The following is a 144,179-nucleotide window of genomic DNA, read 5'->3' as shown; positions in this document are numbered from 1 at the left end:
GTTTGCTTCAAGTGGTTACTCGTCATCATGAATGCAGTTAGTGAATTATTTGACGTAAAGTCGCGACTCGTGTGAAGAGTGTTGCATATAATCATTTTATTTCAGCCCAGGCCCGGCATGGCAAAGCGTGTTAAGGCGTTCGATTCGTAATCCGAGGGTCGCGGGTTCGCATCCCCGTCGCGCCAACCATGCTCGCCCTTTCAGCCGTGAGGGCGTTATAATATGACGGTCAATCTCATTATTCGTTGATAAAATAGTAGCCCAAGAGTTGGCGATGGGTGGTGATGACTAGCTACCTTCTCTCTAGTATTACACTGCTAAATGAGGGACGGCTAGCGCAGATAACTCTCGGGTAGCTTTGTGCGAAATTAAAAACAAACAAACAAATTTCAGCCGACTCTCCGAATTATTAAATTATGTGCGTTACGTATTACTATCTCAAATAATCGGAAATATGAATTTGATCTTAGTAGTTAATTAAATGTTAATATGAATTAAATTTATATTATTTGCCAACAAGATTGATACACACAGTTTTTTTTTATTAACACGAATATAGTTTAATATACAAATATAAAAACAATACAATTTAAAATAACGGTTAGTACTAATAATTATAACAAATGATAGTTTTCATATAACGGTTTTACAAACTTACAGACAATACTGAGCCTTATATCTAGTCTTGGACTGAATCTCTTATCGATTAGCAAATTAATCCAGTGTTGATACTGTCACCCACCTCGCTTTAGCTGTCGTTTCTTGACTGGTTTCACACCGCTTATCGATGGAGATATTTAATATTCTGTAGAAATGCTAAAATTCTACAGTCTGAGGTAATTCACTGAAGTTCAATAGCTTGTAATGTTCGAAATCTATATTCGTTCCTGGTCATATTCTGTAATTTACCAATTAGTAAACGCTAATCACAATTATTGTTTCCTAGGCCTATAGCACACCGCCTGTAGCTGTCCGATAATATTCTCCATTTTTCATCTCTTGTCTAACCGCCCTTTTATAGGAATCACGCGAGCCTGCAGAACTTCCGAAAATATTCTTGCACGCTTTCGTCACATAAGTATAGCTGATTTTTGCTTTCAAGAATTCTCTATAAATTTCGAGAAGATGCAGGATTTGCGCAATACAAGTCAAGAATATACATCACATGCAAAATAGAAAACTGCACTTACAGTGACTAATAGCCATAAGCTTGTAAGATTAATTCAGTATTCACTTGCCACTTGTGTAAGGATTTTGTATGGTTTTGTTTATTCATCACTACCTTGTATCTGTATGTTTTTGCATTTCCATCAGTACATTGCAGTTAAATTTTGCAAAAATGTTTTTTTACTTGTTTCTCACTTTTATAAACACTGATTTATTGAAGTAGGTTGATAAGTAAAAATTTGTTTTGTTTTTTATAATTCAATTATAATATATGTATTGTTTATATCATATTAGTTCGGCCTGGCATGGCCAGGTGGTTCAAGTACTCGACTTATAATCTAAGAGTCGTGGGTCCGAATCCCCGTCATATCAAACATACTCGCCCTTTCAGCTGTTGGGGCGTTATAATGTTACAGTAAAAAATGAATGCAGTGACATTTTCTTCCGACCCATCCGCACATATTGACTACTACCATGCTTAATGGTACTTGGTTTACTTCCTCAATTTTTATTTTTGGGGAACTAATGAAACATTGTATAGTCCAAACAACGGTAATTGTTTTAGGATAATTTAAACTGTTAATTAAACTAGATAGAATAATGCATAAAGTAAACAAAGAAATCCATATTCTTTATGTGGCACGCATGATACAAGTTAAACTGATATTATATAGGTCTAAATTAGAAGAAAAACACTCTCACTACCATACAATCGAAATACCAATCTGTACTTTTGAACTGTAAATATAACACAGCCATTAAAAGCATTTCTAAGATATTCAACACTAAAGACATGAAAATCAGAATTGCTGATAATTTTATTAATTCAATTGCCATAGATAAAAGAAAAAGAAATTTACCGGCAACAGGACCAACATGAAGAAGTGTGATCATGGGTATTAATAAAATTTAATACAAACAATCTATTCATTTTTAAGCTTATCTAGCCACATCGAATGTTTTCTGTTTTAAAAGGAAAAGAAACCTCTTCTGCTAACCCAGCCAATATTAGATACAAATGTCGAACTGATAATATGAAATCATTTCAGTAACAAGTTAGGCCTGGCATGGCCAAGCGCGTAAGGCGTGCGACTCGTAATCCGACGGTCGCGGGTTCGCGCCCGCGTCGCGCTAAACATGCTCGCCCTCCCAGCCGTGGGGGCGTATAATGTGACGGTCAATCCCACTATTCGTTGGTAAAAGAGTAGCCCAAGAGTTGGCGGTGGGTGGTGATGACTAGCTGCCTTCCCTCTATTCTTACACTGCTAAATTAGGGACGGCTAGCACAGATAGCCCTCGAGTAGCTTTGTGCGAAATTCCAAAACAAAAACAAACAGTAACAAGTTTCTGGTGTCTAAAGTTCATTGCAGTAAATATCTGTTAGTTAGAGCACTCGACTCGCAATCTATAGATCACGGATTCGAATCCCGTTACCAGAAATGCTCTTTTATATCTGAAGCATTACACTGTGATGGTGAAACCCGCTTTTCATTGATAAATACTTCTCCATGAGTTAGTAGTTGGTGTTGGGTGATGTTGACTAGCTGCCTTCTCTCCAGTTTATCATTACAAAATTTGGGATAACTAGCGTAGATAGTCCTCGATTAGCCTTACGCGAAATCAAACAAAATAAATTAAGTATATAAAACAACATATAATCCATACAATAAGAACGAAACAGCTTCCCTGGCAAGTCATACATTGAGTTCCAAACATCCTGGTTACTTCACCATTCCAGTGTATAAGCTTTTCTCTCCTAGTGGCTGTAAAGCACGTTAACACCAACAATATGTTTGATACTTTTCACTATAATACGAGGTCTGTTCAAAAAATACGCGGACTGTTTGAATTGCGCGGCTCCAGTTGGTTCCAGGGGAATCCGCTTGGTGTCGCTAGGTTTGCACAGATCAGCTGATTACGACGCCATTTCCCGATTGCAGATATCTTCATTTGTGTATTAGCTACGCGGTTTTAAGTGAAGTGCGATTTTTTCGTTTGGCGGATTTCAGAATGAATGACCTGAAGGAGCAACGACTTGCTGTGAAATTTTGTGTTAAACTTGGAAAATCTGCAACTGAAACTTTTGCTATGCTTAACACGGCTTACGGTGATGTTGCTATGAAGCGTACGGCATGTTTCAAGTAGCATGAACGTTTTAAGGATGGTCGAATGTCCATTGAAGATTATGAGCGTCCTGGACGTCCTTCCACGTCAACTGACGACCCACACGTCGACAAAATCAACACCCTGGTGCGGGCAACTCGACGTCTGACTGTCAGGGAGCTTGCTGAAGAGTGTGGGATATCAGTTGGATCTTGTTACGAGATTTTGACCGAAAAATTGAAGATGCACCGCGTTGCTGCGAAATTTGTGCCTCAGATCTCGTGAGTTTTTGGCAAAACACTCGATCACCGTTCTTCCCCACCCACCCCTACTCACCTGACCTTGCTCCTTGCGATTTTTTCTTGTTCCCCAAACTCAAAAGACCCTTAAAAGGAAGAAGATTTAAGACGATTCCCGAGATTAAGGCAAATGCGACAAAGGAGCTGGAGGACATTACAAAAGAAGCGTACCAGGACTGTTTCAACAAGTGGAAACACCGTTGGGATAAGTGTGTGCGTTGGGGAGGAAAGTATTTTGAAGGGGTCCCAGACCTGTAACTTCTGAATAAAGTACATTTTGTTTTATGACGTCAGTCCGCGTATTTTTTGAACAGTCCTCGTATAGGTCCAGCTTATCTTTCCTTGGTTAGCTTGTGCCCAGGGTTATTGATGAGCAGTGAAATTCTCCAAAACTAGTATAACCCACTAACACATCTTGATCAATTTGTATACTGATTGTTTTTGAATTTGTCGCAAAGCCACACGAGGGTTATTTGCGCTAGCCATTCTTAATTTAGCAGTGAAAGACTAGATGAAAGGCAGCTAGTCGCGATCAGCAACCGTCAACTTTTGGTCTACTTTTTTCAACTAACAGTGGGATTGACCATTACGTTATAATGCCTCACGGCTGAAAGAGCGAGCATGTTTGATATGGCGAGAATTCGAACCCGCGAGTCAAACGCTCTAACCATTTGCCCCTGCTGGGCGTGTAGTTTGAACTTGACCTCCCTTGAACTTAAATTTCGAGACTAAACAGTTTTCGGAATATTAAATTTATTTAGCATACATTGAATTATTTTTGAATATTTGACCAGTTTAGTTATTTTGTGTGGTTTTGTTAAGTATAAGTAAATAGAATAAGTAAAATGATGTGGAGTTGGAAATGAAAACAGACATAATTAAGAGCTTTAGATTATTCGGAAAGTACTGGAAACTTTGCATAAAAAGCTAGAGAGTAACATTTCTTGATGTGTCGTTGTAATTTTAACGGTAGAATCAAATATACAGTTTTTGACTTGTTATAAAGAATAATTTAAATTTTTCAAATTTTTACTTATTGGTGTATAATTAACATTCTATAACTACTTGATTTATTTAATGTTATTATTTTATATATGTTCAACAATGATGAATGGTTAAAAGCCCATAATTTCAGTTTTAGAAAAAAACCTTATAAAATACTGCAAGGCCAAGGCTTTGTTGAACCAAAACAACATAGAAAGGGTAGCCAGTAAACCAAAATTCATGAATAAGACATTTATGTTACTTAAAATACCACTTAGAAGATAGGTTTCTTTAGATATAACAAAATAACGAGGCCAATTCGTCTAAAATATTATGGAAGACATAAATTATATCAATGTAAAATTGTCTATGAATAACTATTAAACCTAGAAAATATCGAGAAAAATATTTTCACCAAATCAGAACACTATGAAAAGAAGTGCCCCCTTCAGTGGCTCAGCGGTATGTCTGCGGACTTACAACGCTAAAACCCGGATTTCGATACCCGTGGTGGGTATAGAACAGATAGCTCAATGTGTAGCTTTGTTCTTAATTCAAAACAACAAAAACTATGGAAAGGAAATCCTTATACATCAAATTACCACACTGAAAATAAATAATATTGTATGATTAACCAGTACCGTGATTCTGATTTGTATAATGACTTACATATACAAAACTACAACAACAAGTATTTAGGGTATCCCAAAAACATGTATACACACTTTAAATAATTATAACTCACTCAAACTTTCTTTTTTTACGGGTGCAACTGATATCAGGTAATGGCAGAAGCAAGACTAAACTTTGAGAAAAGTAAATTTATCTTAAAGAGCTACTTGAAGTGCAAAACGTAGCTGAAGTGCAAAGACAGTTTAGAAGAAAGTTTTAAATAGATCCACCAACGCGACTCACCACTATTTGCATCAGAGATAAGTTTGGAACAAACGGAACTGTTCAAGACGTCCATAAAGGGCGTTCTGGAAGACCGCGGTCAACCGCCAGTCTCACACGAGAAGCAGAACTGTTGGAAAGTCTCCACCGATCTCCAAGAAAATCTGTTCGGCAAATAGCCCGTGAGACAGGAATCCCAAAATCAAGCGTCCATCGCATGTTGAAGCGCGTTCATTGGAAATGTTTTATTCCTGCATTAGTCCACGCCCTCAATGAAGATGATCCTGACCAGATAGTTGAATTTTGTGAGTGGCACCTGGCAAAATACAGTGGAGCGCCGTTAAGCCGCGGTATTTGGGGGTTCAACCTGCTTAACCGCGGCTTAAACCTATGTGACTGAAAAGCCGAAGTCGCCAACAGCTCCGCCGAGGAGCCTCATCCGGGTCATTGCGTGATCATTATATCGGATTATCGAATTAAAAATAATACTTTAATTATTGATCACGTTTTTCACGGATTTACCGCGGATTAACTTTAATGTATGGAGAGGTGTGATTCGGTAACAATGGCGGCCTCCATAAAGCTGACATAGAGAGCGGATAAGGTAAATTAACGGTCGATTTCTATTGCAATATATTTTATTTATTTCCCAAATTAAAGCAAATCCTTTTTAAATATCCCTTGAAGTTATAAAGCCAGGATTAAATTCGTAAGCCGCATTTTTACACGTTCTAAAATTAGTGGTGAGCCGCGATAATCCTCGCTCACATCGCTCACAAGACTTGCTACAGCGGCTTAAGCGATTTCGCGGTTTATGGTCCGCGGCTTAATGGCGCTTCACTGTATGCAGAGGATGCACAGTTTCCAAACAAGATTTCCTCCACGTTCACCAGACCTCATACCTCTGGACTCCTTTCATGGGGATACACTAAAGATGAGGTTTATAGCACAATATCTGCAACAGTCAATGTGCTAAGAGCAGCAATTGAAAGAGAATGCACCCAAGTACCAAATGAAATAATTCGTAAAGTTTGCAATTCCATCTGTCCGCGTTATCAGCAGTGCCTGGATCAGAAGGGTCATCAGTTCGAACACCTGTGATAACTCCAAAGATTCTACACTTGTCTTCTTAAACTTGGATTATAAAACCTAGATATATCTTAATAAACATTGTATTTATAATCATTCAAAGTGTGTATACATTTTTTGGGACACCCTGTATATCAGGTAGGCAGTGGAACAACCTGTGTAAAGATGACTCGGATTGTACATCGCAGTTGTATTTTAAATATCTCCTCAATAGGTCATCAGAACTTTACAATACTATACAGTGTTTCTTTTTATAACGATATCTGTGCAATATCTGGATCACAAATTCTAGGAATTTCTGTAAATATCATTTTAAAAAATTTGAATTTTCTTGTTTTTCTTTCTTTTGTTTCTTCTTTATTACATGATCGCTCAAAAACCAAAACAAAAGAAACGATTAATTTCACTGAAAGCTTATTCACCAGAAGTAATTGAAAAAAATCATAATTCTAGTGTAAACTCTGCTGTCACTACCCCTCGGAGTTATCTTTTTTTGTTACAGAAATCTATTGTTCTTTTAAAAAACTTATGCATATTAATTACAGGACGAAATAGGAATCACCAGCCAATAACAGATAAATAATAAATATGACAATTGTAACTTCTTCGTATTTATAACATGATTAAAAGTACAACTTTTTATTATGTTGAAACAACCCAATAAAAATGAAAAACGACAAGCAAATAAGTAAAGAAAAACTTTTCAAAAAAGAAAGTTTGGTTTTGATTTTCACACAAAGCTACACGAGGGCTATCTGCGCTAGCTGTCCCCAAGTTAGCAGTGTGAGACAAGAGGGAAGGCAGCTAGTCATCACCGCCAACTCTTGGGCTACTCTTTTACCAACGAATAGTGGGACTGACCGTAACATTTTAACGTCCTCACGGCTGAATTGGCGAGCATGTTTGGTGTGACGGGGATTTGAACCCGCGACCATCGGATGAGGAGTCGAGTGCTTTAATCACCTGGCCAACTGCAATGTAAAAGAAGATAAGAAATAGATACAATGTCAAACAATGACAGGGGCTTTTATCAGATATGTATATATTTTTCGAGTATGATTCATCAACAGTTCAACAGTGAGTTATCTGTGTGTGTTTATAATAAAAATCAAGCTGGAAAACAATATTTTTCAGCTCCCACTTCAATTAGTCAGTAAAGTTTAAACAAAAACGTGGGCGAAATACATCATTTGAATGTTTATGCTAGAAACCTCTTGAGAAAATAATTTGCAAAAAATCATATTTATACTGATGTTTTCTTTTTCATATCAGAACATAAAGTGACTATATTATTTCTTCATTCTTGGCCTTTACGGATGGTTCTGATTATTTAATACTAAATAATTGCTAAGCATTTTAAAAGGATTACGAAACATTGCAATGATCTCATTGGTGGTCTAGATATCTCCATGTCAAAGTTTATATTAAAAAGTTTAAAAATAGAATACAGAGAAAAGTGTTTCTGTCGTGTATATAAGTAAACATTTTTTGTGAAAAGTTATATTTAAAAAAAGTCAAGATAAAACCTGTCTACAAATAAATCAATTAGTTATAACGTATTATAGATTAAGATACGTTTCAATGGTAAGCAATTAAAACAATTCTCATCACTGAGTAAAGTAATATATCTATTATCAAAGAGATTACTTATACTTTATAAAAACCTTTTATATTTATAAAAATATTTTAGGTATTCTTAAAAACTCAATTAACTTGTTCAGTGTCGTAGACGAGATAACTCGTCCAAGCCGATCGGTAGCACAGTGCCACGGACAAGTTAATTCGTTCTCAATAATACCTAACTTCAACGCTAAGTGTCAGCACCATAGATGCATTTGACCTCCTTACAAATTGTTTCACTTTCGATCCAAAATGGCGTCACGAATAAAAGTTACAAAATGAAGAAGCATTAGAGTTGTATTGTAGCAGCTGAAATACTTGCAGTCAACGGGTTAATGTTATTTTTCATCGATCATTACACTTTAACAAATAAAATTTTTAGTTTATCAAACTAGGTCAAGAGATTTCTTCAAATTAAGAAAATAATAAATGGGTTAACGTCAATTGCTTATAATCAATGGATGTGGTCCTGTTGACGAAGTTTTCCTCTCCCTGGTGGCACAGCGATATGTCTGCGGATTTACACCACTCAAAACCAGGTTTCGATACCCGTGGTGGACAGAGCACCGTTAGCCCATTGTGTTGTTCAACAAACAAGCAAACAAACACTTTTTTTTTGCTTTAAATGCTCACACAGATAAATGTGTAATGCTTTAATACACTCTATATCTCACCATTTTCAGCAAACTTCGATGAGAAATTTGCAGTTTTTCATATAAACACCATTTACATGCCACTTGCTTCTACCAGATTTGTTTTTACAAATGAGTATTCTTCCAACTGATATTCTCTGAGTATCTAACTAGCCGTAGAGAAAAATCTAATACCTATCTTGAGTTTGCCCATCAGAAACTAAAATCCACTGAAAGAGCCAGCCGGTCGCAAAAGTTTTATTGATACATGGTTTATGTTATATATCTAAATAAAAGAACATGCGAGTCGAGTCTGTCTTACACGTACACCTACGTAGCGTCCCTTGTATCAAACCATACTATGACCTAAAACGGTAAGCAGTCTTACAGTTTCGATAAAAAAAATAAACTGTTTACTTCTGCAAACTTTAAAAACCAACAGTACAGATTGACAGCTGAATATAAACATCGACTTATTCAAGCTAGTTAGACGAGAAGCTTGAAATATTTTCCACGAATTGTTACACTTGTTAAATATCTTCCAGGTCAAATTTCTAGTCATCAGGATAGGTTGGGGTAAATTGTAATTTATAAATATGTCGTCATTTTATAGCAACACAACTGAATATACTTATTTTAAGGCTAAGAAAGGGGGGAACGGCACTAGTAACCCATAGCCGGTAGGAAGTGGGCGAGACGGCTCGTTCCACACTGTGGTTGTTCAGTGAAAGTTTTAGTGAAAAAAAAACATAAAAACGAAATCTGATACAACACATGCTTTGACTGCTTGAACATTTAGTCAGACGCAAAAACAACATTAATATTATACATTTTTCAATACATGAAAGTGTGAGAACTACAGTGTTTTATAAGTGTAAAAAATGTAATATTATAATTTTCTTTTCCAGCTTTATCGTAAATGGATTGCGTGCTTGTGGGGTTAACGTTAGTATGGCTAAATTTAGTCGCGAAAATTGCCTTCTCTGCCATTATCTGTCAGAGAAAAGACCTCATTTCTTAACCACTGTCATAATAAAAGTCTAACAGGTTCCATTTGTTACCTAGTAAAAATAACTTCATATTAAAATCACGTGGCAAATTTGTGAAATGTCACCTCTCTTTCGTTTATCTTCCAAGTTTATGTAACTGAAATACTTTTTTAAAAATATAAATTTTGATAAATTTCACAAATAAAAACTACCATTACAATCTTAATTTGTTAACAAAATCTTGGACCTTTTTACTTGACTATAACTTTAAAACAAAGTTTCTTTTATTTTTTGATAATATGTATCTAATATGTTGGAGGTAGTTGTTTCGATTTAATCCATTATTGAAGAATATTGCGGCTTATGGTTTGTTTGTAAACAATAAAAGAATATTCTACCAAAAATAATTATTTATCTTCAAGTATACGTATTTATTTACCAGACGTGTCACATTTTAATCTCTGCTAAGCCGATTTGCTTGAAACTGGATACGTAATTGCCTGTGCACCTGTCACTATAAAGCACAAGACCAGAACAGCTGTTTCTATCATTTGAATAATTTATTCGTACAAAATACACAAGGCGTCATCAGAAACTCTTTCAATAAAGACCGATGGTCTGCCTCATATATTCGACACATTTAGTAATTAATAATAACCAGTTTCTGGTAGATTATTACTTTATCAGCGAGTCCCTCACCTTTCCAAGAACATGATTTAATAAATATGGTTTCTTGTGTGTCCCCTCCTCTTTTTTTTTTTAAGTTAGTGAGTTAAGTGACGAAATACAATACATGGATACACATTTAAATTGTATACGTGTTGTAGTTGCTTATTAATTTTATTAATGAAAAATATATTATAGCAATTAACTTTGGGTTATTGCACTGTTGACTGTTCTGACATATAAAATGTCTATAACACTCCTCACACTACAAGGAACTATTAGCAGGCTTACGTTCTTTAAATCATTTTAAAAAAATTGTTTTGGTACTTACAAATTTAGGCCTTATTTATTTGAATGATTCTAAAAATGAACAGATTTTATATTCACACTGAATATCTTATATATTTATTTTTAAATATTTTGTGGCTATTGTAAAAGAAATGTTTGCTCTACAGGTAAATAGCATGACTTGTTTTGAAGCTTTTATTCAGAGATAATTCTTTACAAACAAGCGTTTTTAGTTAAATTATCTTTTAATGTTCATGAGTTATAATTTTATGTTTGTTTTACATTTTTATGTAAAATAAATGATTAGATTTATGTTCAAACTATTTCATTTTGGATTGTGACAAAATTTTTTGTTGTTATAACAGTGGAACTCTGGCATGAATTTTTGAGAGAAACTGTAATATGAAGGCACAGGTTAAACATAAATATACAAGACAATGAAAATAGATATATTAGATATACGAATAATCTTTTGCGATTAGAGGAATATTAAACAAACGATTGGGTATAAAGCGAATCATTAACTTTATTTGTTTTGTTTGTCAGTAAATCAAAAGTCACATGAGGGGTTTATTGGCTGTAAGTATTGAAAACCGATTTTCTATATTATAAGCCCATGGCTTACCAATAAAACAGTAGAATGTCAAACCACTCTCATTTATGTTTCGTAGACTACAAATACTTCATTTTTTATGTTATACTACTCTCATTATTTGAAATGGTGAGATCTTTAATACAGCTTTTATACACTGTAAAATCTGTCTAAGGCGGAATCGCACAGTACCGAGTAAAATTTCCTGCTCAGACAAAGTGAACATGCATTTCCTTAATTTTTTATTGTATGTTTAGAATTTTACAAAAAGCTACACGACAGCTATTTGCGCTAGCCGTCCGTAATTTAGCAGTGTAATACTAGAGGGAAGGCAGCTAGTCATCACTACCCACCGCCAACTCTTGGGCTACTCTTTTACCAACGAATAGTGGGATTGACCGTCACATTATAATGCCCCCACGGCTGAAAGGGCGAGCATGTTTGGTGGGACGGGGAATCGAACCCGCGACCCTCAGATTACGAATCGAACACCTTCATCCACCTGGCCATGCCGGGCCATAATTTTTGAACGGAACGTTATACTTGCTTGACTAAAGGGAAGTGAGACGTTTTTGAATGAAGTTATTATACTTTGTATACTATATTTATTAGAATGAGAACAAAAACAAACATTCAAATTATACATAAGTACATACAATCTTAATGATATTTATTTGAAAAAAGTGTTTCATGTTTATAATTAACTCTCTCATGAGGTAAAAGAGAACGCCAATTCTACGGCTTTTTCATGAAGTTCATTTTCCCCCTTCATTTTTACATACAATTTGATAGCGTTAATATAACTTAACACTTGAGAATATGTAGTAATTTCTATTTCCTCACAATCTTTTCCATTTTGTTCATCTTCTATATCTCTCACACTGTTATGATCTTGCGATTCTATTATAGATTTTAAGTCAATTTCATCAGATTCTGTTAAAACTGTCTTGTCAACGTTCACAAAACTTTCCGCGTTCACAGAATCATCTGCATCAATCTTCTCAATCAGAGTTTGGATTCCACTGGAATCGTCATAACAAACAACTTTTGCACAATCTCCACCATTATCAAAAATTAATCCATAGTTTCGAAAGCTCTTTATTACGCATTTGATTGAATGACTTAAAAATACGATTGCATCTAAAACGTCAATTTTCATGGTCATTTCATGGACGGCTCTCTTATAGTCGTCCACGTTTGCAATAATATACTGAAGCATCAATTTTTCTGTATTTCAATTTTATATACTGCATAATTCCTTTGTCTAGTGGTTGTAGAACTGATGTTGTACATGTAGGTAAAATGACTAAACGAACATTTGAAAGTTGAAGTTTTTGGTGACAAGTTGCATTATCTAGGAAAAGTAGAACATTCCTATTTCCTTGTTTCATTCTTTTGTTTAATTTGTTCAAAAATTCCTCGAATATAGCAATTGTCATCCACGCTTTATTATTCGCTTTCCATTCCACAGAAAGTTGATTCTCCCCAAAATCTTTGAAACAGCGCGAATTTTCACTTTTACCTATTACCCATGTTTTCTCTAGTTTTCCATCAGCAAAAGCGCCAAAAGTACAGTCAATTGTTAATTCAAATAGCGACCTCCGGAATAATGACGGTAAGAAATAGAACGGTGTATATACTCTTCAAAACAAGAAACGCAAAGGGGATATTTTTGTTATTTTACAGAGAAATATATGCAATAACGTTACAAGCTCAGAGTATGTGATGTTACACGTGTTGAGGCACCGATTATCAGACCAAAATGACAATAAAAGTTGTGCACTTTGAAAACGGAGGAAAACATCGGATTTTTCGCCAAAACGCATGCGTATCCAATAAATTTGTTTGAGAGATCTGCATGTTCTGCAAGTGTAACATGTGCAAAATCCCTATAAAAGTGACTGGTTCTCGGTTTTCATAGCTCAGTGTTAAGCCACCGACACACAATACAGTTACGCCAAGACTGACTGAAGCACAACGCAACAACGCCATTGATCGCTTGGAAGCAGGCGAATCTCGATCAGATGTTGCCAGACCTGTGAATGTCCACCCAAGCACCATCACAAGGATACGGAATCGTCACCAACAACATGGATCAACTCGTGACCGTCCACGATCTGGCAGCCCTCGTGTGACCACGCCCGCACAAGATCGCAACATCCGGTTACGTCACCTTCGGGATAGGACCACCACTGCGACGTCTACTGCCTCAACCATACCAGGGCTGCGTAGGATTTCCGATCAGACCGTACGCAACCGTCGACGAGATTCTTAGGCCCCATGTGCAACCCATCATGGTGAACGTCAACGACGTTTTCAACATGACAACGCCCGTCCTCACACAGCCCGACTCACCACTGTCTTCTTGAGACACCACAACATCAACGTTCTTCTCTGGCCCTCCAGATCACCAGATTTAAAGCCCATCAAACATCTTTGGGACGAGGTGGACCGACGTCTGCGACAACCTCAACCGCAGACTCTACCTCAGCTTAAAGCAGCTTTGCAGGCTGAGTGGACAGCCATTCCACAGGATGTGATTTGTCATCTCATCGCTTCCATGGGCAGGAGATGCCAAGCAGTTATTGATGCTCACGGGGGGGCATACTCGTTATTGACGTTGAGTGACGTTAAACTTCAACTAGTGAGCGTGGATTTCGCCTTTGCAGACATTGGATGTTCAGCAGTGAATGTGCAAAGTTTCACACATGTCATACAGAACTACCCGGAATAAACCTGTTAACAGTTTGTCTCATATTTTGCCTTTTGCGTTTCTATTTTTGAAGAGTATATTTTACCAATACTTACTGCAACAAAATGTCCGAAAATTTATTAATATTTAAACATATTATTAATTAAATAAGAATTTACTTATATTTAAAGAAATTATTAATTAAATAAGAAATTAATATTTAATCCAAAACATTTTTCCGCCTCACTCAGGTTCTAATCTTACTTGTTGATAGATGAGGTAGATGAAAGATAGTTTTCCGTCCACGTTACGCAGGATTTGCCATACTGAGAACCTCTTATAGGAAAAATCTTTAGATAATGCTGCAAAATTTTGATATTTCCAGCTTGTACAGGTTTTCGGCTCAGACATGTTTTACTTATATATATAAAGCTAAATTTATTAGCCTAAATCTCCTAATTTAGCCAAGCATCTTGAGACAAAATTTGCTTTACAACTGAAAGCATCGTTAATATTGCACTAGAATCGAACGTAGAAATAATACATTTTGTTAGTTATGTCCATGACTGACTCGATTTTTAATTCTGATTAATGTATGTAGTTTTTTTTTTATTAGAAGTTAATATTATTTTGTGAAAGAAAAGAAGGAACTGACCTGAATAATAATCATTCAGTTTATCTCATGAAACGATTATCTACTAGTTAACCAGCATTTGGTTTGGTTTGTTTTGAATTTCGCGCAAAGCTACACGAGGGTCTATCTGCGTTAGCCTTCCCTAATTTAGCAGTGTAAGACTAGAGGGAAGGCAGCTAGTCATCAAAATCCACCTCCAACTCTTGGTCTACTCTTTTACCAACGAATTGACCGTAACATTATAACTATCCCACCACTGAAAGGGCGAGCACGTTTGGTGTGATGGGGACTCGAATGAGCGACATTTGAAGTTCAGCATTAAGTTTATACACTTAAAATGCTAAAATCCAAGTTTCCATTCTCCAAAACTAAACCATGGAAGAAGAAAAGTCCGAAACATTCAATGTACTGTTTAAAAGAAATAAATAAAACAACATTTATACAAATGTTCAAAACATTTAGCGCCCTACATTGTAACGTACTGTGCGATACCGCAAACATGCGGTGGAAGCAGAGAAATCGCTATGAGTTGTCTCAGCAAATTGTTTTTCCCGTACAAAGCCAAAGATCATTGTACATGTAAATAGAAACGTTTTAATCAGCTGGAAATGATTCTTTGTGTACTTAGTAATAAAGTCCAATATTCCTCACAATGTGTATCAGTCCAGCTGTTACACAAAGAAAACAATACAACAAAAAGCATATATGCACTAATGTTACTATACTCCTTTCACTCCCGTTAATCCAACTACCCACAACTTATTTACTTACTACCATGGCAGTACAGCTTCAGCTGTGAGCCAATACATATTTTTCGCTATCAAAATACCATTATAAACAAGTGGATTTTATAAAGAATCTTATCATGCGTCATACTATGAGTATTCTTTCAGTGTACCTTTTCCACATTTCGAAAGTAAAAATTAAAATTATTTATAAAGTTTCAGATTCATACGCAAGAATCGTATGATTTTGTGTACAGAAAAGGAAATATATATCGTAAGATACCAGGCCTTTGTTAATGCGTGTGTCGACACTTTTATATTAACAAATGTCACAAGTTATATTTTTAGCACTGTGACTTAGAATCACTTAGATGTGTCGAGTTTTATTGGAAATCTCTTGTATTGCCATCTATTAGTGGCTATATAAACTGTATATTTGTTTTTCCAAAACAATTATATACAAACGTTATAAAAACTTCGAAATTGAAAAAGAGGTGGAAATACCATCCCCACTAAATGAAGAAAAACGATCTTAAAAATCCACTGTTGAAGAATAACACTTAATTATCAGTCCTGACATGGTCATGTTGCAAATCCGAGACCCCGTCCCACCAAACATGCTCGTCTTTTCAGCCTAAATGGTGTTACTATGTGATGGTGAATTCCACTATTTATTGGTAAAAAAAATAACCCAAGAGTTGGCGCTGATTGATGAAGACTAGCTGCCTTCTCTTTAGTCTTTCGCTGCTAAATTAGGGACGACTAGCCCAGATAACCCTCGTATAGCTTTGCGACAAATTAAATACGAAGAAAAGACTACATCCATCTAAACACGTACGTACTTCTGAACATGCACAACTGATAAGTTTTCCGAAGAGAAACCCAAAAAAGTTTTGATGAAAAGTTACAAATTGTAAATGATCAATGATGTTTATAAGAAAACATCTGTTACATATGATAAAGTGTATTCAATGTAAGTATGTTACAATAAAAGATGACACACGTCACCAGCTTTTTACAGTAAGATACTTTCGCCAACATTGTACATGCATAACGTTCGTCAGGCACTATTTATTATTATTTACCAGTAATTACAGTACGCAACAAGTGTTATCACTATTGTACTTTCATAGTAACTTCTAATAAGTTTGCGCTTCACCTTTAACTTTGGAAAAGTAACAATGGCGTAAGTTTACATAATTTCTGGAGGAGAGGATGAGGAATAGTGGTTATAATTACAGCAGCGAAAATGTAGGTGGCTCAATTACCTTTATACAGGGGAGGGGATATCTTTTGTAGTTATATCACCTGAAAACAGCATTCAATTTTGTAAGTTAAGATGTGCGATACTGCATGTGTACGAACACAATGTATTTATATTGATAATTTAAATTATTTATAATCTACTGGTAACAAAAAGCCACGGTTCTCCAGTATTTATTTGTTTTATACAGTTAACTAACATAAGCCTACATGAGCAGAAACTTTGAAAAGTTTGTTTTTGATGAGCACTTGTTGGATAACAGTTAGTTCGAGTTCGAAATCTAACCATACACTTGGAAATGGATAGAATAACGGGCTCACTTATCGGTATTTACCTGGCATGCCCTTTTACAATAATATTTAATAAATTAATGTCTTGTTAGTTGTGTATGGTTCTTCGATTATCATAATCAATCATCTAAATGTTATTCAATATATTTTCATCTACATAACTAGCGATGCTATCTGTTCACCACAGGGAATCAAATACCAAATTTTAGCATTTAAGTCCAGGTCGTTGCTGTTGATGTATTGGGGGATAAATGTAGTTAATGGTATTTTCTGTTAATTTGTTAAACTTAATACACCCTTGTTTATTCGCTTTAACACTGGTGATTTGTTTTAAACATTCAATTTATAAAAACCATATGAGCGTTTCACAATACTCACGACTTTCAAACAGGTGAAATGTAATCATTGTTTTTGTGGAGAGCAGGCATACTATATGTTTCTCACCTCTTTATAATATAAGTTCAGAGTGTGAGTAAATATAAGTAGTTTTAATTTGTCTACTGAAGAATGTGCAAGAAAAAGGTCAAAACTTTTGGGATTACTAAATTTTATTGAACATGAAAAATAAATACCACAGAAATTGATAAAATAATACCAAGAAAACTACATCAATAATTTCCTCTTTCATGTTTTGTTCTATTAAAATGGAAGACTGATACTTAGTGTATAGAAAAATAACTTTCTCTATAACAGTGGGAGAAGAGTTGTTCATGATACACAAAATGCATCAAACATTAAAACAAGTAACATCACTTTTTTGTATTTGATTCAACACTGGGAACTTTCTGCAATACTATTTTATACAAAACATTTGAAAGTGTTCCATAGTTTCTGTACTTCATATTCAGATTATCTCATGAAAGCCTAATTTAAAAACAGTGGTACAAATTCAAAAGCTTGAGTGAGGTAAAATACAATTTCATTAAAAAATTAAAGGAAAAAATGACTTGCAATCAAATTAGTTATACGTTCAATACTATTATTCTCTAGTAACTGAGAAAAAAAAAAACCTTCTAAAATTGTTTGTCTGGGATTTCCATTTTTCCCTCTTGTTAAGAATCAATGGAAAGTATTAAACCAACTCAAATGTAGAACACATCCGACAAACATTTGATAATTATAAAACTAATGTGTAGAAAATGAGAATTTTGATCCAACAGATGGTGGATTAAGTGGCTCTCTCTGAAATCTTTTGAATTGATTTTACTTTTAATGCCTTTCCTTCATTACTACCTTGAATTTGCTGCAACAAAATACTGAACATTCTTGTGCAGTTTATAATGAATTACATACAAATAATTATACTACTTTTATAAACATCTTCGGAGGCAAATAAATTCAAATTACAAGTTACATATATTTTTAGCACAATAAACTTTGTTAATAAATTAGTTTTAACATTTGGTGCCATGAAGTACTGATTAACAAAGTATATATATATATATTTTAAGAACAACAAAAAAAGACTACAAACTAAAAATTAAAATGTATTTATGTTAAAAGATTCAGATTACTGCAGTGATATAAGTAGTAAAGTAGGTTTACTTCTTTTTACTGTTTTAATCTTGAGTTTTTACATTACAATGATTGCTTTTATTTTACATCAACATAGAGACATTGACATTGGAAATGTAATACTAAATATAAAAACCATCATTGACAGAGAAGGATAGTGAAATATTAAAAGTTCAAAGAACAGAATGCATTTCTTAAATTAGAAATATTTTTAGATAAAATAAAAAATCAGATTACTGAATGCAACAACTTTCAGAAATAAGGATCAGAAAACAGTTTTAAAAACTATGTAAGTGTGAGAAAATATGTCAAATATTAGAACGTGCACACACACATCTGAGCCAAGTTGATATGAGAAATGTGATTACTTGCAAAAACACAATTCTGGAAAATATACAACTTTAAGGCATTTGTCAGTGAATGTAACGTTAAACAAACCTAAATGTTAGTTTTTATATATCTACATACATTACATGTGTAATGAATAGAGCTCTTGAATAGAGCTGGGTGAATAGTGGAATTTGTAGATTTAATTAGTTTTGGAATCATTAATTAATTTCAACCAAAAAACCAATTATTCTCACATGAGATTAATACCCATATTTTAAACATATTTTGTTTTTATAAAAAAAACTTTTGAACTAACCTATGTTTCAATATGATAAATATCTTTAAGTACAACAATGACTGAGTTAATGTTTAAACTTCAACTGTTGTGCATCAAATATACATCTATAATAATAAAAGGGCATCTGTGTGTGACTGCCATAATTCCAAGGAAAAGAGGAACCCAGAAATCTCTTTCTGCACCACACTAAATGGATCTTGAGGGTTTACAGCTGGGTATTATTACTTATCCACATGTGCATGCAAGTATTCATTTTTTTTAATAAGGTAAGCTAACAAAAATCCATATAGAAAAGAAGTGCAATGACCATAGCTCTAAGGAGAAAGAACTTTTGCATCCAAACTGAAGGTGTGCACCTGGGTTTTACTTGTATTATCCACATGTGTATGTATGCATCCACATTTTTTAAATGAGGCAAGCTAGCAAAAAAACATATAGAAAAATGATACCTTATATGACAGATAGACAGATATGTACATATATATCTATGCATGTGTGACCACCATAGCTCCAAGGGAAAAAAAACACCCAAAAACTTGAAATTTTGCTCGCATGCTAAGTGAATCCAGGGAGGTGCAAGTGGATATTATTACTTATCCATGTGTGAGTGTGTGCATATTTTTATAGAGTAGGCTAACAAAAAACTACACATAGGTGTGGTTGCCATAGCTCAGAGAGGAAATAATCTAGAAACTTGAAATTTTTGTACACATACTAAATAGACTGTAGGGGTGTGCACCTGAACATTACTTATCAAATTTTAGATCTGTAGCAAATGAACCCTGAGGTGTGCACCTGAGTATTAATTATCCACATACTTGCACATTTCTTGAATAAGACAAGGTTGCAAAAACACTAAGAAAATAAGTGGGTCCTTATTGAAAAAATTAATATGTATAAAAGTCAGTGCATTTTGTTAACAATGAGCTCCAACAACTGGTTTTATGTCATGTTGCTTAGCAACAAAAGTAAACAAGTTATACTTTTATGCTAAATGGCATGAATCTCCCAGCAGTACATATCTATTTATACTTAAATTTTATTGTTCTAATTGTCTTTTGAACCATGACTAACCACTACTGATGTCATAAATCATTACATTACACACATGCTACTTGCAAGCACACTTCATGAAAAATTTATTATTTTACAATTTACTTTATTTAATCTAACTTTAAATAGCTCAAAAAGTTTATCTTTCTTTCAGTTATTTTTAATATAATAAGTAAAGAATACACATGAAAATCAAGAAGTAAAGTAGTTACCTGGGTCAGTTTTCTTTGTTTTCAATTGTCAATGACATTTGACCTTACTTTTTTGTATATGAATGGTCCTATTACACAAAATATTTAATTATATAATGCTCAAAATTACACACTAAAAGCAGAATATATCAATAATATTCACAATTTCTTACAAATTTCTATATATGTAATGAGACTTGTTTGAAATTCAGTTAAACTTGTTGAATCGTTTCCTGTCAGAATAAAAGTTGAACTGGAAGCAAAATTGAATATTCTGTACAAACAAAAGAAAAGAGAATAATATGTCATTTGATAAACTATGCTTTGCTTGAGTAATTACAACATTATAACAATTAATTCACATTCATTAAGTTTTGTACTTCGAGGAGTTATAAGTAAATTAAAGAAAAGGAGATGCCTATAGTGAAAATGTCACAATTCTCAAACTAGGAGTAATTCAAGATTTTTTGATATTGCATAATGTAATTAAGTACTTAAAACTTATATACTATTAAAATATTAGTTGTTAACTAAGATTTATTTGTTTGCTATATTTATTGCTATACCATGGCAAGAATGTAGTTTAATTAGGTTTTGAATGTTAAGTCAGTAAAATGTTGTTGTGAAATGTAAACAAAAGAGTACCTGTAGAGGCAGTGTTAAGTAGCTTAAGAGTTTTTTTCTCTCTGATATTTTAGCCTCCCTGAAGCAGTTGTTGAAAACAGCCATAAAGCTAAACTCTCGAACATAAAACATTCCATCTTCATCATCTGTCAAAATGCTTTCAAGAAAGAAAAATAAGTAAATAGTAACATATAAATTGAAAGTTATTGAAATTGCAGAGAAGATGAATAACTGTATATTAATTAGAGAAATCTATGTATCTGATAAAATTGTGAGAAACTGGAGAAAATGTTCCATAAAAGCTTATAAATATGTCAAGAGACAAGTGTGCCAACACAGGTAAGTCAAACAAGTGGCCACTGTTAAGAGACAAAGTTCCACAGTAGATTAGCTAATTTTGCAAGAGTAGATATATTGTCTTATGCATCAAGTGCAAAAAGTTGGAGAAAAAAGAATATTTGTTAAAATGATTGGCCATAGGTGAACTAGGTTTACTTTAATACTTTCTTGTATGGCTGACAGTACTAAGCTAAAGCCAATGGTTCTTTTTAACAGAAAAAAAAAATACCCAAGGAAAAGTTTCCAAAAGGAATTGCCATCCATGTGCACGCAAAAGGCTGGATAAATAAAGCAAAAAAATGTTTGAACAAAATGTGGAATTTATGACTTGTCGAAATACAAAAGGAAAAAAAAATATGCTCATCTGGGACAAGTTTAAATACTAGCCAGTAAAGTTGGTTGTTTGATTGATTTAGTGTTTTATGGCACAAAGCTGCTAGGCTATCTGTGCTAAACACCTGGTAAAAAGTTAAAATTAAAGTAATTTTAGTAAAATTCATAAAAGGAAATTAAGGTAAAACAAAACAAAATTTAAAAAAACATAAATACCATAAAACCAATGTTTACATCTAGTCTACAATGGTAAGATAAAAACTACAGTAACACAAGTTGAAAATGACTTTCTGTAGCATAATTGTAATTATCATAACTTGCCAGGAAGACTAACAAGTAAGTACAAAAACCACCATCAGTCACCTGAAGTTCTGGATCCAAGTTATCTGACATTATGGCCATTTTCAAAAGTAATAAAAATTTTAAAAGACATGTAGTAAAATTTTAATAATAACTTGTCAGGACGACTAATGGGTAGTTCAAACAGCAGTGTTAGTCACCTGAAATTAGCCTTTTCAGTCCTGGTTTCGACTTATTTAATGTTACAGCCATTTTCTAATTTCAAATTGAGTAGATGTACTTTGATTCTTAAAAGAGAATCACATTAAAAACTTAAATGGCATTAGAAAGATTAATGGCCTTTAAAAAACTAAAAACTTTACCAAGGTGGACAGTGTCACCATCACCAATAACACTGTTTAACATTATGGACAAATCTTGGGACAGAACATGTTTAAAATGGTGCTGTCGTTGAGAGTCATAAGGACGGTAAGAAAATGAAAGTGGCTTATTGTGATCTAAGTGTTACACAGACTACACCACTGGTACATCAATTCCAGATAAAAGAAAACGATGAGTTAAAAAACTGTGACCAACGTGTAGTCTAATAAGAAAAACTTCCTCTTTCCAATCTTCATGGAAGCAAGAGGGCCAAAGTCCAATATAGGGTTTTATTTGGAAAAGCTTGTTTTTGCATTGCTCACTCCAAGTCTACTGCCAACTGGCACAGAGCCCAGCCTTGAATACAGGACCATGTCCCATGTATGGAACAGACACAGCAGTGATAGTACCAGAGCAGATAGACTTAGTTGCAGTGATGGTGAGCTCATTCCAACGAATACCAACGTGGCCCGGTATCCACAGAAACTGGATAGATGTAGAGGTTAAAGATAAATGGGCCAGTTGTTTTTGAATATTGGCAAGAACAGGGTGTAAACTAATGTTAAGTGTTTCCAGGGCCAGTAGAGAACTAAGTGAATCAGTATGAATAGTGCAGTTTGAGTACTGCTTAGCTTCTATGTGATCCAGAGGAAGAGAAATGGTGCATAGTTCAGCAGTGAACACAGAAACTGTAGAGGGGATACTGTGTGCAACTACTGAACCACAACAAACCATGGTAAAGCCCACATAGTCACCTGATTTTGAACCATCTGTATAAAAAGGAATGGAAAGATGGTTTGAAAGATATTCAGCAAATAGCAGACAGTATTTCCAATCAGGAATGTCTGCTTTTCTCAGATGACTTAAAGATAGGTCACATTTGGGGACTGTAAAAAGCCATGGTGGGATAAGTGGATACAGCAACGTTATTCAAGAATAGACCCAATTCATCCAACTGTGCCTGGATAGGAAGGCCAAAAGGTGCAACAGCAGATCATCTGTTTTAAAGAAGTATGGCCCACCAAGGAAGGAAAACACAACTCCAGGTGGGATGCTTTGGTAAGGAATGAAGTTTCGAAGCATACAGTAAAGACAGTTGCAAATGGTGGAGGTGCAAAGAAGGTTCATGAGACTATGTATAACCTTTGAACTGGGGAAGTGCAGAAAGCCCCAGTACAGAGCCGAAGTCCTTAATGATGAATGGGGTCGAGTATCTTCAAGGCCAAGGGTCTGGCACAGCCATGGATCAGTGATCCATAATCGAGTTAAATCGAATAAGCCTACTCTATGCCAAAGAATAGATACAAGATGTCATTTTAGAAAGGCTTCTCTGATTAACATTTCAAGTCAAATCAGGAGGTCCATGGTTGAGTGCTGTTGTCAGAACCCACACTGGGTGGGCAAGAGGAGGTTGTTTGATTCAAGGAACCAAACAAGTCAAGCATTAACTATCCTCTATAAGGTCTTACAAAGACTGGATGATAGTTTGAAGGAATCTTGAAATCCTTCCCAGGCTTAGAGAAAAGTAGAACAATAGCCTGGGACCAGGCATAAGGAAAAACATTCTCCTGTCAGATATGGTTAAAACAATCAGAAGAATAGCAAGAGAAGCAGGAGATAGACGGTGCAGCATTTCATAGTGTACATCATTAGGTCCAACTGATGTACTGCCAGACCAATGAAAGGCCAGTTTGAGTTCCACCAGTGTAAAGGGACAATTATAGTCATGGAGACAATCAGCTTGAAAGGAGAGAGGTGATTGCTTTGCCTGAGTTTTGATGGTTAAGAAGGTGGAGGAAGAAGTAGAAGTTCTAGATACCCAGCAAAAGCTTTCACCTAGAGTATCAGCAATACTCCAGGTATCAGCTACTTCCTGGCCATCAGAGAGCAAGATTGAGAGGGAGACAGAATTATATTGCCCACTGACCTTTCGAACTTTGTCCGATATGACTTCGTAACTGGTGGTAGAAGATATGTTGGTTGTGAACTTAATCCAACATTCCTTCTGGTTTTGACGTCTCACCCACCAAGCACGTGGACGGGCCTGCTGGAAAGTGATGGGGTTCGAGAGTGTGGATACCTACGGAAAGTATCTCAGGCCTATTTTTGAGCCTTCTGTGCCATGTGGCAGGCAGGATTCCACCATAGACGATGATATAGTGGAAAACGTGTTGAAGTTGTAGAAATACATTGAGAAGCTGCTTGTATAATACAGTCAGTTACTGCTGCCACACAGTCATCTACTGATGGCTTACAGAAGATAGCAGAATCAAGTTCTGTGAGAGCAGTAAAAGAGGGCCAGTTTGTGTGATTCAGTTTCCACTGGGGCACAAGGGTCTGGTGGCATTGACCACGGCCAGTATCTCTCAAAATTATAGGAAAATGATCACTGCCTCATGGATTATTGTCAACCCTCCATGAAAAGTGAGAGAATAATGAAGGGGAGCAAATTGAGAGATCAACAGCAGTAAAGGACTGAATAGGTGCATGAAAATAAGTAGAAGAACCAGTATTGACAAGAGAAAGATTGTGATCAGAGAGCATTCAGTCTACATCATGACCCCTCCTACCAATATCCTGTAGGATTAAAAACTGTTCAATGGGAGTATCAAGGTCTAATTGATCATGCCATTCTAGGCAATGGGTATAGAGAACAAACAGTGATGGTATGACCCAAGAAAACAAGGATGGCTATGGCCTCCAAGAGTGTGTTGAGTGGCAAAGACAAAGTGGGGATATGCTGATCAACCAACAGTTCCACCCCTCCATACACTTGTCCATCAGACAGCCTGTCATTTTTGTACAAAGAAAGCTGCTGAAAGGTGACTGTATCAGCAGGTTTCCGAAATGTTTCTTGTAAAGGAACCACATACAGGATGGTAAGAAGCAATCAGTGTTTTGATGTCATCCAGATTAGAACATAAATATCAACAGTTCCATTGTATCAAAGTCACTATTTTTATTTAAGTGTAGGCAAATTACGTCGAAAACTCTTCTGTTTATGACCACGTCTTTTTTCCTTACTGTCATCATTTGAGGGAGGCCCATCATCCTCCATGGATCGTGCCCTGGGTCGATTGGGCAGATCTTTGCTGCTGGATGGGCTTCCAGTGACTGAGGACATAACGAATGATCATTTTGCATCCTGAAGTGGGAGAAGAAGATGTATCCAAGGAAATGCTGGTACCCAGAACCAAAGGATGTGGATCTTGAGGCTTGTTGGAGTGTATGTATGACACAGAGATGGGTGTTGAAGTTGATTCATCAACTTTTTTAACCATGGAGGTCAAAAGACTTTTCATTTGTTTTGAGAATGATTCTTTTGAAGGCACAGAGATCTGTCTGCACTCCCACTGTAGTTATGGAAGAAAGTGCAGCACCATACTTCTGAGATGATTTGGTGAACAGCAACTTTCAAGCCTCAGGGTAAGTAATATCTTGAATCATTTTCAAATGCTGCATCTCTTTTACTTCCAACAATTTATGGCAAGAACAAAAGCCATTGCAACTGACACAATAAGGTTCCATTTCACAGTCACAGGTATCATGGTCCCTGCCACCTCAAAGAGCACACATCAGTAAGGCACGACATGACATCTTTGAGTGACTGAACCGCTGACACTAAAAACATCACAGAGGGTTTGGAATGTATGGTCTTACCCTGCAATTAAGATAACCTGCCTTAATGGTGGCAGGTGGATGTGGTGATGTAAATGTCAGAGCATGGATATTGGTCAGTATCATAATTCCATCTTTGTAAGTAAAGATATGCCTCACTGCAGAAATTCCTTGAGCAGAGAAACCACCGAGAACCTCTGACTTGGGGATGTTCTTTAAATCCCTCTCAACGATAACTCATTGTGATGAATTCAAAGTAGCATGAGGTGGTGTAACCTCAATTGGTATATCCCCATTTGACTTTGAATACAAGAGGTTCATTGTGTTGAGATGTGGATGTTTCCACCATTTTGTCACCAGATTTAAGCTTCTTTACTGACTTTGAAGAGAGTCAGCAAATCCCTCTAGTCCCTTCTGAATAAAAAGAGAGACATTTGCCCTAAAGGTTTGTCCGAAAGAGAATGTAGAATGAGAAAATTAGGTACAACAGGTGTTACAGATGTTAAAGATTGCTGCTCAGAATCTTCAATGTTTACCTATGAATTGTTTTGTCACTATTTTATTTAAGTTTTTTTAGGAGAATCCATAATAAAAAAAGGGAAATTTCAGTGCCCACTGACACCCACCATGGAGCCCTACGAGGGGATGCACTACAATATCAAACAAAGACACTGCAGCAACGCCAAGGTTTCGTGAACACCATACCCAAACACCAGCATCAGATACAATGTCCATACCACCTGTTGAGAACATCCAACACTGGTACTTAGTTCACTTAAGTTCAAGTGGACCAGCCAATTGACCCAAGGTGGCCATCCCAAGACTGCCAGTCTCCAGGACTTCAAGGCCAAAGTGGTGTTGGACCTCTCAACCACATAGATCCTCTCCTCCCCTTCATGGGTCACCATGCACAGCAAACACATGGGTAGATGTTCAGATACCAGAGGAGGTAAACAGAAACAACAGAACCTTCCCTGGGAGGTCCCCTCACCACATACAGGAATCCACACCAAGGGGAGCCAGTAAAGAATGTTATGGTTGAAGTTCAATCATGCAATGCTGATGTGGATGTGATTTCTACAGGCATGCTGTAATGAATGGAACTTAGTATCAACAAACACTTTTAGGACTTGAGAACAAAGAGGGTAAAATGGATGCAAGAATGGGGGAAAAAAAGAAGTCTTATGAAGAGAAGCAGCATGATGGTTCTGACATTGGCATCTGAAGGGGTTGTAGATTCTAGGAAGAAACTGAAAACCTACATTATTGTGAAATCCATAAAAAAAAATGTGTAATTAATTTAAATACGTAAGATGGTAGAAAGAATAACTATTCATGGACTGATGAAGCTGATGATGAAAAAGCCAATAACATTCTAACTGCAACTACCAACAATGAAGATGATGCATATGATGACTTACCCAGATAATTAGGAAGCATTATTCACATGAAGACGACAGTGAATTTGTAGAATTTAAGACCATATGAAATTGATAACTGTGTTGTGTTTCTATGTATTAGACAGGTTATTTTTACCTAACTTATGGTATTTCCTAAATGTACATTTGCACAATCATTAAATTGTAATCAATAACTTTATTAGCTGTTTCAGCCAAAGATAACATTAATTTTTCTTGTCATATCTTAACTGCAACCACAATAGTAAAATATTGCAATTTTAAAGAACTAAATGCATTCTTTGGTAAGGATGCTAATGTTACTGGTAAATAGATATGCAACATGTTTATATGAAAAAAATGATTATTCTATTATTAAGAAAACATGTCAGTTTAATGTTTACTTTTTTAAAAATCAAAATTACTTTTCGTTATTTATTGTTTTCATTGCTATTGAGGTTCAGTGGACTCTTACTAAGTGTGCATTTCATCCTCTCGAAAGTATTACTTGTGTAAAAATCAACCTCTAAATTACAGCTTAAGAAACTGTTCACAAAATTTCAACTATTATACAAGTATATTGAGTTAATGGAATCCTTAATTTCAATAAGTTAGTTCATTTAATATGTTGTAACACAAATCAATTAAGCTGAACAAATGAGGATTAACAGAAAATAATAATGTAATATTTCAATTACTTAGATACTCTCTCTCCAACACACGTACATACATACAGATATATAAATGGAAGTTATAATTTGAAACCAAATTTTGACTCTGGTAGAAGAGTGGTTGTTGTTGTGATGAGTTTTAGACACTGGATGATTAGAATACTGAGGATTAGGAACAATTAAAAAAATATTAACTGATTGTTTTATGTGAAATTAATTTACATTCATGCGAATTGATTGTATTGATTATGATCATTAAACATATGCAGTCCATATGGACCCCAGGGGTACTGAAAGGTGGATATATTAATACGTATTGATGAAGATTAAAGAAACATGTAGTAAAGATTGTGAGAATTCTTAGAGTTGTTTACACAACTTACATATGCATAAAATTAGCTAGACTGTTACATACAGAAACATTTCAAATGTCATAAAATCAACTAAATAAGCAATAGTTATTTCAAGGTCAAATAATTTACCTTTGCCATCCAGATTTGTAACAACCAAGAGAAAATGTTATTGCTAGCAAACAGCAAGTAATCTTATTACTCTTTAATTATGTACTTTCAGCATTATTGATGTAATATCCCTATTGTCATTATGTATTACGAAGGATAGCAATCTCGGTATATAGTATAATCCTATTGTTATCCACATTTAGATACAGTGTAACTATGTACTCGAAGAGTGTATGCCAATAACTGTCAAATATTTTGAAAGACATTTTACTTCTCTTTAACACTCTATTAATTACTTTTACTGTTATTTTGGTAAATCATTACAAAAAAATTAACTTTATACTTTTAGCCAGAAGGATACTGACCTTTAGCCAAACCTGCCTATAAATGTAATTACCTTTAACAACCTTTATCGTGTTTTGAAGATAGCCATAGTTTCTTCCATGTTAAATTCCTTCTCTGATGATGTCTCTTCTTCATCCTCTACTAAAAGACTTTGTGGTTCAAATGGAAGAAGTTTGTGTGTTTCTACACGAGTAGGAAAAGGTTCATTAGAGTCACATATGTCACCTACGTCTTCTGGCAAGGGTTTACCTAGTGTTTCAGGAAGCCAAGTGTTAACAATACCACAAACAATTGCAAACAAACCCAGGATAGTATACTGAAGCAGAGGATATACGTCATCCTGTATAGAAAGAGGAACAAATCGACAGTAGTTAAAATAATATATATACGTACATATATACTTTTAAAACACTCAGTGGCATCTTTGATGAAGGATTGTAAGAACCTTTAATAATTAAATAAGAAAATGAGTATTTGTTTTTTCACATATACACTTACCAGAAGACCAACAAAAGAAGAAAGAATTCCTCCAATCCATGCAGCTGAAATGAGAATTCCAAAACCCAAGTTCCTAGAAAAAAAAAAAGAGAAAGAAAATGTTAACACAATGTTACAGAAGTGTATTTCACTCAACACTTATTTTAATCATGCAATAAAGATATGATTTACTAGTTATTTCATACATGCTTCCAACGAGGATTACAACATTATTACTATTTGTTACAAAATTATGAATTAATGCCAAACTACAGTGTAAATCAAATTGTACATAGAGATGAAGAAATATCTAGTATACATGGCTAATTTCTAGATAACTATAGTGAAATGCTGAGATTAAAATAAAATGAAACTTTGTAAAGAGTTAACAAGGTATTGAAATAAGGAATTTATAGAATACTTAACCCTTATATTTGAGTCTAATGGTGTTGTTCATTCACATCAGGTTATGGCCAGTGAAAAGCCTAGGTTACAGTTGTAACTTAAGAGACTGTAATTTAATATAACAAACTTACATACATATTGTAAAACATTTTGTTTTTGAAAAAAATATTTTTATATAAATAAGTACAAAGAATTTTGCATTTATAGCACTAGAAATAGCTACTCTAGTAGTAAATAATAAATACATTTATCTAATCCTCTTACATGACAAAACTTAATGTGTATAGTAGAATGATAAAGTGCATATTTATATACATCTTACCAACCTAGCATAAATATTCAATGATCACAGTAAAGTATAGATGTCTGATATACAAAAGTATCAAACATGTAACCACCTGATTACTGTTGGCAACAGCTCAGCAGAATACACGTAGATCACAGAAAAAGCAGCTGAGACAGACATCTTTCCTGACAAAGCTAGTGCAACTTGAAAACCACTCATTTCCTCACCTACAGAAAGGTAAAACCAAGAAAAGAATTATATTATGACTGTGAGAAGATGATGAAAAATAATAACAAGGGATAACAACTGGAAACTATATTCATCAAAAATGCTGTCAACTTTCATTATTCATTAAACTTGTTGAACTAAAAGAACATACACAAGCACTATAAAAAAATTAAGTTTCCTTAACTGCAAATGTACTGGTAATACATACCTCTACACGTGTACAGCTATTGTCTTCCCATGTCAGCCAAAAATATTTGCATACCACTACCTTTCAAGCAATGCCCACTTAATTGTATGTGACCTTACATGAATTGTGCTACTGCATAATGACATTATCATACAACATAAGCCCTCCATCAAGAAAATGGTGTGTACTTCCATGCACCAAAAGTAAAATTGCCTGAAAGTTAAACAATACCTAAAATTCATTCAGGAAAACTGAAGAGATTTAAATATGCCAATAACACAGAAAACTAAACATACAGTTAAGATGGGCAGTGGCATCACCACCAATGACACTGTCCTACATTAGGCATACTCTCCACCCAACAACAACAAAAAAAAAGTCTAAAGTGATGACACCATCCACATTTGAAATTACGACAACTGATATACAAGTGTCACACAGGCCACACATTGGCAAAGCAGTGTCATATAAAATGATGAGTTAAAAACTATGACTAATGCATAGTCTTGAAAGAACAACCTCCTTCCTCCAATTCCAGATGAACAAACAACCAAAGTAGGGGTGATTAGGAAAAACTTGTAATGAAGGTGCTCATTCCAAATCAATTGCCAACTGGTGATAACTGGATCTTAATTCATTTTTATGGTACAGGTACAGTTGTGACAGTGTCAAAGTAGATGGAATTACAGGCAGTGTCAGCAAGCTAATTTCCATCAATACCAACATGGCCAAGTGTCCAGAAAAACTGGATAAAAATGGATGACAGAGAAAACCATATCAGCCATTTCTGAATGTAAAAGAGAGCAGGTTGACAAATCACATTAATAGATTCCAGGGTCAGTAATGAGCTACAATGGCCAGTATAAATAGTACAGTGAGTACAATAATAAGCTTCTATGCAATTCAAGGCAAGAGAAATAGTATACAAATTCAATAAAGAACACAGAAACTGTAGAGAAGATCCTGTAGGTAACCACAAGAAACCATGGTAGAGCCAACAGAGTCACTGGATTTTGAAACATCTGTAAAAACAGGAACAGAAGAATGTTCAAAAGATGTTTGGCAAAGAGAAGATGGTACTTCCATTTGGGAGTGTTGGAGAGGGGTCTGAGCTGTCACTGGATGCAAAGGTGGGGACAGAGTCAGAAATAGGCATACTTTTGTCAACTCTTCCATCTAAAGAGGGTAAAAAAGACTTTCTAGTTAATGAGAGATTTTTTTTTAGAAATTGTCTAAACATTACCAAGTGCATGGTAATAAACCATGGAGAGATATGCTGATCACTGAACTCAGCAACATCAATTTAGCCAGTTGTACCTGAATATGAAGGTGAAATATAAGAATGACAGATCACTGATTTTCAAAGAGCAAGGCCCAAAAAGGAAGAAAGGCTTAACCCCAGGTGAGATAATATGGTAAGGGTCAAAGCTTGGTAGCATATACCAAACAATGTTGCAAATATCTGAGGTGAAAAGGAGGTTCTTGGAACTCAGTGCACAGATTCTGGACTGGTAAAGTACAGAAATCCACTGTGCAAAGCAGAAGCCCAAAATTTTCAGGGCAAAAGCTTTAGTTTCTTCATAGACCCATAGCTCAGCTTTAACTCTATGAGGGCACCATAAATTTCAAGCATATAACATCTATCTTCTCTGAAATTAGAATAAGAGAGAATGCAGTTAGCATGATCAATACCCTAGAACATTTGAAACAAAGTTAAATAATATAAGGTACGAAAGTAAACTTACGGTCAAAGTTTACTCAAAAAGACTTTGTCTCAGTCTCCACGGAAAGTATATCACTACAAAGATGAAGCTCAGGATCATGGTGCAAAGCGAGGTAGTGACAAAAATGAATGCAAATAATTTTGGAGGACAAGAAGATGAAAACATTAGTTCAGACCCACCCCAACAAGTAGCTCACAGCAGTCTGAGGCTGCTTCTCAAGAAACCTCAGTTTGGATGACCGACACGAAATTTGAAAGTTGTTGATATAGAGATTGTTTGGAACAGAAGGAGAAATTAATTCAATGATAGAACTGATCTAAACACTGAAAAGACACAGTCTCAGGAACTCCAAGTTCCTGTGTGAAGGAATGATATAAGGTCAAACCAACACAGGCTTAAAAATACCTCCTGTTTATGAAAAAGTTACATGTAAAAATAGCCATATGACCACACAAGCCACAGGAGTGAGGGACCTGTAAACTGCCACATCTCCACCGGTTTCTCACGGACAAATAAAACAGAAACATGATGCTTTCTGTGTTCAATTTTTCCAGATGAATCAGAGGGTCCACTGTGGAGAACTGATTATAAAAACCTATATCAAATGAAAGAGATAAAACTGTTTAATTCAAGGAACTAAACAAGACTGACATTAACAATCCTCTACAAAACCTTATAGAGACAATTAGTCAAAGCAAATGGATGATAATTAGAAGTAATCTTAGTATCCTTCCCAGGCTTTGAAATGCATCTGGTAAAATCCTCACCTTAAAATCTGGTTTAAAATAACCAGAGAAAGGCTAGAGAAACAAGAGGGAGACAGCACATCTTATTATGAATATCTTCAGATCTGACCATGACATTGGAAGATGAACAAAAACAAATTTAATTTTTGCCAGCACAAATGGAAAATTATAGTCATAGGGATGACACAAAAGTGTTGGAAAAATGAATCATTCTATGTCAAATCACCCAGATTTTGGAAAATATTCCAGGTGACCCCCTCAGAATGCCTTAAAAAAGTCACATGTGCCCATTTACCAGTATAATGAAAACCTGCCAAAGATTAGATCAATATCTCTAACAGGTTCTGATTACAGATTAAGTTTTTTTTATTTTTGGCAAATGCATTTTCGGGCAACTTTGGCTGCTTAAAGCTGCAAGAGTAATGGTGGTAGAAGGCTGAAATTTGCTACACTGACTGAATTGATCTCAAAGAATTCAAAAATGATCTCAAACCACGTTTATCTCTCTTAGGATTTGCATAGTAGGGCTGTAAATTCACCTGAAAACCAAAAATCATAAACACTGGTTTATTTAAGAAGCCATAGCTCTAAGACTTAAGATGATAAAAGCTGAATTGTGTTTTCAAATTTCCTGTAACATATCAGTTGATAAATCAGTAATTGTTGAAATTAAAATTCTATTAGATCTCCTGTAGAGAAATGTAGCTGCATGCAACTTTTTATGATTTAGTTACAAATAGCCCTACTTCAGGCCACAGTTTGACCATGTCACCAGTTATTCAGCCTTTTCAGATTTACCATATATTCTTACATCTCTGAATATGATATACAAAAAAAATCAGGACTGTGTTCAACCTACTTTTTAAGTTACAGTTTTTAAAGTATCCTTGACCGTACGTTGTTTACTTGACAAAAGAAATCTTCAATTCAGGTGTGTTACTGTGTGCAAATATATCCATACAATTTTGAAATAATGTATGAATCCCATTGAAATATTCTAATCAGCCTTTACCATATATTCGTACATCTCTGAACATGATCTTCAAAACATTCAAGGTTGTGCAAAATAATAAATTATCAAAGTTTAAGTGTCTCTAATATGTACCATTGGACAAAGGACCACATTTAGGGCATTCAGTTCTTTCTTGTCAATCAGGAATCTGTTCTGCAGAATTGTGTGAAGTTTGATCTACTTGAGCACTATGAAGAATCCAAAACTGTGGCTGGTCACATCATAGCTTTATTCCCCACTCTACCAACAAATTGTATATGAGAAGGTTATCAGATGATGATGTGCACACAGTTGTAACTGTTGGTAGTAACAGTGAAAGTGATGCTACAGCAACTCAAATAGGGTCTAATGATAACAATGACAATTATCAGCCACGGAAATATGTGGCATGCATATACGATCATGAATGGTATGTGGGAAACATAAAAGATAGATCAGATGAACATTCCGATGTGTTGGTGTCATTTATGAAAAAATCAAGAAACGGACTGTTCTCATGGCCTGCAAGGTCACAAAAAAATGAAAAGTGCACCTATTGTGCAAGGCAGTAGTGCTCGCCACTATGTTCTAAATCAAAGTGATCTCAACATAATCAAACTCAAATTTCAGATATTTATTCAAGCTGTTTATTTGCAATGTTTATTTGACGTTGTTTAGGCTAATTTATTGCCAGAGCAGTTTTTGAAACATTTCATTGTCACAATTATTGTAGTTGGGTGTGACTATAATCTTTCTCAGTTATGCCCTGTTGTAGCACTGTGCTTTTTGTGTCTGATTTACCTTTGTATTTATTATATTATGAATCTTAAACTCAGCCATATATGCATAACTGTAATGCACACACAATATATTTGCATTGCCATGTGATCTAACTAGTTATGCCAATAAACTTGTTCAGAAATGAATTAATTCTTTCTTGTTTCTTACAACTTCATCATTTAACATTGTGAAAGGCTGGTTAGAATATTTCAGTGGGATTCATAATATTCTGACAGGCATTTTTCAAAATTGTATGGATATATTTGCACACAGTAACACACCTGAACTGAATTGTTTTATCAAAAAACGTATGGTAAGAGGATACTTTAAAAAATTATTACTCAAAAAGTAGGTTGAACACCATCCTGATTTTTTTTGTAGAGATGTAAGAATATATGATAAAAATCAGAAAAGGCTTCAGGTCAAACTGTGGCCTGAAGTAGGGCTATTTTTAGCTAAATCATAAAAAGTTGCATGCAACTACATTTTTTTTACAGATCTAATAGAATTTTAATTCCAACAATTGCCGATTTATCAATTGACATGTTATAAAAATTTAGAAAAGAAAGTTCAGCTTTGTATCATATTAAGTCTTAGAGCTATGGCTTATTACATAAACCAATTTTCTTACAATTTTGGGTTTCAGGTGATTCTACTGCCTCACTATGCAAATCCTGAGAGAGATAAACCTGATTTGAGACCATTTTTGAATTCTGTGTGATCAATTCAGTCAATGTAGCAAATTTCAGCCTTTTACCACCATTACTCATGCAGCTTTAAGCAGCCAAAGTTGCCCGAAAATGAATTTGCCAAAAATAAAAAAAACTTAACTAAATTTTACAGGGCTGTAAATCAGAACCTATTAGAGATATTGATCTAACCTTTGGCAATTTTTCATTATATGGGTAGATGGGCACATGTAAATTTTTTCAAGGCATTCTGTGGGGGTCACCTGCAGCCCACTGGATGATTTGACATGGAATGATCCAAATGTAAAAAACATTTTCTGATGTCCTAAACACCAGCAATTTCTTGGCTATTGGAAATCAAGACAGGAATTGGGACAAGGTCCCAATGACCTTCTAAATCTGTCCTAGATAGTCTTAGAACTGGCAATAGAAGAAATACTGGTGGTGAACTTAATCATTGATTTCTTCTGAATTTGATATCCAATTAGCCAGGTGTGAACACAAGCCCACTGGAAAGCAATGCAGTTGGAAAGAGTGGGATACCTCTGAAAAATATCCCAGGCCCATTTCTGAGCATTCCATGCCTACTAGCAGGTAGGAGTTCACAATGGAAAACATCTTGAGATTTTATGGTTGAATGAGCAACTTCCTGAACAATACAATAAGTTACTCCCTCTATGCAGTCATTGATAAATGGAGGACTAAGAACAGCAAGTCTGTGGCACACAAGTCAGGTAATACTGACTACAATCAACTTCTTTCAAAAGGATGGAAAAATAATCACTATCTAGTCATTCACTGTACACCCTCTAAGAAATATAAAACACCATTTAAAGGTGAACAAATAAGTAAACCAACAGCAATAAAAGATTGACTAGGTGCAAGAAAATAGGTAAATGAAGAAAAATATTGCAGTCTCAGAGCATATGCTCCATAGAAGGGCCACTTCCCATCAATAACTGCACCATACCAGAAGGAATTGTGTCTATTAAAATCTCTCAACAAGTATAAGTGAGATGTCAACTTTTCAATAAGATCACTCTGGTCTGATTGATCATAAACCTCTCCTGGTGGCAGGTAAAGAGAATACATAGTGATGGTGTGACCAATGGAAATGTGGATGGCCACAACCTTCTAGGACATACTGAATGGCACAGACACAGTGAGTATACACTGATCAACCAGCAGCACCACAATTCCATGGACTCATTCATAACATAATCAATCATTCCAGGATCAAGAAAACTGTCAAAAGGTGACAGCAGCAGCAGGTCTGAGATATCTTTCCTTTAAGGAAAACACACACACATGATGATAGGAATTGATCAAGGCATTAACATAATTCATATAAGAATGAAAACCTGCACAGTTTTACTGTTTTAAAATGGTCATTTTTACTTAGGAGGAGAAGTATAAAGGGTTTAAACCACAACTGATGCAGTGAAGGATCAAATGACACTCATAGTCATCATGTTCTTTGCCACCATAATGAGCACACAAAGAATCATAATAACATGCCTCAGAAAGTCAGAATCACTGTCAATGGATATACTTGAGAGCATCAGGAATATAGAGCCATTCCTTAAAGTTCAGGTAACTGGTCTTGACAGTGGCAGGTATATGTGGTGATGTAAACGTTAATATAAAAGTATTTGTAGGTGCATAATTAACCTTTACAAACTGTGATATACTGAGAATGTTCTTTAAATCCCTTTCAACAATAACTCTTCATGTGGAATTAAATGTAGCATGGAGATGAATCTCAATATATTCGTCCCTAATGTCCTTTGATTTCAGGAAGAATTCATTACGTTTTTATGTAGATGTTTCCATAAAGATGTCTCTGCAAAACAACTTTTTCACTAAATCTGGAGAGCTATCAATCCTCTCTAATCATTTGTAGATTAAAAGAGAAAAAATAACAACCTTAAAATAGATCAGAGCAAACAAGCAAAATCAGGAAATAAGGTACAGGCTGAAATGATAAATTCAGATCCAAGTTTTACATGCATGGTTGCTTTGAAATCAATGTGGTTTTCTTTATGTCTTTTGTTGTTGTTTTTTTATCTACTGAAGGAGGGATACAGAAAAAATGGAGAATATTCAGTGGTCAGTGACAATCTATCATGGATTCCTCTGAGGGGATGCATTACAATGCCAAACAATAACTGTAAAATTACACCACAGCTTTGTGGGAATTATACATAAACACCAGCATCACACACAATATCCACAACACCTGTTGAGAATGCTCAACACTGGCATTTAATTAAACCTAGCCTAAGAGGTGTAGGTGAATGACCCTCAAAGATTCACCCCAAGACCAACTGCCTACAGGAATTCAAAGCTGAAGTCATGTTTTGTAGTGCCACTGATATAAATTGTCCATAAGGTTGATATCTCTCAACTACAAGGATCCAGTACTCCCAGAAGATGCCATGCCTGGCAATTGCATGGGTGGGTGTTTCAATCCCAGAGGAGGTAAACTCCACATAAACTACATTATAGTTATATAGTATTGGTCTATATGTAATTTCTGCACATCTCAACTCTACTAAAGAAATTCAGGCTGCAGGCAGATGGTGTAAGTGGCATGAATAACATACATTTTTTATATAAGGAGTGATGCATACCATCCTGAAATTGTCTGAACTTTCTTTCTCACCACATTGGCACTCCTTTGTCCAGCCCCAGTGCAACCAGTGATTGTTTTTATGGTCCATCATCCTAGAAGATTGAAAATGGTATGTAGCAAGGATTTCCTTTGCTCCATTCAGCAAAGGGATGGAGAATTCACACACGGGAGACCTGGAGAAAATAATCAGTGATGACGTGAAAACCCACTTGAGGAGAAAAATATATATGTAAAATCAGCTGGTTTAGGTTGAGAAAATGTTTTATCCAGAAGAGCGAACAACATTTCTCAACCCAAACCAGCTGATTTTACATACATATAGACCTGGAGAAAATTCCCAGATCTCCAAGGGTCCTTCAGACCAGAAAGGTCTTTTATTGGAGACCGTACATTAAATGACCATGAAACCTTATTTCTAAAAGTCAGCAAATGCAACCTAGATAAGTGTGTAGAATATTTTCTTGACATTGGTCTTGTCCATGAATGTCTATGGAACAGATGTGGTCTGGATCAGACAAATAAGTAAAGATAGATATGTATATGCCACAAGAATACCTAAAATAGTTTTGTAGAATACCCCATCTCACAATGGGTACAGGTAGAACCAAAGTGGATGGCATGAGCACTCTCAATTTCTCTGGCTTGATGCAACCATTGGGTAAGTAACACCAGCAATCTGATTGAATCCTATAAAGTAAAAGTGATATGATGAAAAAACAGGTGTACTCACATGTTTAAATAGGGAGTAAACTGGAGAATGGCAACTGAATGAAGAAGATAATCTTCAAGAAATGAGACAGCCAAATTATGAAAATAGTGAGTAATGGAGGCATGTGGGAAAGATCACATATCAGGCTGAAGTATCTTGTTGAATAGTAAAGATCCTCATCTGTATGGAATGGATAAAGTGGCCCAACTGATGGATAAATGCAATTATTTATCTACGGATCAAATGGTGAAGAGACAGATTCACTCAGTTGGCACTGAAGGCAAGAGGTATTTAGGAGTGTAGGGGTTCCAAGGTATAGAGAGAAAGAGACAGGATTCCAAAAAAAGATGAAGTATGGGTTAAATAAAATTTTACATCTTCAACAGATCACAAAAGCTTGTTAAGGTCAGAATAATCATACAGATGAGAAAGAAAATGAGTTAAGCACAAAACTAAATAACAGGTTATATGTTCTCCTCTCACCACTTGTATCAAAACATAGTTTTTGAGTAGTGTAATCGGCAGACCTACCACTGTGCTACTGGGGGATGAAATAGAAAGAAGAGAATAAAGAAAATGTGCTGTCACCTTTCCTGTGGGCAGACATTTTAGGAAGTGAGGACTGGCCTGGTCAGAAGAAAATACAAGAGCCATAGAAGAGTGTACAACAGGAGGAGGAAAAATATATTAAGAAAAGGATGGTACAAGGAGCAAGATGTCAAAGGTCACATGTAAAAGAATAAAGCACCACAACTAAGGTTCCAGTCAGGCACAAGACTAAGGTAAAGGGGTCTGTGGAACAAGATGTAAAGGACAAGTAAAGAAAACTCCTTGTAGTACTTGGAGAGGCAAAATGTGGTGGATGAGGTTGCCCAATAGTCAATAATGGTGGAGATTGACAAACCATGGCAGAAATTTAGGTAAATAATGTGGAAATATGGAACAGACTAGGTTGACAATGAAAAAAGTGGTAACAGAGAGACCAATAACAATATACATGCTACTTGTGTTGTTACACAGATAAGGTGGAAGGGTGAAATGAATGGGATAAAAGAAAGGCTAATCAACAAGAATATTCTGCTCAACAGAAGATGAACCAGACATAATGCAAATGTGAAGATAGAGGAGTGTTACCTGTTGATGTAAAATTGAAGCAGGAGAGTGGAGATTTAATTTATAGTTAAGGAAGAAGAGAAACCATGGTTGAGCTGAAAGATTTGCCACCAATAGAACCTGATAAGGCATCAACCCAAGGTAGGAGGTTAAGAGGACAATATACAGAAAAAGATGAGACTAGTCCTTGCTGAAAATGCAAACAGCAAAAGCTGAGGATTGTGAAACAAGAGACCCTAAGAGGGGAACTTTGTCAATGAGATGGGCAACAAATACATCAATCTGCTCTGTATTGAGTTGAGAGCAAATCCAACAGGAAACCTGAAGGCAAAAAGACCATTCCACAGCCACAATGCAGTCTTGCCAAGAAACACAGACTAGTACTAGGTTTAGAGCTCCTGTCACCCAGTACATGATGAGTAATCATATGAATATTAATATAATATTGGATAGGCCAAAAATAGATGGTCCAAAATCTGAAAGCAAATATTATTTGTGCAACCTCTAAGTCCTCCTAAATACTTTCCAAATGTCTGTTTTCATGAATACTTTATATTTTGTTTGTTATTTTCTCTATCCTAACAATATGGGGTCTGTTGCTTTGACCAACCTAACAACTACCATAAAAAATTAGGAAATAAATATAAATTATGTTTTTTGCTCATAATTGCTACAAATTATAATACAAAAACATAAATGTTATTGTAAATAGCTTAAATCTCATTGCATTATACATTTATACATATTTGCTATTTTTATTATATTCACTTTCCAGTCAACCAAACTAACACAACAGAAGTTTTCAATGATCAGGTGCATGTGCACTCAAGTTACCACATTCAAGAATATAAAAGCTGCCTTTACAAAGTAAACTATGATTCACTGTAAAATACAGTAATGTTTAATTTATAGCACATTATATGTGCATATAAATTATTACCATTTACAAATCATTTCTTAAAGTTATTTTTCTAAAAACACAGCACAATAAATAAAGAAGTATAGCAAATTGTTACCTCTTCCAGATATGAACTTTGCACTTGTCTGCTTCTTGATGATGAGATACCCACTTTAAATACATCTCAGAACAGTTGGTATGGGTATGAACACTTTTATTGATAAGTGGAGAACAATGTTTGAACTTCCTAAGTCATCTTCAGGTTAACAAAAAAAAAAAAAAGAGTTTGTTTATCAATAAAAGTGTTAATACCTATAGCAGCTGTTCTGAGATACACTGTCTGCTTCTTGTTGCAGATTCCAAGCCTTATTAAATTTTGCACATGAGATACATGAAATGAAACAATCTCTTTTGGGTTTTACAAAAACATTTGAAATGACTACAAATCATAAATCTATACATCAATACCACAGAATTCCACTACAATTTATCCACCTAAATAACTAGGCTATATTTGGGTCTGAATAAAATATGACATTTTGTGTTAACTAAAGATTTACCTTACCACATTCAAATCTAATATGAAAAGAACCAGTTGATGTTATAATACTTGAAAATGGCTTAGAAAGGCATTATGGGGTCATTCTGAACTTCTGATTAGTTATTGACATCATTGACAGAAGCATGTGTACATAAGGGTTTCCAAAAATGGAAAGAAGTGGGAGGAGTCACTGAGTGGGATCGAGTACATGAACAATATCTCAGAAGAGAAAAGATAAAATGTTCTTATTTTATATTATGCCTTGTCAATGTCAGTAAATTGACTGCTTAATTTGTATAAAACTATAGACATTGTAATTGGATGTAAAAAAACAATTTGAACCAACACTGCATTCAACATAATACACATAACAAAATTGATATTTAGGTATATTATTTTAATATTTATTTTTAAATTAAAAATACATAATATGAAAATTTGGAGTATAATCTACAATTTGAAAACAAACTCATTGAAATAAATTAATAAAAAAGTAGTCCAATCAAATTTTGAATTTAAGTCTGCAAATTACCCATCATGATAGGGTTTAAAGGCTAAAAAATAAAACTTCATGAAAGAGTGTGTCAAAGTACACCACACACAAATAATAAGACTTTAATTTTTTGAACAGAATTAATAGTCATACCCTATGAAAATAATTAATCACAATTTAAACAGTGATGTCGAGAAACCCACTTGTTGAGAAATTTATATGCAAAAACGGCTCGTTTGGGTTAAGAAAATATTTTACACAGAAGAGCGAACAACGTTTCGACCTTCTTCGGTCATCGTCAGGTTCACAAAGAAAGAGGTAACTGACCAGAAGCTGACCACATGTTTGAAAGAGGTTGTGTAACTGTGTGTCAAAATGTAGAGGGCGGTATTAGATGTTTGAATATATAATTTTATTTATTTTATTAATATAAGTATAAAGGCAGAAAAACTAAGATGCAAACAACAGAAAAGACACCAAAACGACAAACCGTTGACTAACCTCATAATTAACAGATCCGACCGTCAATTAAACACAGACGAGAAACAACTACTTAACAAAGGACTCAACTTCGCAATAGCACCTAGGAACATTCCAACCATAGAAATCAAAACATGTTTAGAAGACCTAGCCAGGAGACTTGTGATACTTTCTACAGAGAACAAAAACAAGGAAACAACCAAAAACAACCAACAGAAAGACGACAACTTAGATAATTTTTGTGACATCCAACAGCCAAACTTCCCAGGTAAAATTACAAATTTATATTTTCCAGAAACACCTAAAAACAACATCTTAAACGATGTTTTCAGAGAATTTTCTCACAAAACCATCAACATAATTTCACAAAACAGAAAACTAAAAAACAACCTTACAAAAAGAGACATTAATTCCATTAAAAACCTAAAACAAGACAAAAACATAAAAATTCTAAAAGCAGATAAAGGTAACGCTATAGTCATCATAATGAACACGAATGAATACATCCAAAAAATGAATAACATCCTATCAGACACGAACAAATTTAAACCAATACACACAAATCCAACAAAGACACACGAGACACAACTGAACAAATTACTACTACAAATGAAAAAAGCCAACACAATTTCACAAACACTTTATTCCTACCTACGTAAAACCGATTCACGCACACCACAAATATACGGCATCCCCAAACCTCATAAACCAGATTGCCCATTACGACCAATAATGTCCACATATGAATCGTTTAATTCCAATCTTGGTAAATACATAGCATGGGCATTCTCCAAATATGTAACATCAGCCAGCTCATTCATCAAAGACTCTTTTAATTTCAAGTCTAATCTAAATCAACTTAATCATAAAGCCTTAATGGCCAGTTTCAATGTTATATCCCTCTTTACAGAAGTTCCAACCACTGAAGCCTGCAAGATAGCCTTAGAACTCTATATCCGAGACCCTAACACAACTATAGAAATTCCCAGTAACCAGTTAGCAACCCTCATAGAATTCACCACGATAAAGACAAACTTCATGTTCAACAACCAAAACTATATACAAACAAATGGCCTAAGCATGAGCAACCCAGTATCACCAGTTCTGGCCAATATTTTTATGACACAAGTTGAAACACAAGCAATTAACACAGCATTACATCCACCACTATACTGGTACAGATATGTAGATGACACGGTTGTGGGATTCAAATCTACAGAACACATACTTAATTTTTTCAATCACATAAACTCTATACATCCCAACATTAACTTCACATGTGAACAGGAAGAAAGCAATCAAATATCATTTCTTAACCTCAATATTACAAGAACTGATACACAATTCAAAACAGAAATCCACCGAAAAATCACCCATACTGGACTATACATTCCTTGAGACTCAGCACATGAAACAAAACAAAAACTCAACATACTAAGAAACCAAATAAACACAGCCATAAAACTATGCTCACCAGATAAAATTAACGATGAATTAGACAAAATAAAAAATACTTCATCAAAATCAATAGGTTTCCTCCACAAACCGTAGAAAACATTATACGCACACACCTAGACAAAAAGCAAAGTCAATTTACAAAAGTTAATATATTCCACGAATTAAAAAATCACGAAACTATATACTGCTGTATACCATATATTCCTGACATCAGCAAACAAATAACAAACATTTGGCAAAAACTAGTAACACAGTATGACATTCCAGTTAATACCAAATTTATTCAAAAACCAGGTACAAAACTGAGGTCTATACTATGTAAAAACTACACTGACAAACACCACACCAACATTATTTATAAAATACAATGTGATAACTGCCACGACTTCTATATTGGAGAAACAAGTAGAAAAATGGAAACCAGATTCAAAGAACATAAAAAGTCACCTTCACACGTTTTCGAACACTGCAAGTCAAATAAACACAACATAACCATAGAAAACACTCAAATACTAAATAAAGAAACAAACATAAACAAACGCAAAATTAAAGAAGCCTTACTTATACAACAACTTAAACCCAAAATAAACCAATATAAAGGAACGCCTTTATACCTATATTAATAAAATAAATAAAATTATATATTCAAACATCTAATACAGCCCTCTACATTTCGACACACAGTTACACAACCCCTTTCAAACATGTGGTCAGCTTCCGGTCAGTTACCTCTTTCTTTGTGAACCTGACGATGACCGAAGAAGGTCGAAACATTGTTCGCTCTTCTATGTAAAATATTTTCTTAACCCAAACGAGCGGTTTTTGCATATAAAAATCACAATTTAAATAAAATGTAGCTTTCAGAGTTACAAGTACTTTTCAATTAATTTTTTTTTAATTTGGGACACATCTAACTTATTTTGTGCATGAAAAACCACAAAAAGGACCCAAAATCTGTTTTCAAATCTACTGTTGAGAAATGTGCTTAGGGCAAAGTAAAGATGCTTGCATCAAACCATAAGGATTTCAAACATACAAGTTTTTGTTAAATGATGCATTCTTTTGCTTAACAAATGTTTTCATAACAATCATTAACATTAAAGTTTAAACAATGAAATTACAACCTCAAAAGAATAATTTGAAAGAAAGGTTCTTACCACTTGAGAGAATTTGTATGATGATACAACTGAAACCACCAAAAATCAAGAAACTGCACAGAGACCAACGTCTACCAAGCCGATCCAACAGACAAGTTGTTATTGGAATACTTGGCAATTCAATAAATCCTGAGAGAGTAGTATTGAGATAAATATTACCTGAGAGTGTCCCAGCTGCCAGAGTAAGAGCATAATATAATAAACTGGTGATACACCTACAGAAGAGAAATGCAAAGTTATTGAGTAGAGCAACAGAAACAATAGCTAAATTATTTTTACTTGCTACAATGTTTAGTGTAAGAAAGTGAATAAAAGCCTTGGTAAGTTTACACATTTTTTGTGTAAATATATAATGGACTTTATTGGAATACTTATGGAAATTTTGTTTTTGCATTACTTGAATAATTATTAGGAATCTTGTAACCAACAAGGCTATAGATTCACAAGCAATTTGGTGCACAAACAATTTAGAAAAAAATACATTAAAAACATTGATGGACATCATTCATTTATTTTGTGTTAACATACAAAATATCAAAGGTTAAGAAAATATTCACTATAATGGGCATATGACTAACATAACTGAACAACAATAACAAATCTAATAATGTCTAGCATGGATAAGCAACAAAAACAAAATCATTATCAGTATTGTTAAACAATGGTAAGAAATCTTATTATGGTTAACACAGTTAAGCAACAACTCCAATGTAGATGAATATTACAAAGTAGCAATGATAACACTACTTAAGAATTAGCTATAAACTCCAATCCAGGCAAATAATATTAAGAGAGAAAGATGAATTAGAGAAAGAATGTCCATAAACCTCTATCACTTCAAACCAATCACTAAAATTTTGCAATTACTTAAACATACACAGAAAGCAACACACAGCAATAAAGTAAGTTTGAGGTAACAGCTTCTTTGAAAATAAGTTGTTTTGAAATTTCAACACAGACATTTCAAATAGTTGAAATCCTTAGTGTGTAAATATTGATATACTACATGTAATAAAGAACAATTTAAAGTTCTTTTAATGATAAAAAAGAGCATTTTAGGAATTATAGTGGTACTGTTTGATTTGTATACTACTGTACTGTTTTTGTGTTCTCACTAACTTGTCAATATTACATCAGAAATTTGAACAGTTGTCAATGTGCAAACAAGTTAACATGATTATGTTTTGGTATCATAAAAATGATTAATCAAGCAGACAAATTGATTAAATACTAATAAACAAATTTCTTAAACACTGTCAAAAAGTACTTGCTGTAAAATATACTAGAATAGTCCACTTCTTTCAATGGATCACTATGCCAAGTTTTTCTCATAAGCACTAGAGGTATATCAAATAATATCAGTTCAGACTTTGCAAAGAACTGAGTTCAATGTTCCTTGAAAAAACAATTTGAAATTTGTAAGGTGATATTTTTAATATCAGAATATAAAAAGGCTATACAGCAAACAGGGAGGGAGATAAATGGCAAATTTTTTAGTTAAATTTTGTTGTTAGGCTAATACAAGCATGTTAAGGGTGGATCTACTTAACAATTATCAGTTATAAAATTTATATATACTGTTTGATCCACTTCTACTGTAACTTATTCACACTTAGTTATTGTACTTGCTTTGACAAACAATTGTACAATAAATTGTGGTCAATTTATTTTCCTTTTTACATTGCATTTCTTCATTATTTTCACCAAACATTAAGGATGGCACAGTGAAAAAAATTGTCAGAAAGTGTTAACAACCTGAAGCTTCAACTTCAGTCTTCTGAGCAAAAACTTAATCATCCTTAGGAACAATGACAAAGGTAGTAACAAGTGAGAAAGAATATTGTTATTTCCAAAATATTGACAACATTGTAGAACTTTTACACACTAACACTATCATGAATAAACAGCGTGTGGACCAAGATGACTTCTGGAAAATTATCGTTCAGAAATTTCTTCTTCTACAAAGAAAAGACCTTACATTGTATCATGATGCTGAATCACATCTGAAAGACAGATTTACTTAAGAGTTGATCAAAATCAGATTACGGTGCAAAATTAGAAGACTGAACTGTGTACAGCTAATACTTAAGTTCTATGAGTTAAAGAATCAAGTGAAATGATGGACAAAAGATTCAGAAGAACTTCATTCAATAATGAGTCCATGATTTCTACTTTACAAGAAGCTGGTCAATGATGAGAAAAATAGATAAAAGATTTCATGCAAAATATACAGGAAGAGAAACACGAAAACAACTATCAGTCTAGACCTCATTACTACTCTGCTTTCAGAGGCTGAGGTCATTGGCAATAAAAATAAAATAATATATGAAAGGCCTCTGCAAAGTACACTTCATTTGAGACTCAATTACAACATAAGTTTAAAGTATACTACTGTCATTCCTGTCATCATCTGAATCATACTGCAAATACTGTTATTTACCCTAGCATGACTAAAGATAATCTAAAATTATTCATAACTTTAGATTCTATCTAGAGCTTTGAACTCCCTCAATAATAAGTTTATTAATAAGCCAAATTATTTACAAAAAGTGATATTCAAGTGTCAACTTATAGAAGTAACAATACCACTGGCATATTGTGCCAACTCTGGATCTGAGGTAACTATCATCACTGATCATGTTTCTAAAAATATTTCAAAGACCAATAACTATTTGATTGCAATTGGATGACCTTGCTGGTAACTAATGGCATTAATATCCTGATAAAAGGGATCATGGTATCTGACATCACTTGGAATGATAAGCAATTTGAAAATTCTGATGCTCTCATAACTGTAGATCCAATTAGCAATGATATGTGGGACAAAGTTAGTCATAAAACTCTGACAACATCGTTCAAGCAAGATTTAGCTTCTGCTTGTGACAATGAACAACTTATTTATCTGCAAATTAAGCAGTATACATGTAACTCTCAACTATATCAACAAATCTGCATGAAAATTGACAGGAATATCAGGGTTTGTTGAAATGATGGAAACCAATATTTTCACACCTAAAGCTATCAAGGACACGGGTGACTGGTACCACCAAGCTACTCCATTTTAATGGAATAGTCTTATTCTTCACCATTTCCCAATTTGTTTGTAGTTATACTTTGACAAAAATGGATGAACAAAGTCAGGTTTCCTTTCATGTAACTAATTTAAGTTCAGCTGACATCATAATTTGTTGGCCATCATGAATAGCAAAAAAACTCATACTGTGAGCAAATGTTACCTGATTTTTAAACAAAGGAAACAACATCTGCTTTTCAAAGTAGGCACTGGTAATCCATCAACTTGTTAGTCTTTTCATGCAGTATTATGATGTTTTTAGTCACCATAACTTTGATATAGGTTCTTCTGCTATTGTTCAAAACAATATTAAGACCCCAGATGTGTACCTCATCATACCAAAGATGAAGTGAAATAAGTCATCAAGAGTGATTAAATGTTGGGGTAGTAAAAATGTTGATTCAACATCTTTGCTTCCCAAATGGTATTTGTGTGCAAGAACGTAAGTGATCTTAAAGTATGCCTCAACTATAAAACTCTTAATTGTATCATCAAAGCTGCTTTTCCTTTAATTAATATTGAGGACTGTATAAACTAATTTTCAGAAACAAAGATTTTGCTTCTTTAGATTTGACCCAGGGCTACAAGCAGATTAAAATGAACCCTAAAGAAACACATAAATAGCATTTAGAACATTAGGTTCACTGTCAAAATATACAAGATAACTATTTGGACTTCTAACAGCCAGCAACATTCTTTCATTTAATGCATGTGTTTTATTAATAAATCCCTGGAAGATGTAATCTTCTACTTCAGTGACCTTTTGGTCTACAGCAGTTCCAATTATGAGATGTTGCAGTGTCTAGAATTTGTATTTGAAAATTTGGTCTGAAACTACAGTCTTCAAAATGTCACCTTTCAAAGGTCAGATTACATATATTGAATTCACTATTTCATCCAAAGGGATAGTGACATAAAAATATATTATGACAGTACAAGAATTCTCAGAGGCAATGCGACTTTCAGCCACTTCCTTGGCTCAGTAAGTTGCTTCAAGAAATTCAATAAAGGTTTTGTTATATCATATTCTCTCTGATAAAAGGTAAAGATCAAGCACAAGGTAAAGCAAGATGTTTGGGAGCAAAAGTGAATTTAGAATTGTCAGAATGCACAGATGAGTTAAAGTTCTGTTGACAGCTGTACTTCTTCTACAATTCCTGATTTTAGCAAACCATTTTATGTTCAAACAGATATAAGTATTGACGGGTTTGGAAACAATTTTATCAAATAGAAGGAAGAAAGAAAACTGTTGTAGCACACACTAGTTACAGACTGAAAATAGATGAAGAACCACTACAGTTTTGGCATTGTAGCACTGTGTGATAACCAAAATGTTTTGAGATTATCTGTATGACACACAACAACCCTTTACTATTACCTTTTTCGTTGAATGATGACAGCACACAAACAACCAACAATATGGAAAAGCTTGCCATTTTCAATTTTTAGAAGGTTATAAGTCTGGTAAAACCAATTTCACACCTAAAACCCCCAGCCACAACCCAATATTTGAAATTATTCATAAAGAAACTATAACACACACACACACACACACACTTAACCAGATAAATCTGTATCCTCAATCTTTTTAGAATTGTACAATTGTATTGTAAAATGTGTCATATTATAATGAGAGGTTCACATTAGCACTCGGGAGTGACATGAAACTTTTACAGAAACATGATCCTTATGTATCCAATTTAATCAAATGTCTGCAGCAGGAAGGGATTCAAATGAAAATGTAACTAAAACACTGGAACCAACTTAAACGTGTCAACAGTCAATAATGTAGGGAAATTAACTGAGAGTAAAGAAACTCTTGGTAGTTCTTGTTATGACACTGAGGACCATAATTTTGGAACAAATGCATACTACGTCTTCACATAAAGGTGTAGACATAACAGTTGAATTATTAGACCCAGGACCATTGGTCTATATTGTTTCAAAACATTGAACAGTTTGTTCAAACTTGCAATTGCTGTAATGTTGCTGAGGGACTGTTGCCAAGAGTTAAGACAAAAATGTAACAATTTTAAACAGATCAATAGTTTAAAATAGTAGCTACTGATTTTACAGTCCTTTAAATGTTATCATTGGGATTAGATAACATATTCATGATGACATGTTTTCTCAAAATACACTTTCCCTATTCCAAAAAACAATCAAACAGTGAATACCATTGTCAAAATTCTTGTTATGAATAGTTCAACCAGCTAGTGATTCTGACCAGATTACATAGTGATCGTGGTAAGATTTTTAAGAGAACATTATTGAAAAGTTATGTACAGTTTGTGGCATTTCAAGTCAAAACTGAATCATCCTCAAGGAAATATCCAGTATGAAAGATTTAATTGGGCATTGCATGAATTCCTATGCAAAGTAGATGAAAAACAAAAGCTTAAATGGCCTGATTTTCTTCAACAGTTTGTCAATACATATAACTGCACACTTCATGCAAGGACAGGAACAAGTGCTCATGAGTTGTTTTTTGACCAAAAGTTTTGACTGCTAATCAACAATTTCATCTTGAAAACTGTTTTTTGCTCCCTGCAAAACTGACAGATAATTGGGTTTTACAGCATTGGAGTAGACTGAAGCATGTGATTGAACTTGCAAGATTCATAACAAAGCTCCACAGCAGCAATGCAGAAATGACAGAAAAGGCAAGTTGTCAGACCTTAAATTGGTATCACATTTCTTCTAAGGAAAAGAATTAAGAGTAGATTGAAAATTCAAGATCACAGAAATATAACACCATACAATGTTATTGGATAGGTTATAGAAAATAGTAATGCATATCTTGATCACAGCAATAATAATGATTCAATAAAACCCATTAATAGGCTGGATCTTTCGAAGAAAATAAATCAAAATTCATTTGACAATTCAGATTCATTAACAAATTTACAAAAGAGAATCAGTTCATCTGATGATCAGAATATAATCACTATTATTAAACCAATGACCACACTGGAAGGTGGAATTTGTGAGAGAAACTGACATAGCTGGGTATCATAGTCTTTCAAGCTTTCAATGTCTGTAACATAACAACAACAATCCTTATTTTACAAGAATCACAAGAAAGCCATTTGCAGGCATGGTAAGTTATTACAAGATTCATTTGAATGTATAATAGGATAGTACTCCAGCAAGGATTAGCATAAATACCTACATTCTTAATTTGTTTCTTACACCTTCTCAACTTGGGTTTAACTCATGTGGATACATTATCCCATTACTACAATTATGTAAATTTTCTAAATGTTTGTTCACTTCCTGTTGTCGTCATATAAAATTTGCTGTTAAAACAGTGTGGTGTACCTTTGTCTAATCAGCATTTACTGACATGCCATATGACACAAGACAAATCACCCACATCATTCATTCAGTCACAAGATTTTACTGGGAACGGAAGATTTTAAGGATAGCAATATAGTCTGAAACTGACGAGAAAAGTATGTAGTAGTAATTGGTAGGGAACTAACTTAATTTGGTGAGTGATTGTTTATTATTGATATATTTTCAATGTAATTAGGCATTAAAATAATTAACTTAGAATTTTATTTAAAAATAAACAAAGTTAAATTAGTTTTAAATAAATCTAGAAAATTTTGATGTGTTGAAAATTATTTCAAAGCTCCACCAAAATTTTAGTGGGTTTTAACCCACTAATTATGAATAAAAATTTTAGTTCAGAAACAACAAAAAGCTTGCTTGGTCATTAATTTTTTTAAAGGGTTTTACACATGACCATTACATGATAGCAAAAACTCTCAATAATAATAACTTATTACTGTATAAGTATTAAAATGGGCCTGGCATGGCCTAGCGCGTTAAGGCATGTGCTTTGTAATCTGAGGATCGCTGGTTTTGCCTAGTCAGCTTTCCCAGCCGTGTGTTATAAGGTGACGGTCAATCCCACTTTCTTAAAAGAGTAGCCCAAGAGTTGGCGGTGGGTGGTGATGACTAGCTGCCTTCTTACACTGCTAAATTAGGTATGGCTAGCACAGATAGCCCTCGAGTAGCTTTGTGCGAAATTCCAAAACAAACAAACAAGTATTAAAAATTAAAACTATGAAATATAAATCAGCTTTTGCAGTTTTTAACCTCTATGTTTCAAGTATTTCTAGTCTATGATTAGGCATTCAAGATTTTTCTTATTTTTACCAGGAAAACAACTGTATTCCAAGTTGTTTTCTTAATATTTTGTGTTTAAACAAAACTGAAGCTCCATATGTTTTTTTTTCATCTCTGTTAGTTTCCTGCAAGTCCCAGTTCTCTGGCAAACGATGAGCAGTGCCATTTCCTTCTGCAATTAACTGCAATATTCTTTTGGCTTCAAGAGTACGACCTTGAATAAGAAGCCAACGTGGACTTTCTAGAAGAAAACTGGAACCAAAGAAATATTATTTTTTAATGCCAATGGAATGTGTGTAAAGTCACAGTATTCTATAAAATTGCATGTGAAGTCTCAAAACATTTAACCAAATCATGGAATCTTGGTCAAACAGAACTACATTGCGTGTATACAAATGACACCTGGAGAAAACAAACAACAGCATTTGTATTGTTTTATTACAAATTACAGTTTTTACATTAAGGAAAAATATTTTAATATCAGACAGGTATGGTGTTTAGAACACTTGGACAATCATTTTCAAGTACACTAGTTTTAACAGTGAAGGTGTAATGACTTAAATCAACATAATTTAAATACTAGTTTTTACCATTAAAATGTGTACTTTAGAACAATTGCACCAGTGTTTCAAACATCATACCTGCCCATGTAATAAATATATTTTTCCATAGTGTAAAAATGAATTTGTAATAAACAATACTTATAATCAGAAAAAAGTTCAAAAGTAAACAATCTGTTTTTAGTGTGTTTTTCAAACATAATTCATTTGCAAGAACTAAATCAGAAAGCAATATTTATATAGGATTACATAGTATGTTCTTATACAGAAGACATGTGATATGTCATTTTCTAGTGATGGTGAAAGTTCAAAACTTAACTTCACTTAATGCATTTTTGTTTTATAACTGTTGACAGAGAAGTTGAATATTAAAATATAGTATGACAGACTGTACCCACTTAGCTTTTGAAAGAACACACCACAGCCAAAATGACTTACTATGGGATGCTTTACAGAATGATATATACGTGGAACAGGCTCTCTTTGTTTGAATAACTTTTGATTTAAAAATAATAATAATATTCTGCCCGATTCATTAATCACAAATGCAGTTTAATTGGTTATTTACTGAAATGTAATTTAAATATCTCTATGACTTTTACAGAATTAATTGAGAAATACCTTTTCACATTGAAATTTAACAAAGTTTTGAATACCACGGTGACATTATGTGTAAGTTAATTGCATATGCATTGCTAAATTAAAAATGAATGTATTACCAACATATAAAGTAAATATTGTTTTTCACTTGTAATTAAGAAACATCAGGCCACTAAATGTCTATCAATAATACACATATAGCATACTTTGTTTATATTTATCTTTTCATATTTTATATAGTCAGATTACTTTATCATGTAAAAAATTTTATGATAACACTTACAAAAATGGGATGATGAGGACTAGTCCCCAAAGAGCACAAACAGCAGAATATTGCCTCCAGTTAGGAATGAGAAAAGCAATAAATGCATGAAATCCAATTCCAAGAGAAAAGAAAACCTGAACCTATGTTCCACAAAAAGCCCGCCTGGTTGTACCTATCATTTCTGTAAACCAGACATAACTTATCATTCCAATTCCTCCTTGATTAACACCTGCCATAAAGCGACATATGGAGTGCAGCTGTATATTTGGTACAAAACCTCCAAAGGTACTGAATGTAAGAAGTCCCACATGGGTCAAGAGCATTGTTTTGTAACGCCCTATCTTGTCAGATACCTGTCCAAACAACCATGCTCCTATAAGCACTCCTGCCATGAAAACTGACTGGACAGCTTTAACTTGATATGCTTGTGAGCAGATGAGGTCCCACTATGAATATGATGGTGAAAGAGAAAAAAAGAAATGAAAAAATATCAGTATGTGGTTTAGAAACGTACTCAATTATTACACATATTCTGAATTATGATATAATACTACTATACATATTAAATATTCTTTTATATCTAACAAACTTTATATAAATTCCTTGTTTTCACTAATTGCAAAAGCATGGTCATTCAACAAGTAATCAAATGAGACATGTACTTCACTCCAATTGAATTGCATCTTTATGTGTAAACGACTCAACCCTAAAATAGAATGTTATTACTTTCAACATAACATATAATTATTCTGCATTGTAGACTTGAATTAGTATCATAACACAAATAAATAAAGCTATCAAAAATATTTCAAAGTTTACCTCAGTGACCATAGATGTAAATTCTGATGTATAAACTAATCTCTTGCAAGATTCTGGTTTGTCATCTAAGAAACAAGTGTTGTTAAAAGCTTCTCCTGTCTGACCATAGCACACAAAAGTTGGTAATGCACCAGTAAATATTATTTGTAGAATCTGACCACTCGTGTACATGCCTCCAATCATTCCAGTGAAGAGAAAGTACTTCTTCTGTTGCCATCCAAATTCTCCAATAATTTCAAACACTTCATCAACATCCATAATTCTCAGTTATTTTCAAGTCAATGGGTAAAATTTGTGCTTGCCCATGAAAATATGTCAGGGTTGTATCAACAGGTCAAAGCTTTGCTTCATCAATTAAAATCAAGTATTTCAGACCAGTTTTAATTCAAATTCTAATAACACAAAATAAATTATTCCTAAATTAAAAGAAGCAGATAATCCTCGAGTAGCTTTGCAGAAAAATTCGAAACGAAACAAACCAGACTTAAATATTCCTAAATTTGATACTTTGTCACTTATCAATTTCACAACTCACAGAATACTTCATTTTGTTTTTCATACAGCATTCAGAAACATGCTTATCAGTTTTGGTTTTAAAAATAACATAGCATTTTTAATTAACTGTAATTTGCACGAATATTGTAGTACTTGCACAATGTCACTGTCGGTAATGTTGAGATTTAATAAGTAAAACTTCTTTAAAGTTATCCAAAGTATAGAAAATTATCACAAAGTAATATCACGAAAATATTCAAAATTAACGGAAAATACAACCTCATTCGGTAGTCAATATTATAATATACATACCTGAACTCTTACTTATAGCTGGTTTTTAAACATTACATTAATTTATTACACTGTAATTTACAGTTAATTGGACGACACATATAGGTACAACAAGCTCTATGACTATTAACAAATTATCACAATTACGAAGCCATAACACCTTCTTTTACTTTCTCTTGGGAATAAATTTTACAATCAAAATAATACGACAAAATTTAACAAAAAAAAAACACAACTTTTTCTAGCACTTTCTTTAGTTACGTGTCACCTTTATCAACCAGTTAGATATTTTAGCACTCCCTAGGTAATAATGATATCACCTTATATTTTTAGAAATTGGCATATGGTAGGTTCGTTATAATGGGACATTATTCCAAATATAATTTTTAAAATAGTTATTTACTAATTGACAAACATTTATGGCAGTAAAAGTATTGAAATATAGCATTGACGTACAAACGATTGTAAAGAAGAAGATAATAACCGAATACTTATTATGACATGATTTACCTAATATGTCACTTATTTTCTGAAAATAGACCAAAATTTACTCGGGCTTAGCAGACAGCCCGATGTGGCTTTGCTATAAGAAAAACACACAACACCAAATTTACTTCCATTCTGCTGGGAAAATACATGTAAAACAATTTGAATTAATTACGTATAAACTATCCATTATCGTTTTTAGTCGAACGTGATAGAAAGAGTAAGAAAAGAAAAATAAATGCATATCTTGATGAAAATAATAAAATTTGGAACGCTCACTTACCTAACATTACTTTTGCGATAAGATATTTCATTCGTGAATCAATAATTTTTACATAAGCAGCCTGTTCGGAACACAAAATTTCCTTGCTTTAGATCGTCTAACTGGACACCCAACAAAATCCAAAACTTCTGAAGATATCATTCACTGTGAAACTAACTACCAAAAATGATGTCGAAAGTATAGTGTTAAACATACAAGCAAAACAGTACAGTTGTTTTAAGTAAGTGGCGTGGTTTATTCCATGAAAACTTAAATTGGGAAATGTGAGATTGTGAAAAAAATGTCCGTTATATTATTAAAACGTAAATGCTTCCACTAACTGAACTGTGAAACTTGCTTCAGTTAACTTTGGCTCATTTTGATATCATTTAATTATCTACATTTAAAGACGGCCCCGGCATGGCCAAGCGTGTTCAAGAGTTCGACTCGTATTCCGAGGGTCGCGGATTCGAATCACGGTTGGACCAAACATGCTCGACCTTTCAGCTGTGAAGCGTTATAATCTGACAATTTATTACCACTATTCATTTGGAAAAGAGTAGCCCAAGAGTTGGCGGTGTGTGGTGTTGACTAATTGCTTTCCCTCTAGTATTACACTGCTGAATTAGGGACGGCTAACGCAGATGGAACTCGAGTAGCTTTGCGCGAAATTAAAAAAAAAACCACAAAGAATACAAACATTTAAAGGTAAATATAAAGTTATTTTCATTCAAACACTTAACAAAAACTGAAACTTTAAAAAAAAAAAATTAAACATTATTTTCAATACCATAGATTTGCAGCCACTGACAAACTGCAGATAAGCAGTGATGAATGTTATACAAAAGATTAAATTACAGAAGTTAATATCGTCTTTTAAGATTGATCGCACTTTTGAATTATACAATTCCAGAGTAATCTTGTGACTTCTGTTAACTACTGATATGAAACACTTTTAGTAAACGAATATCAATTTTGCACGAGTTATAAAGTGGTATTTGATGGTAACATGGTTTCTACTCTCATGTAATATTATAATATTCATTTTGAACTTATTCTTCGTTCTTGGTGTGTTTTGAATTTTGCACAAAGCTACACAAAAACTCTTTGAGCTAGCCGTCACTAATTAAGCAGTTCAAGACTAGAGGGAAGGCAGCTTGCCATCACTATCAACCGCCACATCTTGAGGTACTCTTTTACCAACTTTTACCGTCACATTATAACGCTCTCATGGCTGAAAAGGAGAGCATGTTTGGTGTAACGTGGATTCGAACCCGCGACCCTCAAATTACGGGCCACACACAAACTCTGTATCAAGACTAATAAACAGGCATATCTCAATATCTAAGTGGCATATAAAAAAAGTTTGTTTTGTGTATTATATTTTGTCCAGTCTCATTATTTCATTTAAAATTAATTCAACTAGCAACAGTTTTAGCAATACCACTTAATAGATGTCTTGTTTAAATACGTTTTATACATTTTGTTTGAATACACCACGTTTTGAACATCTTGCCTGGTATACAACTGTGATTATGCCACACCATGTTATAAAAACTGTGAATTTTGTGATTAATTTTATGTATAGTCTTATATTTATTTCATTTAACGTCAGTCTAGTCAATAAGAATCTTTGTATTACTCCATAATTGAAACTTTACCAAACCTCCAGTTATAAACCTCATCCAGCATTAATTAATTTTACCTAGATATATCACAGTAGTAATAAATGTCCAATATTTACTGATCATGGTGGAAAATTAGAATAATTTTTCACAATATCAATCATATATATTTATATATATAGTATCTTTCATATTCTAGCCTTTCCACCAATAATTTTAATTCTAAAATGAAAAAGAAACAGGAAACAATGCAAAGAGAGCTTCCGGTGTCACTCCTAAAATACTTTCTGAACAAGTCAAGTCTTTTTGTTCCAATATTTTTGATAGTTGCTAGTCTAACTATTATTTATATAATGTTTGAAACATACAAACCATAGTATGTTTAGAAATTCCTTTTGTTTACGAAACAATTAAACTTACGCATTATTGTTGAAAAATATTTAAAAACACATCTAATAACACTTGAACACAACTATATATATAAAAGGAATATAAAATATGTTATATATCAGAGCTATGTTATGTAATTGAAATAAAGATGTTTGGCAATCTCTCTGATCCTTTGGTTAAATAACTTTGAGAAAAATAAGAGAAAACGTACGAGACTTTTAGACATTGTTATTTTCAACTTTTAACGCAGTTTTATCTCCTGTTTTATAGATGAAGTTGTTACTTGTTCATTCATTATTAATCACAAAGTTACACAATTGACTATTTTTACTGAGAGTAAAAGGGCGAGTATGTTTGGTGTGACGGGGATTCGAACCCGCGACCCTAAGATTACGAGTCAAGTGCTTTAATCATCTGGTCATGTCGGGCCGTAATGTTAAAGCAGAACGTTATACTTGCTTGGCTCAATGGAACTAAGACGTTTGTGAATAAAATTATTATACTGTGCATGCTATATTTATTTGAATAAGAACAAAAAATAGACATTCAAAATATACATAAAATATTTATCAAATTTATTTCAAGAAAGTATTTCATTTTTTTAATGGACTATCTCATGTGGTTAAAAGAGAACTCCAATTATACGGCTTTTTCATGAAGTTCATTTTTGCATACAATATGATAGCGTTAATATAACTTAACACTTGCGAAGAAGTAAGAATTTCTATTTCCTCTTTATCTTTTCCATTTTGTTCATCTTCTAAATCTCTCACACTGTTACCATCTTGCGATTCTATTGTAGATGTTAAGTCAATTTCATCAGTTTCTGTTAAAACATTCTTGTCAACGTTCACAGAATCATCAGCATCAATCTTCTCAATCAGAGTTTGGATTTCACTAAAAACATCATAGCAAACTTCTCCACATTTTCCGCCATTATCAAAAATAAATCCATACTTTCGAAAGCACTTTATTACGCATTTGATTGTATGACTTAAAAATGTAATTGCATCTAAAACGCCAATTTTCATGGTCATTTCAGATGCTCTCTTATAGTCGTTCACGTTTGCAATAATATGCTGAAGCATCAAGTTTCTGTATTTCAATTTTATATACTGCATAATTCCATTATCTAGTGGTTGTACAAGAAGGTAGAATGACTAAACGAACATTTAAAAGTTGAAGTTTTGGGTGAAAAGTTGCATTATCTAGGAAAAGTAAAACATTCCTATTTTCTTGTTCCATTCTTTTGTTTAATTTGTTCAAAAATTCCTCGAATTTCGCACTTGTCACCCACGCTTTATCATTCGCTTTCCATCCCACAGGATGTTGATTATTCTTTAAATCTTTGAAACAGCGCGGATTTTTACCTATTACCCATAATTTCTCAAGTTTCCATCGGCAAACGCGCCAAAAATACAGTCAAATAGCGACCTCCGGAATAATGACGGTAAGAAAGAGAACAGAATATATTTCACCAATACATACTGTAACAAAATGTCCGAAAATTTATTAATATTTAAACATATTATTAATTAAATAAGAATTTATTTATATTCAAAGAAATTATTAATTAAATAAGAAATTAATATTTAATCAAAAACATTTTTTCCGCCTCACTCAGGTTCTAATCCTACTTGTTGATAGATGAGGTAAGTGAAGGATAGTTTTCCGGCCGCGTTACGCAAGTTTTGCCATATTGAGGACCTCTTACGGGAAAAATCTTAAGATAATGCTGCAAAATTTTAATACTTCCGACTTGTACAGGTTTCCGGCTAAGACAGGTTTTACTGTATATATACACACACACACACACACACACACACACACATACATACATACATACATACAAAGCTACATTTCTTAGCCTAAATCTCCTAATTTAGCCAAGCATCGTTAATATTGCATTAGAATCGAACGTAGAAATAATACATTTTGTTAGTTATGTCCATTACTGCCTCGACTTTTAATTCTGATTTATGTATATAGTTTCTTTTGATCAGAAGTTAATATTATTTAGTAGAAAGAAAAGGAGGAACTGACCTGAATAATAAACATTCAGTTTATTACATGAAACGATCATCTAACAGTTCACCAGTATTTTGGTTTGTTTTGTTTTGAATTTCGCGCAAAGTTACACGAGGGCTATCTGCGCTAGCCGTCCCTAATTTAATAGTGTGAGACTAGAGGGAAAGCAGCTAGTCATCACCATTCACCTCCAACTCTTGGGCTGCTCTTTTACCAACTAATAGAGGGATTGACTATCACACTATAACGCTCCCACGACTGAAAGGGCGAGCACGTTTGGTGTGACAGGGACTCGAATTGCGACCCTCAAAGTTCAGCATTAACTTTATGGACTTAAAATGATAAAATCCAAGTTTTCATTCTCCAACACCAAACCATGCAAGAACAAAACTCTTGTACTGTATAAAAGAGAGAAATAAAACAACATACATTGCAATGTTTAAAACATTTGACGCCTTACATGGCAACGTATTTCGAAATTGAAAAAGTGTAAAATACAAACACATCTAAATGAAATAAAACGATCTTAGAAATCCACTATTAAAGAATTACACTTAAATTTTCAGTTCTGACATGGTCAAGTTGTTAGGGCCCTCGACTTGCAATCTGCAAGTTCATACCCCATCCCACCAAATATGCTCGTCCTTTCAGCCGAAATGGTGTTATTATGTGAAGGTGAATTCCACTATTTATTGGTAAAAAAAATAACCCAAGAGTTGGCGCTGGTTGATGAAGACTAGCTGCCTTCTCTTTAGTCTTTCGCTGCTAAATTAGGGACGACTAGCCCAGATAACCCTCGTATAGCTTTGCGATAAATTAAATACGAAGAAAAGACTACAGCCATCTAAACACGTACGTACTTCTGAACATGCACAACTGATAAGTTTTTTTCCGTAGGGAAAACCGAAGTTTGATGAAAAGTTGCAAATTGTAAATGATCAATGATGTTTTTGAGAAAACATCTGTTACATATGATAAAGTGCATTCAATGTAAGTATGTTACAATAAAAGATTACAGACGTCATCAACTTTTAACAGGAAGATACTCTCGCCAACATTGTATGTGCATAACGTTCGTAAGGCAGTAATTATTATTTAACAGTAATTACAATACGCAACAAGTGTAATAAATATTGTACTTTCATATTAACTTCTAATAATTTCGTGTTTAATCTTTAACTTTGGAAAGTAGCAATGGCGTATGTTTATACAATTTCTGGAGGAGAGGATGACGAATCGTGGTTATAATTACAAGAGCAAAAATGTAGGTGGTTCAATTACTTTTATGCAGGAGAGAGGATATCTTTTGTAGTTATATCACCGGAAAACAGCATTCAATTTTGTAAGTTAAGATGTGCAATACTGCATGTGTACGAACACAATGTATTTATATTGATAATTTAAATTATTTATAATCTACTGGTAACAAAAAGCCACGGTTCTCCAGTATTTATTTGTTGTTTTTTTATACAGCTCACTTGCATAAGCAGGAACTTTGAGAAGTTTGCTTTTTATGAGCACTTATTGGATAACAGTTACTTTGAGTTTGAAATCAACTTTGACGATCTAACCATACACTTGGGAATAGATAGAATAACAGGTTTACTTATCTCGATATTTACCTGCTCCGCCCTTCTATAGCAATATTTAATAAAGTAATGTGTTGTTGGTTGTGTATGGTGTTCGATTACCATAACCAATCATCTAAATGTTATTCAATATATTTTGATCTACACAACAAGCTATTTGCTATCTGTTCACCACAGAGAATCGAATACCAAATTTTAGCATTTAAGTCCAGGGCGTTGCTGTTGATGTACTGGGGGATGAATGTGGTTAATGGTATTTTCTGTTAATTTGTTGAACTTAATACATCCTAGTTTATTCAGTTTAACACAAGTGATTTGTTTTAAACATACAATTTATAAAAACCATATCAGCATTTTACAATACTCAGGGTGTACAAACAGATGAATTGTGATAATTGTTTTTATGGAGAGTAGGCATACTATATGTCTTTTACTTCTTTATAACATAAATCTTCTTCAAAGTACATGTAGTTTTAGTGCATGTTGTTGGTCAAGGGAACCATAAAGCTTCTCTTGCCCTTGTTATCTCCGAAAGCTAATATACTATTTTGGGTTATCGTATCAACCACTGAAAATGCCACAAAAAAATTATCCTGCTTAGTTCTGGTGTGAAAAAAACAGAATCATGCATTATAAATGGTCATCATACTAATTTACTAGCTTGAACAAAAATCCACACCTACAGATACACAAATTACTCAATCTTCTGCAAGGTGAAAAAATACACAGAAAAAATGTAAAGCATTGTTAGTGTTCACAAAAAAATTATTTCTAAAAAGCTATAAACAAGTGTTCTAATTGTGAAACTAAAAAACCCACACATAAAAGTTGAAACCATCTCTGGTCACTATCAGGTCAAAGAAAAATTCTTTGATATGTAAATACAATCTTTTGTGAAGGTGTACATTTTTTTAAAAAACCAGGAACTTAATGTCAGCAAATATTACATAAGGCTGCATGGAGACATTTTTAAAGTCAATAAATTTACAAATTTGGAAACACTTGCCATCAACAAGTTTACAAAAGTTGATCCATCAGTGTACAAATATTTGATATAATACAAAATATGTTAAATATGATATGTATGTAGCTATATCAGGATGTTTTGTAGAATTAATGTGAAGTTCAAATTAAATTGGTATTCATAATGGTCAGTTGTGAAATACCTCAAACACATTTCACATCTTACAGACGGTAAACGTAAATTGAAACACTTGTAAGGTATGAACAAATTAAAATCTCTAAAGTTAATATTATCCTGAGATAAACAAAAACATGATCTTCTTGAAACAGATGTTTGTTTATAACAGTTATTTTCACTAAATTTTATTGAACATGAAAAATAAACACCACAGAAATTTATAAAATAATACCAAAAGAACTACTCAAAAATTGTATCAAGAAAACATCAATAATTTCCACTTTCATTAAAATGAGTTATACTGTGTGTATGTATATATATATTAAATCAGATCATTTTCTTTTAAAGATACTTTTAGATCATAGTGGTTTCATAAAATTCATAAATATAATTTTATGTTTTGTTCTATTAAAATGGAAGACTAATACTTAGTGTATAGAAAAATAACTTTCTCTATAACAGTGGGAGAAGAGTTGTTCATGATACACAAAATAATCAAACAATAAAACAAGTATGATAATCATCACTTTTTTTGTATTTGATTCAATACTGGAAACTTTCTGCAATACTATTCATACAAAAACATTTGAAAGTGTTCCATAGTTTCTATACTTCACATTCAGATTATCTCATGAAAGACTAACTTAAAAATAGTGCTACACATTCAAAAGCTTGAGTGAGGTAAAATACAATTTCATTAAAAAATTAAAGGAAAAAATGACTTGCAAACATAATAAGCCTGCAATCAAAATAGTTATATGTTCAATACTCTCATTCTCTAGTAACAGAGAAAAAAAACCCTCAAAAATTGTTTGTCTGGGATTTCCATTTTTCCCTCTTGTTAAGAATCAATGGAAAGTATTAAAGCAACTCAAATGTAGAACACATCCGACAAATATTTGATAATTATAAAACTAATGTGTAGAAAATGAGAATTTTGATCCAACAGATGGTGGATTAAGTGGCTCTCTCTGAAATCTTTTTAACTGCTTTTACTTTTAATGCCTTTTCCTTCATTACTACCATGAATTTGCAACAACAAGATACTGAACATTCTCGTGCAGTTTATAATGGATTACTTTCTTGTGGTTTTTTAATTATGAGAAAAATACAGATTTAATAACTACAAAAAAGAATGTTCACATGTAATTAAATACTTATAGGTTTTCTAAATGCTATATATTGCAACTCACTTTTATAACACTGCAAAATCTTTATATGCTTTACATAACTTCACATAACCTTTACGAATTACAGTAAAGCCATATACAAATAATTATACTTCTTTTATGAACACCTTATGAGGTAAATAAATTCAAATCTAGCTTTACACACTTTGATCAAGGAAAATATGAACTTAACAGACATGAAAAATATCCACAAAGCTAATTTTGAAATGATTTGACTCTTTCTACCTTTTAAAGTGACAAGTTACTGTTTACTGAAGACTTCTACAAAAACTGTTTTACATGTTTGAATAATCACGTTCTTTTCCTGTGCAAGTTACATAAAGGTTTAGCAAAGTGTACTTTATGTTAACAAGTTAGGTTTAGCATTTGTTATCATGAATTACAGATTAACAAATTACATGCATATTTTAAGAACAACAACAAAAAGTCAACAAACTGAAGATTAAAATGTATTTACATTAAAAGATTCAGATTACAGCAGTGATGAAAGTAGTAAAGTAGGTTTACTTCTTCTTTTACTGTTTTAATCTTCAGTTATTTTACAATGATTGTTTCTATTTTGCATCAACATGGAGACATAGACATTGGAAATGTAATACTAAATATAAAAGCCATCATTGACAGAGATAGTGAAATATTAAAAGTTCAAAGAACAGAATGCATTTCTAAAATCACAAATATTTTCTGATAAAATTTTAAAAAATCACATGACTGAATCACATTTCAGAAATAAGGATCAGAAAACAGTTTTAAAAACTATGCAAGTGTAAGAAAATATGTCAAATGTTAGAATGTGCACACTCTTCCATCTGAACCAAGTTGATATGAGAAATGTGATAACTTGCAAAAACACAATTTTGGAAAATATACAGCTTTAAGGCATTTGTCAGGGAATGTAACATTAAACAAACCTAAATGTTAGTTTTTATATTTCTACATACATTATACGTGTATGAAACTACTTTTCATGGAATGTTGAAAAAAAACTGGAATAACTTTAACCCTGGGGACATCTTGAATAGAGCTGGGTGATTAGTAAAATTTGTAGATTTAATTAGTTTTGGGCTCATTGATAAATTTCATTCAAATAACTAAATGTTCTCATATGAGATTAATATCCATATTTTAAACATATTTTGTGTTTTTATAAAGAAACTTTTGAACCACCATATGTTTAAATATGATAGATATCTTTAAGTACAACAATGACCGAGTTAATTTTTTAAACCTCAATTGTTGTGCATCAAACTTGTTGATGTGTTTTCTAGTGAGAATAAAAGTTGAACTGGATGCAAAATTGAATATTCTGTATAAACAAAACAACAGAGAATAATACGTCATTTGATAAACTATGCCACTGTTAAGAGAAAAAGTTGCAGAGTAGATTAACTAATCTTGCCAGAGTAGATATATTGTCTTGTGCATTAAGTGCAAAAAAAGTGGAGAAAAAAACAATATTTGTTAAGATGATTGGTCATAGTAAAACTGGGTTTACTTTATTACGTCCTTGTATGACTGACAGAACTAAGCTTAAGCCAATGGTTGTTTTTAACATAAAAAACATACCCAAGGAAAAGTTTCCAAAAGGAATTTCATTCAGACACATGCAAAAGGCTTGAGGAATGAAGGTGACAGCAAAAAAATGTTTGAACAAAATATTTATGACTTGGCAAAATATAAAAGGAAAAAAAATTATGCTCATCTGGGACAAGTTTAAGTATCAGCCAGTAAAGAATGTTACGGCTGAAGTTCAATCATGCAATGCTGATAGGGCTGTGATTCCTACAGGCATGCTGCTACGATTGTAACTTTAAGGACTTGTTGAGAACAAAGAGTGTGAAATGGATGCAAGAATGAGGGGAAAAACAAGTTTTATGAAGAGAAGCAGCATGAGGATTCTCATATTGGCATTTGAAGGGGTTGTTGATCCTTGAAAAGAACTGAAAACCTACATTATTGTGAAATCCATAAAAAAAAATGTGTAATTAATTTAAATACGTAAGATGGCAGAAAGAATAACTATTCATGGACTGATGAAGCTGATGATGAAAAAGCCAATAACATTCTAACTGCAATTACCAACAATTAAGATGATGCATATGATGATTTATCCAGATAATTGGGAAGCATAATTCACTCACACTGATGAAGACGACAGTAAATTCACAGAATTTTGGACCATATAAAACTGATAACTGTGTCATATTTCTGTGTATTAGACAGGTTATTTTTACCTAACTTACTGCATTTGCCAAATGTGCATTTACATTATCATTAGATTGTAATCAATAACTTTATTAGCTGTTTCAGCCAAAGATAACATTAATTTTTCTTGTTGTATCTTAACTGCAACCATAATAGTAAAATATTGCAATTTTAAAGAACTAAATGCATTCTTTGGTAAGGGTGTTAATGTTACTGATAGATATATATGTACCATGTTTATATGAAAAAAAAATGATTATTCTATTATCAAGATAATATGTCAGTTTAATGTTTACTTTTTTAAAAATCAAAATTACATTTTGTTGTTTATTGTTTTCATTGCTATTGAGGTTCAGTGGACTTTTACTAAGTGTGCATTTCAACCTCTCAAAAGTATTACTTGTGTAAAAATCAACCTCTAAATTACAGCTTAAGAAACTGTTCACAAAAATTCAACTATTATACAAGTATATAGAGTAAATGGAATCCTTAATTTCAATAAGTTAGTTCATTTAATATGTTGTAACACAAATCAATTAAGCTGAACAAATGAGGATTAACAGAAAATAATAATGAAATATTTCAGTTACTTAGATACTCTCTCTCCAACACACGTACATACAGATATATAAATGGAAGTTATAATTTGAAACCAAATTTTGACTCTGGAAGAATAGTGGTTGTTGTTGTGATGAGTTTTAGACACTGGATGATTGGAATACTGAAGATTAGAAACAATTAAAAAAAAATATTAACTGATTGTTTTTTGTGAAATTAATTTACATTCATGTGAATTGATTATACTGATTAAATGAGGTAATAACCAAGCTCTAATCTTGAATGTTTCTTGGATACATATAAATATTTAGCTGCTGAAAAAGTCAACACATGTAATTCTACAAAATACAATAAAATGCACGTAAATGTACGTATATTTATATTGATTTCATAAACCAATGAAATTCATTTTAAAAATTTTGTTTTATAACATCAAGAATATCAAAATATTTTACACATAGATTAGTTCCTTGAAACAAAATTATACAAGTCAGCATTAATATTTGGAATGCTCTCTTTCATAACAAGTGAGTACAATCTATTACATGTTCCTTTGTGATTATACAGGATTGAATGGAACAGTAACTCAATAAAAATTACTGAATTATTAACTGATAATGATCCAGGTGAGAAACATTTTTGAAAACTGTGTAACAGTTAAAAATATTGCTTTAACCTTTATCAGTACACCTGGAATCCCTGCAGACCCTGATGATAAATATTTTTTTTATAATTTTTGTTGACCAGTTATATTTTTTTGTAATTGTCACATTATCATCCTCCGACACACAAATAGTAAAACTTGCGATGTTTCGCAGTTAAATAATTTTTGTGAATAAAATATTGCATGGAGTCTGTGCAGACCCCAAGTAATATACAGATTTGGAGCTCTGTGTATGTATCAGGCATTATGTTTGAACTCACAGGGGTTATCCATTGTGAACTCTCATATGGTATAATCCTATTGTTATCCACATTTAGATACAGTGTAACTGTGTACTCTAAGAGTGTATGCCAATAACTGTCAAATATTGTGAAAGACATTTTACTTCTCTTTAACAGTCTGATAATTATTATTATTACTACTGTCAATTATTTTTGAAAATCATTACAAAAGAATCAACTTTATACTTTTAGCCAGAAGGATACTGACCTTTAGCCAAACCTGCCTATAAATGTAATTACCTTTAACAACCTTTATCGTGTTTTGAGGATAGCCATAGTTTCTTCCAAGTTAAATTCCTTCTCTGATGATGTCTCTTCTTCATCCTCTACTAACAGACTTTGTGGTTCTAATGGAAGAAGTTTGTGTGTTTCTACTCGAGTTGGAAAAGTTTGATCAGAGTCACATATGTCACCTACATCTTCGGGTAAATGTTTACCTAGTGTTTCAGGAAGCCAAGTGTTGAAAATACCAGAAACAATTGCAAAAAAACCCAGGATAGTATACTGAAGCAGAGGATATACATCATCCTGTTTAGAAAGAGAAATAAATCGACAGTAGTTAAAATAATATATACATACACATGCATGATTGTTTGTTTTGAATTTTTGTGCAAAGCTACACAAGGGCAATCTGTGATAGCTGTCCCTAACTTAGCAGTGTAAGACTAGAGGGAAGACTTGTCATCACTACCAACCACCAACTCTTGAGGTACTCTTTTACTAATGAATAGTCACCTTATAATGTCCCCATAGCAGAAAGGGCGAGCATGTTTGGTGCGACGTGGATTCAAACCTGCAGATGCATGACACATGTACACTTTTAAAACATTTAGCACCATCTTTGATGAAAGATAGTAAGAACTTACATATTCACTTACCAGAAGACTAACAAAGGGAGAAAGCATTCCTCCAACCCGTGCAGCTGAAGAGAGAATTCCAAAACCCAAGTTCCTAGAAAAAAAACAGTAAATAATAAATTTATCTATTCCTCTTACATAACAATACTTAATTAATGTGTATAGCAGAATGATAAAGTGCATATTTATATACATCTTACCAACCTTGTATAAATATTAAGTGAACACAGTAAAATATAGATGTCTGACATACAGAAAGTATCAAATATGTAACCACCTTATTACTGTTGGCAACAGCTCAGCAGAATACACGTAGATCACAGAAAAAGCAGCTGAGACAGACATCTTTCCTGACAAAGCTAGTGCAACTTGAAAACCACTCATTTTCTCACCTACAGAAAGGTAAAACCAAGAAAAGAATTATATTATGACTGTGAGAAGATGATGAAAAATAATAACAAGCGATCACAACTGGAAACTATATTCATCAAAAATGCTGTCAACTTTCATTATTCATTAAATGTGTTGAACTAAAAGAACATACACAAGCACTATGAAAAAAATTAACAGTTTCCTTAACTGCAAATGTACTGGTAATACATACCTCGACACACGTGTACAGCTATTGGCTTCCCATGTCAGCCAAAAATATTTGCATACCACAACCTTTCAAGCAATGCCCACTTAATTGTATGTGATCTAACATGAATTGTGCTACTGCATAATGACATTATCATAGAACATAAGCCCTCCATCAAGAAAATGGTGTGTACTTCCATGCACCAAAAGTAAAATAACCTAAAAGTTAAAAAATACCTGAAATTCATTCAGGAAAACTGAAGAGATTTAAAAATGCCAATAGCACAAAAAACTAAACATACATACAAGATGGACAGTGGCATCACCACCAATGACACTGTCCTACATTAGGCATACTCTCCCCCCCAAAAAAAGAGTCTAAAATGATGGCACCATCCACATTTGAAATTACGACAACTGATATACAAGTGTCACACAGACCACACATTGGCAAAGCAGTGTCACATAAAATGATGAATTAAAAACTATGACTAATGCATAGTCTTGAAAGAACAACCTCCTTCCTCCAATCCCAGATGAACAAACAACCAAAGTAGGGGTGATTAGGAAAAACTTGTAATGAAGGTGTTCATTCCAAATCAACTGCCAACTGGTGATAACTGGATCTTAATCCATTTTTATGGAACAGGCACAGTTGTGACAGTGTCAAAGTAGATGGAATTACAGGCAGTGTGAGCAAGCTCATTTTCATCAATACCAACATGGCCAGGTGTCCAGAAAAACTGGATAAAAATGGATGGCAAAGAAAACCAGGTCAGCCATTTCTGAATGTAAAAGAGAACAGGTTGACAAATGACATAAAATGATTCCAGGGTGAGCAGAGAGCTAAGATGGCTGGTATAAATAATACAGTGAGTACAGTAATTAGCTTCTTTGTGATCCAAGGCAAGAGAAATGGCATACAAATACAAATGGCAAAAAAATGGATTTTTTTAGAAATTGTCTAAACATTACCAAGTGCATGGTAATAAACCATGGAGAGATGTGCTGATCACTGAGCACTGCAACATCAAAGAGTGACAGCCTCAATTTAGCCAGTTGTACCTGCATATGAAGGTGAAATATAAGAATGACAGATCACTGATTTTCAAAAAGCAAGGCCCAAAAACAAAGAAAGGCTTAACCCCAGGTGAGATAATATGGTAAGGGTCAAAGTTTGATAGCATATACCAAACAATGTTGAAATATCTGAGGTAAAGAGGAGGTTCTTGAAACTCAGTGTACAGATTCTGGACTGGTGAAGTCCAGAAATCCAAATTTTTCAAGGCAAAAGCTTTAGTTTAATCATAGACCCATAGCTTAGCTTTGTCTTTATGATGGCACTATAAATCTCAAGCATGTAACATCTATCTTCTCTGAAATTAGAATAAGAGAGAATGCAGTTAGCATGATCAATACCCTAGAACATTTGAAACAAAGTTAAATAATATGAGAAATGAAAGTGAACTTACAGTCAAAGTTTACTCGAAAAGACTTTGTCTCAGTCTCCATGGAAAGTACATCACTACAAAGATGAAACTCAGGATCATGGTGCAAAGCCAGGTAGTGACAAAAATGAAAGCAAATAATTTTGGAGGACAAGAAGATGAAAACATTAGTTCAGGCCCACCCCAACAAGTAGCTCACAGCAGTCTGAGGCTGCTTCTCAAGAAGCCTCAGTTTGGATGACCGACATGAAATTTGAAAGTTGTTGATACATAGATTGTTTGGAACAGTAGGAGAAATTAATTCAATGATAGAACTGATCTAAACACTGAAAAGACACATTCTCAGGAACTCCAAGTTCCTGTGTGAAGGAATGATATAAGGTCAAACCAACAGCCTTGAAAATACCTCCTGCCTATTAAAAAGTTACATGTAAAAATAGCCATATGACCACACAAGCAACAGGAGTGAGGGTCCTTTAAACTGCCACATCTCCACAGGTTTCTTGAGGAAAAAAAACAGAAACAAGATGCTTCCATGAACAATTTTTCCAGGCAAATCATAGGGCTCACTGTGGAAAACTGTTTATAAAAACCCATATTAAATGAGAGAGGAAACTGTTTAATTCAAGAAACCAAACAAGCCTGATATTAACAATTCTCTAAAAAACCTTGCAAAGACAGTTAGACAAAGCAGATGGATCATAATTAGAAATAATCTTAGTATCCTTACCAGGCTTTGAAAAGCATCTGGTAAAACCCTCACCTTCCAAAATTTGGTTTAAAATAACCACAGAAGAGCGATAGAAGCAAGAGGGGAGACAGATCAGAATCTCATAATGAATATCTTCGGATCTTTCCATGACATTGGAAGATGGACAAAGGGCAAATTTAATTTTCACCAGCACAAATGGAAAATTATAGTCATAGGAATGACAGAAATATGTTGGAAAAGTACAAAAAACATTTTCTAATTTCCTAAACACCAGCAATTTCTTGGCTTTTGGAAATCAAGACAGAATGGGATGGTAAGTATACTTCCAACTGACCTTCTAAATTAGTCTCAGATAGTCTTAGAACTGGACAAGTGACTCTTTGCATAGTGAAAAAAAGACTCTGTGGGAGACATCAAAAGATTTGTCTGCAGTCGTGCTGTAACAGTGATATTCAATTCGACAAAGAAACAAGGGACTGAGCATTTGGGTAAAAATGTTTTTGACAGTTCTCAAGTACTTTCTTTTCCTCCACCCATTCAGGCAATAACAAAAGTATGAGTAGTTGAAACCACCACAACTGATGCAGTGAAGGATCAAATGACACTCATAGTCATCATGTTCTTTGCCACCCCAATGAGCATACATCAAAGAATCATAATAACATGCCTCAGAAAGTCAGAATCACTGTCAATGGATACACTTGAGAGCATTAGGAATACAGGGCCATACCTTAAAGTTCAGGTAACTGGTCTTGACAGTGGCAGGTATATGTGGTGATGTAAACGTAAATATAAAAACATTTGTAGGTGCAAAATTAACCTTTACAAACTGTGGTATACTGAGAATGTTCTTGAAATCCCTCTAAACAATAACTTCTCATGTGGAATTAAATGTAGCATGGACAGGAACCTCAATATATTCGTCCCTGATGTCCTTTGATTTCAGGAGGAATTCATTATGTTTTTGTGTAGATGTTTCCATAAAGATGACTCCATAACACAACTTTTTTACAAAATCTGGAGAGCTATCAATCCTCTCTAATCATTTGTAGATTAAAAAAGAAACAAAAATTATCTTAAAATAGATCAGAGCAAAAATAAAAAATCAGAAAAAAAGTTAAATGAAATTCTAAATCCAAATCCAAGTTTTACACACCTGGTTGCTTTTGAATCAATGTAATTTTCTTTATGTTTTTTTCCTTTTACATACTGGAGGAGGGATACAGAAAAAACGGAGAATATTCATTGCCCAATGACTCTGTCATGGATCCTTCTGAGGGGATGCATTACAATGCCAAACAAGAATAGTGAAATTACACCACAGTTTTGTGGGAATTATACAGAAACATCAGCATTACACATAATATCCACAACACCTGTTGAGAATGCTCAACACTGGCATTTAGTTGAACCTAGCCTAAAAGGAGTAGGTGAATTACCCTTGCAGATTCACCTCAAGGCCAACTGCCAACAGGAATTGAAAGCTGAAGTGATGTGTTGCAGTGTCTCTGATATAATTTATCCAGGAGGGTGATATCTCTCAACTACAAGGATCACTACTCCCAGAGGATGCCATGCTTGGCAATTGCATGGGTGGGTGCTTGGATCCCAGAGGAGGTAAACTCTACATAAAGTACATTCCTTGGAACTTTCCCTCATCGCATACAGTAAGTTATTTAACCTTTATCAACTGGAAGATAACCTACAAAGGTCAAAACGTTGTTCTCTACTTTATTTTAATAAAAGTCTTAATACCAATACCAGCTGTCGAGAGATACATTTTTACACATATAGTAATTCATATTGAGTGGTACGCATATGAACTCCTGAAATCACACTTTTGATTTTAGCTTTGTAAATCTAAAGATTTATCACTGTCCCAGTGGGGAATGACTCTACGGAAGAGACTCCAACTATGGGAGGAGGGTACATTAGTCATGTAATTTAATTTTGTACAGTGCATGCTCATCTGAATTCTTAGTATCAAATACTCTTGTTTCGTCTAGCTACAGGAGAGCATTATAGTTATGTGGTATTGGTCTATTTATAATTTTTGCACATCTCAACTCCACTAAAGAAATTCAGGCTGCAGGCAGATGGTATAAGTGGCATGAGCAACATGTATCTTTTATGTAAGGAGTGATGCACACTACCCTGAAATTGTTGGAACTTTCTTTCTCACCGCATTGGCACTCATTTGTCCAGCTCCAGTGGTTGAGTGCAACCAGTGAGGGTTTATACGGTCCATCATCCTAGAAGGTTGAAAATGGTGTTCAGCAAGGATTTCTTTTGCTCCATTCAGCAAAGGGATGGAGAATTCACATAAGAGAGACCTGGATAAAGTGCCCAGACCCCCAAGGGGCCTTCACACCAGGTCTTTTATTGAAGACAGTATGCTAAGTGACCATAAAATCTTATTTCTAAAAGTCAGCAACTGTAACCGAGATAAGTGAGTAGAATACTTTTTTGACACTGAATGTCTGCAGAACAGCCATGGTCAAGATCAGACAAGTAAGTAATAATAGACATGCATATATCATGAGAATACCTCAAATGTTTTTGTAAAATACCTCATCTCACAGTGGGCACGGGTAGAACCAAAGTGGATGGCATAAGCATTCTCCATTTCTCTGCCGTGATGCAATCATTGAGTAAGTGTACCCTAGGAAGCAATACTAGCCATCTGGTTGAATCCTATAAACTAAAAGTGTGATATAAAGAAACAACGGTTGTACTCACATGTTTGAATAGGGAGTAAACTGGAGGAAGAAGATAATCTTTGAGAAATGAGACAACCAAATAATTAAGATAATAGGTAATGGAGGTGTGTGGGAAAGATCACATATCAGGCTGAAGTATCTTGTCAAACAGTAAAGGTCCTTAGCTTAAAGGGAATGGATAAAGTGGTGAAATTGATGGAATAGATGCAATTATCTATCTTCAAAGATGCACAGATCAAATGATGACCTACCACTGTGCTACTGGGGGATGAAATAGAAAGAAGAGAATAAAGAAAATGTGCTGTCACCTTTCCTATGGGCAGACGTTTTAGAAAGTGAGGACTGGCCTGGTCAGAAGAAAATATAAGAGCCATAGAAGAGTGTACAACAGGAGGAGGAAAAATATATTAAGAAAAGGATGGTACAAAGAGCAAGATGTCAAAGGTCACATGTAAAACCATAAAGCACCATAACTAAGGTTCCAGTCAGGCACAAGACTAAGGTAAAGGGGTCTGTGGAACAAGATGTAAAGGACAAGTAAAGAAAACACCTTGTAGTACTTGGAGAGGCAAAAATGTGGTGGATGAGGTTGCTCCATAGTCAATACGGTGGAGATTGACAAACCATGGCAGAAATTTAGGTAAATAATGTGGAAATATGGAACAGACTAGGTTGACAATGAAAAAAGTGGTAACAGAGAGACCAATAACAATATACATGCTACTTGTGTTGTTACACAGATAAGGTGGAAAGGTGAAAAGAATGGGATAAAAGAAAGGCTACACAACAAGAATGTTTTGCTCAACAGAAGATGAACAAGACATAATGCAAATGTGAAGATGGAGGAGTGTTACCTGTTGATGTAAAATTGAAGCAGGAGACAGTGGAGATTTAGTTTATAATTTAAGGAACAAGAGAAACCATGGTTGATCTAAAAGATCTGCCACCAAAAGAAACTGATAAGACATGAACCCAAGGTAGGAGGTTAAGAGGACAATATACAGAAAAAGATTAGACTAGTCCTTGCTGAGAAGATTAACAGCTAAAGCTGAGGAACGAAGAACAAGAGACCCTAAGAGGGAAACTTTGTCAATGAGACGGGTAACAAACACATCAATCTGCTCTGTATTGAGTTGAGAGCAAATCTAAGAGGAAACCTGAGGGCAAAAAGACCATTCCACAGCCGCAATGCAGTCTTTCTAAGAAAGACAGACCAGTACTAGGTTTAGAACTCCTGGCACACAGTACATGATGAGTAATCATATGAATATTAATATAATATTGGATAGGCCAAAAATAGATGGTCCAAAATCTGAAAGCAAATATTATTTGTGCAACCTCTAAGTCCTCCTAAATACTTTCCAAATGTCTGTTTTCATTAATACTTTATATTTTGTTTGTTATTTTCTCTATCCTAACAATATGGGGTCTGTTACTTTGACCAACCTAATACCTGCCATAAAAAATTAGGAAATAAATATAAATTATGTTTCTTGCTCATAATGGCAACAAATTATAATACAAAAACTGCCTTTACAAAATGAACTGTGTTGGATGTTTTTTGTGTAAAATACAGTAATGTTTCATTTATAACACATTATATAATGTATATAAACTATTACTATTCACAAATAATTTCTTAAAGTTACCCACTTGAAATACACATGTATATCAGAACGGCTAGTATGGGTATTAACACTTTTATTGATAATTAATGTTTCAACTTCCTTGGTCATCTTCAGGTTAACCATGAAAGAGTTTGTTTATCAATAAAAGTGTTATTACTCATACCAGCTGTTCTAAAATACATTGTCTGCTTCTTGTTGAGGGTACTTAGTTATTCACACCATAGACACAAGAGTTTTCAAAAATGGAAAGAGGTGGGAGAAGTCACTGCGTGGGATCGAATACATGAACAATATCTCAGTAAGAGAAAAGATAAAATGTTCTTATTTTATATTATGCCTTGCCAATGTCAGTAAATTGACTACTTAATTTGTATAAAACTATAGACATTGTAATTGGATGTAAAAAAACAATTTGAACCAATGCTGCATTCAACATAATACATGCAACAAAAATTGATATTTAAATATATTATTTTAATATTTACTTTTAAATTAAAAATAAATAACACTAAAATTTGGAGTAAAGTCTACAATTTGACAACAAACTTATTGAAATAAATTCATAAAAAAGTAGCCCAATCAAGTTTTGAATTTAAGTCTATATATGGCCCATCATGATAGGGTTTAAAGATGAAAAAATAAAACTTCATGAAGCAATGTGTCAAAACACACAACACACAAATAATGAGACCTTAATTTTTTGAACAGAATTAATAGTCATACCCTCTGAAAATAATAAATGAATATTAAAAAAATGCAGCTTTCAGAGTTACAAGTACTTTTCAATTAATGTTTTTTTTATATTTGGGGCACATCTAACTAATTTTGTACATAAAAAACCACAAAAAGGACCCAAAATCTGTTTTCAAATCTACTGTTGGGAAATGTGCTTAGGGCAAAGTAAAGATGCTTGCATCAAACCATAAGGATTTCAAACATACAAGTTTTTGTTAAATGATACATCTTTTGCTTATGAAATGTTTTTATAACAATCCTTAACATTAAAGTTTAAACAATGAAATTACAACCTCAAAAGAATAATTTGAAAGAAAGGTTCTTACCACTTGAGAGAATTTGTATGATGATACAACTGAAACCACCAAAAATCAAGAAACTGCACAGAGACCAACGTCTTCCAAGCCGATCCAACAGACAAGTTGTTATTAGAACACTTGGTAATTCAATAAATCCTGAGAGAGTAGTATTTAGATAAATATTACCTGAGAGGGACCCAGCTGCCAGAGTAAGAGCATAATATAATAAACTGGTGATACACCTACAGAAGAGAAATGCAAAGTTATTGAGTAGAGCAACAGTAACAATAGCTAAATTATTTTTACTTGTTACAATGTTTAATGTAAGAAAGTGAATAAAAGCCTTGGTAAGTTCACATATTTTCTGTGTAAATATATAATGGACTTTATTGATATATTTATGGAACTTTTGTTTTTTTCACTACTTGAATAATTATTAGGAATCTTTTAAACAAGGCTACAAATTCACAAGCAATTTGGTGCACTAACAGTTCAGAAAACATACATTAAAAACAATGATGGACATCATTAATTTATTCTGTGTTAACATACAAAATATTAAAGGTTAAGAAAATATTCACTACAATGGGCATATGACTAACAACAATAACAAATCTAATAATGTCTAGCATCCTTAAGCAACAAAAACAAATCTTATCATTATCAGCATTGTTAAACAATAAGAAATCTTATCATGAGTAACATTGTTAACCAACAACTCCAATGTTGACTAATATTACTAAGTAACAATGATAACACTACTGAGAATAAGAATGTTATGAAATTCCAATCCATGCAAACAATGTTAAAAAAGGAAAATGATTTAAAAAGTCCATAAACTTCTGTTACTTCAAACCAATCACTAAAATTTTGCAATTAATTAAACATACACAACAACAAAATAAGTGTGAGGTAACAGGTTTTTTAACATAAGTTGTTTTGAAAGTTCAACACAGACATTTCAAATAGTTGAAATACTTAGTGTGTAAATATTGATATACTGCATGTGATAACGAACAATTTGAACATCCGTAAAAGATACAAATAGAGTATCATACAAATGAGAGTGGTATTGTTTGATTTGCATTCTACTGTTTTTATTTGTGTTCTCACTATGTTGTCAAAATTATATCAGAGATTTGAAGCATTACTATCAATGTGTAAGCAATTTAGCATAATTATGTTTTGGTACCATAAAAATGATTAATCAAGCAAATTGATTAAACAAATTTCTTAAACATTGTCAAAAAATGCTCGCTAGAAAATACATTAGAATTGTCCCCTCCTTTGAACAGATCACTATGGCAAGTCTTTCTCATAAGCACTAGGAGTATATCAAATAACATCAGTTCAGGCTTTGCAAAGAACAGGCCTCAGTGTTCCTTGAAAAAAAAATAGAAATTTGTGAGGCGATATTTTTAATATCAGAATATAGAAAGGCCTAATACAGCAAACAGGGAAGGATATAAAAGGCAAATTGTGGATAAACTTTTTTCTATACCTTTCTGATGCTGATTATAGACAATTTCTTCCCCACAGTTATATGACTAGTAGAGTGGGATTAAATACAAAAAACAAAACACTATTTCATAACTGCTTTCAAACAAGGATACATCCATGACTACAATTGTCTAACACACATATCTCAAACAAATGGTTTTCACTTGGTTGACTAACTTACTGGAGTTTTACATTGAATTTACACTCCTGCTGGACACCTTCATAGAGTTTTTTCATATTAATAGTGCTGACATAAAATATCCATGCTCTGCTGTGGGGTTCAAGACACATTCTCATGGTTCACAAAGGTCTCAAAATGATGATCAAGTTACTTCATTATCTCCAGTTACTTCCATATCTACCCAAGATGGATCCATATCCAAAAACAAGCCCCCCATTATAACACTCTGCCATGATATTTGGGCACCTGTGTACATTTGGTTAGTATGCGAATGGGGAACCAATACAGTTTGTCATATAGCACTCTAGAGATCTGAGGGGGACAGAAACACAAAATGGGTTCCTAGACTTGAGCTCACTGAAGTCAATCACCTAAACTTCGATCCTGTTTGGGTGACTTTCCAGATGTTTATTTAGCCCCTTTTCAAAGGAGTGCTATATCTAACAGGTAAGAACAACCCCTGGACCATGCCAAAACCACCTATCAAGTTCAGCCCTGTTAGCTTCGAAATTCTGTGAGATGTTTGTTGAAAATGAAACAAAATGTAAATCAACAAAAGGATTTCAACTACTAGCCTTTATTACACAAAAGGGCTAAGTGATATGTTATTAGGTGATGGTATTTACAATTTGACCAAATATGCACATGCACACAGGGTTGGACAACAAAATGAATACACTATAATATTGTGTGGTTCTACCTTTGGCTGTCAGATATGCCTGAAAGTTATACTGAGGATTTTGTTTTATTTTCTATGCTCCAAAGACACAATTTGATGAAAAATATGGTGGTCTCACTAACTTCTGACGATTTCCCAACATTGTTAAATTTATCCGATAGGAATGAAGACTGCAGCAATAACTGTTGATGTTCTTCCTTTTGCAAGAAACAGAAGTCATGTAATTTGGGTTACCAAAGCACCAACAGTACTAACCGTGTTCCTACAAATTATGTTATTTAAAAATCAATTAAATTATTATTCTTCCCAATATCTTTTGACAATTATTATTGTACAGAAGTTACAACTCACCAAGAGAATGTGTTCAGATTTTTTATCTATGTCTATCTCTACGTGTGTAAAAACAAAGATCTTAATGTCATACTTCTTTGTGATTGTTCATTTGCTGTCATTGTTATAAACTGTTTGCAACTAAACATTGCTGCAACTTTCATTCAATGAGCATATACTAACATTTTATATGAGATGAGATCAACCATTTCTTTGGACACGAGATTTTATTGGGAACAGATGATTTTAATGATAGATTCCTACAAGCTATATAGTATGAGATGAACATGAATGATATGTGTATAAACCTAGTTGAGAAATACCATATGTGGTATTAATTGGTAGAGAAGTGGCAAAATTTGGTGAGTGTATGTGTATTACTTATATTGTTTAAAATAATCAGGCATTAAAATAAGTAATAATATTACTTATCAAAACATATTTCTTTCAGGTAAAGGTTTTGTCGATATTCTTATTGCTACATTTTCTACATGACTGGTTTGAATTTTATGATACAGCAATTATCTCTTCATCCAGAACTTCCAAGTTCACATATTTTTGAAGCATCATATCACCATTTTCTACTTCAACCACCATGTCTGTATATTTTGGGAGATACTATAACCTAAAATTTCTAAAAACTTCAACTAGTTTATTAATTTGACAGATTAGTAATAAAAATCTTTGTAATTAATTTGATAAATTTGTTTAATCATTTGATTTGCTTTAAAGTTTCAAAATCAATTTGAATTTGAAATTTTCCTTTGGTCAGATTTTTGTGAATTTAGTAAATTTAATTTGTTTAGACTTTTTTCTCTCAAAATCCTAAAAAATAACAATTTTTTTAGTTAAATTTTGTTGTTAGGCTGATACAAGCATGTTAAAGTTTGATCTACTTAACAAATATCAGTTATAAAATTTATAAATACTATTTTATCCATTTCTACTGCAACATATTCACACTTAGTTATTGCACTTGCTTTGACAAACAATTGTACAATAACTTGTGGTCAATTTATTTTCCTTTTTACAATGCATTCCTTCATTACTTTCACCAAACATTAAGGATGGCACAGTGAAAAGAATTGTCAAAAAATGTTGAAAATTTGAAGCTTCAATTTCAAGCTTCCGAGCAAAAACTTTTTCATCCTGAGGAACAATAAAAAAGGAAGAAACAAGAGAGAAGGAACTTTATTTTCAAAATATTGATAACATTGTAGAACTTGTCCACCCAAACACTATCACAAATAAACAGGATGTGGACAAAGATGACTGCTCTAAAAGAATCGTTCAGAAACTTCTTCTACAAAAAAAAGACCCTACATTGTATCATGATGCTGATCCACATCTGAAAGAATGATTGACTGAAGTGTCAATCAAAATCAGTTAACAGTGTAAAATGAGAAGACTGAACCATGAACAGATGATACTTAAGTCCTGTGAGCTAAATAATCAAGTAAAATGATGCACAAGAGGATTCTGAAGAACTTCATTCAATAGTGAGTCCATGATTTCTACTTTACAAGAAGCTGCTCAATGGTGAGGAAAATAGACAAATAATGTCATCCAAAATATACAGGAAGAGAAACAAGAAAACAACTATTTGTCTAGACCTCATTACTACTCTGGTTTCAGAGGTTGAGGTCATTGGCAATAAAAATAAAATAATATATGAAAGGCCTCTGCAAAGTACACTTCATTTGAGACTCAATTACAACATAAGTTTAAAGTATACTACTGTCATACCTGTCATAATCTGAATCATACTGCCAAATACTGTTAATCACCCTTGCATAACTGGAGATAAAAATCTAAAATCATTCATAGCTTTGGATTCTATCTTGATTGGAGCTTTGAACTCCACTGACAATAAGTTTATTAATAAGCCAAATTATTTGCAAAAAGTGACATTCAAGTGTTCACTTATAGAAATAACAATACCACTGGCATATTGTGCAATTCTGGATCTGAGGTAACTACCATCACTTATCATGTTTCTAAAAAATATTTCAAAGACCAATAAATATTCAACTGCAATTGGATTACCTTGCTGGTAACTAATGGCATTAATATCCCCATTAAATGAATCATGGTATTTGGCATCACTTGGAATGGTAAGCAACTTAAAAATACTTATGTTCTGATAAATGAAGACCCAATCAGCAATGATATGTGGGACAAAGTTAGTCATAAAACACTGACAATATCGTTTAAGCAAGATTTAGCTTCTGCTAGTGATAAAGAACAATGGATTTATCTGCAAAATAAGCAGTATATATGTAACTCTCAACTGTGTCAACAAATCTGCATGAAAGTTGATGGAGTATCGAGGTTTTTTGAAATGATGGAAACCAATCTTTTCACACTTTCTAAAACTATCAAGGACACGGGTGACTAGTACCATCAAACTACTCCATTTTAATGACATTGTCTCATTCCTCATCATTTCATGATTTGTTTGTATGAACTTTTGTTCAAAGTTCATACTTTGACAAAAACTGGTGCAAAAAGTCATGTTTCCTTTCATGTGACTAATTTAAATTCAGCTGACATCATAATTTGTTGGCCATCATGAATAGCAAAAAAACTTGTACTGTGAGCAGATGTTACCTCATTGTGAAACAAAGGAAACAACATCTGCTTTTCAAAGTAGGCATTGGTAATCCACCAACTTGTTAGTCTTTTCATGCAGTATTATGATATTTTTAGTCACTGTAACTTTGATATAGGTTATACTGCTATTGTTCAACACAATATTAAGACCCTAGATGAAGTATCAATCAATTGGCCAGGTTTTGCCCAGATTGCAGGACTGTTATATGATATTATTTCTAATAAAAAGGTAAATCTCAAGCACAAGGTAAAACAAGATGTTTGGGAGCAAAGGTGAATTTAGAATTGTCCAAATGCACTGATAAGTTAAACTTCTGTTGACAATTGTACCTCTTCTACAGTTTTCTGATTTTAACAAACCATTTTATGTACAAACAGATGCAAGTATTGATGGGGTTGGAGGCAATTTGTATCAAATAGAAGGAAAAAAGAAAACTGTTGTAGCAAACACAAGTTATAGACTGAAAATAGATGAAAAGCCACTACAGTTTTTGACATTGTAGCATTGGGTGTTAACCAAAATGTTTTGAGATTATTTGTAAGGCACACAACAACCCTTTATTCTTACCCTTTCAGTTGAATGATGATGGCAACAAACAACCAACAATATAGAAAAGCTTGCCAATTTCAAATTTTGTATAGGTTATAAGTCTGATAAGACTAATCTCACACCTAAAGCCCTCAGCCACAATCCAATATTTGAAATTATTCATAAGGAAACTGTAACTTATATTACTGCACACACACACTAACTTAACCAGATTAATCTTTTTTAGAATTCTACAATTGTATTGTACAATGTGTCATATTATAATGAGAAGTTCACATTGGCACTCAGGAGTGACATGAAACTTTTACAGAAACATGATCCTTATGTATCCAGTTTAATCAAATGTCTGCAGCAGGAAGGGATTCAAATGAAAATGTAACTAAAACACTGGAACCAACTTAAACGTGTCAACAGTCAATAATGTAGGGAAATTAACTGAGAGTAAAGAAACTCTTGGTAGTTCTTGTTATGACACTGAGGACCATAATTTTGGAACAAATGCATACTACATCTTCACATAAAGGTGTAGACATAACAGTTGAATTATTAGACCCAGAACCATTGGTCTATATTGTTTCAAAACATTGAACAGTTTGTTCAAATTTGCAATTGTTGTTAAGTTAAGACAAAACTGCAACAATTTTAAACAAATCCATAGTTTAATATAGTAGCTGCTGATTTTACAGTCCTTGAAATGTTATCACTGGGGTTAGATAACATATTCATGATGACATGTTTTCTCAAAATACACTTTCCCTATTCCAAAAAACAATCAAACAGTTGTCAAAACCATTGTCAAAATTCTTGTTATGAATGGTTTAACCAGCAAGGTATTCTGACTAGATTATATAGTGATCGTGGTAAGATTTTTAAAAGAACATAACTGAAAAGTTATGTACAATTTGTGGCATTTCAAAATTTAGGACAAACCATATCATCCACAAGGAATTATCCAGTGTGAAAGATTTAATTAGGCTTCCTATGCAAATCAAATGCAACACAAAAGTTTAAATGGCCTGTTTCAGATTCATTAACAAACTTACAACAGAGAATCAGGTCATCTGATGATCAGAATATAATCACTATTATTAAACCAATGACCACACTGGAAGGTGGAATTTGTGAGAGAAACTGACATAGCTGGGAATCATAGTCTTTCAAGCTTCCAATGTCTGTAACAATCCTTATTTTACAAGAATCACAAGGAAGCTATTTCTGGGCTGAATAAGATATTGTGAGATTCATTTGAATGTGTAATATGATAGTAGTCCAGAAAGGTTTAGCATAAATACCTACGTTCTTAATTCTTTTCTTACACTTTCTCAACTTGGGTTTAACTCATGTGGATACATTATCCCATTACTACAATTATGTAAATTTTCTAAATGTTTGTTCACTTCCTGTTGTTGTTATATAAAATTTGCTGTTGAAACAGTGTGGTGTGACTTTGTCTAATTAGCATTTACTAACATGCCATATGGCACAAGACAAATCACCCACATCATTCATTTAGTCACAACATTTTACTGGGAACAGAAGATTTTAAGGATAGTTATATAGTCTGAAACTGATGAGAAAAGTATGTACATAAACCTATTTGAGAAATACTATATGTAGTATTAATTGGTAGGGAACTACCTTAACTTGGTGAGTGACTGTTTATTTTTATTATTCTTTCAAAGTAATTAGGCATTAAAATAATTAATTTAGAATATTACTTAAAAACAAACAAAACATTAATTAGTTTTAAATAAATCTATAAAATTTTGATGTGGTCCAACTTATGAGACTGTGTAAAAGTATTTCAAAGCTTCACCACTAATTTTAGTGGGTTTTTAGCCCAAGAATTATGTACAAAAACTGTAGTTCAGAAACTACAAGAAGGTGCCTGGTCAATTTTTTTAAAGGGTTTTACACACGACCATCACATGATAGAAAAAAAATCTGAATAATATGAATATATAACTGTATAAGTATTAAAAACTAAAAGTGTAAAATATAAATCAGCTTTTGCAGTTTTTAACCTTTATGATTCAAGTATTTCTAGTCTATGATTAGGCATTCAAGATTTTTTTATTTTTACCAGGAAAACATCTGTATTCCAAGTTGCTTTCTTAAGATTTTGTGTTTAAACAAAACTGAAGCTCCATATGTTTTTTTTTCATCTCTGTTAGGTTCCTGCAAGTTCCAGTTCTCTGGCAATCGATGAGCAGTGCCATTTCCTTCTGCAATTAACTGCAATATTCTTTTGGCTTCAAGAGCATGACCTTGAATAAGAAGCCAACGTGGACTTTCTAGAAGAAAACTGGAACCAAAGAAATATTATTTTTTAATGCCAATGGAATGTGTGTAAAGTCACAGTATTCTATAAAATTGCATGTGAAGTCTCAAAACATTTAACCAAATTATGGAATCTTGGTCAAACAGAACTACATTGCATGTATACAAATGACACCTGGAGAAAACAAATATCAGCATTTGTATTGTTTTATTACAAATTACATGTTTACATAAAGGAAGAGTACTTTTTTTTTTACAGGCAGGTATGATGTTTAGAACACTGGTACAATCATTCTCAAGTACAATATTTTAACAGTGAAGGTGTAATGACTTAAATCAACATAATTTAAATACTAGTTTTTACCATTAAAATGTGTACTTTAGAACAATTGCACCAGTGTTTCAAACATCATACCTGCCCGTAATAAATATATTTTTCCATAGTGTAAAAATGAATTTGTAATAAACAATACTTATAATCAGTAAAAAAGTTCAAAAGTAAACAATCTGTTTTTAGTGTGTTTTTCAAACATAATTCATTTGCAAGAACTAAATCAGAAAGCAATATTTATATAAGATTACATAGTATGTTCTTATACAGAAGACATGTGATATATCATTTTCTAGTGATGGTGAAAGTTCAAAACTTAACTTCACTTAATGCATTTTTGTTTTATAACTGTTGACAGAGAAGTTGAATATTAAAATATAGTATGACAGACTGTACCCACATCACAGCCAAAATGACTTACTATGGGATGCTTTACAGAATGATATATACATGGAACAGGCTCTCTTGGTTTGAATAACTTTTGATTTAAAAATAATGATAATATTCTGCCTGATTCATTAATCACAAATGCAGTTTAATTGGTTATTTACTGAAATGTAATTTAAATATCTCTGTGACATTTACAGTAGTAATTGAGAATTACCTTTTGACATTGAAATTTAACAAAAGCTTTGAATACCTCAGTGACATTATCTGTAAGTTAATTGCATATGCATTATTATATTAAAAAATGAATATATTACCAGCATATAAAGGAAGTATTCTTTTTCAGTAGAAATAAGGAAACATCAGACTGCAAAATATCTTTCAATAATACACATAACATACTTTGTCTATATTTATCTTTTCATATTTTATATAACCAGATTAGTTTATCATGTAAAAAATTTTATGATAACACTTACAAAAATGGGATGATAAGAGCTAGTCCCCAGAGAGCACACACAGCAGAATATTGCCTCCAGTTAGGAATGAGAAAAGCAATAAATGCATGAAATCCAATTCCAAGAGAAAAGAAAATCTGAACCCATGTTCCACAAAAAGCCCGCCTGGTTGTACCTATCATTTCTGTAAACCAAACATAACTTATCATTCCAATTCCTCCTTGATTAACACCTGCCATAAAGCGACATATGGAGTGCAGCTGTATATTTGGTACAAAACCTCCAAAGGTACTGAATGTAAGAAGTCCCACATGGGTAAAGAGCATTGTTTTATAACGTCCTATCCTGTCAGATACCTGTCCAAACAACCACGCTCCTATAAGCAATCCTGCCATGAAAACTGACTGGACAGCTTTAATTTGATATGCTTGTGAGCAGATGAGGTCCCACTATGAATATGATGGTGAAAAAGAAAAAAAAAAAAGAAAAGAAAAATTAACATCTATATGTGGTTTAAAAGTGTACTCAGTTATTACACAGATTCTGAATTATGATATAATACTACTATACATATTAAATATTCTTTTATATCTAACAAACTTTCCATAAATTCCATTTTTTCATTAATTGCAAATGCATGGTCATTCAACAATTAATCAAATGAGATATGTACCTTACTCCAATTGAATTGCATTTACAGTGTAAACTACTCAACCCTAAAATACAGGGTGGCCTGTAAGTCCCTACCCATCCACATGTTATTATGTTATATTTAATTACACATGTATTATACAGTTTCTTTTTTTCAGAGAAATATGGCCGATGTAAGCCCATTTACACTTGAAAAGCGTATTGTGACAAATACGCATAATATTATGCAGCTCGAATGAGGGACAGCACACAGATACACTGGATACACAAAATAGATAGATGAACAGGGGCTTACAGTCCACCATGTAGAATGTTATTACTTACAACACAACATATTCTATAATTATTCTGGATTGTAGACTTGAATTAATATTGTTACATAAACAAATAAGGCTCTTAAAAATATTTCAAAGTTTACCTCAGTGGCCATAGATGTAAATTCTGATGTATAAACTAATCTCTTGCAAGATTCTGGTTTGTCATCTAAGAAACAAGTGTTGTTAAAAGCTTCTCCTGTCTGACCATAGCACACAAAAGTTGGTAATGCACCAGTAAATATTATTTGTAGAACCTGACCACTCGTGTACATGCCTCCAATCATTCCAGTAAAGAGAAAGTACTTCTTCTGTTGCCATCCAAATTCTCCAATAATTTCAAACACTTCATCAACATCCATAATTCTCAGTTATTTTTAAGTCAATGAGTAAAATTTGTGCTTGCATTTGCTCATGATAATATGTCAGGTTTGTATGAATAGGTCAAAGCTTTGTTTCATCAATTAAAATCAAATGTTTCATACTGATATTAATTCAAATTCTAATGATACAAAATAATTATTCTTAAATTAAAAGCACAGCTGGCCCTCGAGTAGCTTTATGGGAAATTCAAAACAAACCAAACCTGAATTAAATATTCCCAAATGTGATGCTTTCTCATTTATCAGTATCACAACTCACAGAAAACTTCATTTTCTTTTTCATGCAGCATTCAGAAATATGCTTATCAGTTATGGTTTTACAAATAACATAGCTTATTTTATCAACTGTAATTTGCATGAAAATTGTAGTACTTTCACTATTTCAGTATCGGTATTATTGAGATTTAATTAGTAAAACTTCTATAAAGTTATCCAAATTATAGAAAATTGTTATCACAAAGAAATATAACAAAAATATTTAAAATTAACGGGAAATACAACCTCATTCAGTGGTCAATGTTATAAAAACCTGAACTTGTACTCTTACGTATACCTGGTTTTTAATCATTACATTAATTTATTGCATTTCGCTATAATTTACAGTTAATTGGGCTATACAACAAGCTCTATGACTATTAACAAATTATCACAATTACGAAGCCATAACACCTTTTTACTTTCTCTTGGGAATAAATTTTACAATCAAAATAATACAACATTTAACAAAAAAAACAAAAAAACTTTTCTAACACTTTTCTTCAGTTACGTGTCACGTTTATCAACCAGTTAGATATTTTAGCACTCTCTAGGTAATAATGACATCACTTTATATTTTCACAAATTGACATATGACAGGTTCGATATAACGTGACATTATTCCAAATGTAATTTTTAAAATAGTTATTTACTAATTGACAAACATTTATGGCAGTATAAGTTTTGAACTGTGGCATTAGCGTACAAACTATTGCAAAGAAGAAGATAATAAACGAATACTCATTAAGACATGTTATTCCTAAACTGTTATTTATTTTCTAAATTTAGGCCACAATTCACTCGGGTTCATCAGATAGCCGATGCGGCTTTGCTGTAAGAAAACACATCAACACCAAATGTTACTCCCATTCTGCTGGGAAAATATATGTAAAGCAATTTGAATTAATCACGTATAAACTATCCATCATCGTTTTTAGTCGAACGTGATGGAAAGAGTAACAAACGAACAATAAATGCATATCTTGATGAAGATAATAAAAGTTGGAAAGCTCATTTACCTTACATTACTTTTGCTGTTAGATATTTCATTCGTGAATCAACAATTTTTACATAAGCAGCCTGTTCGGAACACGAAATTTCCTTGCTTTAGATCACCTAACTGGACACCCAACAAAATCCAAAACTTCTGAAGAACTCCTTCACTGTAAAACTAACAACAAAGAATGGCGTAGAAGGTAAAGTATTAAACACACAAGCAAAACAGTACAGTTGTTTTTAAGTAAGTGATGCGATTTTTCGAAAATACCCTCTTTAGTCTTTGCAGTAAAACAATTTACTGCTAAGTTTACTCCATAATAACTTAAATTGCGAGATGTGTAGCTTGTGAAAAAAATCCTGATAGTTACGTTTCAGCTACTTCTAGGCAGGATGAAATATTCGTTATATCATTAAAACGAATAGACCATCACAAACTGAATTGTGGAACTAGCTTAAGTCAACTTTAACTTATTTTAATGTCATTTAGTTGTCTACATTTAAAGATAAATATAAAGTTATCTTTATTCATATATTTAGGAAATTCTGAAAACTTTAATATAATTAAATAAACACTATTTTCAATACCATAGATCTGCAGCCACTGACAAACTGCAGATAAGCAGTGATAAATGTTACAAAAAAGATTAAATTACAGAAGTTAATATCGTCTTTTAAGATTGATCGCACTTTTGAATTGTACAATTCCAGAGTAATATTGTGACTTCTGTTAACTACTGATATTAAAAACTTTTAGTAAACGAATATCAATTTTGCACGTTTTATAGAGTGGTATTTGATGGTAACATGGTTTCTACTCTAATGTAGTATTATAATATTCATTTTGAACTTACTCTTCGTTCTTGGTGTGTTTTGAATTTTGCACAAAGCTGCACAAAAACTCTTTGAGCTAGCCGTAACTAATTAAGCAGTTCAAGACTAGAGTCGGCAGCTTGCCATCACTATCCACCGCCACATCTTGGGGTACTCTTTTACCAACTTTTACCGTCACATTATAACGCTCTCATGGCTGAAAAGGAGAGCATGTTTGGTGTAACGGGGATTCGAACCCGAGACTCTCAGATTATGAGTCGAGTGCCTTGACCACCTGGTTATGCCGGGCCACACACAACCTCTGTATTAAGACTAATAAACAGACATATCTCAATATCTAAGTGGCAAATAATAAAAATATTTATTTTGTGTATTATATTTTGTCCAGTCTCGTTATTTCATTTAAAATTCATTCAACTAGCAACTTAATAGATGTCTTGTTAGAATATTCTGTATAGAACATTTATCCAGCTCTAATTAAGTTGTATACATTTTGTTTGAATACACCACATTTTGAACATCTTGCCTGGTATACAACTGTGATTATGCCACATCATGTTACAAAGACTGTGAATTTTGGGATTAATTTTATGTATAGTCTTATATTTATTTCATTTAACGTCAGTCTAGTCGATAAGAATCTTTGTATTACTCCATAATTGAAACTTTACCAAACCTCCAGTTATAAACCTCATCCAGCATTAATTAATTTTACCTAGATATATCACAGTAGTAATAAATGTCAAATATTTGCTGATCATGGTGGAAAATTAGAATAATTTTTCACAATATCAATCATATATATTTATATATATAGTATCTTTCATATTCTAGCCTTTCCACCGATAATTTTAATTCTAAAATGAAAAAGAAACAGGAAACAATGCAAAGAGAGATTCCGGTGTCACTTCTAAAATATTTTCTGAACAAGTCAAGTCTTTTTGTTCCAATATTTTGTGATAGTTGCTAGTCTAACTATTATTTATATAATGTTTGAAACATACAAACCATAGTATGTTTAGAAATTCCTTTTGTTTACGAAACAATTAAACTTACGCATTATTGTTGAAAAATATTTAAAAACTGAACTGGAAACATTTATTTGTCTAATAACACTTGAACACAACTATATATATATAAGGAATATAAAATATGTTATATATCAGAGCTATGTTATGTAATTGAAATAAAGATGTTTGGCAATCTCTCTGATGCTTTGGTTAAATAACTCTGGGAAAAATAAGAGAAAACGTATGAGACTTTTAAACATTGCTATTTGCAACTTTTAACGCAATTTTATCTGTTTTTTTTATAGATAAAGTTGTTACTTGTTCATTCTTTATTAATCACAAAGCGACACAATTAATTATTTTTACTGAGAGTAAAAGGGCGAGCATGTTTGGTGTAACGAGAATTCGAACCCGCGACCCTCAGATTACGAGTCAAGTGCTTTAATGATCTGGTCATGTCGGGCCGTAATATTAAAGCGGAACGTTATACTTGCTTGACTCAAGGGAAGTGAGACGTTTGTGAATAAAATTATTATACTGTGTATGCTATATTTATTTGAATAAGAACAAAAATAGACATTCAAAATATACATAAAATAGTTATCAAATTTATTTCAAGAAAGTGTTTCGTTTTTTAATGGACTATCTCATGGGGTTAAAAGAGAACGCCAATTATACGGCTTTTTCATGAAATTCATTTTCCCCCTTCATTTTTGCATGGGCCTGGCATGGTCTAGCGCGTTAAGGCGTGCGCTTCGTAATCTGAGGGTCGCGGGTTCGCGCCAAACATGCTCGCCCTTTCAGCCGTGGGGGCGTTATAATGTGACGGTCAATCCCACTATTCGTTGGTAAAAGAGTAGCCAAAGAGTTGGCGGTGGGTGGTGATGACTAGCTGCCTTCCCTCTAGTCTTACACTGCTAAATTAGGGACGGCTAGCACAGATAGCCCTCGAGTAGCTTTGTGCGAAATTCCAAAACAAACAAACAAATCATTTTTGCATACAATATGAAAGCGTTAATATAACTTAACACTTGCGAAGAAGTAAGCATTTCTATTTCTTCTCTATCTTTTCCATTTTGTTCATCTTCTAAATCTCTCACACTGTTATCATCTTGCGATTCTATTGTAGATGTTAAGTCAATTTCATCAGTTTCTGTTAAAACATTCTTGTCAACGTTCACAGAATCATCAGCATCAATCTTCTCAATCAGAGTTTGGATTTCACTAAAAATATTATTGCAAACGTGAACGACTATAAGAGAGCATCTGAAATGACCATGAAAATTGGCGTTTTAGATGCATTTGATTGTATGTCATACAATCAAATGCATCTAAAACGCCAATTTTCAAAGTATGGATTTATGCTCTTTATAATCGTTCAAATGTTTGCAATAATATGCTATATCAGGTTTCTGTATTTCAATTTTATATACTGCATAATTCCATTATCTAGTGGTTGTAAAACTGATGTACAAGTAGGTAGAAAGACTAAACGAACGTATTGATAAATTTATTGTGGCATAAAAACAAGGCATTGTTTAAATAAAATAAAAATACCAGAATATTTTACCAAAATTATTGCAAAAATATACAGTCAGTGAGTACGTGAAACTAGATGGTCAGTGTATCATTAATTCAATATAATTTAGCTATAATATAATGCGCAAAATATGCATATAAGTTGTAAAATATTGCTAAAAATGTTGCTGTATCATTTAACACGTTTTCATGAAAACACCAGTATAAAGGAACCATTCTCAACATTATAACCAATATTTATGTGTCATAATGAAGTTTGAGTAAGTAACAAAACGTCACAGTTGAAAGATAATTTATTTACAAAACTCAGATCGCTTATTTGAGATGCCTCAAATTATCGATGCTAAGTATATAGTTTTTTTATGATATTTTAAGGGTTATTGCTGTAAAAAAAAAAGAGTCATAACATTTGTGTCTTGATTTGTATCTAGATTTAAAGAAACTAATTACCTCTATCAACCGCCAATGTTTAGGCTACTCTTTCAGCAATGAACAGCGGAATTTATCGCACATTATAACGTCTATATGGCTAAAAGGATGAATATGTTTGGTGGGACGAGAATTCGGACTAGCGTCTCTGAGATTGCGATCCTAGCGCCCTAAAAATTATATATAATATAGGAAGACATAAGTATTAGACTAACTAGCCAAGGAACATATCAAGATGCTTCGTTGTGGCACAAGGTTTGAGATTACTTTAAATTGGATTTTATGAGTAAAATAGTGACCAAGCAGGACAAGGATCTTGACTACAGGTGATTTTTATCAATTCATGTAAGCTTTTGGAAAATTATTTGAGTGTTACACATTCATCAGATACATAATCAGCATACATACAAACAATACATAGCCTATTAATCAGCCCATATAAAAAATGTTGCTTGCATGCCGATGAAGGTTTAACATTACAATAACGGAAGGATAAAAGGTTTGCATTATCATTGTCTTCTTCAGTTATCTTCGTTAGAAACTGTAATTATTGACTTGGGTTGCAATACTATTCCGTTTTATTATAATAAATAACATTAACTTTACCTTACGTAATTTATCAAATCGTAAACCTTTGTAGTTGTTGTAACAAGTAGATAATGTATTTTATTCAACAGAAATTGTAGTTTAAACTTAATATATATATATTACAATGGTGCTTATTAATATTTCATCTGATGAAGTGGAAATTCTGGAACGTTTAGTTCACCAACAAAAATAATTATTACAAACTTGTCACCACGTATGCTAAACTGCAGCTCACTTATGGCAACTGATTCTAGTGCTTTATGTTGTATGCAGTACGCTCACAAATATTAAGTCTATTTCATGATGACAATAAACTTCTTTGAAGTAAAAATATATTCTAAATGCGACTGGATTTATAGCAGGCTTATTTATACTGCACTCGATCGAAACCAATATTTCAGCATGAAACACTGGCTTATAACATGGAGATTTGAAATTGGTACTGCAATAAATTAGATTATATTTTAAAATATTTATGGAACACACATGATCTTTCCAACTACACTTTAACATTGCCGCTACTTTTAATACACCAGAATAAGAGGTTACACACATAGAGATGAAAACTTTTTATTCATTACAGTAAGATAGGTTTGGACGACAAAGGCTGTGGAGATTTAAATGTCTTATCAAACAAAAAGAAAACAAACGAAATCAGCTGTTGGATGCAAGGACCCGTTAAAATATAGCAGAAATAAAATTTACAACAGAAAATACTTCTTTCCAGAACAAATATGTTTACAGCATGATCCATAAAAGAGAGAAAATGGTGAGGCCCTTTGACTGACCTGTAAATGAGAATTTTTCCTCGTGGTTTGAGACTTGTCAAAGTCAGATGAAGATATCTAGAAGGAAATATTTAACCTATATCGTTAAAGTTAACTAGTGTGGAAGATATCACGTACCTCAATCATATATCGTAACCTTGAGGCACATTAAAGCCATAGAAGCTTGAAAAGTCACGAGAGTCACCATTTCAAACCTAATAAACTTGAATTAAAAGTATATTTTTAAATTTTTGTTTCAGAAACAGTATAAAGGCCTTTTAATGTTCATATTTAAAAATAGTCATCACAGATTGTGTGTGTATGTCACTCAAAACTACCATGCAGTAAAAACTATAAGAAAATATATAGGTCCGGCATGGCCAGGTGGGTTAAAAAATTCGACTCGTAATCCGAGGGTCGCGGGTTCGCGCCCGCGTCGCGCTAAACATGCTCGCCCTCCCAGCCGTGGGGGTGTATAATGTGTCGGTCAATCCCACTATTCGTTGGTAAAAGAGTAGCTCAAGAGTTGGCGGTAGGTGGTGATGACTAGCTGCCTTCCCTCTAGCCTTACACTGCTAAATTAGGGACGGCTAGCACAGATAGCCCTCGAGTAGCTTTGTGCGAAATTCCAAAAAAAAAAACTCTTTTGGATCCACGTGACACTGCCATGATATTCAACGAATGATGAAATGTATCTTGGTTTACAGGTCAGTGAAAAAAAACAAGTGCTGTGTAATATCTGTTGAAATATCCTCATATTATAGCAATTGTTAATTATTCACAGTGATATATTCTACAGGTTGTAGTATCAACAGTTAATCAGTGCTCATAAGCAATGAAATTACATCAATAGGTTTAGATGAATAATTAGAGATGAAACATTGAAAATTTTGTACAGATATCTATGTCCAAATATTATATAAATTTATTTCAAAATACTTGACACCAGATTATTAAGTAAATTAGCAATTTGCATATTGAGTATTATGAGTTTGTTTGTTTTTTGTATTTCGCGCAAAGCTACTCGAGGATTATCTGTGCTAGCCGTCCCTAATTTAGCAGTGTAAGACTCGAGAAAAGGCAGCTAGTCATCACCACCCACCGCCAACTCTTGGGCTACTCTTTTACCAACGAATAGTGGGATTGACCGTCACATTATAACGCCCCCACGGTTGAAAGGGCGAGCATGTTTGGCGCGGCGGGGATGCGAACCCGCGACCTCGGATTACGAGTCGCACGCCTTAACGCGCTTGGCCATGCCGGGCCGAGTATTATGAGATGTCGTTCTGCTTGTTGGCTTTTTGGTTGTTAAAACTACAAGTGTTTTAACAAGTTATAAGCAAGTATCAAATATAATCAGCTTGTCATTAAAAAGCTATTGATTATGAAAAGTATATAATACTTGAATTAGGTTGTGCTTAAGCTTTTATATTCGTATTTCAAAGCTCTTAGCTTGTTCAAGTAAATAACTCGATATGTTTTCGCTTTAGAAAATAAATATTTCTTTGTAGTTGTAAAAATGTTTTTTTTATTGTTACATACAAAATATGTAATGTATTTGTCCCCAGGATCAGTCGTGTTCTCTCAAGAAACTGAAATATACAAAAAAAATAAATAAATGTATCACTGTTCGCGAAATGAATTTTTCATGACATTCATACTTATTCATAGGAGATCTCTTGGCGTTCTCAATGCTATATGTAATTCATAATATGATAAATTATTTATTAACCACTTATTATACAATGGGCTACCTGTTCTATGCCCGTTCCGGATATCGAAATATTATAAGCTTTCGACTTATCTCTGAGCCACTGGGGCAGTATAATAAATTTCTGGGAAAATTGTATTTCATTTTGTTTCGCTACATAAAAAAAGAAAATTTATCGTATTTTTACATATATATGTATGTATATATATGACAACAATAAACAAACACATTTAAGTTATAAATAAGAGTTACGGTGATGATATTTGTCTAGATTATGCATGTTAAGATATCTTAAGAGCAGTTATTTTCAATGGTATTTGTATGTTTTCTAATAGCAAAGCCACATCGATTTATTTGCTGCGTCCACTGAGGAGAATCGAGCTCCTGATTTTAGCATTGTAATTTCCGATACTTACCACTGTCCCACTAGGGAAATTTCAAACGGAAAGTAAGATTTTGTCAAATGATAGAAAAACAAGTTACAATTTCTTGTGTTTTTTTAAGATCTTAACGTCAGATCAACTTAATTATTTTGTATCATAAAGCCATCACCAGCTCTTGGGCTACTCTTTTATCAGGGAATAGTAGGATTGACCATTACATTGTAACGTTCCCACGGCTGAAAGGGAGAACATGTCTAATGGGACAAGGATTTGAACCCGCGGCCCTCGGATTACGAATCAAGTGCCTTAACCACTTGGCCCCCCTCTCCCCCCGAAAAAAAGAACATAAATGTACATAACAGCACATACACACAGTGTAGTAAAAAGTTAATAAACAAAAAAGGATAAGTTAAACTCAATTGTTATTAAATAGTTGTATATATTGCTATATGGTGATTCTTGCCTGTTCTATTATATCGGGATGATGCCAATGCCATCCTTTAATTTTGTATATATGTGCGTATATATATGTTAGTGATAAATACATTTAAATGAAGTTAAATAATTAATAATATTATTATTATTTTCACTTAAAAATAAGGTCATTTCAGAACTTCTTAATTAGTGCCTCTACCATATTGGGGAATGAATGCTAACTTCAAGAGGTGAGTTTAATCTTACTGACTCTCAAATGGTAGTACCTTATTTCCTTATTTTTATTATTTTAACTTGCGAGAGCAGTCCCCTTCCCACAACTATCTGCAAGCAGTGAAGGGTGATATAGATGTGGGACGTTATGGGCTTGAGTACCCGCATCTCGCTTTCCTAATTTCTAGTCTAATTGTGTCTATTTCTTATGTGAGACTAGCGAATTGAAGGTTAAGACTGATAAATGGTGTATCCCCACCGCCATGTAGGTCCTACTACTTCAGTCACCTCCAAAACCTAGGATACATTTTATAATTCCACGATGTAACTTGTGCTCCAGGATCTTTTAAAAAAAAATGAAGCGCATTTGTTTTATTTTAATGTGTTTTGTTTGGGCTTAAAAAGTATGGTTATAATATATATATATATATATATATATACACACACACACACACAGAGATAGAGATTGAAAGAAAATAGTTTCACAGCAAATCGTCATAAATCATGGATTTGTACTTTGTTGTACCATTAGCAACTGGAGCCTTCACCTTTACTAAATTGTATAGTATACTTTACAATAATCAGAAAGGAAGTAACTTGATTATACAACTAGTAGTATAAGACAAATTAGGTTAATTTAAAAAAAAGAGCTTTCAGAATTATTATATTTTTGTGTACTAACTAAATATTCGTTGTGTTTAAGAATAAATCTAAAATTAGATGAACACTTGGATTAAACTACATTTTAACAATTTTATTTAGCTGGTATAAAGAATAAAGTTGTGCTATTAAATGTTTCTATCGTTCTAACATTTAGAACAGTTGTTGTTGTTGTTGTTTTGAATTAAGCACAAAGCTACACAATGGGATCTCTGTGCTCTGCTCGTCACGAGTATCGAAACCCGGATTTTAGCGTTGTAAGTCCGCAGATATACTGCTCAGCCACTGGGGGCATTTAGAACAGTAAACTGTTTCTGTACACGTGTTACATGCATGCTGGAAAGCATAAGTTACGAGTTTTGCAATCGTGTAAAAAACAACAAATAAAAAACTTTAATTCATCAAACGTATGCAATCTGGAATTCAGTGAGTATATATATATATATATATATATTTCAAAAATACAGTCTGAAGATTATTAATTTTTACCACAGATGATTAATACATTTTTATTCTGTGGTTGAATAAAAAAAACACACAAAATTACAGTTAAATACACTTTCAGCTGTCAAAATACAGTGGTTATTGGTAAGCGCAAAGTGTGCCCTACAATTGGAAAATAAATCCAAATTTTTAGCATTATAAGTCTTCAGGCCTACTGCTGAGTCGCTGTGGCTGAATATCTATGGTTTTCTGTGCAATCGGACTGTTGAAACTGAGGTTGGGAATCCTTCGGTCTCGTGCACTAGATTAAGCAAAAATCAGGAGAAAGGGATGTACTTTGAATATGATAGCCTTACGACGGACCCTTTTGCAATGAACACTACGTTGTAGGCCTATTAATAAGATGAAAGGTTGTGAGACAGAGAACGACCGGAAGTGGCAAAATAGACAGTAACGACATGGTGAGGCTGCATTGTTTTAATATAATGTACTCAAGTTCTTTATTTACATTTTCTAGTAGCATGGCATCTTTCCGATTCAGTCTTAAGATTGAAACACAGATACAATTGTGAAAAACCGAAAATAACTTAGCAAATATATATGCAAACAAGAGTGATAAGACTAATTGTTATGTCGATTATGAGAAGCTACAAACCTGAAGAACTTAAAAATGACTTGCAGTAAACATTCCATACTTGGAATACATACGTCAGTTTCAGATAAATATTTTTTTGCTTTATATAACTTCCGTATAGATATATTATTTCGTATTACTCATTCCAGTATTTCAGTACCAAGTATATAAATAACTTATCGAGAAAATGTTTTGAGATAAAATGCAATGTTTTGGTTTGCTTTGAATTTCGCGCAAAGCTACACGAGGGTTATCCGCGATACTCGTCCTTAATTTAGCAGTGTAAGACAAGAGAGAAAGCAGCTAGTCATCACCATCCACCGCCAATTCTAAGGTTACTCTTAAGATTTTCATAGTGAGGCAGTAAAATCACCTGAAAACCCAAAGTCGTACAAAACATTGGTTCATGTAATAAGCCATAGCTCTTTTGAACCTGAATTGAAGATTTCTTTTGTCAAGTAAACAACGTACGGTCAGAGGATACTTTAAAAACCGTAACTCAAAAAGTAGGTTAAACACCATCCTGATTTTTTTTGTACATCATATTCAGAAATGTAAGAATATATGGTGAAAATCTGAAAAGGCTGAATAACTGGTGACATGGTCAAACTGTGGCCTGAAGTAGGGCTATTTGTAACTAAATCATAAAAATTTGCATGCAACTACATTTCTTTACAGATCTAATAGACTTTTAATTGCAGTTGCTGATATCAGTTGCTGATATATCAACTGATATGTTATAGGAAATTTGAAAATGCAATTCAGCTTTGTATTATATTAAGTCTTAGAGTTATGGCTTATTAAATAAACCTATGTTTTTTTACAATTTTTGGGGTTCAGGTTATTTTACAGCCTCACTACGAAAATCCTAAGAGAGATAAACTTGGTTTGAGACCATTTTTGAATTCTGTGAGATTACTTCAGTCAGTGTAGCATATTTCAGCCTTCTACCACCATTACTGTTGCAGCTTTAAGCAGCCAAAGTTGCCTGAAAATGAATTTGCCAAAATAAAAAAAACTTAACTAAATTTTACAGGGATGTAAATCAGAAACTATTAGAGATATTGATCTAATCTTTGGCAAATTTTCATTATGTGGGTAGATGAGCACATGTGAATTTCTTCAAGGCATTCTGAGGGTTCACCTGGAAAATTTTCCAAAAATCTGGATGATTTGACATGGAATGACCCGATACAATTTATAAAAACCATATCAGCATTTTACAATACCCACGACTTACAAACAGATGAATTGTGATAATTGTTTTTATGAAGAGTAGGCATACTATACGTCTCTTACTTCTTTATAACATAAATCAGCTTCAAAGTACATGTAGTTTTAGTGCATAATGTTGGTCAAGGGAACCATAAAGCTTCTCTTGCCCTTGTTATCTCAAAAGCTAATATACTATTTGGGGTTATCAAATCAACCACTGAAAATGCCACAAAAATTATATCCTGCTTAGTTCTGGTGTGAAAAAAACAGAATCATGCATTATAAATGGTCATCATACTAAATTACTAGCTTGAACAAAAATCCACACCTAGAGACACACAAATTTACTCAATCTTCTGCAAGGTGAAAATATACACAGGAAGAATTAAAAGCATTATCAGTGTTCACAAAAGAAATTATTTCTAACAACCTTTAATCAGCCAAATAATTCATTTTAAACTGCACCAAATACACACAAGTGTTCTGATTGTGAAATTATAAAAACCTATACATAAAAGTTGAAAACCATCTGTGTATGAATATCAGGAAAATAACTAAAGATATATTTTCCAACTTAAATTAAATATGGTATATTCAACAAGTAACAACTTTTAAATATTGAATATATGCCCAACAACATTTTAAGTTTTAAACAAACCAGATGTAAAACATATCTTCCACATCATCACCCAAAATGCACAGTTTAAAACTTCTATCATCACTGAAGACAAATATATACATACAGCTTACAAGTGAATTTACTCAAAGAACTTGTAGTTACTGAATAAATGAGAAGAGAGCATAACTATATCATTAACATATCAGATAATTTCCAAATAAGTGAGTGCATATGTAAATGGTTATGATTAGTAGGTTTATGTTAACATAGTAGACTGTATATGTGTGTGGTTTTGTGGTTAAAATGTCAGATGGTGTAGGAATAGAACAGCACAGTTACAATTGTCAGAAACATGTAAACATAAGTTTCATAACAGCAAAGCACATAATGGAATGATTAAAACTCTGAGATTATATGCCAGGAGTTCAGAGTGTAAGTAAAAATAAATGGTTTTAATTTGTCTATTGAAGAATGTGCAAGAAAATGGTCAAAACATTTGGATTATGCATTAGCAGAAGCATGCAAGAAAAGAGTTAAAGCTTGAATGATACATCAGCAGAGGTAAGTAATAGTTGACACATTTGGATTATGTTCCAGAAGAAGAGTGAAAATGCATGGGTAAAATTACTTTACCTAAGAAGTGTGAGATTATATGGTTAAAAATATTAAATATGAAAATAAGGCTGTATAGATGTAAAAAGATAAAGACAGTGATAGTGAATTATTACATTTATAAATATGAGTGTACAATTACAGTTAAAAGGTAACATAAGTAAAAAAGTGTGCCTCATAAATGTAGTTTCACAACCAAACATTTCTTTGTATAAATATTCTACAAAATCAGCCCTTACTATCAGGTCAAAGAAGAGAATCTTTGATATGTAAATACAATCTTTTGTAAAGGTGCACATTTTTTTAAAAAACTAGAAACTTAATATCAGCAAATATTACATGAGGCTGCATGGACACACTTTTAAAGTCAATAAATTTACTAATTTGAAAACACTTGCCATTAATAAGTTTACAAAAGTTGATCTATCAGTGTACAAATATTTGTAAATATAGAATACAAAATATGTTAAATTTCACATGTATGTAGCTATATCAGGATGTTTTGGAAAATGAAACACTTATGTGGAATGAACAATTAAAATCTCCAAAGTTAATATTATTCTGAGAAAAACAAAAACACAATCTTCTTGAAACAGATGTATGTTTATAAGTTATTTTCACTAAATGTTATTGAACATGGAAAATAAACACCAGAGAAATTTATAAAGTAATACCAAAAAAACTACTGGGAAATTGTGTCAAGTAAACATCAATAATTTCCACTTTCATTAAAATGAGTTATATTTATATTTATTTATATATATATATATTAAATCAGATCATTTCCTTGTAAAGATAATTTTAGATCCTAGTGGTTTCATAAAATTCATAAATATAATTTTATGTTTTGTTCTATTGATATGGAAGACCGATACTTAGTGTATAGAAAAATAACTTTCTCTATAACAGTGAGAGAAGAGTTGTTCATGATACACAAAATACATCAAACAATAATCATCACTTTTTTTTGTATTTGATTCAATACTAGAAGCTTTCTGCAATACTATTCATATAAAAACATTTGAAAGTGTTCCATAGTTTCTACACTTCATATTCAGATTATCTCATGAAAGCCTAAGATAAAAATAGTGCTACAAATTCAAAAGCTTGAGTGAAGTAAAATACAATTTCATTGCAAAAAAAAGGAAAAAATGACTTGCAATCATAATCAACCTGCAATCAAATTCGTTATACATTCAATACTATCATTCTCTAGTAACTGAGAAAAAAAAACCTTCTAAAATTGTTTGTCTGGGATTTCCATTTTTCTCTCTTGTTAAGAATCAATGGAAAGTATTAAAGCAACTCAAATGTAGAACACATCCAACAAACATTTGATAATTATAAAACTAATGTGTAGAAAATGAGAATTTTGATCCAACAGATGGTGGATTACGTGGCTCTCTCTGAAATCTTTTTAACTGCTTTTACTTTTAATGCCTTTTTTTCCTTCATTACTACCATGAATTTGCCACAACAAGATACTGAACATTCTCGTGCAGTTTATAATGGATTACTTTCTTGTGGTTTCTAATTATGAGAAAAATACAGATTTAATAACTACAAAAAAGAATGTTCACATGTAATTAAATACTTAAAGGTTTTCTAAATGCTATATATTGCAACTCACTTTTATAACACTGCAAAATCTTTATATGCTTTACATAACTTCACATAACCTTTACAAATTACAGTAAAGCCATATACAAATAATTATACTTCTTTTATGAACACCTTATGAGGTAAATAAATTCAAATCTAGCTTTACACACTTTGAACAAGGAAAATATGAACTTAACAGACATGAAAAATATCCACAAAGCTAATTTTGAAATGATTTGACTCTTTCTACCTTTTAAAGTGACAAGTTACTGTTTACTGAAGACTTCTACAAAAACTGTTTTACATGTTTGAATAATCACGCTATTTTCCTGTGCAAGTTACATAAAGGTTTAGCAAGGTGTACTTTATGTTAACAAGTTAGTTTTAACATTTGTTACCATGAATTACAGATTAACAAATTACAAGTATATTTTAAGAACAACAACAAAAAGGCTACAAACTGAAGATTAAAATGTATTTACATTAAAAGATTCAGATTACAACAGTGATGTAAGTAATGAAGTAGGTTTACTTCTTTTTTACTGTTTTAATGTTGAGTTTTTATGTTGCAATGAGTGCTTCTATTTTACATCAACATGGAGACATTGACATTGGAAATGCAATACTGAACATAAAAACCACCATTGACAGAGAAAGATAGTGAAATATTAAAAGTTCAAAGAACAGAATGCATTTCTTAAATTACAAATATTTTTAGATAAAATAAAAAATCAGATTACTGAATGCAACAACTTTCAGAAATAAGGATCAGAAAACAGTTTTAAAAACAATGTAAGTGTGAGAAAATATGTCAAATATTAGAATGTGTACACACATCTGAGCCAAGTTGATATGAGAAATGTGATTATTTGCAAAACCACAATTCTGGAAAATGTAAAACTTTAATGCATTTGTTAGTGAATGTAACGTTAAACAAACCTAAATGTTAGTTTTTATATTTCTACGTACATTATACGTGTATGAAATTACTTTTCATGGAATGTTGAAAAACAAACTGGAATAACTTTAACCTTGGGGACATCTTGAATTGAGCTGGGTGATTAGTGGAATTTGTAGATTTAATTAGTTTTGGGCTCATTAATGAATTTCATTCAAATAACCAATTGTTCTCTTATGAGATTAACCCTTTCAGCGTGGTTGGCAACCGCAGTCGACTTGAAGATTCAGCACGGCAGGTGACCTTCCTTTATTCCTGTTATTCTTATGTATTGAATGTAACATATATAGTATTAGGTACAATCACTGAATATTTCAGGGACTTATGTTAAGTTATTGCCAAGATATCATGCTTTTAGTACTGATACCGTAATTAAAGTATCAAATATATATATTTAGCGCCATGCCAAACATTACAAGTTGTTATTCAGTGCGGAAAGGGTTAATATCCATATTTTAAACATATTTTGTGTTTTCATAAAGAAACTTTTGAAACACCCTATGTTTGAATATGATAGATATCTTTAAATATAACAATGATTGAGTTAATTTTTTAAACCTCAACTGTTGTGCATCAAAATATACATCATCTATAATAATAAAAGGGTATCTGTGTGAGTGACTGCCATAACTCCAAGAGAAAGGAACCCAGAAATCTATTTCTGCACCACACTAAATGGACCTTGAGGGTTTACAGCTGGGTATTATTACTTATCCAATGTGGATGCAAGTATTAATTTCTTTTATGAGGTAAGCTAACAAAAATCCACAGAGAAAAGAAGTGTGATGACCATAGCTCTAAACAGAATGAACTGAGGCACCTGAACTTTTATACCCAAACTGAGAGTGTGCACATATGTTTTACTTGTATTATCCACGTGTATGTATGCATCCACATCTTTCAAATGACGCAAGTTAAAAACAAATATCGAAAAGTGATTCCTTACATTACAGATAGTTGGCACAAATAGATATGTACATATTCATGCATACGTGACCACTATAGCTCCAAGGGAAAAAAACCAACAAACTTAAAATTTTGTTCCCATATTAAGAGGATCAAGGGGGTTGCAAGTGGATATCATTACTTATCAGTGTGTGTATGCATCTTTTCATGGGCAGGCTAAAAAAAACAAACTACACAGAAGTGTGGTTGTCATAGCTCAGAAAGGAAATAATCTAAAAACTTAAATTTTTTTTTACCCATACTAAGTAGACTGTGGGGGTGTGCACCTGAGTAATAATTATCCACATACTTGCACATTTTTTGAATAAGACAAGGTTGCAAAAACACTAGAAAATAAGTGGGTCCTTATTGAAAAAATTAATATATATAAAAGTCAGTGCATTTTGTTAACAATGAGCTCCAACAAATGGTTTTATGTAACAAAAGTAAACAAGTTATACTTTTATGCTAAATGGCATGAATCTCCCAGCAGTACATATCTATTTATACTTAAATTTTATTGTTCTAATTGTCTTTTGAACCATGACTAACCACTACTGATGTCATAAATCATTACATTACACACATGCTACTTGCAAGCACACTTCATGAAAAATGTATTATATTACAATTTACTTTATTTAATCTAACTTCAACTAACTTGAAAAGTTTCCTATCTTTCATTTCAGTTATTTTAAAAAAATAAATAAAGAATACACAGAGGAAACAAGAAGTAGTGCAGTTACATGGGTCAGTTTTCTTTTTTGTTCTCAATTGTCAATGACATTTGACCTTACTTTTTGTATACTAATGGTACTATTGCACAAAATAATTTCTTATATTTAATTATATAATGCTCAAAATAACATTAAAAGCAGAATATATCCATAATTATCACAATATTTTGCAAATTATTAGACATGTAAAAAGAGTTGTTTGAAATTCAGTTGAACTTTGTGTTTCTAGTGAGAATAAAAGTTGAACTGGATGCAATATTGAATATTCTGTATAAGCAAAACAACAGAGAATAATACGTCATTTGATAAACTATGCCACTGTTAAGAGAAAAAGTTGCAGAGTAGATTAACTAATCTTGCCAGAGTGGATATATTGTCTTGTGCATTAAGTGCAAAAAAGTGGAGAAAAAAACAATATTTGTTAAGATGATTGGTCATAGTAAAACTGGGTTTACTTTATTACGTCCTTGTATGACTGACAGAACTAAGCTTAAGCCAATGGTTGTTTTAAACATAAAAAACATACCCAAGGAAAAGTTTCCAAAAGGAATTTTATTCAGACACATGCAAAAGGCTTGAGGAATGAAGGTGACAGCAAAAAAATGTTTGAACAAAATATTTATGACTTGGCAAAATACAAAAGAAAAAAAATGCTCATCTGGGACAAGTTTAAGTATCAGCCAGTAAAGAATGTTACGGCTGAAGTTCAATCATGCAATGCTGATAGGGCTGTGATTCCTACAGGCATGCTGCTACGATTGTAACTTTAAGGACTTGTTGAGAACAAAGAGTGTGAAATGGATGCAAGAATGAGGGGAAAAACAAGTTTTATGAAGAGAAGCAGCATGAGGATTCTCATATTGGCATTTGAAGGGGTTGTTGATCCTTGAAAAGAACTGAAAACCTACATTATTGTGAAATCCATAAAAAAAATGTGTAATTAATTTAAATACGTAAGATGGCAGAAAGAATAACTATTCATGGACTGATGAAGCTGATGATGCAGAAGCCAATAATGTTTTAATTGCAATTACCAACAATTAAGATGATGCATATGATGATTTATCCAGATAATTGGGAAGCATTATTCACTTACACAGATGAAGACAACAGTGAATTCACAGAATTTATGACCATATGAAATTGATAACTATGTTGTGTTTCTGTGTATTAGAGAGGTTATTATTACCTAACTTATTGTATTTGCTAAATGTGCATTTGCATGATAATTAAATTGTATTCAATAACCTTATTAGCTGTCTCAGCTTGTCATGTCTTAATTGCAATCATAATAAGTAATATATTGCAATATTAAAGAACTAAATGCATTCTTAGGTAAGGGTGCTAATGTTACTGATAGATATATATGTAACATGCTTATATGAAAAAAATAATTATTCTATTATCGAGATAACATGCCAGTTTAATGTTTACTTTTTTAAAAATCAAAATTACTTTTTGTTGTTTATTGTTTTCATTGCTATTGAGGTTCAGTGGACTCTTACTAAGTGTGCATTTCAACCTCTCAAAAGTATTACTTGTGTAAAAATCAACCTCTAAATTACAGCTTAAGAAACTGTTCACAAAAATTCAACTTTTATACAAGTATATTGAGTAAATGGAATCCTTAATTTCAATAAGTTAGTTCATTTAATATGTTGTAACACAAATCAATTAAGCTGAACAAATGAGGATTAACAGAAAATAATAATGAAATATTTCAGTTACTTAGATACTCTCTCTCCAACACACGTACATACAGATATATAAATGGAAGTTATAATTTGAAACCAAATTTTGACTATGGAAGAATAGTGGTTGTTGTTGTGATGAGTTTTAGACACTGGATGATTGGAATACTGAAGATTAGAAACAATTAAAAAAATATTAACTGATTGTTTTTTGTGAAATTAATTTACATTCTTGTGAATTGATTATACTGATTAAATGAGGTAATCACCCAGCTCTAATCTTGAATGTTTCCTGGATACATATAAATATTTAGCTACTGAAAAAGTCAACACATTTAATTCTACAAAATGCAATAAAATGCACGTAAATGTACGTATATTTATATTGATTTCATAAACCAATGAAATTCATTTTAAAAATTTTGTTTTATAACATCAAGAATATCAAAATATTTTACACATAAATTAGTTCCTTGAAACAAAATTATACAAGTCAGCATTAATATTTGTAATGCTCTCTTTCATAACAAGTGAGTACAATCTATTACATGTTCCTTTGTGATTATACAGGATTGAATGGAACAGTAATTCAATAAAAATTACTGAATTATTAACTGATAATGATCCAGGTGAGAAACATTTTTGAAAACTGTATAATAGTTAAAAATATTGCTTCAACCTTTATCAGTACACCTGGAATCCCTACAGACCCTGATGATAAATATTTTTTTATATTTTTCGTTGACCAGTTATATTTTTATGTAGTTGTCACATTATCATCCTCTGACACACAAATAGTAAAACTTGCGATGTTTTGCAGTTGAATAATTTTTGTGAATAAAATATTGCATGGAGTCTGTGCAGACCCCACGTAATATACAGATTTGGAGCTCTGTGTATGTATCAGGCATTATGTTTGAACTCACAGGGGTTATCCATTGTGATAAACAGTGATTACATATTTAGATCTCTCCTGAAGTGAAGTAATGCACACAACCTACTTCAGATATGCCTCCATAATCCCCATGCAATTCAAAATGGCATCAAAACTGCCTTTGTAGATCTAGGATTGCTTGACACAATTCAGCATGCTGGTCAAGGTGTTCCAGAAACAAAAAACAATGTTATCTTTGTTCCAGAAACATGGACACAAAATTCTGTCAAACCTGTACAGCACGTGATAACCACATCTGCGCATATCATTCCACACCCAGTGCACAGAGTGATGTGTTTGTAAAATGGCTGATAAAAGATATGAAAAACACTATGTTCACTCAGAATAAGTTTTGCTTACATGGTGTCCAAAACTTGGCATTAGTTTAGCTCCAAAACAAAGTTTGATGTGGTTTGATCCCTTTATGTCCATTCAGACCCCAAGAACATTTTCGTAGAATTTGATATTATGTTTTGTTACATATTCAATAAATCTGTTTTTTTATTCAGTATTTTATTTGTTTTAATTATGACACATCAATAAGAGAAGTTGCCTTATATTATCAAAATACATGTCAATGATGACACTTTTTTGTCTAAATATGATAAATGGATATAAGTAAATTTCATATTTTGTAATAATAAATCACATATTATATACTTATAACACACAGTTTTTCTTACAGTTTATCTACACAGTGCTACGAGAACCTAGTATGCTAACTTTTGAACATCTAAATCATAGCATCAACATTATGATCCATAAATATATACTCTTCAAAAAAAGAAATGCAAAAGGCAAAATTTGAGACAAATTGTTAACAAGTTTATTCCAGGTAGTTCTGCATGACATGTGTGAAACTTTGCACATTCACTGCTGAACATCCAAAGTCTGCAAAGGCGAAGTCCACGCTCACTAGGTGACGTTTAACGTCACTCAATGTCAATAACGAGTATGCCCCCCGTGAGCATCAATAACAGTTTGGCATCTCCTGCCCATGGAAGCGATGAGATGACGAATCACATCCTGTGGAATGGCTGTCCACTCAGCCTGCAAAGCTGCTGCAAGCAGAGGTAGAGTATGCGGTTGAGGTTGTCGCCGTCGCAGACGTCGGTCCACCTCGTCCCAGAGATGTTCGATGGGGTTTAAATCTGGTGATCTGGAGGGTGAGGGAAGAACATTGATGTTGTGGTGTCTCAAGAAGACAGCAGTGAGTCGGGCTGTGTGAGGACGGGCATTGTCATGTTGAAAAACGTCGCTGACGTTCACCATGATGGGTTGCACATGGGGCCTAAGAATCTCGTAGACGGTTGCGTATGGTCTGATCGGAAATCCTACGCAGCTGTGGTATGGTCGAGGCAGTAGACGTTGCAGTGGTGGTCCTATCCCGAAGGTGACGTAACCGGATGTAGCGATCTTGTGTGGGCGTGGTCACACAAGGTCTGCCAGATCGTGGACGGTCACGAGTTGATCCATGTTGTTGGTGACGATTCCATAGACTTGTGATGATGCTTGGATGGACATTCACAGCTCTGGCAACATCTGATCGAGATTCGTCTGCTTCCAAGCGACCAATGGCATTGTTGCGTTGTGCTTCAGTCAGTCTTGGCATAACTGTATTGCGTGTCGGTGGCTTAACACTGAGGTATGGAAACTGACAACCCGTCACTTTTTATAGGGATTTTACACATGTTGCACTTGCAATACATGCAGATCTCTCAAACAAATTTATTGGACATGAACGCATTTTGGCAAAAATCTGATGTTTTCCTCCTTTTTCAAAGTGCACAACTTTTATTGTCATTTTGGTCTGACAATCAGTGCCTTAACACCTGTAACATCACATACTCTGAGCTTGTAACGTTATTACATGTATTTCTCTTTAAAGTAAAAAAATATCCCTTTTTATGTTTCTTTTTTTGAAGAGTATATGTAGGGTCCATATGGACCACAGATGTACTGAAAGGTGGATAATGTGCACTGATGAAGGATAAAGAAACATAGTAAATATCGTGAGGATTCTTAGAGTTGTTTACACAACTTATATATACATAAAATTAGCTGACTGTTATTTACAGAAATATTCCAGATGTCATATAATCAACTGAGTAAGCAATAGTTATTTCAAGATCAAATGTTTTACCTTGGCCATCCAGATTTGTAACAACCAAGAAAAAATATTATTGCTAGCAAACAGCAAGTAAACTTATTACCACATTAATTATGTATTTTCCGCATTATTGATAAATACAATATCCCTATTGTCATTATGTATTACGAAGGATAGCACTCTCATGCAGTATAATCCTATTGTTATCCACATTTAGATACAGTGTAACTATGTACTCTAAGAGTGTATGCCAATACCTATCAAGTATTGTGAAAGATATTTTACTTCTCTTTAACAGTCTGATAATTATTATTACTGCTGTCAGTTATTTTGGAAAATCATTACAAAAGAATCAACTTTATACTTTTAGCCAGAAGGATACTGACCTTTAGTAAAACCTGCCTATAAATGTAATTACCTTTAACAACCTTTATCGTGTTTTGAGAATAGCCATAGTTTCTTCCAAGTTAAATTCCTTCTCTGATGATGTCTCTTCTTCATCCTCTACTGAAAGACTTTGTGGTTCTAATGGAAGAAGTTTGTGTGTTTCTACTCGAGTTGGAAAAGCTTCATTAGAGTCACATATGTCACCTACATCTTCGGGCAAAGGTTTACCTAGTGTTTCAGGAAGCCAAGTGTTGAAAATACCAGAAACAATTGCAAAAAAACCCAGGATAGTATACTGAAGCAGAGGATATATGTCATCCTGTTTAGAAAGAGAAACAAATGAAGAGTAGTTAAAATAATATATACATACATATGCATGATTGTTTGTTTGTTTTGAATTTTTGTGCAAAGCGACACAGGGGCTATCTGCAACAACTGTCCCTAATTTAGCAGTGTAAGATTAGAGGAAAGGCAGCTAGTCATCACCACCCACTGCCAACTCTTGAGCTACTCTTTTACTAATGAATAGTGAGATTGACAGTCACCTTATAATGCCCCCATAGCAGAAAAGGCGAGCATGTTTGGTGCGACATGGATTCAAAATTGCAGATGCATGATACATGTATACTCTTTAAAACATTTAGTGCCATCTTTGATAAAGGATAATAAGAACTTACATATACACTTACCAGAAGACTAACAAAAGGAGAAAGAATTCCTCCAACCCGTGCAGCTGAAGAGAGGATTCCTAAACCCAAGTTCCTAGAAAACAAACAGAGAAAATGTTGATACAATATTACAGCAGTTTATTTCACTGAACACTTATTTTAATCATACAATAACGATATGATTTTCTAGTTATTTAGTACATGGTTCCAATAAGAATTACAACAATATTACTATTTGTTGAAAAATTAGTAATTAATGCCAAACTACAGTGTAAATCAAATTGCACTTAGATGAAAAACATCTAGTATATATGGCTAATTTGTAGGTTACTATAATGAAAAGCTGAGCTTAAAAGGAAATGAAACTTAATAAAGAGTTAACAAGGTGTTGAAATAAGGTATTTATAGAATACTTAACCCTTATATTTGAGTCTAATGGTGTAGTTCATTTACATGAGGTTATGGCTAGTGAAAAGCCTAGGTTACAGTTGTAACTTAAGAGACTGTAATTTAAATGCATATTGTAAAACATTTTGTTTTTGAAAAAAATATTTCTGTGTAAATAAGTACAAAGAATTTTGCATTTATAGCAGTAGAAATCAAACTATGAAAATGTTGTTAGAAGGTGGGGGTTTACAAAATCTCATAGATTAGAGTATTCTTCATTAACCAAACCTTCACTTCTCTAATCTTACCAAGACAATTAGTTATAATTTACTGAGATATTTTTAGTTCTTAGAAATCGAAACTAGAACAACGCTACTCTAGTGGTAAATAATAAATACATTTATCTAATCGACTTACATGACAACACTTAATGTGTATAGTAGAATGATAAAGTGCATATTTATATACATCTTACCAACCTTGCATAAATATTAAGTGAACACAGTAAAATATAGATCTCTGATATACAAAAAGTATCAAATATGTAACCACCTGATTACTGTTGGCAACAGCTCAGCAGAATACACGTAGATCACAGAAAAAGCAGCTGAGACAGACATCTTTCCTAACAAAGCTAGTGCAACTTGAAAACCACTCATTTCCTCACCTACAGAAAGGTAAAACCAAGAATAGAATTATATTATGACTGTGAGAAGATGATGAAAAAGAATAATAAGTGATCAAAATTAGAAACTATATTCATCAAAAATGCTGTCAACTTTCATTATTCATTAAACTTGTTGAACTAAAAGAACATACACAAGCACTATGAAAAAAATTAAGTTTCCTTAACTGCAAATGTACTGGTAATACATACCTCTATACGTGTACAGCTATTGTCTTCCCATGTCAGCCAAAAATATTTGCATACCACAACCTTTCAAGCAATGCCCACTTAATTATATGTGATCTAACATGAATTGTGCTACTGCATAATGACATTATCATACAACATAAGCCCTCCATCAAGAAAATGGTGTGTACTTCCATGCACCAAAAGTAAAATAGCCTGAAAGTTGAATAATACCTGAAATTCGTACAAAAAAACTAAAGAGATTTAAATATGCCAATAACACAAAAACCTAAACATACAGTTAAGATGGGCAGTGACATCATCACCAATGACACTGTCCAACATTAGACATACCTCTCCCCCCCCAAAAAAAGAGTCTAAAATAATGGCACCATCCACATTTGAAATTACGACAACTGAGATAGAGTGTCACACAGGCCACACATTGGCAAAGCAGTGTCATATAAAATGATGAGTTAAAAACTATGATTATTGCATGACCTCAAAAGGACAACTTCCTTCCTCCAATGATTAGGAGAAATTAATTCAATGACAGAACTGATCTTAATACTGAAAAGACACAGTCTCATGAACTTCAATTTCCTGTGTGAAGGAATGATATAAGGTCGAACCAACACAGGCTTAAAAATACCTCCTGTTTATGAAGAAGTTACATGTAAAAGTAGCCAAATGACCAAACGAGCCACAGGAGTGAGGGTCCTGTAAACTGCCACATCTCCACCGGTTTCTCACGGACAAATAAAACAGAAACAATATGCTTCTATGATCAATTTTTCCACGTGAATAAGAGGGCCCACTGTGGAGAACTGATTATAAAAACCTATATCAAATGAGAGAGATAAAACTGTTTAATTCAAGGAACCAAACAAGACTGACATTAACAATCCTCTACAAAACCTTGAAAAGACAGTTAGTCAAAGCAAATGGATGATAATTAGAAGTAATCTTAGTATTCTTACCAGGCTTTGAAAAGCATCTGGTAAAACCCTCACCTTCAAAATCTGGTTTAAAATAACCACAGAAGAGCTACAGAAGCAAGAGAGAGACAGCACAGCATCTCATAATGAATATCTTCAGATCTAACCATGACACTGGAAGATGGACAAAGGGCAAATTTAATTTTCACCAGCACAAATGGAAAATTATAGTCATAGGGTTGACACAAATGTGTTGGAAAAGTACAAAAAACATTTTCTGATGTCCTAAACACCAGCAATTTCTTGGCTATTGGAAATCAAGATAGGAACGGGTTGGAAGTATACTTCCCACTGACCTTCTAAATCTGTCCTAGATAGTTTTAGAACTGGCAGCAGAAGAGATACAGTTGAACTTAATCCAGGATTCCTTCTGGATTTGATATCTGATTAGCTGGGTGTAAACACATGCCCACTTGAAAGCAATGCAGTTGGAAAGAGTGGGATACCTTTGAAAAATATCCCAGGCCCATTTCTGAGCCTTCTATGCTACAAGCATAGAAAAACCCATTTTGAGATTTTAGGATTAAATGATCAACTTCCTGAACAATACAAAGTTACTGCCTCCATGCAGTCATTGTTAGATGGAGGACAGCAAGATCCATTTCACAGAGAGAGGTGAAGGAGAATTTCTGCTGTGGCACACAAGTAAGGTAATACCGACTATAATCAACTTCTCTCAAAAGGATGGAAAAATGATCAGTACCTTGTGGATCACTGTCCACCCTCTAATAAATATAAAAAAACAATTGAAGGTGAACAAATAAGTAGACCAAAAGCAGTAAAAGAATGACTAGGTGCAAGAAAATAGGTAAATAAACTGGTTTTGAAGAGAAAGATTGCAGTCTGAATATGCATATGCTCCACCGAAGGGACACCTCCCATCATTATCTGCACCACACCAGAGGGAATTGTGTCTATTAAAATCTCCCAACTATTCAATAAGAGTACTGAGGTCATATTATTCATCAACCTCTCCTGGTGGCATGCAAGGAGAACACATAGTGATGGTATGACCAATGGAAATGTGGATGGCCACAACCTTCTTGGACATATTGAATGGCACAGACATAGTGAGTATATGCTGATCAACCAGCAGCACCACAACTCCATGGACTCATTCACAACATAATCAATTATTCGAGGATAAAGAAAACTGCCAAAAGGTGACAGCAGGTGAAAAAATACATACACATGATGATGTCAAGCCCTTAACATAATTCAATTAAGAATGAAAATCTATACAGTTTCACTGTTTCAAAATGGTCATTTTTGCTTAGGAAGAGGAGAACTGGTTAATTTGTATAAAACTATAGATATTGTAATTGAATGTAAAAAAACATAATTTGAACCAATGCTGCATTCAACATAATACATGTAACAAAAATTGATATTTAGGTATATTATTTTAATATTTATTTTCAAATTAAAAATACATAATATGGAAATTTGGAGTATAATCTACAATTTGATAACAAACTCATTGAAATAAATTCATAAAAAATAGTACAATCAAATTTTGAATTTAAGTCTGCAAATTACCCATCATGATAGGGTTTAAAGGCAAAAAATAAAACTTCATGAAAGAGTGTGTCAAAGTACACAACACACACAAATAATAAGACATTTAATAATTAATCATACAATGTTTTGGACAGAATTAATAGTCATACCCTATGAAAATAATAAATCGCAATTAAAAAAATGCAGCTTTTAGTATTACAAGTACTTTTCAATTATCAATTTTAACTAATTTTGTACATGAGAAACCACAAAAAGAACCCAAATATGTTTTCAAATCTACTCTTGAGAAATGTGCTTAGGGTAATGTAAAGATGCTTGTATCAAACCATAAGGATTTCAAACATAAAAGTTTTTGTTAAATGATACGTCTTTTGCTTACAAAATGTTTTCATAACAATCCTTAACATTAAAGCTCAGATAATGAAATTACAAACTCAAAAGAATAATTAGAAAGGTTCTTACCAGTTGAGAGAATTTGTATGATGATACAACTGAAACCACCAAAAATCAAGAAACTGCACAGAGACCAACGTCTTCCAAGCCGATCCAACAGACAAGTTGTTATTAGAATACTTGGTAATTCAATAAATCCTGAGAGAGTAGTATTTAGATAAATATTACCTGAGAGGGACCCAGCTGCCAGAGTAAGAGCATAATATAATAAACTGGTGATACACCTACAGAAGAGAAATGCAAAGTTACGGAGTAGGGCAACAGTAACAATAGCTAAATTATTTTTACTTGTTACAATGTTTAATGTAAGAAAGTGATTAAAAGCCTTGGTAAGGTCACTTATTTTCTGTGTAAATATATAATGGACTTTATTGGAATATTTATGGAACTTTTGTTTTTGCATTACTTGAATAATTATTAGAAATCTTGTAACCAACAAGGCTATATATATTCACAAGCAATTTGGTGCACAAACAATTTAGAAAACAATACATTAAAAAACATTGATGGACATCATTCATTTATTTTGTGTTAACATACAAAATATCAAATGTTAAGAAAATATTCACTATAATGGGCATATGACTAACATAACTGAACAACAATAACAAATCTAATAATGTCTAGCATGGATAAGCAACAAAAACAAATCTAATCATTATCAGTATTGTTAAACAATGATAACATATCTTATCATGGTTAACATAATTAACCAACAACTCCAATGTTGTTGAATATTACAAAGTAACAATGATAACACTACTCGAGAATAAGAATGTTATGAAATTCCAATCCATGCAAACACTGTTAAAAAAGGAAGATGATTTAAAAAGTCCATAACTTCTGTTACTTCAAACCAATCACTAAAATTTTGCAATTAATTAAACTTACACAACAACAAAATAAGTGTGAGGTAACAGGTTTTTAACATAAGTTGTTTTGAAATTTCAACAGACATTTCAAATAGTTGAAATCCTTAGTGTGTAAATATTGATATACTACACGCGATAAAGAACAATTTGAACATCCGTAAAAGATACAAATAGAATATCATACAAATGAGAGTGGTATTGTTTGATTTGTATTCTACTGTTTTTATTTGTGTTCTCACTAAGTTGTCAAAATTATATCAGAGATTTGAAGCATTACTATCAATATGTAAGCAATTTAGCATGTTTTGGTACCATAAAAATGATTAATCAAGCAAATTGATTAAACAATTTTCTTAAACATTGTCAAAAAGTACTTGCTAGAAAATATACTAGAATTGTCCCCTCCTTTGAACAGATCACTATGGCAAGTCTTTCTCATAAGTGCTAGGAGTTTATCAAATAACATCAGTTCAGGCTTTGCAAAGAACAGGCCTCAGTGTTCCTTGAAAAAAAAAAATAGAAATTTGTGAGGCAATATTTTTAATATCAGAATATAGAAAGGCCTAATACAGCAAACAGGGAAGGATATAAAAGGCAAATTGTAGATGAAATTTTTTCTATACCTTTTTAATGCTGATTATAGACAATGTCTACCCCACAGTTATGTGACTAGGAGAATGGGATTAAATACAAAAAACAAAACACTACTTCATAACTACTTTCAAACAAGGATATATCCATGACTACAAGTGTCTAACACACATATCTCAAACAAATGACTTTCACTTGGTTGACTAAGTTACTGGAGTTTTACATTGAATTTACACTCCTGCTGGACACCTTCATAGAGTTTTTTCATATTAATAGTGCTTACATAAAATATCCATGCTCTGCTGTGGGGTTCAAGACACACCCATGATTCACAAAGGTCTCAACATAATGATCAAGCTCCTTCATTATCTCCAATTACTTCCATATCTACCCAAGAGGGATCCATATCCAAAAACAAGCCCCCCAATTATAACATTCTGCCATAATATTTTAGCACCTGTGTACATTTGGTTATGTCAGTATGTGAATGAGGAACAAATACAATTTGTCATATAGTATTCCAGAGGTCTGAGGGGGGGGGGGGTAGAAACACAAAACAGGTTCCTAGATTTGAGCTCACTGAAGTCAAACACCTGAACTCCTATCATGCTCGGGTGACTTTCCAGATGCTTATTTAGTCCCTTTTCAAAGGAGTGCTAAATCTAACATGTAAGAGCAACCCCTGGACCATGCTAAAGCCATCTGTCAAGTTTGGCCCTGTAAGTTTTGAAACTTTGTGAGATGTTTTTTTGAAAATGAAACACAAAATGTAAATCAACAAAAGGATTTCAACTTCTAGTCTTTATTACATAAAATGGCCAACTGATATGTTATTAGTTGATAGTATTTACAATTTGACATATGCACATGCACACATGGGCAACAAAATGAAAACACTATAATATTGTGTGGTTCTACCTTTGGCTGTCAGATATGCCTGAAAGTTATACTGAGGAGTTTGTTTTATTTTCTATGCTCCAAAGACACAATTTGATGAAAAATATGGTGGTCTCACTAACTCCTGACGATTTCCCAACATTTTTATATTTATCTGATAGGAATGATGTTCTTCCTTTTGCAAGAAACAGAAGTCATGTAATTTGGGTTACTAATGCACCAACAGTACTAACCGTGTTCCTACAAATTATGTTATTTGAAAATCAATTAAATTATTATTCTTCCCAATATCTTTTGACAATTATTATTGTACAGAAGTTACAACTCACCAAGAGAATGTGTTCAGATTTTTTATCTATGTCTGTCTCTATGTGTAAAAGCAAAGATCTTAATGTCATACTTCTTTGTGATTGTTCATTTGCTGTCATTGTTATAAATAGTTTGCAACTAAACATTGCTGCAACTTTCATTTAATGAGCATATACTAACATTTTATATGAGATGAGATCAACCATTTCTTTGGCCACGAGATTTGATTGGGAACAGATGATTTTAATGATAGATTCCTACAAGCTATATAGTATGAGATGAACATGAATGTGTATAAACCTAGTTGAGAAATACCATATGTGGTATTAATTGGTAGAGAAGTGGCAAAATTTGGTGAGTGTATGTGTATTACTTATCTTGTTTAAAATACTCAGGCATTAAAATAAGTAATAATATTACTTAGCAAAACATATTTCTTTCAGGTAAAGGTTTTGTCGATATTCTTATTGCTACATTTTCCACTTGACTGGTTTGAATTTTATGAGACAGCAATTATCCCTTTATCCAGAACTTCCACGTTCATATATTTTTGAAGCATCATATTACCATTTTCTACTTCAACCACCATGTCTGTATATTTTGGGAGATACTATTACCTAAATTTATTAATTTGACAGATTATTAATAACAATTCTTATAATTAATTTGATAAATTTGTTTAATCATTGATTTGCTTTAAAGTTTCAAAATCAATTTGAATTTGAAATTTTCCTTTGGTCAGATTTTTGTGAATTTAGTAAATTTAATTTGTTCAGACTTTTTTCTCTCAAATCCTAAAACATAATTGTTTTAGTTAAATTTTGTTGTTAGGCTAATCCAAACATGTTAAAGTTGGATCTACTTAACAATTATCAGTTATAAAAGTTATATATACTATTTGATCCACTTCTACTGCAACATCCTCACAAACTCACACTTAGTTATTGTACTTGCTTTGACAAACAATTGTCTAATAACTTGTGGTCAATTTATTTTCCTTTTTACATTGCATTTCTTCATTACTTTCACAAAACATTAAGGATGGCACAGTGAAAAGAATTGTCAAAAAATGTTGACAATTTGAAGCTTCAATTTCAAGCTTCCAAGCAAAAACTTTTTCATCCTGAGGAACAATAAAAAAGGAAGAAACAAGAGAGAAAGAACTTTATTTTCAAAAGATTGATAATATTGTAGAACTTGTCCACCCAAACACTATCACGAATAAACATGATGTGGACAAAGATGACTGCTCTAAAAGAATCGTTCAGAAACTTCTTCTACAAAGAAAAGACCCTACATTGTATCATGATGCTGATCCACATCTGAAAGAATAATTGACTGAAGTGTCAATCAAAATCAGTTAACAGTGTAAAATGAGAAGACTGAACCATGAACAGATGATACTTAAGTCCTATGAGCTAAATAATCAAGTAAGACCCTACATTGTATCATGATGCTGATCCACATCTGAAAGAATAATTGACTGAAGTGTCAATCAAAATCAGTTAACAGTGTAAAATGAGAAGACTGAACCATGAACAGATAATACTTAAGTCCTATGAGCTAAATAATCAAGTAAAATGATGCACAAGAGATTCTGAAGAACTTCATTCAATAGTGAGTCCATGATTTCTACTTTACAAGAAGCTGCTCAATGGTGAGGAAAATAGACAAATAATGTCATCCAAAATTTACAGGAAGAGAAACAAGAAAACAACAATCAGTCTAGACCTTATTACTACTCTGCTTTCAGAGGCTGAGGTCATTGGCAATAAAAATAAAATAATATATGAAAGGCCTCTGCAAAGTACACTTCATTTGAGACTCAATTACAACATAAGTTTAAAGTATACTACTGTCATACCTGTCATCATCTGAATCATACTGCAAATACTGTTGATCACCCTTGCATGACTGGAGATAAAAATCTAAAATCATTCATAGCTTTGGATTCTATCTTGATTGGAGCTTTGAACTCCACTGACAATAAGTTTATTAATAAGCCAAATTATTTGCAAAAAGTGACATTCAAGTGTTCACTTATAGAAGTAACAATACCACTGGCATATTGTGCAATTCTGGATCTGAGGTAACTACCATCACTTATCATGTTTCTAAAAATATTTCAAAGACCAATAAATATTCAATTGCAATTGGATTACCTTGCTGGTAACTAATGGCATTAATATCCCCATTAAATGGATCATGGTATTTGGCATCACTTGGAATGTTAAGCAACTTGAAAATACTTATGTTCTGATAAATGAAGACCCAATCAGCAATGATATGTGGGACAAAGTTAGTCATAAAACACTGACAATATCGTTTAAGCAAGATTTAGCTTCTGCTAGTGATAAAGAACAACGGATTTATCTGCAAAATAAGCAGTATATATGTAACTCTCAACTGTGTCAACAAATCTGCATGAAAGTTGATGGAGTATCGAGGTTTTTTGAAATGATGGAAACCAATCTTTTCACACTTTCTAAAACTATCAAGGACACGGGCGACTGGTACCATCAAACTATTCCATTTTAATGACATTGTCTCATTCCTCATCATTTCATGATTTGTTTGTATGAACTTTTATTCAAATTCATACTTTGACAAAAATTGGTGCGAAAAGACATGTTTCCTTTCATGTGACTAATTTAAATTCAGCTGACATCATAATTTGTTGGCCATCATGAATAGCAAAAAAACTTGTACTGTGAGCAGATGTTACCTAATTGTGAAATAAAGGAAACAACATCTGCTTTTCAAAGTAGGCATTGGTAATCCACCAACTTGTTAGTCTGTTCATGCAGTATTATGATGTTTTTAGTCACTGTAACTTTGATATAGGTTATACTACTATTGTTGAACACAATATTAAGACCCTAGATGAAGTATCAATCATTTGGCCAGATGGCAGGACTGTTATATGACATTATTTCTAATAAAAAGGTAAAGCTCAAGCACAAGGTAAAACAAGACGTTTGGGAGTAAAAGTGAATTTAAAATTGTCAGAATGCACTGATAAGTTAAAGTTGTGTTGACAATTGCACCTCTTCTACAGTTTCCTGATTTTAACAAACCATTTTATGTACAAACAGATGCAAGTATTGATGGGGTTGGAGACAATTTGTATCAAATAGAAGGAAAAAAGAAAACTGTTGTAGCAAACACAAGTTATAGACTGAAAATAGATGAAAAGCCACTACAGTTTTTGACATTGCAGCATTGGGTGTTAACTAAAATGTTTTGAGATTATTTGTAAGGCACACAACAACAACAACTCTTTATTCTTACCCTCTTAGTTGAATGATGATAGCAACAGAAACAACCAACAATATGGAAAAGCTTGCCAATTTCAATTTTTGTATAGGTTATAAGTCTGATAAGATCAATCCCACACCTAAAGTCCTCAGCCACAACCCAATATTTGAAATTATTCATAACAAAACTGTAACTTATATTACTAACACACTCACACACTTAACCAGATGAATCCATATCCTAAATCTTTTTAGAATTGTACAATTCATATTATAATAAGAGGTTCACATTGGCACTCAGGAGTGACATGAAACCTTTCCAGAAAGATGATCCTCATGTATCCAATTTAATCAAATGTTTGCAGCATGAGGGGATTAAAATGAAAATGTAACTAAAACAATGGAACCAACATAAACTTGTCAACAGTCAATAATGTAGGGAAATCAACCAAGAGTAAAGAAACTCTTGGTAGTTGTTATGATACTGAGGACCATAATTTTGGAACAAATGCATACTACGTCTTCACATAAAGGTGTAGACATAACAGTTGAATTATTAGAGCCAGGACCATTGGTCTATATTGTTTCAAAACATTGAACAGTTTGTTCAAACTTGCAATTGCTGTAATGTTGCTGAGGGACTGTTGCCAAAAGTTAAGACAAAAATGCAACAATTTCAAACAAATCAATAGTTTGATATAGTAGCTACTGATTTTAAAGTCCTTGAAATGTTATCATTGGGATTAGATAACATATTCATGATGACATGTTTTTTCAAAATACACTTTCCCTATTCCAAAAAACAATCAAACAGTGAAAACCATAGTCAAAATTCTTGTTATGAATGGTTCAACCAGCTAGGGATTTTAAGTAGATTACACAGAGATTGTGGTAAGATTTTTAAAAAAACATTATTGTAAAGTTATGTATAGTTTGTGGCATTTCAAAATTTAGGAGAAAACCGTAAAATCTGCAAGAAATTATCTGGTGTGAAAGATTTAATTAGGCCATGCATGACTTCCTATGCAAATTAGATGCAAAACAAAAACTTAAATGGCCTGATTTTCTTCAACAGTCTGTCAATATATACAATTGCACACTTCATGAAAGGACAGGAACAAGTACTCATGAGTTGTTTTTTGGCAAAAAGTTTTGATTGATAATCAACAATTTCATCTTGAACACTGTTTTTGCTCCCTGCAAGACTGATGGATAATTGTTGATTAGCAAAATTCATAACAAAGCTCCACAGTTGCAATGCAGAGATGTCAGAAAAGGCAAGTTGTCAAACCCTAAATCGGTATCAAGTTTCTTCTGAAAAAAAGAACAAATGGTAGGTCGAAAATTCAAGATTACAGAAATATAACACCAAACAAAATTGGTGGATAGGCTACAGAAAATAGTGATGCATATCTTGATCAAAACACCGATGATGATTCAATAAAATCCAATAATAGGCTGGATCTTTCGAAGAAAATAAATCAAAATTCATTTGACTATTCAGATTCATAAATAAACTTACAACAAAGAATCAGTTCATCTGATTATTACAATATAATCACTATTATTAAACCAATGACCACACTGGAATGTGAAATTTGTGCAGAGAAACTGACACAGCTGGAGAGCACAGATTGTCTTTCAAGCTTCCAATGTCTGTAATATAACAACAATCCTTATTTTACAATAATCATGAGGAAGCCATTTGCAGGCTAAATAAGATATTGCAAGATTCATTTGAATGTAGGATAGAATAGTAGTCCTGCAAGGATTAGCATAAATACCTATGTTCTTTATACTTTCTTACACTTTCTCAACTTGGGCTTAACTCATGGACACACTATCCCATAACTACAATTATGTAAATTTTCTTAATGTTTGTTCACTTCATGTTGTTTTCATATAAAATTTGCTGTTAAAACAGTGTGGTGTACCTTTGTCTAATCAGCATTTACTAACATGTTATATGATACAAGACAAATCACCCACATCATTCATTCAGTCACTAGATTTTACTGGGAACAGAAGATTTTAAGTATAGCATTACAGTCTGAGACTGACATGTATAGTGTGTACATAAACCTATTTGAAAAATACTGTATGTAGTATTGATAGGTAGGGAACTACCTTAACTTGGTGAGTGTTTATTATTGATATTTTTTCAATGTAATTAGGCATTAAAATAATTAATTTAGTATATTACTTAAAAATAAACAAAGCATAAATTAGTTTTAAATAAATCAAGAAAATTTTGATGTGACCTAACTTATGAAACTGTGGAAAATTATTTCAAAGCTTCACCACTAATTTTTAGTGGGTTTTAAACCCACTAATTATGCACAAAAATTGTAGTTCAGATAATATAAAAAGGTGCCTGGTCATTAATTTTTTTAAAGGATTTTACAACCGACCATTACATGATAGTAAAAATCTGAATAATATCAACTGATAACTAAATAAGTATTAAAAATTAAAACTGTAAAATATAAATTAGCATTTGCAGTTTTTATCCTTTATGATTCAAGTATTTCTAGTCTATGATTAGGCAATAAAATATTTTTATTTTTACCAGGAAAACAACTGTATTCCAAGTTGCTTTCTTAATATTTTGTGTTTAAACAAAACTGAAGCTCCATGTGTTTTTTTTTTATCTCTGTTAGTTTCCCGCAAGTCCCAGTTCTCTGGCAAACGATGAGCAGTGCCATTTCCTTCTGCAATTAACTGCAATATTCTTTTAGCTTCAAGAGTACGACCTTGAATAAGAAGCCAACGTGGACTTTCTAAAATCCAACTGGAACCAAAGAAATATTATATTTTAATGCCAATGGAATGTGTGTATAGTAACAGTATTCTATAAAATTACATGTGAAGTCTCAAAACATTTAACCAAATCACAACCGGAAATTCATGGTATCTTAGTGAAACAGAACTACATTATATGTATACAAATGACACCTTAAGAAACAAATAACAGTATTTATATTGTTTTATTACAAATTACAGTGTTTACATAAAGGAAGAGTACTTTTTTTTTACAGGCAGGTATGATGTTTAGAACACTGGTACAATCATTCTCAAGTACAATATTTTAACAGTGAAGGTGTAATGACTTAAATCAACATAATTTAAATACTAGTTTTTACCATTAAAATGTGTACTTTAGAACAATTGCACCAGTGTTTTAAACATCATACCTGCCCATTATAAATATATTTTTCCATAGTGTAAAAATTAATTTGTAATAAAGAATACTTATAATCAATGAGAAAGTTCAAGAGTAAATAATCTGTTTTTAATGTTTTTTAAACATAATTCATTTGCAAGAACTAAATCAAAAATCAATATTTATATAGGATTACATAGTATGTTCTAATACACAAGATATGTGACATATTTTCTAGTGATGGTGAAAGTTAAAAACAACTTCACTTAATGTATTTTTGTATGATAACTGTTGAGAAAGAAATTGAATATTAAAAAAATAGGATGACAGACTGTACCCACTTAGCATTTAAAAGAACACATCACCATCAAAAATAAAGTATTATGGGATGATTTACAGAATGATATATACATAAAACAGGCTCTGTTGGTTGGAATAACTTTTGATTTAAAAATACTAATAAAATTCTGCCTGATTCATTAATCACAAATGTAGTTTAATTGGTTATTTACTGAAATATAATTTAAATATCTCTATGACATTTACAGAAATAACTGAGAATTACCTTTTGACATTGAAATTTAACAAAAGCTTTGAATACCTCGGTATTATTATGTGTAAGTTAATTGCATATGCATTATTATATTAAAAAATGAATATATTACCAGCATATAAAGGAAGTATTGTTTTTCAGTAGAAATAAAGAAACATCAGATCACTAAATATCTATCAATAACACACATACAGCGTACTTTGTCTATATTTATCTTTTCATATTTTATATAGTCAGATTACTTTATCATGTAAAAAAAAATTATAACACTCACAAAAATGGGATGATAAGAACTAGTCCCCAGAGAGCACACACAGCAGAATATTGCCTCCAGTTAGGAATGAGAAAAGCAATAAATGCATGAAATCCAATTCCAAGAGAAAAGAAAACCTGAACCCATGTTCCACAAAAAGCCCGCCTGGTTGTACCTATCATTTCTGTAAACCAGACATAACTTATCATTCCAATTCCTCCTTGATTAACACCTGCCATAAAGCGACATATGGAGTGTAGCTGTATATTTGGTACAAAACCTCCAAAGGTACTGAATGTAAGAAGTCCCACGTGGGTAAAGAGCATTGTTTTATAACGTCCTATCCTATCAGATACCTGTCCAAACAACCATGCTCCTATAAGCACTCCTGCCATGAAAACTGACTGGACAGCTTTAACTTGATATGCTTGTGAGCAGATGAGGTCCCACTATGAATATGATGGTGAAAAAGAAAAAAAAGAAAAGAAAAATTAACATCTATATGTGGATTAAAAATGTACTCAATTATTACACATATTATGAATTGTGATATAATACTACTATAGATATTAAATACTCTTTTATATCTAACAAACTTTATATAAATTCCTTATTTTCACTAATTGCAAAAGCATGATCATTCAACAAGTAATCAAATGAGACATGTACTTTACTCCACCTGAATTGCATCTTATGGTGTAAATTACTCAACCCTAAAATAGAATGTTATTACTTACAGTATAACATATTCTGTAATTATTCTGCATTGTAGACTTGAATTAATATTGTAACATAAACAAATAAAGCTCTCAAAAATATTTTGAAGTTTACCTCAGTGGCCATAGATGTAAATTCTGATGTATAAACTAATCTCTTGCAAGATTCTGGTTTATCATCTAAGAAACAAGTGTTGTTAAAAACTTCTCCTGTCTGACCATAGCACAAAAAAGTTGGTAATGCACCAGTAAATATTATTTGTAGAATCTGACCACTCGTGTACAGGCCTCCAATCATTCCAGTAAAGAGAAAGTACTTCTTCTGTTGCCATCCAAATTCTCCAATAATTTCAAACACTTCATCAACATCCATAATTCTAAGTTATTTTTAAGTCAATGAGTAAAATTTGTGCTTGCATTTGCCCATGAGAATGTCAGAGTTGTATAAACAGGTCAAAGCTTTGCTTCTTCAATTAAAATCAAATGTTTTAGACTAGTATTTATTCAAATCCGAATGATACAAAATAATTATTCTTAAATTAAAAGTATACCTAGCCCTCAAGTAGCTTTATGGGAAATTCAAAACAAACCAAACCTAAATTAAATATTCCCAAATCTGATGCTTTGTCATTTATCAGTACCACAACTCACAGAATACTTCATTTTATTTTTCATGTAGCATTCATAAACATGCTTATTAGTTTTGGTTTTACAAATTACATAGCTTATTTTATTAACTGCAATTTGCAGTGCAAATTACAGTACAGTCACTACCGGTAATAATGAGTTTTAGTAAGTAAAACTTCTATAAAGTTATCCAAATTATAGAAAATTGTTATCACAAAGAAATATAACAAAAATATTTAAAATTAACGGAAAATACAACCTCATTCAGTAGTTAATGTTATAATAAAAAAACCTGAACTTATACTCTGTCGTATAGCTGGTTTTTAAACATTACATTAACTTATTGCATTACGCTGTAATTTACAGTAACAAGTTAATTAGGTCATACATCCAGGTAAAACAAGCTCTATGGCGATTAACAAAATTATCGCAAATACGAAGCCATAACACCTTTCTACTTTCTGTTAGGACTAAATTTTACAATGAAAATAATACAACTAAATTTCACAAACAAATTAAACGTTTTCTAACAATGTTTTTCACAATTACGTGTCATGTTTATCCACCAGTTAGATATTTTAGCGCTCTCTAGGTAATAATGACATCAGTTTATATTTTCACACATTGGCACATGGTAGGTTGGATATAATGGGACATTATTCCAAATGTAATTTTTGAAAATAGTTATTTACCAATTGACAAACATTTATGGCAGTAAAAGTATTGAACTATAGCATTAATGTATAAACTATTGTAAAAAAGATAAACGAATACTCGTTAAGACATGATATTCCAAATATGTTATTTATTTTCTGAATTTAGGCCACAATTTACTCGGGCTCATCAGATAGCCCGATACGGATTTGCTAAAAGAAAACACATGAACACCAAATGTTACTCTTATTCTACTGGAAAAATACATATCAAGCAATTTGAATTAATCACATATAAACTATCCATCATCGTTTTTAGTTGAACGTGATAGAAAGAGTAACAAAAGAACAATAAGTGCATATCTTGATAAAAATAGTAAATGTTGGTACGCTCATTTATATAATTAAATAATTAATTAAACACTATTTTCAATAGCATAGATTTGCAGCCACTGACAAACTACAGATAAGCAGTGATAAAGGTTACAAAAACGATTACATTACAGAAGTTAATATTGTCTTTTAAGATTGATTACACTTTTGAATTATACAATTCCAGAGTAATCTTGTGACTTTTGTTAATACTGAGGCTAAAACTTTTAGTAAACGAACATCAATTGTACATGAGTTATAGGGTGGTATTTTGTGGTAACATGGTTTCTATTTTCATGTGGTATTATAATATTTATTTTGAACTTATTCTTCGTTCTTGGTTTGTTTTGAATTTCGCACATAGCTACACGAGGGCTATTTGCGCTAGTTGTCCCTAATTTAGCAGTGTAAGACTAAAGGGAAGGCAGCTAGCCATCACCATCCATCACCACCTCTTGGGGCACTCTTTTACCAACTAATAGTGGAAGTAACCGTCACATTTTAACGCCCCCATGGCTGAAAGGGCGAGCATGCTTGGTGTAACAAGGAGTCAAACCTGCGACCCTCAGATTACGAGTCGTTCGCCTCAACACGCTTGGCCATGCCAGGACACACACAAACTCTGTATTAAGACTAACAAGCACACATATCTCAATATCTAAGTGGCATGTAATAAAAATGTTTATTTTGTGTATTACATTTTGTCCAGTCTCGTTATTTCATCGGTCATCGTCGAAGAAGGTCGAAACGTGGTTCACTCCTCTACGTAAAGAATTTTCTCAACCCAAACGAGCCGTTTTTACATATATATATCTCTACAAGTGGGTTTTCTCGACATTACTGATTATTATTTCATCACGGCGATTGTACGAGAAGTGTAAGTCTTTGTGTTTTCTTTGTTTTTTTGTTGTTTTTTTTACTTACCTGATACCATTATGTCTGAACTAGCATACCTTACAACACTATTAACAGTACACGCTCATACGATCGTTAAGAAACTAAGAAATGTAAACCAAAGAATTATCAATAGAAGAAATGACATCTATTTTATTCAACAATGTAGAAAAGAACAACTAACCCCGAATTTTGTAAAGGTAAAACTATCAAAAAATTTTAATACATACACAAACATTATCCAAAATTTACAGAAAAAAACAACTTAAAGCCATGTTGAACACGAAATACAAAGAACTAAATGACTTACAAAAACAAAAAATGAACCTAGACCATCAACTGTCATGCTGCATTAAACCAGAGATTTACGGACTTTTACTACGAAACATAAACCAAATCAACACAAGGAATGACAGAGAAAAAAAGATCTGCCACAACAAAAAACAAGAAAAACTAAGATGCAAACAACATAAAAACATCAATATGACAAACCGTTGACTTACCTCATTGTTAACAGATCCGACCGACAATTAAACACAGACGAGATACATCTACTTTACAAAGGACTCAACTTCGCAATAGCACCTAGGTACATTCCAACCTTAGAAATAAAAACATGTTTAGAAGATCCAGCCAGGAGACTTGTGATACTTTCCACAGAAAACAAAAACAAGAAAACAACCAACAGAAAGAAGACAATTTTATTGACATCCAACAGCCAAACTTCCCAGGTAAAATTACAAATTTATATTTTCCAGGAACACCGAAAAACAACATCTTAAACGATTTTTTCAAAGAATTTTCTCACAAAACCATCAACATAATTCCACAAAACAGAAAGTTAAAAAATAATCTTACAAAAAGAGACATTAATTCTATTAAAAATCTAAAACAAAACAAAAACATTAAAATTCTAAAAGCAGATAAAGAAAACGCTATAGTCATAATGAATACGAATGAATACATCCAAAAAATGAAGAACATCCTATCAGACACTAACAAATTAAAACAATACACACAAATCTAACAAAGACACACGAAACGCAACTAAACAAAATACTACTAAAATGAAAAAAAAAAAAACAATTTCACAAACACTTTATTCCTACCTACGCAAAACCGACTCACGCATACCACAAACATACGGTATCCCCAAACTTCATAAACCAGATTGTCCATTACGACCAATAATGTCCACATATGAATCGTTTAATTACAATCTTGGTAAATGCATAGCATTGGCATTCTCCAAATATATAACATCAGCCAACTCATTCACCAAAGACTCTTTTAATTTCAAATCTAATCTTAATCAACTTAATCATAAAGCTTTATGGCCAGTTTCGATATTATATCCCTCTTTACAGAAGTTCCAACCACTGAAGCCTGCAAGATAGCCTTAGAACTCTATATCCGAGACTCTAACCCATCTATAGGCATTCCCAGCAACCAATTAGCAACCCTCAGAGAATTCACCACGATGAAGACAAACTTCATGTTCAACAACCACAACTATAAACAAACAAATGGCCTAAGCATGGGCAATCCAGTTTCACCAGTTCTAGCTAATATTATATTTTTATGACACAAGTTGAAACACAATCAATTAACACAGCATTACATCCACCACTATACTGGTACAAATATGTAGACGATACGATTGCGGGATTCACATCTACAGAACACAAACTTAATTTTTTCAATCACATTAACTCTAAACATCCCAACATTAACTTGACATGTAAACAGGAAGAAAGCGATCAAATATAATTTCTTAACCTCAAAATTACAAGATGTTGTTGTTTTTGGAATTTCGCACAAAGCTACTCGAGGGCTATCTGTGCTAGCCGTCCCTAATTTAGCAGTGTAAGACTAGAGGGAAGGCAGCTAGTCATCACCACCCACCGCCAACTCTTGGGCTACTCTTTTACCAACGAATAGTGGGATTGACCGTCACATTATACACCCCCACGGTTGGGAGGGCGAGCATGTTTAGCGCGACGCGGGCGCGAACCCGCGACCCTCGGATTACGAGTCGCACGCCTTACGCGCTAGGCCATGCCGGGCCAAAATTACAAGAACCGATACACAATTTAAAACAGAAATCCACTGAAAAATCACTCATACTGGACTATACATTTCTTGGGACTCAGCACATGAAACAAAACAAAAACTCAACATACCAGATAAACACAGCCATAAAATTATGCTCGCCAGATAAAATTAACGACGAATTAGACAAAATAAAACAATACTTCATCAACATCAATAAGTTTCCTCCACGAACCGTAGAAAAAATTATACGCACACACTTAGACAAAAAGCAAAATGAACTAACAAAAGTAAATATACCCCACTATTTAAAAAAATCACGAAACCATATTCGGCTGCATACCGTATATTCCCGACATTAGCAGACAAATAACCTACATTTGGGAAAAACTATAAACAAAATATGACATTCCAGTTAATGCCAAATTTATTCAAAAACAAGGTACAAAACTAAGGTCTGTTACTATGTAACAACCACACTGACAAACACCACACCAACATTATTTATAAAATACAATGTAATAAATGCCACGACTTCTATATTTGAGAAACAAGTAGAAAAATGGAAACCAGATTTAAAGAACATAAAGAGTCACCTTCACACGTTTTCAAACACTGCAAGTCAAATAAACACAACATAACCATAGATGTTTTTTTTTTGGAATTTCGCACAAAGCTACTCGAGGGCTATCTGTGCTAGCCGTCCCTAATTTAGTAGTGTAAGACTAGAGGGAAGGCAGCTAGTCATCACCACCCACCGCCAGCTCTTGGGATACTCTTTTACCAACGAATAGTGGGATTGACCGTCACATTATACACCCCCACGGCTGGGAGGGCGAGCATGTTTAGCGCGACGCGGGTGCGAACCCGCGACCCTCGGATTACGAGTCGCACGCCTTACGCGCTTGGCCATGCCAGGCCTATTAAAAGGTGAGCATGTTTGGCGCGACGAGGATGCGAACCCGCGATCCTCACATTACGAGTCGAACGCCTTAACACGCTTGGCCATGCCGGGCCCATAACCATAGAAAACACTTAAATACTAAATAAAGAAACAAACATAAACAAACGCAAAATTAAAGAAGCCTTACTTATATAACAACTTAAGCCCAAAATAAACCAATATAAAGGAACACCTTTATATCTATATTAAAAATAATATAATAAATAATAATAATAAAATAAATAATATAAAATCATATATTCAACATCTAAGTCCGCCCTCTACCTTCCGACACTCAGTTACACCACCTCTTTCAAACATGTGGTCAGCTTCCGGTCAGTTACCTTTCTCTTTCTTTGTGAACCTGACGATGACCGAAGAAGGTCGAAACGTTGTTCACTATTCTACGTAAAATATTTTCTCAACCCAAACGAGCTGTTTTTACATATATACTTCTCTTCAAGTGGGTTTTATCGACATCACTGATTATCCAGCTCTAATTAAATTTTATACATTTTGTTTGAATACACCACATTTTGAACATCTCATCTGGTATGCACACTCTTATTATGCCACATCATGTTTCAAAGACTGTGAATTTTGTGATTCATTTTATGTATAGTCTTATATTTATTTCATTTAAGGTCAATCTATAGTCGATAAGAATCTTTGTATTACTCCATAATTGAAACTTTACCAAACCTCCAGTTATAAACCTCATCCAGCATAAATTAATTTTACCTAGATATATCACAGTAGTAATAAATGTTCAATATTTACTGATCATGGTGGAGAATTAGGATAACTTTTCAAAAGAGCAATCATATATATATATATATGTGTCTTTCATATTCTAGCCTTTCCACCAATAATTTTAATTCTAAAAAGAAAAAGAAACTGGAAACAGTAAAAATAGAGCTACCGATGTCACTACTAAAATACTTTCAGAACACTAAGACACTACTTGGAACATTAGTCTTTTTGTTCCAATATTTTGTAATAGTTACTAGTCTAACTGTTGTTTATATAATGTTTGACACATGTAAACCATAGTATGTTTAGAAATTCTTTTTTTTTTTTTTTTACGAAACAATTAAACTTACGTATTATTGTTGAAAAATATTTAAAAATTGAACTGAAAACATTTATTTGTCTAATAACACTTAAACACAACTATAGAAATATCATCATCATATCATCATATGTCACTTGATTCCTTAAGGAACATAGGGCCGCAAACGCTGCGGTTTCTGTAACAGGCTGGTTTTTAAGTGAGTAGGTTGTCAGCCTACTGCACAACCTCCAATCTGAAGGACCTTTTCACAGCCCACCGAGGGGAATTGAACCCCTTATTTTAGACTATATAAATATAAGGAATATAAAATGTATTATATCCCAGAGCTATGTTATGTAATTGAAATAAAGATGGTTTGCAATCGCTCTGATGCTTTGGTTGAATAACTTTGGGAAAATAAGAGAGAACGTATGAGACTTTTAAACATTGTTATTTTGAACTTTTAACACAATTTTATTTGTTTTTCTTATAGATGAAGATGTTATTTGTTCATTCATTATTAATCACAAAGTTACACAATTGACTGTTTTTACTGAGAGTATCGAAATCCGGTTTTTAGCGTTAGAAGCCTTCAGAGCCACTCGAGGGGGCGGAGAACGTGCAGATTAGTAAATACATATATGCAATCAAAAAATTAGTCATCACCACTCATTTTGGGATACTCTTTAAGTTATCACTGAGTAATTCTATCGGTTTTTCATAATATTTTGTTGTTTGTTTGTTATTGAGCACAAAATTACACAAAGAGCTATATGTTCTTTCACCACCATCTGTATCGAAACACGGTTTCTTGCAATATAAGCCCGCAAACATATTACTATTGCACTGGGAGATATGCGTAAAAGAATAAAATCTTCAGAGAAAAGTAGGAAACTTCGAGTTAAGAAAGTGCTGCCCCCTACTGAGAGTATCAAATATAGCTTTTGGTATTTTAAATTTTGCACTGAGCTGCTCGAAGGCTATTTGTGTTAGTTGTCTGTAATTTAGCAGTGATAGGCTAGATGTAAAGAAACCAATAAACTCTACCAACCGTCAATGTTTGGGCTACTCTTTTGGCAATGAATAGTGGAATTTACCGCACATTATAACGCCTACATGACCAAAAGGATGAATATGTTTGGTGGGACGAGTATTTGGACTGGCGACCCTCAGTTTGCGATTCTAGCGCCCTAAAAATTATATATAATAAAGGAACTCAGAATTATTACACTAACAAGCCACGGAACATTCCAAGATGCCTCGCAGTAGCACAGGGTTTGAGATGACTTTAAATTGGATTCTTTGAGTAAAGTAGTGACCAAGCAGGACAAGGATCTTGACTTCAAGTGATTTTTGTTAATTTATGTAAGCTTTTAGTAGATTATTTGAGTGTTACACATTCATCAGATACATAATCAGCATACACACAAACAATACATAGTCTATTAATCAGCCCATATAAGAAATGTTGTAAGCATACTGATGAAGGTTTAACATTACGTATACGGTAGGATATAAGGTTTGCAACATCATTATCTCCTTCAATTACCTTCGTTAGAAACTGTAATTATTGACTTTGATTGCAATACTATTTATTTATAAATAACGTTAACTTTACCTCACGTAATTTACTAAATCGCAAATCCTTATACTTGCTGTAACAAGTAGATAATTTATTTTATTGAAGAGAAATTTCAGTTTAAACTTAATATATATATTACGATGGTGCTTATTAATATTTTATCTGATGATGTGGAAATTCTGGCACGTTTTGTTCATCAGAAAAAATAATTGTTACAAACTTGTCGCCACGTATGCTAAACTACAGCTCACTTATGGCAACTGATTCTAGTGCCCTATGTTGTATGTAATACGCTCATAAATATTAGGCCTATCTCATGATGACAATAAACTTCCTTGAAGTAAAAATATATTCTAAATACGACTGGATTTATAGCAGGCTTATTTATACTGCACTGGATCGGAACCTATATTTCAGCATGAAACACTGGCTTATAACATGGAGATTTGAAATTGGTACTGCAATAAATTAGACAATATTTTAAAATTTTTATGGAACACACATGATCTTTCCAACTACACTTTAACATTGCCGCTACTTTTAATACACCAGAATAAGAGGTTACACACATAGAGATGAAAACTTTTTATTCATTACAGTAAGATAGGTTTGGACGACAAAGGCTGTGGAGATTTAAATGTCTTATCAAACAAAAAGAAAACAAACGAAATCAGCTGTTGGATGCAAGGACCCGCTGAAATATAGCAAAAATAACATTTACAACAGAAAATACTTCTTTCCAGAATAAATATGTCAACAGCATGATCCATAAAAGAGAGAAAATGGTGAGGCCCTTTGACTGACGTGTAAATGAGAACATGTAGAAGTTCCTCATATGATTTGACATTTGTCAAAGTCAGACGAGGATATCTAGAAGGGAATATTTAACCTATGTCCTTAGAGTTAACTAGTGTGGAAGATATCACGTTTCTTGATCATATTTCGTAACCTTGAGGCACATTAAAGCCATAGAAGCTTGAAAAGTCACGAGAGTCACCATTTCAAACCTAATAAACTTGAATTAAAAATATATTTTTAAATTAATTTTATAGAAATAGTATAATGGCCTTTTAATGTTCAGATTTAAAACAGTCATCACAGGCTTTGCATGTATGTCACTCAAAACTACTATGCAGTAAAACTATAAGAAAACATAAAAACATAACATTTCGTGTCTTCAATTAACATCTAGCAGCTAACAACACTTTAACGAACTTAAACAAAATTACACATGCAATATATTTTAGGTGAAAGCATTTTGTCTGGAAGTTATTTTAACAAACCTATTAACGTCTATTTCTGAATATGTTGAAGATTCTTTTGGATCCACGTGACTCTGCCATGATATTCAACGAATGATGAAATGTATCTTGGTTTACAGGTCAGTGAAAAAAAAAACAAGTGCTGTGTAATATCTGTTGAAATATCCTCATATTATAGCAATTGTTAATTATTCACAGTGATATATTCTACAGGTTGTAGTATCAACAGTTAATCAGTGCTCATAAGCAATGAAATTACATCAATAGGTTTAGATGAATAATTAGAGATGAAACATTGAAAATATTGTACAGATATCTATGTCCAAATATTATATAAATTTATTTCAAAATACTTGACACCAGATTATTAAGTAAATTAGCAATTTGCATATTGAGTATTATGAGTTTGTTTGTTTTTTGTATTTCGCACAAAGCTACTCGAGGACTATCTGTGCTAGCCGTCCCTAATTTAGCAGTGTAAGACTCGAGAGAAGGCAGCTAGTCATCACCACCCACCGCCAACTCTTGGGCTACTCTTTTACCAACGAATAGTGGGATTGACCGTCACATTATAACGCCCCCACGGCTGAAAGGGCGAGCATGTTTGACGCGGCGGGGATGCGAACCCGCGACCCTCGGATTACGAGTCGCACGCCTTAACGCGCTTGGCCATGCCGGGCCGAGTATTATGAGATGTCGCTCTGCTTGTTGGTTTTTTGGTTGTTAAAACACTTGTAATTTTAACAAGTTATAAGCAAGTATCAAATATAATCAGTTTGTCATTAAAAAGCTATTGATTATGAAAAGTAGATAATACTTGAATTAGGTGTGCTTAAGCTTTTATATTCGTATTTCAAAGCTCTTAGCTTGTTCAAGTAAATAACTCGATATGTTTTCGTTTTAGAAAATAAATATTTCTTTGTAGTTGTAAAAATGTTTTTTTATTGTTACATACAAAATATGTAATGTATTTATCCCCAGGATCAGTCGTGTTCTCTCGAGAAACTGGAATATACAAAAAAATAAATAAATGGATCACTGTTCGCGAAATGAATCTTTCGTAACATTCATACTTATTCATAGGAGATCTCTTGGCGTTCTCAATGCTATATGTAATTCATAATATGATAAATTATTTATTAACCACTTATTATACAATGGGCTACCTGTTCTATGCCCGTTCCGGATATCGAAATATTATAAGCTTTCGACTTATCTCTGAGCCACTGGGGCAGCATAATAAATTTCTGGGAAAATTGTATTTCATTTTGTTTCATTACATAAAAAAAGATAATTTATCGTATATTTACATATATGTGTATGTATATATACAACAACAATAAACAAACACATTTAAGTTATAAATAAGAGTTACAGTAATAATATTTGTCTAGATTATGTATCTTAAAATATGTTAAGAGCGGTTATTTTCTAATAGCAAAGCCACATCGAGTTATTTGCTGCGTCCACTTAGAGGAATTGAGTTTCTGATTTTAACATTGTAATCTCGAAGACTTACCACTGTCCCACAGGGGAACTTTTAAACGTAGAGTAAGATTTTGTCACATGATAGAAAAACAAGTAACAAGTTCTTGTGTTTTTTAAGATATTAACGTCAGATCAACTCAGTTATTTTGTATCTAAAGCAGGCAAATTATATTGAACGAAGGTGAGTTTAAAATTACTTTGACAAATAAGATTCAACGTTTGGAAGGACAGTAAGGATTTCAATTAATTATCAAGTTGATTACAAATATTTATTAGGGGAACTTCGAAATACATATGTGGTGTCGCCCAGAAATGCGAAACGATCAATTTTTTCTAATCAAAAGCTAAATAGTTTTCGTGTTAATTTATGTAAGCAATAGAAAATATACTTTTTTGCATAACATTAGGCTGACGTTCACTATCTCATTTCCTCTGTTTTTATTTTGGGTAAACGACTGTTCACTTGATAGTGACGCCATTAGGAATATAAACCTTTAAAGATTGTTGGAATAAACCGCAAGACATATTAATCTTCCTTCGTACTGGTATTTTCTAGTTAAGTCTGAAACTTCAACCACATCATTTAGCTTGCTGAGAAATGTGTTCTTCGAGTAATCAAGAATTGATTCATCTCCATTAGAAGTTGATAACTGACAGAAACCAATCCTGAAATAATAAATCGTAGAAAAGGAGATAGAACTGATGAAAACTGGTACGATGAAGTAACATAAGAGGTTACTGAATAAAAATCGAACTAATTTAGAAGAAAACTTGCATATGTTATTGTTATTACTGGTCGGTTTGTAGAATTTTGTGTAAAGCTACACGAGGGCTATCTGCGCTAGCCGTCTCTAATTTAGCAGTGTAAGACCAGAGGGAAGGGCTACTCTTTTACAGACAAATAGTGGAATTAATCATAACATTGTAACGCTCCCACGGCTGAAATGACGAACACATTTGGTGGGACGGGGATTCAAGCCCGCGACCCTCGGATTATGTGTCGAGTGCTTTAACCACCTGGCCATGACGTGCCGTTGTTACTATCATGTAAAGAAATTTAGAAAAAATAAATATTTCTTTACTTTTGGTTAATAGAACATTAAAACCAAAGTTTGTAGTGATATAGGATAATTTATTCTTAACAATATGCAGAATATATAAATATAATAAAATATAATAATAATGCAGTTTCACTACTGTTTTTTTTTAATATTAAGTTCAATCAAGTAACCGTATTTTTTACCGCTTGAATAAAAATATTTTATTCTGAACTTGAGTCTTATTTGGAAATATATACTATGTATTCTTATAATATTCATACTTTACTATTTATAAATTGTACATAACTTTTGTATTTGATAGAGTGCGCTCTATTGAATTACTATTCCAGTTAATATTGATATTATTTTACGAGTTTGACAACTGTGTGTTTTTTGTTTGTTTGAATTTTGCGCAAAGCTACTCGAGGGCTATCTGCGCTAGATGTCCCTAATTTAGAAGTGTAAGACTCGAGAGAAGGCAGCTAGTCATCACCACCCAACGTCAACTCTTGGGCTACTATTTTACTAACGAATAGGGGGATTGACCGTAACATCATAACGCCCCCACAGCTGAAAAGGCGAGCATGTTTGGTGCGATGGGGATGCAAACTCGCAACCCTCAGATTACGAGTCGCACGCTTTAACCCACCTGCTGTGTGTTTGTGTACATGTATGGGGTTAAGCTGTGTCAATCAATTACATTATTTGTTTCAGTTAGTCGTATAATAGGCGGCGGCTAATGTTTACTAGTTTTCCACCCTTTGGTCAGTAATAAAAGCTTTAACGGTGCCATTCAGGTGGAAAGTACTAGCACCAATAATAATAATAATAATAAAAACAACAGCTGTGAATGTTAGAAATCTGATCATATCCCCATCGAAAAAATTGGAGTTTAAACATTCTTTTATGTCACAGTAAATTAAACATAAGAATTAGAAATTAATGTTGGCATTTTACATTGTAACATTTTAAGTTTTTAGTTTTACGATTTGTTTTAAAGTTTTAATGCCACTCTCTTTTATAATACGGAAATATGTGTTTATCAAACGAAGAAAAAACTTCAAATATACTATTTAAATTCAAGGTGTGAATAGTTCAATGTATTTCATGTAGAAGAAATTTAATTCGCGATTTCATCAAAAGTTTCGAACGTTTTTTATAAGTGTATCATGCACAAATTACTTTTTAGCACATTTTATTGGTTGTCTTTTAGATACTGCGACAAGTTAAATTATTTTCGTTTTGTTTGCAATTGAGCACAGAACTACATTTAGGGCTATTTGCGTTCTGTCCACCAAGGATATGGAAACCCAGTTTTTAGAGTTTCAACTTCTTAGGCATATCGCTGTGCCACTGGAGGGGAACATGTTTTATCTTACGAAAATGTTTGTATCCACAAGAAAAGTTAATAAATATTTATTTAAGTATCCTCCAAAAATACACGTCTCTTAGTCTGTAATTATCATTAAATACCAACTAATATGTTAAATAACCTTAAACTGGCTACGAAATAACTTTCATTAAGCAACTAATGAAGTTGAAGTTGGTTTCAAACTCAACAAGTTTGTTTTCAGTTTTACAAATTGTACTTATTAACACACACATATAGGGACATTGAGCTAATTATTTTATATAATTATTACGTTCTCTATAGTTTTAATTCTTGGATGTCTTTCCAAAATACACAAATCTTCGTGTTTTGTATATCAGTTTTTTTTTATTAAATTCGTTCATTGACTTACTTTTAATAACAGGATAAGTTTGTGCTAATTGATGATGCTTTATATAATTGTTATGAGTTATGAGCTGTAAAAAATAAATAATCACCACTCTTAAGGAAATATTTCTTCAATTGAATGGTTTGTGAATCGTAAAAGATGAGGGGGGCGTGGCCTTTTATCGCACCACTTAAACCAAATATACATATTCCCAAATTTGGTTTTATCACGTGAGCAGGTGCTGTGAGGAAATGCTGAGGTTGACGTTCTTCCATGAACCTTGTGGATCCACGTGGAATGGTCGATATATATCTATGTGACCTTTCACTCTTACGGAGCCATTTTTTCGTGTAACCGAAACTTCGAGAACGTAAAATCTGGGTTTCATTACACACTCTCATACATGACGTGTCCGGGTTAAGAATTTTTAAATTGATATATGGAACACTGAAACAATTTATCAAAGTGTGTTTTATTTTTAAACACTCTTTTTGGAATAAAATTATCTGACTATCTTTCATAAAAAAATTTAAACGAGCAAATAATGTTTGTCTTGAAGTTTATAAATGCAATAAAACTGCTATTTTTCTTAACGATATAAAAATAATTTAAACTATTAATTTAATTAATCTTTTTTCCAGAATTTGTTATATATTTTTCCTGAAAATTACAAAATTTTCAGAGTTTTTATAAGCAGAAAGATAGAAGTATATGCTACACCTAAAAGTACTGATATTTGGGTCAATGTAGTAGAAAAACAAAGATAGCTATCGTTAGACAGTAAGTATTGTAGTCCACTGTTGGTACAGCGCTAAGTCTACGGATTTACAACGCTAAAATCACGTGTTAGATTCCCCTCGGTGGACAGAACAGACATTCCGATGTGGCTTTGTTATAAGAAAACACACAAGTATGATATATGTTATGTAAAATAGTTATGTGTTATACTAAATTGCAAATATTCAATAAGAGTTAGTAATACTTTGAAGAGTTGGTGTTTGTCAATTTTCGGGCAAAACTGCTCGAGAGCTATTTGCGCTATCCCTCACTAACTTCTGAATAATAGACTAAAGGGAAGACAGGGAGTTAATATCACTCATATTTAATTCGTGGGCTACTCTACTCAAGTAGTGGGAATTGAGCGTTACTCTTATAACACACCTTCTCTCCCAAAGTACGGGGCACAATATTTTTCTGGCAGTAATGGGTCAAGAACCGACTTATTAATCGTTTTTAAAAGAATAAAAAAACAACAGTTTCAGTTGACATAAAAAGAAATTATGTGAAAGTTCGAACTTATGATGTGCAGAATTTAAAGAGAAGTTTCATATTTATAATGTCCAGAATTTTACGCGAAACTGAAATTCCTGTTGTCCAGAATTTTACACTAAAGTTCTAGTTTATGATATTCAAGATTTTACAGAAAAAATACGAGTTTAGAACGTAACGTAAACTTAATCATATACATTTTATTGTATTGCTGTACAATGGGGTGTGCTGTGCTTACCACAGGTAACTTGTATAAATGGGTCGAATAGTCTTGTAAAATAATAGTATTTTTTGTATTATTACTTTTTAGGGCATTATAAACGAGGTTTTCTCATATCTGTTATTAAGCAACTCTGTTATAATACTAACTTTTTCACGATTGTTTTAAAATTGTAAATAAAAGCAGCTCATATTTTATAACATGTGTAGATTTGTTTTAATTTTCAATTCAATCTAAACTACAGAGGCTTTTAATTTTTATGAATCAAAAATATATAACTCAAGAAAGTATGCTTGGTTATAAAAAGCTATAGACTTGGAGCCTATAATCGCGAGGTTTCGTTTCTATTAGTGATATTTGATACAATAGCACATGGCAGATTGTGACGTAAGAGAAACACTAAGTGTTCCAGAGAGATGCCTATCATTTGGCTCGTCTCCAAGAAATAGTCACGTGCCATTGCAAAAGTCTTGTGCTTCGACATGTATATATAAAGCCAAGGAGACACTTTACTTCAGTTATTCGTCAATAGCTTTCGATTGATGTTAGTGGAAGAAATTAATGCTTGGATTTTTTTTTTCTACTCGAGTTTTAGGCTCCTTCTTAATATAGTATAATATATTTCCACAGACCGATAAGATAAATTTGTTTTTCGCAGTTTCTTTGGGTTTGTTTAAGTTTCGATATTGAAGATACATAGTTTACTCTTTCTGTCATATCGAACCGTCTGTTAATTTTATCATGGCCTTTATGATGCCTGTTATCAAATCCGATTACAAAATATATCCAGGTCAAACACAAACACCTCCTGGTGATGAGAAGATGTCCAGAAAGAGTACAAGAAGTGCGTCTCTTACTCCTAGAATGTCCACATGTTCCGGAAGTGACATTGAGTATAGAGTGACTACCTCTTCCAAAGCTCTCAGCTCAGGAAGATCCCGGAAAAGTTCTCACTGCGGTTTCGTAACCCCGTCTCCAAAATCGGCGTCACGAATGTCCATCCACAAGTTTCACAACAACTTGGTCGACAAGCTGAAAAGGAAGTTGCGACTTCAGGATTCTACGAAACATTCTGGAGATGAAGTGTACATCTGTGACTCTTCGAAGGACGAAGAAACATTTGCTCTATAGATAATTGTCGACAGTTTGATTATGTTATGTAAATAGACATTATCATGCATATCATGCACAGTATGCAAGATACAAATTTCGTTGAATTTTCGTAATTAATTAAATTATCGTCACTTTACGATAAGATGTCCAATAGCGTTATCTGAGGTCAGTCTGTTCAAGGAATTGAGACCAGAGGCTTTTAATTTTTATGAGTGAAGTTAAGCTACCCAGAAATCAGCTGAGTTTAATAATCGTTTCACCAACTGTATTTTAGGGTAGATTTAAATATGAAAATTTATTCTTTAATACAGAATTATTATAATTAAAATGCACATAGTATGCTCTCTTCTCTCTTGTAAATATTGTGTATTATAAAGACATTGTATCATATATGTACAGTGATGGTATGAATGCCATACAACGATTTTGTATCATAAATGAAATGGAATTAAAGAGTTTTACGGTAAGAAATAGCTTGTTGAGTAATTGACTGTTTTAGACACAAACATTTTAAACAAATGTATTTCCGCCAGATATAGAAAATGTTGTAGATCATCAGTAATGTCAGCTATTTAGCGGTAATGGTCGGTACAAAATAATTAAACCATAGTTATTCTTTTAAAATGCTTTATTAAGCGGGGAAAGTAGCAAATTCCCAAAATGTTTACAGAGAGAAGATTTCTAGACTTTGTATTGTAAAAGACTCTGTTAGTAAAAGACATCGATAAATGAACGACAGAAGTAGTGTTTGCATCTCTTATATTGTTAATAGACATGCAACTTTCTCTGGAGAAACACACCCACATACAAAAAAGAAGTTACGTTACGAGAATTTCAAAAATATTTTTGAAGTTACTTTAAACCATCTGAACATACTTAATACCATTAAGAAATAATGAAAATATCATCGAACGATCAGTGGTAAATTCCTCTTGTATGTGTTTATGAAAAAAATCAAATAAGTAGAAAAACTGTAATAAATGGGAGACGCAATAGAATTATATTAATAAATATGAGCGAAAAGAAATTAGAGAAACATATACAAGGACATACAAATACCTCTTTCGCACTGTAATAATAATAAAATAATGTTAATCGGAAGGCGTTTAAAACAGGCGAAAATTATGTAACATTTAGTTAAACCTTAAAATTTAGTATTTTAATATAAGAGTATAAGATATTCATTCTTTCAGATGTTATTGATATAGAGTTAATAAAATTTTCCAATATTTCTATCAGTATTTCTTCAAGGCGTGGATTCATCTAGTGCTACTAATGACATCAGTAACTTGCGTCCAGACCTTAGCAAATTAATGTTGTGTACTGTGTAAAGAAAGCTCACCGGCTCAAAATTTAAAATATTATTTTACATTTATGTCAGAGGTTGATATTCTTCCAAGCGTTGAAAAATGAAAGTTAGATATCAAAAGTGCAGAGAAAATTCCAAGTTATGTTGAAACTTGAAGGATTTTGTTTGTTTTGGAATTTCGCACAAAGCTACTCTAGGGCTATCTGTGCTAGCCGTCCCTAATTTAGTAGTGTAAGACTAGAGGGAAGGCAGCTAGTCATCACCACCCACCGCCAACTTTTGGGCTACTCTTTTACCAACGAATAGTGGGAGTGACCGTAACATTATAACACGGCTTGGAGGGTGAGCATGTTTGGCGCGACTCGGGCGCGAACCCGCAACCCTCAGATTATGAAGTGCACGCCTTAACGCGCTAGGCCATGCCAGGCCCTGAAACTCGAAGGAATCCAATGATTTAGAGCAACAATGTTCTGTTGAAGTTCTTTTATACAATGAATTAATGAGTGTCTCGCACAGATGATTATAGAATTATTTAGTTTCCTTATATCTCATTTGCATACATTCTGTCCTATTAAGCTTAATTTATATTCATGGGTCATTAGTTTATAAAAGTCCGTAATTTAAATTATTTTATGCAGCAGAATTTACTGATTTCGAGCATGCTTTAAAACCTCAAACATATTACATGCAACCTTTGGCACTTTAACCTACATGTTCTAGGATTGTGTAAGCAGGTGTCCATGAAACCAGGTTAGCTTGCAATAATAAAGGTATATGTGTTTGTTTATAAACCTGTCAACGATTTTCAGTACAGCGTGGAATTAGAACGAGTGAAAGACAACATTTGGAGTTGTACAGTTTGTTTCACCTAGCATAATACTTAAGCGGTTGAAACGAAACTCCACATAACTTCTAAGTCCATCGTTTCTGTGCGTTTTGTGACGACTGTGAATTTCTATTTGGTACAAGAATTAATATAGTATCGTAAAAAATGAAACATAGTCTTTTTATTGAGAGTTGAATGGCAGTAATAACCAATATAAACTTATATATTCGACAGAATCTCAGATATATTAATAGCACAACAGGCGAATTTTAAACCAGAAAAATCATACCATAAGTCTGGGGTCATTTTTGTTACAAACACTAAATTATGGTGATTAACTTTTTTTTACTAGCATTGCAGCTTCGGTCCTTGCTTTATTCGGCAGACCGTTATGAGAAAACATTTTACAATCGCAATTTTGTAAGTAAGTAACACATTCTTTTTCACACTCAGCTGTGTTGATTTTGTGCAGAGAATTATAACTTTGCCTTGGAGAATTGTTTT

The 144,179-nt window shown here is 33.0% G+C and overlaps 3 protein-coding genes, 1 long non-coding RNA gene and 1 pseudogene across 11 annotated transcripts; 2 read left to right on the top strand and 3 right to left on the bottom strand.

Annotated features, from left to right (window-relative positions):
- Positions 1-17,465: 17,465 nt before the first annotated feature.
- On the bottom strand, positions 17,466-55,418 carry LOC143236496 (solute carrier family 22 member 15-like; annotated as a pseudogene). Its single transcript, XR_013019575.1, has 9 exons — positions 54,215-55,418; positions 53,414-53,841; positions 52,001-52,222; positions 44,761-44,975; positions 30,044-30,158; positions 29,262-29,334; positions 28,816-29,103; positions 20,961-21,096; positions 17,466-20,589 (listed from the first exon to the last, which is right to left on the bottom strand). The product of XR_013019575.1 is annotated as a solute carrier family 22 member 15-like (transcript).
- Positions 55,419-62,016: 6,598 nt separating this feature from the next.
- LOC143239359 (solute carrier family 22 member 15-like) lies at positions 62,017-88,664 on the bottom strand. 5 transcript variants are annotated; one of them, XM_076480353.1, is made up of 8 exons: positions 86,776-88,044; positions 85,728-86,155; positions 84,334-84,555; positions 76,425-76,639; positions 68,554-68,668; positions 68,286-68,370; positions 67,660-67,947; positions 62,017-66,637 (listed from the first exon to the last, which is right to left on the bottom strand). In XM_076480353.1, the coding sequence occupies exons 1-7, from the start codon at positions 87,031-87,033 to the stop codon at positions 67,672-67,674; spliced, it is 1,599 nt and encodes a 532-aa protein (XP_076336468.1). In that variant the 5' UTR covers positions 87,034-88,044; the 3' UTR covers positions 62,017-66,637; positions 67,660-67,671. The 5 variants fall into 5 exon arrangements, with proteins under 5 accessions (XP_076336468.1, XP_076336471.1, XP_076336472.1 ...); XM_076480356.1 differs by having other exon boundaries at positions 68,298-68,370; positions 86,776-88,019; XM_076480357.1 differs by lacking the exon at positions 86,776-88,044 and adding an exon at positions 88,329-88,664 and having other exon boundaries at positions 62,017-67,947.
- An 8,638-nt stretch (positions 88,665-97,302) lies between these two features.
- LOC143239360 (solute carrier family 22 member 15-like) lies at positions 97,303-126,498 on the bottom strand. 3 transcript variants are annotated; one of them, XM_076480359.1, is made up of 8 exons: positions 125,369-126,498; positions 124,559-124,986; positions 123,138-123,359; positions 114,652-114,866; positions 111,370-111,484; positions 110,452-110,524; positions 109,794-110,081; positions 97,303-97,710 (listed from the first exon to the last, which is right to left on the bottom strand). In XM_076480359.1, exons 1-7 carry the CDS (start codon positions 125,624-125,626, stop codon positions 109,806-109,808), a joined length of 1,587 nt encoding a protein of 528 aa, XP_076336474.1. In that variant the 5' UTR covers positions 125,627-126,498; the 3' UTR covers positions 97,303-97,710; positions 109,794-109,805. The 3 variants fall into 3 exon arrangements, with proteins under 3 accessions (XP_076336474.1, XP_076336475.1, XP_076336473.1); XM_076480360.1 differs by having other exon boundaries at positions 97,304-97,619; XM_076480358.1 differs by lacking the exon at positions 97,303-97,710 and adding an exon at positions 105,285-106,499.
- Positions 122,240-123,359, top strand: LOC143239361 (uncharacterized). The gene is made up of 2 exons (XR_013021148.1): positions 122,240-122,704; positions 123,229-123,359. It is a non-coding gene; the product is annotated as an uncharacterized LOC143239361 (long non-coding RNA).
- Positions 126,499-140,939: 14,441 nt separating the features above from the next.
- On the top strand, positions 140,940-142,011 carry LOC143238365 (uncharacterized). The gene has a single exon (XM_076478514.1). The coding sequence runs from the start codon at positions 141,169-141,171 to the stop codon at positions 141,556-141,558; it is 390 nt and encodes a 129-aa protein (XP_076334629.1). The 5' UTR covers positions 140,940-141,168; the 3' UTR covers positions 141,559-142,011.
- Positions 142,012-144,179: the final 2,168 nt, after the last annotated feature.

The sequence above is a fragment of the Tachypleus tridentatus genome, chromosome 13 (assembly GCF_004210375.1).
Source record: "Tachypleus tridentatus isolate NWPU-2018 chromosome 13, ASM421037v1, whole genome shotgun sequence".
Classification (NCBI taxonomy): Eukaryota; Metazoa; Arthropoda; class Merostomata; order Xiphosura; family Limulidae; genus Tachypleus; species Tachypleus tridentatus.
This window is presented reverse-complemented; position numbering and strand designations above follow the sequence as displayed.

What these genes read in the sequence shown, in the direction of transcription:
- LOC143239359 (XM_076480353.1), bottom strand. Translation starts at nt 87,033, where the DNA reads ATGGATGTTGATGAAGTGTTTGAAATTATTGGAGAATTTGGATGGCAA. An exon ending in TTACATCTATGGCCACTGAG is followed by an intron (nt 86,156 to 86,775) that starts GTAAACTTTGAA and finishes TCATATTCATAG; the next exon opens with TGGGACCTCATCTGCTCACA. An exon ending in CATACAAATTCTCTCAAGTG is followed by an intron (nt 68,669 to 76,424) that starts GTAAGAACCTTT and finishes ACCTTTCTGTAG; the next exon opens with GTGAGAAAATGAGTGGTTTT.
- LOC143239360 (XM_076480359.1), bottom strand. Translation starts at nt 125,626, where the DNA reads ATGGATGTTGATGAAGTGTTTGAAATTATTGGAGAATTTGGATGGCAA. An exon ending in TTACATCTATGGCCACTGAG is followed by an intron (nt 124,987 to 125,368) that starts GTAAACTTCAAA and finishes TCATATTCATAG; the next exon opens with TGGGACCTCATCTGCTCACA. An exon ending in CTGTTGCCAACAGTAATCAG is followed by an intron (nt 110,525 to 111,369) that starts GTGGTTACATAT and finishes TTTGTTTTCTAG; the next exon opens with GAACTTGGGTTTAGGAATCC.
- LOC143238365 (XM_076478514.1), top strand. Translation starts at nt 141,169, where the DNA reads ATGGCCTTTATGATGCCTGTTATCAAATCCGATTACAAAATATATCCA.